General features: G+C 35.4%; 2 protein-coding genes across 3 annotated transcripts in view; one reads left to right on the top strand and one right to left on the bottom strand.

Annotated features, from left to right (window-relative positions):
* Positions 1–17,212: 17,212 nt before the first annotated feature.
* Positions 17,213–91,589, bottom strand: LOC136024829 (uncharacterized). The gene is made up of 11 exons (XM_065700312.1): positions 91,482–91,589; positions 74,925–74,998; positions 68,995–69,202; positions 65,533–65,728; positions 60,071–60,252; positions 51,764–51,905; positions 48,868–49,035; positions 38,445–38,680; positions 35,739–35,834; positions 26,623–26,838; positions 17,213–17,619 (listed from the first exon to the last, which is right to left on the bottom strand). Coding segments are annotated over exons 1-11 (1,695 nt in total). The 5' UTR covers positions 91,484–91,589; the 3' UTR covers positions 17,213–17,444.
* Positions 91,590–111,008: 19,419 nt separating this feature from the next.
* The window catches only part of LOC136024828 (protein Skeletor, isoforms B/C-like), a 257,728-nt gene continuing 231,304 nt past the window's right edge, over positions 111,009–137,432 (top strand). Inside the window, exons 1-2 of one of the 2 annotated variants that reach the window (XM_065700310.1) lie at positions 111,009–112,319; positions 129,156–129,299. In XM_065700310.1, coding sequence (XP_065556382.1) covers positions 112,283–112,319; positions 129,156–129,299 — 181 coding nt within the window. In that variant the 5' untranslated portion in view covers positions 111,009–112,282. The remainder of the gene's footprint in view (positions 112,320–129,155; positions 129,300–137,432) is intronic. The other variant, XM_065700311.1, reaches the window with a different exon arrangement.

Here is a 137,432-nt window from a genome sequence, read left to right as displayed (position 1 = left end):
AAAAATTTATTTAGTTCCTTGATTCTGAATAAACATTTGTCATATGAATAATGTCAGAAGTGCCTAGATCCTAATGGTTTTACTTAGCAAATAAAATTAAATTAAAGTTGTTTTGCAAAAGAAATTAATAATTGTCTTTCGTTTTATCAAGTAAAGTTTGTTGCCCTTTGTCTTAAGCTAGTAGCCTCATGCAATATTTGCAGGATCAAGCAATGCCCAATTGCAAGATTTTTTATTGAATGATGGGGGAGAGTCAAGATAAAAGAAGCAAAAACCACAAATAGTCTAGCATTATCCCATTTGAATTAAACAACTAAAAATGTCTATAGTACCAGTTTCCACAAGCAACAATGCAATACAAGCAAAATAAACGTTTTGGCATGAGCTCAAAACTGAATGATGTGGTGAAATTTAGTAAGAGGTAGAAAATGATGAATAATAAGATAGTCAGATAGGATAGAGAGAATTTTATTTTTAAAAAAAATTATAATAAAATACTAATTGCTCAAAAGAAAAATATTCCACTTAATTTCTGATCTATATCAACTTTATTTATCTCAATGAGAAATATTGTATTTTTTCTTCTGACATTACTCCCTTCCTGAGGTAAAAGGTTTTTTCTATCCTCAGTCAAATATTTCATTTTTTGAATTTATGTTACTGCATTCTTTTCAAAAATGGCATAGTCTGTAGAATAAGCTGTTAAAATAGCATATTTTATTTTAGTACTTTACTAGGTAAGAAAATATGGCAAATATTGTTTCCTGAACTAACCTGAGTTCAACTCATATAAATCTTATACTTCTTTGGCCCATCTGTGGTCCACAATCAATAAGAATGTATGTGCTACTTTGTGACTATGAGGTATACACCTCTTAGCTAAGGTTTTTGACAGGGGGTGGGGAGAGATTCAAGCCTCTAGCCAAACTTTGGAAACTATATAACACGCACTTTCTTATTATGTAATAACCAAAAACGGATTTTGTTGCAATACTTCTCCTCTCATTTGGAAATGCTATACTTGACTCAAAATAGGGCTAAAATTGGAGAAAGGGTGCAAATAAAAAAATGGAAGAGAATTTGTATGTGGCAGGGATTTTCTGTGATGTACAAGGAATATTCTTTGTGGGCTGCTACAAAAAAGAAGGTATACATAGACAATACAATGTTCCTCATATCATTCAATAAACAAGTTGTTTCAACCAAGATATAAAATATCTTCTGGCTGAAAAAAAACTTAACCTAGGAAAATCCCACCATATGAGGAAAAGCCTTATACCAGAAAGATTTTTCCATCTCAGGAAAATAAGTAGTACACCAGGAGAATTTTATCATCTGAGCAAAATAAGTGTTGGGGTTTCACCCCTGTTTTTTTTCAGGTAAATGACCTGTTTTCGTTTCCATACCTACAATTGCTTAGATTTGCCTATAGTATGATTTTCAGTCCTACAATATGAATTAAAATCAGTAACCAATTAATGCAATTTTTTTGGTGAAAATGTTTTTATGCATGGAAACCAAAAACTTTGCATTTGCTACAAATAGCTATAAAGGGCCATGGGAACTAGTCTGTTGTATTGACAAAATGAGGATGTTCATGGACTTTTTACTGACAAAGATCGGTATTTTGGCAAATATTGGTGGAAATGCTGTAAAATAGCAGAAGTTAAATTTTTTATACCATTTTTTTACCCATTACTGAAAATAAAAATATGTTATTTTTTCCCGTGGGGGACGGGGCTTGGCGGAAGTCAGTCAGAGTGATCATTACAAACCTATTAGTTGGGTTGAGAAACTTGCTTGAATTTCCAGGCTACTTTACATCTCTCTTTTAGTCAGAAATAGACTATGTTGATTTACTTAGTGCCACACGCTCTAGCTGACGTTATATAAATCACCGATTTCCTGAATTTTGTAATTGGATTAAAATTGACTGAAAAATCTCTGAAAGCTGAATATATCAATGCAAAGAGAGCTCTTTCAAACGGTTTCAGAAAATGCGAGTGCTGGCAAAACCAGAGGAAGATTTGTTAAATTTTTTTTGAGGAATCGCTTACTTATGATGAACTTCTGTCAAACAACAAATATGGTTCTGTTCCAATTTCTAGGGCAATGATGAAAGAAAGGGCCATGTGACAGGGACACGTTCTATGGTTGAAGGATGGCAGATTGCCAACGATTGTTCGTTTTGGCCATCCATAAGGGGTCAAGCGAAAAGCACTTTGTTCTTGAATAGGATGGCAAGAGGTAACAAGAAAGAATTTCATGGGACGGGGTAAAGTTTGAAGCTTTGAATAAATTATGGTAGAGGAAAAGGCAGAAGTGTTGGCCTCAGGATGCTTAGTGCTGCAGTCAGTTTTTCGTCGTAGTTGTAGCAGTATTGACTCAAGTAAATATAAAAAATAATAACTGCTCTTCAGTGTTTGTGCGTATTTTTTCCTGTAATGTCAAACCCTCTTAATATATTTATAATTTTTCAGTTCTGTTAAACTTCGAGCAAATCTGAGCAAGGAAACGGCTTTTACTATCGTAAAAGAAGGACTTCAAAAGCAATGAGTTATAACGAAAAGGAATGTAACTTCTACTGTTTCTGTCTCTTTCTTATAAAAAAGAAATATCTTCTCTCCTCCAGCCCTTTAAAAGTTGGCCCGGAAAATTGTTCTTCATTCTGTTTCTTTTGTAGGTGAAGTTGGTTTGCAACTCCTAGCGATCTCTTCATGTTTTGTTCTCTCGGACTTAAGTGAATCAAAAATTGTGTTGAAAGAATCTCGACAGATTGTTGGTGAGTCTGATATTGGTAACAGTACTGTTCAACAGTCTTGATTTATACACCTTACAATGAATTTCTTACGTTTATGTTACGTTTTATACACTTTGAATTAAAAAGCTACATTTCGACTTAATTATCTTGCCTTTGTATCAGATGTTCAAAACATTACGGAAATCAGTACTTTGCTGTGATAAGATATCTTTTGTTGCTAAAAAAGGACATTGGATATTTTAATATCTGTTTGAATAGTCCCTGTTCTGACATTCTATGACCACTGGCTCGGTATGGTTAATCCCTGTCAAAAATTCAAAATTTGGTATTTGTGGTTGTAGTCAGTGGTGTTGATCCCCTAAAGTTACAGGGGGGGGGCAAAATATATTTTTGATTATCAGAGAGGGGAATTTTTTTATTTTCTAATGAAAGTACCTAAAAAGGTACCTGTATACAAAAAAAAGGTAATTTTCAAAATATAGGGAGGGGAATCTAGGCGGGAGAATGCCCCTCCATCCCAATTGACGCCACTGGTTACACTTCTAGTATAATTATAAAACGCAATGTAGCTTCTTCTCACACCCAATTTTTGGAAGTTTCACTCATTACTCTCTCCCATATAGGTCTACTTTCCCTAAGATCCTTTCTTATAACCTTTTATTGTGAGAAACAGTATGCAAAAGTATGGAAAAAGAAGACAAGTCGGAACAAATTGACAAGTTCGCCCTCCTTTTTGTTTACAATATCTTTCAGCCAGCTACCAAAATAAGAACCAAGAATGCCAAAAATTCCAAGAACCAAAAAACAAAATGAGACCTTAAGAAGTGATATTTTGCAACAACATAAAAAAAGTTATCTCAAGGCTTTTAACTAATTTTTACATATATGAATATTTCCATAATTTTCAAATATTTTCCATCTTTTCGCTGATCGGATGATAAATTAGAAACTTATTTTTCAAAATCCAGGTGAGGATCTAGGCGGGGGAATGCCCCTTCATTAAAATTGACACAACTAGTTACACTTCTATTATTACTACTAAAAACTCAATGCAGTTTCTCCACCCCACCATATTTCAAGTTTCACTCTTTACTCTCTCCCATGTAGAAAGAACAAAATGTGTCCTATATTATCATAAGGATTTTAACCAGATTTTACATCAATATATGAATATTTCCATAATTTTCATATATTTTCCCTCTTTTTTTGCTGATCAGATCATACTAAAAAGCGTATTCTTAAAATCCAGGGGAGTTGACTTATTTCATGTTTCACTCCTTACTCTCTCCCATGTAGAAAGAACAGAATATTTCTATATTATCATAAGGCTTTTAACAAATTTTTACATCAATATATGAATATTTCCATAATTTTCATATATTTACCCTCTTTTTTTGTTTGATCAGATGATAAAAAAAACGTATTTGTCAAACTCCAGGGGATTTGACCTGTTTCAAGATTCACTCCTCATTTCAAGATTCGTATTCCCATATTATCATATGTCTTTTAACCAATTTTTACATCAATATATGAATATTTCCATTTTCATATATTTCCCCTCTTGTTTGCTGATCAGATGATAATAAAAAACGTATTTTCAAAATTCAGGGGAATTGACCTATTTCAAGTTTCACTCCTTACCCTCACCCATGTAGAAAGAACAGAATATTTCCATATTATCATAAGGCTTTTAACCTATTTTTACATCAATAAATGAATATTTCCATAATTTTCATATATTTCCCCTCTTTTTTGCTGATCAGATGATAAAAAAAAACGTATTTTTCAAACTCCTGGGGATTTGACCTATTTCAAGATTCACTCCTTACCCTCTTCTATGTAGAAAGAACAGAATATTCCCATATTATCATATGTCTTTTAACCAATTTTTACATCAATGTATGAATATTTCCATTTCCATATATTTCCCCTCTTTTTTGCTGATCAGTCATTTGACAAGTCCTGAAGTTATTACGAAAGAATAAAAAAAGTATTCTCGAAATCCAGAGGATTTGACCTATTTCAAGATTCACTCCTTACCCTCTCCCATGTAGAAAAGACAGAATATTTCCATATTATCATAAGGCTTTTGACCAATTTTTATATCAATATACGAATATTTCCATAATTTTCATATATTTACCCTCTCTTTTTCTGATCAGATGATAACGTATAATAATAAAAAACGTATTTTTCGAAATCCAGGGGATTTGACCTATTTCAAGTTTCACTCTTTATCCTCTCCCATGTAGAAGTAACAGAACAGTCAAAATTACTTTTTGTGACCATCGCCCATTTCGGGGACAACTTACTTTTCATTTGTCCACTTATGGATGGTCAAAAACCACAATATTTGATTATCTGTCATCCGTAAAAGGTGACCTATCCATCTTAACTATCCTTTCATCATTTTTCTAGGAGTAGGATCAAACAACATTTTTATCAAGCTTACTGTTTGATATACAGTCAGTCAGGCGAGTTCCTAAACCTATCCCTAGACAATTCCTCTAGAAAATATTTAATAAATCTTTCTCAGCGTTTCAAAGCACCCATGTTTCAGAGTTCTGCTTGACTAAGGTCATGGACATGGCTTCCAATAACCTAATCTTAGTTCGCAAATTTTCATCTTCCTATTCTTTCAAACTTGTTTTCAGCTGTGAAAAACTTACCTGTGCATTGGCCGCCCTACTTTTTGCATCTTCACTGCGTCCATCTTCTTTGCTAATAGTAGGGGAGACCGGGGTTCTCTCAGACAGCTGTTTTTGGGAAGCTATGTCCTGGAGCCTATTTGACCGATTGGTTACTTCGAAGGCTCGAGCTCCTTGTTTTGCCCTGAAGTTTCCTTGGTCCATTGTTAGTATTTTTCTTCTTTAAACACATCTGAAAATTCATTATTTCCATTTTTGATCACTGTCCGAGTTCACCCCACGTAGTGGGGAGACTTTGGACATTCATAGGGATGAATTTGGATATATTAAGTATGGCTTTTATTTATTCAAATATGGACCCAGATGGACATCTAATTGAATATAGAAGTAAAAAGATACATTCAGTCGAGCTAATAAACGACTAAAAACACAAAACTACATACTTGAGATTGTGTTTTAACGACTGTTGTAGGACGAGATTACATTTGAACGCGTGACCACGTTTTGATCTCTTGTACATAATTTGTTATAAAATTCGTCTGGTTCTACCAGCGCCTTTTGGTAGAGGCTGTCTGGGAGTCTTGAGTTGTTTTTAGTGTTCCGATCGTTTTTTAGGCTTTATAATCACGCTTGTTCATCTTTCGCTTTGCTATCTGCCTGTCCTTCATTTGACTTTTTTTCTGGAGTAGCAGTCAATATTCTAGTTTTACCTCTCAAATGGTTTCCACGACCTGTTGTCAGTGTCCCATCAGCTCTTTGGAGTGGCCTAAGCAATTCTAGAGAAACCAAACTTGACTTTTAGCAGTGAGATTGTTGGTATCTTGATCTGGCGATTTTGAAGTAGATTCGTCAACTAATCTACTTCTGGAAAAAATGTCAAAGAAAGCAACTTCCGCGGAAATGTCACGACTGAAAGGATACATACTGGTAGACCTGTCTAATGCAATTATGTTTCAAGCGAAAATATCTTTCGAATCACAAGAGAGCTGTACTACTTTGTAAGTAGATATGTGTTTACCCAGATTTAGATAAAGACATTATCTCATTTTTCTTCTTTTTTTAGTTCCTACTAAATAGGTTTGAAGACTCAAACCTTCAAAGTTTGCATCTTGTGTGATCTGTGGGGTCTAAAGGTAAGCATTTTCATGCCAAACCTTTTACACGGGTCGACCAAGCTTGGTCTAAGTGGCTTTCAATGGTTGTCTAGGAGAAAAATAGTTGGATTTCTCTTTCCCGTCTTTTTTACAAAACGCTCCATTGTTGTAAAAGTAGGTCCCTGTTCCTCGATCCACTTGAGTGGGCTGGTCCGAATGTGCTAAAAGGAGTGCTGCGTATTATACGTTGCATAAAGCGCACCCTAAGGAGCTCAAAATATTCTACAAACAATCTTTCTAACTCAGGACTAAACACTTGCCTTTTGAGGTCTTTTTTGTCAAATTAAAGTGATAGCCATCACTTTAACAGCCACTGCTGGATGGTGGAGAAGGGGGATACGTCTGCAATTGCTATTGATCTTTGAAAATAGTCATTTAAGGTTGTCCTTAATACCAAATTCTTCCACAGCTGTCATGTGATTCGTCAAATATGACGGCTTTGGCTACCATCTTTATACATTCCATAATGTGGCAACTTGGCACCTTGCACCTATAACGTCTTTGCACTGCTGTGAATTTCTATTAAAGATTTCTCTTTAAAAAGTAAAATAAAACAAAACATTCAAATGAAGCCAGTAGGGAGATACGCTTGAGTTATAGGCTTCCTGTTGTGAAAAAAAAAACAAAAACAGATTCATCTGACGAGCCAACGCCAAAGAAGCAAGTGGGTGGCAAGAACTTGTGAACCTTAAAAGTAATTGGCTAGCGTATATGTATAGCAGTATATGTGTCCGAAATAACCCTACTGTGATTGTAGACGGTTGGTCATAATCCTGAACAAACCAGAACAGATGGCAGTGTTCTACAAAACAGAAATAACCCTAAGAATATCTAACTTGTATAAGCGATTTAGTCTCCTTAAGGTTAATTTTCAACCTAACACTAGCGTTATTAATCCACGAGTGGACACTTGGTCGGCACAACCGACCTTTTTTGTTAAGACACGCTTTTCTTCTCTCAATAGTTTATCTGCAGTATCGCTTTTTCAAATAAGCATCATCATGCCACGTGATTTACTTACTCATTTTTCGTTGTATCAGCAACAAATATCTTAATATTTTTAAAATCCTTTTTGATACTGTATTTAACCCCTCCTCGCAAAATAAATCTTCTTTTTCTTCCAAAATGTTGAGAATATTTTCATTCTTCTGTATATGATTTCCTACTACTTTATCATAGTTTAAACTCATTCTCAAAATGCATTTCTCATCCCTCTTTAACACTTCCCTTGTCATTTATTCCAGTGCCCCGCTAGTGGTGAAGATAAAAACGAGAATAGAAAAAACAGGAGAAAAAATAACAGAGATATGGTGCCCATGCAAAAAAATGATTTCCGTTTTTGTTCAAGCTGGGGACTGTGACTTTCCTGTATGCGATTTTTGACAATGACGATTCCAATGGTGTAGTTTAAATTTTCATTTAACACTATTTTCGAGTGTTTTCAGGCTATCTTTCGAAATTCCAATAAATTCGTTTTACCAGATCGGAGTTACCATTCATGAATTAGCTTTAAACGACAGTTTTTTTTTTAAGTGTTTTGAATTGTTGGTTACAATGGGCCGCAGTTCGTTCTTTACTAGGTTGCGGCTATCACTGCTACCATGATTGAGGCTCCATTCCTGTCTTTAACTTGGACACGTCCAGACTGACTACTTCTTCTTAGTTTCTGAACTATGAAAGTAATGGAATGTCTCATCATTATGCCATCTGACTGCATCTTCCTGATTCTTGGTAATTTATATCCATGAATTCATTTCACATATCCTTAATTTGCATTTCAATGTCTTCTCAATTTCTATTATTGCTCTAAAACTTGGAGAATTGAACTCACTGGTTTAAAGCTCTTGGACTCGTAGAAGCTAATGGTGCAATTTTCAATAGGATCGTCCCCTTTTTTTCTAAAATAGTGCATATGTTTCCATGCTAATAACTTAATGTGCAATTTGGAACTTATTAGTCTTATATATGTTGAATGACGACGAAATGCTGATTCCTTGATTTAATAGTACCAAATTTCTGTCTTATCAGTTTGTATTGAAAAGTTATTCCTTACTTACCGTGAACCATTTCGTCTTTGAAGCTCCTTTTTACCAGCCAGACCTTTTGTAGGAGGTGGCAAGTAAAGGGTCACCCAGACACGTTTTATCGAATAACAAGTGTTTTAATGGTTAACCGAAATGGTTATTTTTAATGGTTAACCGTTACTGGCTACTGATATCGGGCATGTACCCAAGAGGGATGTAGGTTAGCCCCCCCCCTACTCCACACTTTCTAGGGAAATTCTTATACGCTTGATATAATTAATGCATTTTTTCGAATCCGTACCACCTCTTCCTTCTGAAACATGTCTAACTAATAAAGAAAAATGTCTAAAATAAAAAGCCGTACAATTTAGTTTTAAAGTGTTTTGACGAAGAAATTTCTAAAGAGGCATAACCCCTTTGCTTGTCCATTCTCTTACGTGGTAGCGATGCCCAATTTAATAAAAGAAAAAAAAAGCTTGAAATACTGTAGCAAAAAAAAATGCAGATGTTTCCGGTCATATTAAAAGAAAAAGAAATATACCCACAGACACTTTTACAGACTAGCATTTTATGGTTCTTGGTGGTTTTAGCCTTCTTTTATGGTTTTTGAGAAAGCTGTCTTGCGTCCACGAAAAAGCTGCAAATACTTGTAAAATATAGAGGAGGTTTCAAAAATACAACTTTGTTTTCTAGATACAATACCTGCAATAAAAACTTTCGGAATAATTGGCAAATCAAACTGTGACACGGCCAAGTATCAAAAAGCTCGTGGTAACAAACTGCAAGTAAAGAGCGACCCGGCGCAATGGTACCCGAAACTCTAAAAATCGGAATTTTCATACCAAAAGATATATCAAAAGAATTGGCTTACTATGCTGATTCTACATTAGATTAAGCGTCACCATCAGTGTAAATCACACCATCTGCTTAAGAGTGTCAGAGAACCCTGCTTTAGAGTTTTCAAGTTTCTATCTGCAAAAATGTGTAATTCTGTATTTTTTTGCCAGAAGAAATGTTTATTTGTTTCCTTTTTGTCTTCCCAGGGCTGATCGTATTGAATCAGTGGTCCTAGAATACCGGAAGAGGGTTCATTCGAACGTAAATTAAAAGTTATATTGCTCTTTTTAAGTGGCAAAAAAGTTGGCTTTGACCTCCCACAGCTTTTTTTCTTAAAATCGTCTGATCGAGATTTTGAGATAGCCATTTTGTTCAGCGTAGTTGAAAAGCCAAATAATTATGCGTTCGGAGATAACATGACCCCCCACAGCCCCTGATGAAAGGTCTTTAAGTTATCAAATTGCTTATGTATAATAATTGTTTATGTATAATATTTTGTTATTGGGAAGTATGCATACATTTTTCAGGTGGGGGAGACAAATTTTATGCTGGGGACATTTTCCTTGGGGAGGGAATTTTCCAGGGGGTGAATGTTTCAGAGGAAATTCTGCACTGGGGGAATTTATATCAAATTCTTGCTATGTCTTGCTTTGTCGACTCGATTTTACGCGTGGAGATGTTAATCGTAATTGTCCGGGATAAATTTTCAGTAGGATTGAATTATCTAGAGAAAATATCAGTGAGGAGGACGGATTTTTCCTTAGAGGTGGAGATAGGTTTTCTGGTATTATTTCAAAAACGATCAGAAATTAAATAAAGAACAAGTTTTTCAAATGAAAGTAAGGAGCAACATTAAAAACGAACACAAACTATTACGTATATGAGGGGGATTTCCCCCTCCTCAATACCTCACTCTTTACACTAAAGATTGAATTATGTCCCAATTCTTTAAACAAGACTTCTAAAACACAAGATTTGTTTAATTAGGATAATAAGAAGTTTTTTGAAAGTAATAAAAAACTTCAGCGTAAAGAGCGATGTGTTTAGGAGGGGGAAAAGCCTCCCCATGTACGTGATAATTTTTGTTCATTTTAAGTTTTAATGTTGCTCCTTACTTTCAGTTGAAAAAACTTGTTTTTCTTGTTTAATCGTTCAAGGGTTTGCGTTGTTAATCACAATGGCCTGATGCTATCAGAATATGATCTAAATAGGGGATAGTTTGACCCCAGGATATATAGCAGACACTAGATATAAGTGAAAATGGTTAGAGTCCTCAGGTGTAATGCGTTGCCCACTAACTGTCATTTTGAATCAGTGTCTTATGATGATATCTTTACGTGGAATTTTAAGCGTGCTTTAATTTCTTTTACTCCTAAAATAGATGCCTATGGTGATGTTAATGATTTCCGGCCCATTTCTTAAGCATCAATTCCTCGAAGCGTTTAAGAAGTTTATTTTATGATTTTCTTTGCTAAGATCGTTGAACAAATTCAGTTTGGCTTCAGACCGGAAGATAGAACAACACTTCGTCTTGTTTTCTTAGATGAAGCATTGAATAATTGAAGCATTGAGAATTTGAAAAGCTGCCGCTTCTTTTGCTGATTTATCAAAAATATTTAATCATTGCTTTGTTCTAAACAAAGCAAGAAAATTTAGCGCACCTATATTTATTTTTTTTTTTTTTTAATTTAAAAATGTATTGCGCCAAAAAATTAGTTATTATGAAAATGCTAGGTAGCTTTCTGTCTCATTGGGAGTGCTGTGTCCTGCCAAATGGGGAAATTTTTAAATTTTAACAGAATTTTTAGGGCCTAATTTTGAAAACTTATTCAGGTCATTATTGTCCCCTTGTTATAAATGTTTTCTGACTCCTTGCTTAAGATGTTGAATTATTATCTTGAAGTGAAGCTTTCTTTGAATAGTAAACAAAATTAAAAATGTATAAAAAACTGTAATTCAAACATTAACTTTAACTTGAGTACCAAGGACTAGGTGAGGCTTTTAAGTTTGGCTGGATAGTGAACTCAAATCTAATTTAAGCTTTTTGGTAAAATCTTTTTCTCAATCTAAAATACTGCGCATTTGCGTAACTATTTATTATCTTTACGTTTGACCCTCGCTTCATTACATGTTAACCCCTTTTATATATATAAGCATTTTATGAGCTAAGTTTGTTGTTATCTGCTATTTAAGCTGAAAGTAAAAACCCGAAAAAAAACTTTTTCTGCATTATAGTCGATTCTCGCTAATTCGAAATTCACAGGACCATGATTTTTCTTCGCTTTATGTATAGTTTAAGTTACACAGGCCATTCTACATAAAATTCGACTTATAAATGCCATGAGTTATAGAGGTAAGCCAAATGACAATTTTAGTTACAGAGATACAAAACTGGTAAATTTACTTCCAACAGCCACTACAAAATAAGAATAACTTTATTAGTGCATTATAGACGACTTGATTTTAAATATTAAAACTTGACTTTCAAATGTCAATAATAAATTTAGTTTGCTAGGAAATAGACAGCTAAAAATTAACAGAATCTGATACAAAAATACGTTAAACAAAATTAATACATATCAAATTTTACATGTTGCAACCTGCATACCGGGGTTTCGACTAACAGAAGTCCGTTGTAAAAACTTCGAGATATAGAGTGAGAACTAAATGACGACTTATCTACTGAATTTCAAATTATGGAGATAATTATCGGGTCACTTCGACTAACAGAGGTAAAACATAATACGATAAACCATTTCGAGTTATGCGTGGCTTTTTCTTTGACTTGGCAGATTTTTCAAAGGAGATTGAAAATATCTCGAGATATCGAGGATTTCAAGATATAGAGGCTCGAGTTATCGACAGTCAACTGTATAAGCATTTTATGAGCCAAATCTGCTATTATCTTCTATTTTAAGCTGAAGGTAATAGCCAAAAAAATAATTGTAGTTAAAAATGAGCATACTGGAACACAACCTTTTTGTGTTATGCCTACAAACAACATACGCACGTACATTCCTTAAACGCATTCCTTATTCTAGTCTCGTCAGCTCAATCAGCCATCGTATTGAAACTGTTTTTAAAAAAAGAAGTCATAATGCTAAATTGCTCTCTATATTTACAAAATGACATCTCTAGATTTTCCTCTGTTCCAAAAGTGAAAACTCCCACGAAGAGATGGCGGTAGGGTTCACGGCTTCTTGTACGCAGCTATTCAATAATAGTCACAGATGAAGTCGTTCTATCAGATAATATGTCCATTTATTTTTTTATTAAAACAATCAAAACGAAAATACTCTTACAAATTTAGTTTTATTGGCCCAAATTACAAACATACGGAAAAAACGAAACGATTTTTTCTATCGAATAAAAGAATTAAAGTTTTTTTCAACTTAAAGAACCAAATATAGCCATTAATAAGGAAAATAAGTATATACCGACTCGTTCTTAACACTTTATACCTCCGAAAACAGTACACAGTGTTTATGACGATTTGTGCAATATCAACTTTTAATTTAAATTTGAAATTTTAACCCTCAAGAAAATTGCCAGTTTTTACCGAAAACAGTTATGTAAGACTCACTGTGTTTTTATAATACTACTTTTTGAACGGAAAACTAATCTTGTAATAACTTTAGCTAAGCACATAATATATATATATATATATACTTCGAAATAAATAAACTAAATAAAAATTGATCAGTTCTATATACACTAATCATAGTCTCAACACGAATTAAAAACAAAACAGATGACTAAAGAATTAACCTACCATCGATATTAATATAAAGACAAAAATACTGTTGTATATTGTAAAATAAAACAAACCATATTCGAATCCGATTTCAGTGTCACTCAGATGGGGAACTTCTATACTCCCTAAGATACAAATTTATTTCCTAGGACTTGGCCCTTTCAGTTGCTTTAATTTATCTTCAGAACCTAATCCAAATAATAATTCGGTTAAAACGACGTTTAGCATAACTTTTTTTTTCTTTTATTAAAAAAATAAGGATTATAAAATTTATTTGCTGACAACTGATTTCTTTGACCCCCTAAAGCTATAGTTTATGGGCCCCATTGAAATGTATATATCTGTTTTTACTTGAACGTTGTAGGAAAATACTAAATACGAAGAAAAAAGATATTTTCGGATACGATTTTACTAATTAAAATATTATGTCTAAAAATAACAAACTGGATATAGCGATTTTTAAGAGAGAGAAAAATTTGAATTGTAGACGAACTATATTTAAAATTTATAGTCCTATTTAACAAAGAAAGCATGAAAACATAATCCTCATTGACTTTCATGTGGTTGGATAAAATATGGAATTTATAAGAGCACTTATGGGCAAAACGAAAGACAGAACGTCTTCGAATATGATTGACAGAAATAAGACTTCTACTTAAGAGATTAGGAACTTGCGTGAAAGGAAGTAAAGAGTGAGGCTCCGGAGGAGGAGGGTGTCAAGCTGTTTTCGCTTCAGACGGCTTGGTCCTGCATTGAGTTGCTAGCAGTAGTAAATTTTTATAAAATAACATAGGGAATAACTTTACAAGAAGATTAAACGGGCGAATAGTACATATGCTACCCATCAGGCCGGCACCAAAATCGTATTAGAATACCAATAAGAAAAATATCCACAGCTGAATCACCTTTGCACAAAATAGCAGCAAGTTATTCTATAGACTAAATCGTAATAAACACAGAATTTGAAACGTATATCACATATAAGGGAATCATTACAAAAGTAATATCTCAAACCGGAGCTGACAAATTGGACATTGAGCTTCACATTTGAGCTCGGCTCAATTAAAAAGTAGAGCCATAAACGCAAAAATGATTTTTTTTTTAAATGTATATTTGCCTTTCACCTGGCTAAGGCCAATTTAGACGTAAACTAGTAAAAGATTTTACTATTTGCAGCCCTAATCCTCCACTACTTCCAAAAATGACATCTAGTCAAAATTGTCTATTTTTATTTTCAAAAGTACTAGAATAAAAAATGTCATTTAACTTCTTAAAGTCAACATTTCTTCGTATAGACATCTTTTTATGTTGTTCAGCCATAATTATATTGACAAACCCCAACAAAAGTGTCACAAGGGGGGAAAGTTGATATCCCCGGAAAAAAGAGTACACTTCAGAATGTACCAAAAAGGAAAATGAAGAAAAACTTCCGCTTGAATTTTGATAAACAAAAATCCTGGTGGCCCCCCCCCCAAAAAAAAACCCTAGTTGCGCTCTTGAACTAACCTACCCAACCCTAACCTAAGCCTACCAACCCTGACTGTCCCTGGCTGTTAGAATACACATTTTAGCTAAACTTAAATGAGAACTTTCAAACGATATAAAAAATTGCTAATGTATAATAGTCCATTTTTTGTGGGTGGGTGAAGTATGGTTACTGAAACCAATTAAACAAAAATATTTTGAAAATAAAACCTAAAGCAAAATTTTTTCTTAAAGGCGAAATATAAAAAAGAAAAAAAAATATTTATTTAGTTTTCATCAGCTTTATCTCAAAATAGGGTTTACATTAATTGGTAGAGGCTGAAATCGGGATATTAAAATATAAAACTAATACATTTGGACTTAAAGACTACCCATCCGAAAAAAACTACGATTCTCAAGATTTCTACCTTGTTTCCGTAGTTTTAGAGAATTTATCCTTTTTTTGTCTTGACAAATTTACCATCATCCTTTACCACCCCCCCCCCCCCCAAAAAAAGAGAAAATCTTGAGATGACAGAAAAATTATTGGCTCTTCTTTTAATAGGTGATAAAACTCCCTACAGCAAATAAAATAAGGGTCTGAATAAGAAGAGGTGAAGTTAAGAAAAACTCAGGAACGAATACAAACCTAAATATATCACCAAATTCTAAGTTAGTTATCGAGTTAATTTGGCCTGGGGAACAGCGATTACTCCCACTCCGAAGGTTTCTCGATTACTTTTTTCGATTACTCCCACTCCGAAGCTTTCTCGATTACTTTTTTCGATTACTCCCACTCCGAAGCTTTCACGATTACTTTTTTCGATTACTCCCAATCCGAAGATTTCTCGATTACTTTTTTCGATTACTCCCACTCCGAAGCTTTCTCGATTACTTTTTTCGATTACTCCCACTCCGAAGCTTTCTCGATTACTTTTTTCGATTACTCCCACTCCGAAGCTTTCTCGTTTACTTTTTTCGATTACTCCCACTCCGGAGCTTTCTCGATTACTTTTTTCGATTACTCCCGCTCCGAAGATATCTTTCTCAACGTTAGTCCTACTCTTTCCAATCATGCCAAATGTTTTTATTTCCAAAAAAAAAAACAAAAAAAACACTAACGCTCAAGATTTGGAGATAACCAATGAGTTGTAATTTTGAAATTATTGGGGTTAAGATATCTTCAAATACGTCTGGGTTCTCAGTCATATTTAAAGAAATGTTTAATAAATAATTATTTATTGTAATAATTATTTATTGGAAAGTTAACTAAGTTTTGAAACACCAGACTACCCCAAGTTTAAAAAAGGAAAAAAATGTATTTAAATGAGTAGGTTCACATTTAATTTCAAAAGCCGGGTCAATATGTTGTGATTGTTACGGATCGAACATAATCATCACAAAGTCAGATAATTCAGGATTCCACTTAAGGATCCTTGAATTATAATTTTTATAATACAATTTTATAATAGTTTTTTAATTTTTTCTGGGGGGGGGACTCCATGGAAAGTTTTTATTACAACCATTGCATTCTAAAAAGTAGCATTTTCTTTGGTAGTGAGTGCCCTTCCAAAAATTTAAAATACAATATAGCTACACCAGGATAAGTAACGAAGATGCTTCGATCATCAAGGGAAAGGAGGGGGAGTAAAATTTAATTTATGATAAGATATCTGGGGGAAAAAGAGTAGATATTCTGTTTAGCCATTTAAATTTAGGGCAATATTTTTATTCTTCTTTGAATAAAAATACCCATATCCATGTGGTTTATGTAAGATTAAAAAAGAAGTCTCATGAACAGATTAAACCTAAAGACTTGACTATAATCTTGAATATGAAGAAATAACTCCGTGGCGTTCTGCAAAAAAGGGCCTAAGGCCATTTTTTTCCGAAAATGAGTTAAGCCCACGGTTCGAAGAGGTTTATCGATTGGTCTATACAAAATGTGCTTATGGATAATTCTGACCGAGCTATAAATTGTTCCAAAAGGGCATAAAAAAGCCTAAGTCCCTGAACTTCTAAATAACGAGCAATTCCGCAATTTGGACAATTCCAGCCAATTCCGATCGAAAAGTTAACTAGGAATTAGTCTTTAAAGTTTGAAGTTTCTTAAATTCTAATCTGTGAAAAAGATTTTTCATTATGCGTTCTTATTTTCATTTTGCGCCCATATAAAGTCAGGAAAAGTGGACTTGGGCCCTTTTTACAAAATGCCACGGAACTGTTTTAGATATAAAGCTTTTTAATGCGACTCCGCACCTTTGCCGTGAAGTAATTAACCTTTATGTAAAATATAAACACAGTTTTAACGAAAAATTTTCTTACAATTGTCTTACTTTACAACATGAGGATTAGTATCCCTCAGAATATGTTTGAAGTCTTGTAAGAGCAAGGACGAATGGTATATTCAGCGCTATATTGAATAAAGTCCAAAAGACATTAGTCTATGAATTCCTTCAGTTAATTACTGCATAACAATTACTTTACTAATTAATTATTATTAATAACAATTAATTAGTTCATTACTAATTGAATAACTACATAAAAATTTACCCTCATTATCTTTAGACCATTCTTAAAGACGTTTAATATATTACCAACTACAATTAACTATTGTATAGTACGGATTACGATTTAGCCTATTACCAATTCATGGGGTTTTACCACCAAAAGAAGGGACATGGGTGATCCCTTTAAATAGAACTAAAAAGCTGCCAGATTTTTAACAGAAGTACAGTCTTTTATGACTTTTGGCATACACATTTCCCAAGGATAGATAAAAAAAAATTTATGATAAGCAAATTATTCTATATCGACACCTTTATGTTCTAGGATATGTTTGTACCAACAAGTGTTTTCAAATGGACAGTGTCCGAGTCTCCAATGCCGACACTCAACGGTTCCAAGTCTGTCTGGATTTCTATTTTCTATTATTGCACGGGTAGGGACATTCTTTCCAGGATTAGCTTTGGGCGGCCTGAAATCAAAAATAAAACATGAAAACCTTCATAGCCATTATGAGAGAGGAGTTGCATACTTCCATCTCCTTTTAGGCTAAAAACGCGTGTCTTTTAATCACTGAATCATTTTCCTATTCAACAATTTAATACTATATGCCTACATACATGCTTCCAGGTCGGAGGAAATATTCTACCCTAAGATTAGTCATGAGGGCCATGGGCGGACAGAAGGGGGAGGGGGGAAGACAAAATTTGCTTTTACTGAAGCACCAAAAATCGCTGCTTAGCACGCAAAATTGGGCAATTTTAACACTTTAGAAACTAACCGTTGTGGCAACCCTGTACACACCCCTACCTCGTGTTCCACCAAATAAATTTGACGAAAAGAAGCAACCTAAGTGTTTGACAAGTTTGACAGTGTTTTCTAATCAATGGATATCCGAAAATGTTTAAGAAGGGTAAGTACGGCTGCCTCCTTCCCTAGACAAGAAGGTACGTACGCCCATGCTGAGGGCCTTCCCTAAGAAGAATTTGGGTCTAAATTTGTGCTTTTCATGATATCAGTTAAGTTCGAGTTCAATTTTTATTCTTAACATTCACAATTACATAAATAAAAACAAAACTTCATGCTGTATAAAAACTTATTAGGGTTTTCGGTCACGCGAAAGTCCACGTACCTACTTACCTATTAAACCAAATATTTATAACGAATAAAAAAATTACTATAAACAAACGAAAATAAATAACTAAACTTAAATAATAAAGTTAAATACAAATAATAATAATAATAATACAAATTAAAAAATAAAATATTGAATTAAACATAATGATAGAGAAATATAATATAAAAGAAAAATAATAATAGCAATGCAGTCACCGTCACTCATCAATTCTAAAATCCCCCTCAACTCCCTAACTCTACCCTACCTTACATCCTGAGCCCACCCTTTCTGCCCTACCAACCCTTCCTTCCTAACCACCCTACCTTCTATAATAGAATTCAAAAATTATCCCCCAAAATAATCTTTTAATTTCTTTTTAAACTGAGGCACGTGCTCCGCTGCCCCAATGCTCACTGTTAGCATATTCTATAAAGATAGACACAGGTGTCTCACTGAAAATGAGATCTCGTACTATAAAGTAAATCAACAACTATACTATTACTACACCTAATTCCATAATTATGCAGGTCACTATTAAATTGGAAAACACTCTTAAAAACACAGGAAGTCAAACCACTCATACATTGAAACACAAATTCTGCAGCTTGGTAATCGCTTAACTGACCTATATTAGAGCTTCAGGGACATAAAACAAACGCAGGTGTCATGGTGATAAAAAGATGACACACAACACAGGTGACACACCGATATATTGGTCTAGCAGATTTATTTTGTTGAACTCGTCTCTTCTATAGTTGTACCCCAGAGGAGGCAACCGCTGGACCTATAGGGATAAACAAAAGAATAGAGTATAGTTAGAGGTATCCTTTGCGGGGGAAAATGCTGCAGACATCGAAGCATATCAACCCCTTGGGTGATTTTTCACGACACAGCGTAACTGTGATATTTCCACGGTAGTTGGCAAACAGCATAAAACTACGCTTGCTGGCCCATACTATAGCAAATTCCAGATTTAGTCACCATAAAAGATGATCCAATTTGATATTTTTGGTAAGTGTTAGTCAGTCCAAACATTTAAAAAAGGTTTTGAAATTAACTAAAAATTCATACTAAAAATGGCAGAGCAAGATAAAACTTATAAAAATTGTCCCTGTCAGGAATTGAATCTACGACCTACGGAGTAGAATACCAACAACATATCCACTGCGATATGCAGGCTTGACAGGAGACATTTTTCAAATAATGTTTATAATTTTTCCGAATTAACCGTCCCTCCACTTCCCCCAGATGGTCGAATCGGGGAAGCGACTATTTCTAATTTAATCTGGTCCGAACTTTGATATGCCTGCCAACTTTCATCGTCCTAGCATATCTGGAAGTGCCCAAACTAGCGAAACTGGGACCGACAGACAGACGGACAGAAATTGCGGTCGCTATATAGCATTTGGCCGACAGGCAAGTGCCATAACAAGGTAGCAGAGATGGCCAACTAGTTGAACTGAACAAACTCTATAGAACGTCATTAAACATATATTGCACACATTTATATGCTGGAAAAACTTTTATATTGGTCTAACAGCTTTAATTTATTGAACCTGAGCTCTTCTATAGTTGCATAAGAAGCTGCTATCCCACAGGAGGCAACCGCTGGAGATTTATGGATAAACCAACGTATAGAGTATAGTTACAGTTATCGACTTAAAAAGGGCACTAGAACTTTTTATTTCCGTTAGAACGAGCCCTATCGAGTATAGTTACAGTTATCCTTTGTGGGGGGGGGAGTGCTGCAGACTTCGAAGCATACCAACCCCATGGGCGATTTCAGACGAAACAGCGTAACCGTGATGTCACCATGGTAGTTGGGAATCAATATAAAAAACAAGGTAGCAAAGATGGCCGACTAGTTGAACTGCTTTGTCACATAAAGTTACCAAGGCCAAATATATCAATCAGTGTACCAACTCTACAGAACGCCATTAAACATATCTTGCGCACATCTACATCCTGGAAAAACCGATAAGAGGAAAACCCTATAGGAGGCAACCGCTGGAGATGTATGGATAAACCAACGAATAGATTCTAGTTACAGGCATCCTTTGTGGCGGGGGGGGGAGAGTACTGTAGACGTTGAAGCATACCAATCCCATGGACGATTTCTGACGAAACAGCATAACTGTGATATTTTCATGGTAGTTGGCAATTATCATAAAAAACAAGGTAGCAGAGATGGCCAACTAGTTGAACTGAACCAACACTAGAAAACGCCATTAAACATATATTACACACATTTATATCCTCGAAAAACCAATATATTGATCTAACAACTTTAACTTATTGAACTTGCGCTCTTCTATAATTGCATAAGAAGCAGCTACCCCATAGGAGTCAACCGCTGGATATGTATGGATAAACCAACGAATAAAGTATAGTTAGAGGTATCATTTGTGGGGAAAAGTGCTGCGGACGTCGAAGCATACCAGCCCCATGGGTGATTTCTGACGAAACAGCGTAACTGTGATATTTCGAAGTAGTTGGCAATCAGCATAAAAAACAAGGTAGCAGAGATGGCCAACTAGTTGAACTGGTTTACTTTGTTGAGCTTGCGCTCTGCTATAGTAGCATAAGAAGCTGCTGCCCCATAGGAGACAACCGCTGGAGATGTATGGATAAATCAACGAATAGAGTATAGTTACAGGTATCCGTTGTAGGGGGAAAGTGCTGCAGAGGTCGAAGCATACCAGCCCATGGGCGATTTCTGACGAAACAGCGTAGCCGTGACAATTCCATGGTAGTTGGCAATCAGCATAAAACACAAGGTAGCAGAGATGGCCAACTATCTGAAATGATTTACCATATAAAGTTACCAAGCCAAATATATCAAGCAGCGTACCAACCCTACAAAACGTCATTAAACAAATCTTGCGCACAAATCGACTCAATGAGTTGAAAACCTTTAGCCTTAAGTAATGCACGAATGGTTATTCTCAACAGCTCTTCCGCAGATAAGGCAAATATAATGAATTGTCTGCAAAGCAAGTAACACACATCGTCCAAGGGAAGATGCATGACAGACAAGGTGAAGCAGCGGACCTAACACTGATCCTTGTGGTACTTCACACCTCACTAGAAATACTGCCGATCTACTCTTATTTACCTCATGTTCTCCATTTGAGATATGTTTCGAACAAGAGAGAGAGAGAGAGATATGGAAAGAGATAGAGAGAGAGAAGAATATAAAAACCTATTACAATATATTTGTTCAGAATTAATGCCATTGTCTGCTTTAAATATACCCGCATTACCACTGCTATTATCTCAGTGTGCTAGAACTAGCACAGTTCTAAAAAGAAAACAACATAAATCACTCCTAAAAATGCAACAAGTATATAATGTCTAAACGCAAAGCAACCCAGATAGAGGGATAGAGTTTATACTCTATATCCAGATAGTTTATTTATGGAATTTTCAGAAATATAAACGAGCTTCCATGATTTCCTTTTTTTGATAAATATCTAGTCTAATGATTTCGGAAAAGGTTGCCTCATCTTATCCTGAGAATTCCCAAAAGATTCTATGTATGCTCTTTCACAACCTGGTTACACTTACACTCTTTTTTTATTTATTTAAATTGTAAGAGCAGTATATATATTTAAATTGTAAGAAGTAATAGTATTAGCCCCAAAAGATTTAACTTAATACTTCGAGTCGTTCTCGATATATTGCTGAGGTGTCTTCTTGGTAACCATAAACACAATGCCTTTTACTTTAAAGCAACATTTAGTTTTAAAGCATAATGGGCCAATTGCACGATTGTGGGGGGTTTGCGTACCCAAAATCCCAAAAGAGATAGTTTCTGGACCGTTCTACTATGCTGAAGAAAATGGTTGTCTCAAAATTTTGACTAGATGCGTTCGGAAAATGAAGGGGCTTGAGAGAAGGGCTGCTTGCCCTCCAATCTCTTTTTACTCTTGAAAAGGACACCAGAAATTTTATTTTTGAATCGAATTAGCTCCATTAAAATTTTCGATGATATTTCCAGCTATTATTGAGTGGTGCGGCCAATGATATGGCTTATATGCCTTTTGAAAACCTGCATGCATTGTTTTTCGTCTAATTGAAATTCTTCCTAAACTTTCCCTAAATCTCCCGTTTCATCTTAATACCCTTAGGCGTAATTAGTTACAGTAGCTGTAATGGTATTATTATAAGTATATACATAGTGCCATCTGGCTAATTCAAAATCCCACAACATACCCTTAAAGGTCTAACTTAATAATATAATTTCATCATATAATGTTCTTAAAATATTGCTTTGTCACGTTTTTGAAAGTCCGGATGCTCATAGCTTGTTTTGATAGTTCAACATCCGCCTAGATAGTCCTTAAAAGATTCACCTTGATACCCTTAGATTGTACAGTAGCAACAGTTGTAGCAGCATTAGTAGCAGTATGCGCATAGTACCTTTGGTTTCTTCAACATACCCTTCAACACACGCTGAAAGTTCCAGCTTCATACCATCAACCGTTGTTGAAGTATTTGGATGCGTACGCCTGACAACCTGTGTGTGCATAGTGTGTTTCGAATTAGTTCCATTTAGTTTCTATATATCCCAAATTTTTCACCTTAATCCTTAGTTTTAATGGCAGTAAAAGTAGTAATAGCAGTAGAATTAATTCAATAGCCTAAGCTTTAGTGGCAGCAGTCGTAACAGAAGTAGTAATAATAGTGACAGTAGTAGTAGCATGAGTAGAAGCAGAAGCATTAGGATGAAAATATTTACTTTTGGTAAGTTCAACATCCCTCACAACAAGCCCTGTTAGTTTTAACTTCAGACACCAAACCTTTCCTAAAATATTGCTGTTACGCCCTTTTGACAACCTGTATACAGACGGCATGTTGTGATTCCGTTCACCTTCCCCCTCAAAATTTCACCTTCGTAACCTTAGGCATAGTTGTAATAGTAGTCAGAGTAGTAAGTAAGTAAGTAAAATATTTATTACCCGTATTTTTCATATGGAACAAAACGGAGTACAATTAAAAAAAAAATAAAAGAAAAAAAAGAGAAGAAAAACGGAGAGAAATTTAAAACACAACACGGAAAAATACATAATCAAGAACTGTAGAAATGTTTAAGCCAGGGGCGGTTCCATTTTGCCTGGAAGTAAGAAATCAACCGGTTTACCACGATACTGGGGTCTGCAATCCTGTGTTTATCAATCATATAAGTATTTCTCGTCCACAAGGGCCATCACAGCAGGAAGTTCGCGAACCTAAAATAAAGGGACCGGAGCTTGCGTTTTTGGGTGTCAGTTAATAAATTCCAAAATGGCGCGATATATAGAATATTCGGCAGTGCGACAGCGTTATACATATTCGCGAGATACTTTCGGCATAAGAGGAGTCTGTTGGCGATGATAGACCCATACACGGTACGGAGTTTTTCTCGACGTGTTTGACGAGCAGTAGACGAGTTTCGTTAAGGTTACAGCCTATGGGTAAACCCAGATACACGACGTGAGATGAAACGGTAATTGACTCGCTACCCAGCAGGAGGTGTTCAGGCTGAGAAGGACTATCGTTGAAAAAAAGAACTGCACATTTAGTAGTCAGAGTAGTAGTATTGATATAACTAGTAATAGCATTAACATATTACCTTTTGATCAGTAGAACATCTCTCTCTTCAAGTCCTAGAAGTTTTAAATTATTAAAATCAGTCGTTGCAATGACATTGCTGATATGTCCCTTCTGATAACCCGAGTGTTATCAAATTTTCCTCTCAGTGCTCTTAGCCTTACAAGTAGTATCAACAGAAGCAGTAGTAGTAGTAAATGCAGCAGTAACAGTAGTATTTGCAGTAGTTTGCACATATTGCCTTTTGGTGGGATGATCTTCACACCAAAAGGCAATAAGCATTCTCTGGAAGTTTCAACTTAATATCCAAATAAATTATTGAAATACGCTATTTTGACCATTCGCATGCACATAGCGTCTTTGGACTTATCTCGAATTTCCCCTCAATACTGTATATAAAGCAGTCTGATAGTAGTAGTGGTGGTAGTCGTAGTAGTATTGGTAGTATGCAAGTATTGCCTTTTGATCATATCCTTTATTGTTTCCTGAATTTTCCAAATTAATATACTCAGTTATTCATGTGTTTTGCCCTTTTGACAATCCTTATACACATAACGTGTTTTGATTTAGTTCAACATTCCCCTCAATATTCTCTGAAAGGCTCACCTGTGAATGCCCTTCGTCTTTTTGGCCTCCTTGGCCAAGGGACAAATGTAGAATCCTTGAATGCCCTCCTTGTCCCGAGGACTGTGAGGAGGTTGATATCCCCAAAGACAATTACTGGACCTTTCAACAAGGCTGAACAATATAGATTCCTTAAAATTTCGATCGGATATGTTTTGGCGAATGATAGGCTTGGGAAGGGGGGGGGCTGATTGCCCTCCATTCATTTTTTACTCTTAAAAAGGGCACTAAAACTTCGGACTTCCAATCAAATGAGCTCCATCCCTTCAAAAGCTTATACTACCACTGTTCCATAAAAATTTTATATGCCCCGGGGCATAACTTACAACCCTTGTCCATGGGCTCTAGGGGTTGTGTCCATTCTAAAGACATTGTTATATTATTTTTGGACTAATAGTAACAAAATGGCTGTCTCACAATTTCAGTCTAATTCGTTTTGGAAAAAGAGGATGTCAGGGAGAGGGGCTAGCTGCTCTTCGTCATGTTTGACTTTGAAAAGGGAACTAGAACTATAAATTTCAAATTAAATGAGCCTCTTCTAAAGTTCACACGGCCACCCATTCCATTAAAACCTTATATGCATCTGGGGCATAACTTACAACCCTTACCCCCAGACTCTAGGAAATTCTGTCCACCCCAAAGGCCTTATTATATGATCTTTGGACGATTTTTGAACAAATGGCTATCTCAAAATTTTTATCGGATGCATTTGTGGAAAATACAGCGTAGAGGGGAGGAGAGGCTGCTCCCGATAACTTAGACTCCTAAAAAAGGAACTAGAACATCTGATTTCCCATCCAATGAGCCCCCTCCAGAGTTTACACGACCACACTTTCCATAAAAAACCTTATATGCCCTCGGAGAACAACTTACAACCCTTGTGCTGAGGGCTGTGGAGTGGGAGGGTCATTCTCAAAGATGTAATTTCAAGACCTATTAACTACCCTGAACAAAAAGGCTATCTCAAAATTTTGATTAGATGTGTTTTCGGAATTGATGTGTGTGTGGGGGAGGGAGGGCTTGTTACTCTCCAATCAATTTTGACGATTAAAAAAGGTCCTATCAATTTCCAATCGAATGAGCCCTTTTTGAAGTTTCTACGACAACAAATGGCCATCTCAGAATTTCTATCAGATGCATTTCGGGAAAATACAAGCATTTTGGGAAAATACGAGGTGTGGGGGGGGGTATCCACCCTCCGATCACTTCTTAAAACTCCGATCAACCTTAAAAAGGATATTAGAACATCCGATTAGTAATCCAATAAGCCCCCTCGAAAGTTTCTACGACCACCCTTTGGATAAAAAACTTTATATGCTCCAGGGCATAACTAAAAACCCTCGCCCTGAGAGCTTGGGGGGTTGTCATCCTCAAAGACATAATTTCTGGATCTTTTAACTACATTGAACAGAATGGCTACCTCAACATTTTGATTGGATGTGTTTGGGGGAATGGTGGGCATGGGTTAGTTGCACTCCAATCCCTTTCGACTATTAAAAAAGGCACTAGCCGTTTCAATTTACAATAGAATGCGCCCTTTTCGAAGTTTCTATGACAAATCCTTCGATTCTAAGTGCGCTTGTCTAAAACCACAAAAAAATGATAATAATACATCGTGCCCACATCGCTCTTTACTCTTTAATTCGCTGTCTATGTTTAGAAACATAACTCAACACAATGTTGCTGTGAAATTTCACTTTGTTAATTGGTTTCAACTATTTTTGGACAAGTTTTACTTTTGGAAAAACGCAAAATTTCCTCAGCCATTTCAGAAAAAGGAGTTGAATCAAGAGGGAAAAATGGATAAAGCATCCAAATATTCAAAATACTTTAGCCAAAATCAATCAAACTTGAAATAAATTAAAGTGACAAAAAAAAAATTAATAAAATTATGCTGTTAAGAAAGAGGTATGAATTACGATGCTCGTCTTTTTTCTGTAAAAGAAGAGAAACTGTAAAACTACCATCTAGACTCAAATTTCGGACTCTGTCCATCTTCATTAACCTTCTCAATTATGCTCATGACTGCAACTTTGAGAATTTCTTTACTTTTACAAGTGGAGATGGTCTAGGACAGATGGTTCCTAAAAGGCTCTTCCCCCAGTCTTCAAGGGAAATATGGAAAAAATCAAAACAACTTACCCAACTAAAACACTTCCTTTGCTGAGAACAAGATTGGGCTTGTTAATAGTGGTAGCAGCATTATTATTAGTAGGAAAACGAATTAAAAGACAATTATTTCCAATTTTTTGCCCCTGCATAATTTTCATCGCTTCACCAGCAGCCTTGTGGTCCAAGTAGTTGACAAATGCACATCGACTTTCTTTTTTTATGGTTATATTCAAAATGCCACCAAATCTGAAAGCAAAAAATGTTGCACTAGGATACAGCAAAGATACAATAGTGCCAAACAGGAATTAGGAAGAACCGGGGAATTTTAAGATTACTCCTACTCGAGAGTAAGATGTTTTTCCTAGTATTGGTCCTGATTCTTTCCATTATGCTCCTCAGTTTGACAAAGATTGTCATCAGTAGCATCAACTTAATTTGATGCACGGGAGGCAAAAATATTTCAAACTGGGAGGAGGGGACAATTTTGTATTTTTTCATTAAAATTACAAGAAAAGGTGTTTTTTCAATGAGAATTCCCACAGAAAAATTTGTTTTCAAAATCAGGGATGGCAAACAAATCTAGGAGGCAGGGTTAAAAAACCTCCATCGCCTTTGATATTCAGTCAAGACAAGAGGAACCTTTCCCTAATATCGATTTGAAGTACCCCTCAATGACCTCCTCCTTCTCGGAGAAAAATTGCACACTGTAAATACTTCCATAGTCATAACTTCATAAAAATAGAAGATTACATAAAAAACAAAAAGACACAGAGAGCACTTAAAAGATAGGAAATAGAGAAAGAGAAAAGGGAAGAGAGAGAGAGAGAAAGAAAGAGGGAGGGATGAAAAGAGAGAGAGACATAGTGAAGAGGAGAGACATTATTATTTTGGAACAATTTTAGATCGCCCCTAAGCCAGACATGGCCTTTTTATCAAACAGTTCGTGGTAACGAACTGTAGTAAGGAGCGACCCGGCTCAATAGTAACCAAAATTCTAAAAATAGAATTTCAATGCCAATAGTTACATCAAAAGAATTGCATTTTAATGCTGATTTTAAATATATAAATTTAATCAAGATTAGTCTTACGCGTCAAAAGTTACGAGCCTGAGAAAATTTGCCTCATTTTAGAAAACAGGGGGAAATACCCCCTAAAAGTCATACGATCTTAACGAAAATCACACCATCAGATTCAGCGTATCAGAGAACCTTATTGTAGAAGTTTAAAGCCCTTATCGACATAAATGTGGAATTTCGCATTTTTTGCCAGAAGACAAATCACGGATGCGTGTTTATTTATTTGTTTATTTATTTATTTTTTTTTTTTCCAGGGGTGATCGTATCGACTCAGTGGTCCTAGAATGTCACAAAAGGGCTCATTCTAACGGAAACTAAAAGTTCTAGTGTCCTTCTTAAGTGACCAAAAAAAATTGAGGGCACCCAGGCCCCCTCCCACGCTCATGTTTTCCCCAAAGTCACCGGATCAAAATTTTGAGATAGCCATTTTATTCACCATAGTCGAAAAACTTAATAACTATGTCTTTGGGGACGACTTACTCCCCCGCAGTCCCCGTGGGAGGGGCTGCAAGTTACAAACTTTGACCTGTGTTTACATATAGTAATGGTTACTGGGAAGTGTACAGATGTTTTCAGGGGGATTTTTTTGGTTTGGGGGGAGAGTTGAGGGGGGGGGGGGTATGTGGGAGTATCTTTCCATGGAGGAACTTCTCATTGGGGGAGAGACTTTTAATGGAGGGGGCGCAGGATTTTCTAGCATTATTTAAAAAAACAATGAAAAAATAAATATGAAAAGTTTTTTTCTACTGAAAGTGAGGAGCAGCATTAATACTTAAAACGAACAGAAATTATTACGCATATGAGGTTTACCACCTCGTAATACCTCGCTCTTTACGCTAAATTATTTTTAGTAATTTCCACTATTTATTCTACGGCCTCTGTGATTCAGGGGTCATTCTTAAGGAATTGGGACAAAATTTAAGCTTTAATCTAAACAGCGAGGTATCGACGAGGGGTGAGCCCCCTCATATACGCAATAAAACATACGAATATAGAAGTTCGCTACGTAAGTTAATTCGTAAGTTACGTATATTTTTTACTTATGAAAACGTTAGTAAAAAAAATTAAAAGTTATAGTTGCCTTTTTATGTAATCAAAAAATTGGAGGGCAACTAGGCCTCATCTCTCGCTCCTTTTTTCTCAAAATCTTCCAATTATAACTATGAAAAACCCATTTAGCCCCAAAAAATTAATATGCAAATTTCGTTTTAATTATTTATGCGCGGAGAGCCAAGATAAAAAAATGCATTAATTTAAAAACGTCCAGAAATTAAACAAACAAAAACAAGTTTTTTTAAATGAAAGTAAGGAGCGACATTAAAACTTAAAACGAACAGAAATTACTCCGTATATGAAAGAGGCTTTTGTCCTCAACGCCTCGCTCTTTACGCTAAAGTTTTTAAATTTTTAAGAAGTCGAGTTAAGAGAAAGAGTCAAATTTAGCGTAAAGAGCGAGGCGTTGAGGACGAAAAGCCCCTTTCATATACGGAGTAATTGCTGTTCGTTTTAAGTTTTAATGTCGCTCCTTACTTTTATTTAAAAAAAACTTGTTTTTTTTGTTTAATTACGGAATAAGATTGACTGAGAAACCAATCTATATATGAGAGATGTTACAACTCCGGGGGTCTCAGGGTGTTTAAATGTTCCTAATTGGATTTGAGTCCTATATTTACAATTGGTAACTTTGAAAGCCTTAAAATGCCCACTTTAGCAGAAATTGGTATCCAAACGTGGCCTAATCCTTTTGGGGATAATGCCATACATTTACCACCCTAAATATAAGATAGCATGTCTTTTACTGGCCGAAAACATTTTCACTGGCACTACTTAACTGATATTTTATATAATTAATTAAATGTAAATCGCTGTCATTCACTAGTAGTTTTTAAGTTACTTTAGTGGCTTCTCGTAGGTAGATAATCACATATAATTGAATGATACATTTTAATAAAAAATTAAAAAAAATTCTAATTTTCCAGTCCGCTAAAATCTCCATAAAAAAAAGCGCCAAAACTATGGCCTACTGTCAAAAGCCCGCTTTGAAAAACATCAAACACAGCCAATTACTTACCCCCTCTGGCATCTATATCTTCCATCTCCAGCCACTTGAATTTCAATTATAATAATTCAATAGAAAAACCACGTGAGCAATAAGAGTTCATTAATATAGTTAAAACCTCCTTTCCAAAGAATACAGTTATTTGTGGATTGTCACAATTTTTTCAACAATACTTTTCTATTAATTAATTTTACATTACGAGGTCATGGGTTCAACTCCTACAGATGGCAAAATTTTCCCTACAAATTACCATTTTTCCTATAAAAGCAAGCCATTTAAATACTATGCGCATATATTTAAAGACGCATCTACATTCGGTGGTTTCTGAATAAGTGGGAGGAAAAACTGGTAATCCGGATAGTGTTGACCACTACTGACGCTCGTTTCCTGTTTCTGGGTAGGGCAAAAAAAGACAAAGGGCCGGCATACCAAAAACTAAGAAGTCAAGATGGATTGTTCTGTTTTCTGGGAGCTATATCAAGGAACAAATTTGAAAAGGAAACAATGTAAGTTACCAAGAAAGATAAAGAAGCTTATAAACTATCAAAATTGGTCAATTGTAGAGACTTTCTCGCCAATTGACATCTAGAAGGTTGGAAAAATGGGAGAAGGCTATTAGTAACATAGTTGGCGTTTTTGTTGATTAATTTCAAAAACATTTTCCACAAAACAAGTTTTTTGAAGAAAGGTAAAGAGCTCAATTAAGCCAGAATGAACAAAAATAAAGTCAAACAATGTTCCAAGCGTAAAACTACCCCAAGTGACTATCAATAAATACATGAAACTCAAAATGAAGACAAATTACAATAAATAGCCAGCTCAAACTCAAAACGAGCCAAAATTAACATGAGTAGGGACGATAACCCCCATACCTTCTCAAGATCAGAAAATAATTTGTGCTTTACTGAGAAAAAAAAATAATAACCATGGATTTTCAGTTTAATTGAGATATACTGATATTTATTCCTTTAAAGTTTTGATAATTTTTCATTTATGAAAATAAGAAAAGTGAAAAAATTTCAAACATATTCTGATATCCCCCTCAATTTCTTCTAATTTGAGGGAAATTCAATATATTTGAAATTCCGCTCGAATTTCCCTTCAATACTTTATATAAAGTAGTCTGGTAGTTGCAGTAGTATAGCACGCAAATTTTGCCTTTTTGATCACCTCCTTATCATTTCCTGAGTTTTCCAAATTAGTATACTTTTGACAATCCGTACACACACAAAGTGTGTTGATTTAGTTCAACACTCCCCTCAAAATTCTCTGAAAGGCTCACCTGAATACCCTTTGTCTTCTTGGGAAGTAAATTTCAAACATATTCTGATATCCCCCTCAATTTCTTCTAATTTGAGGGAAATTCAATATATTTGAAATTCCGCTCGAATTTCCCCTCAATACTGTATATAAAGTAGTCTGGTAGTTGCAGTAGTATAGCACGCAAATTTCGCCTTTTTGATCACCTCCTTATCATTTCCTGAATTTTCCAAATTAGTATACTTTTGACAATCCGTACACACACAAAGTGTGTTGATTTAGTTCAACACTCCCCTCAAAATTCTCTGAAAGGCTCACCTGAATACCCTTTGTCTTCTTGGGAAGTAAATTTCAAACATGCATACCTTTCTCAATAACATATACTATGCAAAAACAAAACAGGAATTGCCGAACTTACAGCACTTGTCCCGAGGACTGTAGGAGGTTGACACCCCCCATACTGGATCTTTCAACAATACTGAACAAAAAAGCTTTCTTAAAATTTCGATCGAATATGTTTTAAAACTGACAATCCACAGCCATTTTCTTTTTTCAGTAAAGTGAAAATTATGTTCTGTGGGGGTTGCCAAAGGCTAAATTTCCAGACCTTTTAACTACGATGAACATATTGCCTATCTCAAAATTTTGATTTGTTGTGTTTTGAGAGTTGATGGACGTGGGGGGAGGGCTTGCTGCCCTCCAACTTTACACCAAAAGGGCACTAGCCCTTTCATTTTCCAATTGAACGAGACTTTTTTTTAAGTTTCTACGACAACAAATGGCCATTTCAAAATTTGTACCAGATGCATTTCGGGAAAATACGAGGTTTCAGGGGGTATCCACCCTTCGATTACTTTCAATCCTAAAAAGAACGTTAGAACTTCTGATTACCAATCCAATGAGCCCCCTCCAAAAGTTTATACGTTCACCCTTTTTATAAAAACCTTGTATGTCCCAAGGGCATAACTTAAAACCCCTGCCCTGAGGGCACTGGGGAGGGAGTGTCACCCGCGAAGATAGAATTTCTGGATCTTTGAATTACGTGGAACAAAATGGCTAGCTCAAAATTTGATTGGATTTATTAGGGTAATGGTGGGTGTTGTAGGAGAGTTACTTGCCCTCCAGTCACTTTCGACTATCAAAAAGGGCACTAGCCTTTTCAATTTTCAATCGAATGAGCTCTTTTCGAAATTTCTACTGTAACAAATGGCCCTCTCAAAATTAGTATCAAATGCATTTCGGGAAAATACGAGTTGTGGGGGAGGGGGTATCCAACCTCCTATCACTCTGAACAGGGCACTAAATAATCTGATTACCAATCCAATGAGCCCCCTCCGAGGTTTATACGATCACCCTTTCTGTATAAACCTTATATACCCGGGCATAACTTCAACCCTTGAACTGAGGGATATGGGAGGGGTGGTTGTCTTCCTAAAAGACATAATTTATGAACCTTTTAATTACGTTGAACAAAATGGCTATCTCAAAATTTTGATTGGATGTGTTTGGAGAAATGGTGGGTGTGGTAGGGGGGTTAGTTGCCCTTCAAACGCTTTCGACTATTAAAAAGGGCACTAGTCTTTTCAATTTCCAATCGAATGAGCTCTTTTCGAAGTTTTTACGAAAACACATGGCCATCTCAGAATTTCTATCAGATGCATTTCAGGGAAGTGTGAGGTGTGTATGTGTACAAGCGTGTGTGGGGGAAGGAATCTACCCTCCGATCACTCTCAATCTTAAAATGCATTAGAACTTATGATCACCAATCCAATGACCCCCTCCGAATTTTACACGATCACCCTTTCTATATATACCTTGTATGCCCCCAGGGCATAATTTATAACCCTTGCCCTGAAGGCTGTGGGCGGGTTTGTCATCCTTAAAGGCATAATTTCCGGACCTTTCAATTACGTTGAACGAAATTGCTATTTCAAAATTTTGATTGGATGTGTTTGAGGAAATGGTGGGCGTGGGAGGAGGGGTTAGTTGCCCCTCAGTCACTTTTGACTATCAAAGAGGGCTCTAGTCCTTTCAGTTTCTAATCGAATGAACCCTTTTCAAAGTTAGTACGACAACAAATGGCCATCACAAAATTTCTATCAGATGCACTTCGGGAAAATACTAGATGTGGGGGGTATCCTCCCTCTGATCACTCTGAATTTCAAACAGGGCACTAGAATATCTGATTACCAATCCAATGAGCCCCCTCCGGAGTTAATACGATCACCCTTTCTATATATACCCTATATGCCCTCAGGGAATAACTTACAACCCTTGCCCTGAGGGCTCTGAGGGGGGGGGGAGGTTCATTCTCAAAGAAATAATTTCCAGATCTTTCAACTAAGTTGAACAAAATGGTTGTCTCAAAATTTTGATTGGATGTGTTTGGGAAAATGATGGGCGTGGGAGAGGGGTAAGTTGCCCTCCAATCACTTTTGACTTTTAAAAAGGGCACTAGCCCTGTCAATTTCCAATCGAATGAGCCTTTTCCGAAGTTTTTACGACAACAAATAGCCATCTAAAAATTTCTATCAAATGTATTTTATAAAAATACGAGGTGCGGGGGACGGGTATCCACCCTTACATCACTCTGAATCTCAAAAAAGCGCATTAAACTTCTGATTAGCAATCCATTGAGCTCCTTCCGAGGTTTATACAATCACACTTTCTGTATAAACCTTATATGCCCCCAGGACATAACTTACAACCCTTGCCCTGAGGGCTCTGGGGGGTGTCATCCTCAAACAATTTCCGGACCTTTTAACTACGTTGAACAAAATGGCTACTCTCAAAATTTTGATTGGATGTGTTTGGGGAAATGGTGGGCGTGGAAGGGGTGATAGTTGACCTCCGTCGAGTCGAAATCACTTTCGACTATTAAAAAGGGAATAAGCCCTTCCAATTTCCAATCAAATGAGCCCTTTTCGAAGTTTTTACGACAGCCCATTCGATACGAAGTGCCCTGGTCTAAAAACAAAAAAAAATAATAATAATACATTGTGCCCATATTGCTCTTTACTTAGACAGTGCTATTTCGCTGCCTATCATCAAACAGTTCGTGGTAACGAACTGTAGTAAGGAGCGACCCGGCTCAATAGTAAACGAAACTCTAAAAAACGGAATTTTGATACCAATAGATATATCAAAATAATTGAATTTTTATGCTGATTTTAAATATATAAGTTTCATCAAATTTAGTCTTGCTCATCAAAAGTTACGAGCCTGAGAAAATTTGCCTTGTTTTGGAAAATCGGGGGAAACACCCTCTAAAAATCACACCATCGCATTTAGCGTATCAGAGAACCCTACTGTAGAAGTTTCAAGCTCTTATCTATAAAAATGTGGAACTTAGTATTTTTTGCCACAAAACCGATCACGGGTGCGTGTTTATTTGTTCGTTTTTTTTTTGTTTTTTTTTTTTAACCAGGGGTGATCGTATCGACCAAATGGTCCTAGACTGTTACAAGAGGGCTCATTCTAACGGAAATTAAAAGTTCTAGTGCCCTTTTTAAGTGACCAAAAAAACTGGAGGGCACCTAGGCCCCCCCACGCTCGTTTTTTCCCAAAGTTTTTTTTCCCAATCGAAAAACATAATAACTATTATGTTTCCCAGAGTCCCCAGGGGAGGGGCTGCAAGTCACAAACTTTGATCAGAGTTTACATACAGTCACGATTATTGGGAAGTGTACAGACCTTTTCAGGATGATTTTTTGGTTGGGGGGCTACGTGGGAGAATCTTTCCTTGGAGGAATTTGTCATGGGAGAAAAGAAATTCCATGAAGGGGGCGCAGGATTTTCTAGCATTATTTAAAAACAATGAAAAAATAAATATGAAAAACTTTTTTCAACTGAAAGTAAGGACCAGCATTAAAACTTAAAACGAACAGAGATTATTACGCATATGGGAGGTCAATCTCTTCCTAAATAGCTCGCTCTTTAATCTAATGTATTTTTAGTAATTTCAACTATTTATTCAACAGCCTTTGTGATTCAAGGGGCAATCTTAAAGAATTAGGACAAAATTAAAGCTTTAGTGTAAAGAGTGATGTATTAATGAGGAGGAAAACCCCCTCATATACATAATAAAAATATACGAATATAGAAGTTCGTTACGTAAGTTAATTTGTAAGTTATGTATATTTTTTACTAATAAAAACGTTCGTTAAAATTAAAAAATTCTACTTGCCTTTTTAAGTAACCGAAAAATTGGAGGGCAACTGATCAAAATCAAAACTAATCAAACTAATAAAATCTGATCAAAACTAAGAGAAAGCCATTTAGCAAAAAAAAATTAATACACAAATTTCGTTTTAATTATTCATTTGCGGAGAGCCAAAATAAAAACATACATTAATTCAAAAACGTTCAGAAATTAAATAAAAAAAAAAACAAGTTTTTTTAACTGAAAGTAAGGAGCGACATTAAAACTTAAAACGAACAGAAATTACTCCGTGTATGAAAGGGGCTGTTCCTCCCTCAACGTCCCGCTCTTTACGCTAAAGTTATTTACTGTTTAATAAAGTAGAATTGAGAGAAAGAGTAAACTTGTTTTTTTTATTTAATAACAGATAAAATCGAATTGAACTGATTATTTTGAGCTGGATACATATTAGTTCCTTATTAAATAAAAATAGAAAACCTGTCTCCCTGTTTTCAAGAAAACATCAAATGTAGACTTACTCTAAGATATCCTCCAGATAAAGTTAGGCACGAAAATATTTAAATTAAGAAAAAAAAGAAAAAAGACTAACCTGCTAAATTGGCTTTTCAACTCCTTTTCCACTTTATCATTAACATCAAATAAATTACCAATCCAAATAGACTTTGATTGTAAAGGGTTCCGCGGGCTATAAATTAAAATGAACTTTGTCAATCATTAAAGCATAATCATAATGAAATAGTTGTTGTTTAATTTTGAGGAGAGGATTCTGGAGCTCGGCTACTTTCCATTATAAGGCAATGTATGAGATTTTTACCAAATTCTACAAAAATGGTATTTTCCAATGCTCAAACTTTTCCATCATTTCCGCCTGCTCTACCGAATAGTACCCGAAAAAAAACCGACAAAGTGAACATGTCGAACAACTCGGCAATATACCAAAAAAATGACAACAAAATTTCAAAGTAGTGAGAGCTAATCCAAGGTCAATAGCATTTACATACGAAGAATTTCGATACATTTCTAGATTAACTGACAACTGAAATAGATAAAGAGATATGCATTTAGAAATGGATTTTCATCAGGAATCCAAATGTAACATTCATTTGTATTACATTCAAATACTCTTAACATTCAAATAGATTTAACAGTTTATAAAAACATTCAGAAATTCGTTGATTATATACAATTCAGGGTATGTATTTGACCATTATGCGGGGGGAGGGAGCAAGTAAGGGTAAAATAAATTTATGACACAAATTAATGTTTTATTTGATTCAGGATGAAATTCTAACCCGAAAAAAAAAACACATTTCTATTTTTTATCTCTCCGAATTGTTAGCTAATCTAGAAATTTTAAGTAATGAAACCACATGTTTAAAAAAAAAAAAAAAAAAAAAAAAAAAAAAAAAAAAAAAAAAAAAAAAAGGCACAAAGGAATTACGCTAACTAAAATGAAGCAGCCTCTGCTGCTTCATTTATCACTGCTGCACTGCTTCATCCCCAAGAATTTTGGTGTCCGCCATGTGGCCTCGTTTACTATCTTACAGTGCCATCTATGTACTTACTTTTGATCATTTATTCTTTTTTTAGATGGATATTTATTTATCTGCAATTTTTTTTTTTTACGAAAAAAGCAATATAATTTCTTCCGAAAATTGGCATAGTGCTATTTTCCGGTGAAAAAAAAACGATCTAGGTAGGTAACGACTTAGGGAAAACCTGTTTCAAACCTTAATTTTGGGAAAACATTTTTCAGATGAATCTCGTCAAAATTACTTGGAACAGCTATAATAAATTTCGCCGAACGTGAGTGTTTTGCTAAATATTTAAATAAGCATATTGCAATTTAATTTGATTATCGATAACATCGAATAATTAGTCAATATAAATATGCAAAAAGGTTCGCTCAATAGAATGAAATCAAAGTTGTTTTACTAAAGAGATAAAAAAGCTGTCTTTCTTTTTAGAAAGGGAAGCTCGGTCCCCCGATACTAAGCATAATAGGACTTAAGAAGTATTTAATTATTTATAGAGTATAAAAAGTATATTCTAAGTTTAAAAGAAGTACCGAGTAGCGCAAACTGAAGAAAATAGATCATTAATAAAGATCACATGTAATAAAGCTCTTTTAATAAAGACCATATTTAATAATGAAGATCACATGTAGTTACACCATTAATAAAGCTCGAATACATTATTGTTTACATTAAATTAATAAATATCATAGGCAACAATAATATAATTATAATGATTAATTAATAATAAAAGATAAAATGATTAATAACAGATTAATAGAGATCAAATGTACTAAGACCGTTAATAAAGCTCTAACATGTTGCTGTTTACATTAAATTAACAAGGATCACATGTAATAATAATGATGTAATATTAATTAGTTAATGATAAAATGATTAATAACAGATTAATAGAGATCAAATGTACCGAGACCGTTAATAAAGCTCTTACATGTTACTATTTACATTAAATTAATAAAGATCACATGTAATAATAGTGTAGCAATATTTATTAATTAATAATCAATGATAAAACGATTAATAACAGATTAAAACATATCAAATGTACTAAGACCATTAATAAAGCTCTAACATGTCACTGTTTACATAAAATTAATAACGATCACCTGTAATAATAATGTAGTTACATTGATTAATTAATGATTAATAACAGATTAATAGAGATCAAATGTACCGAGACCGTTAATAAAGCTCTTACATGTCACTGTTTACATTAAAAGGTCACATGTAAGAACAGTGTAGCAATATTTATTAATTAATAATAAATAATAAAATAATTAATAACATTAATAAAGGTCACATGTAAGAAGACCATTAATAAAGCTCTTCACAAGGGATTACTCATCATTCACAACTTAAACCTGAATAACAACTTCGGGATCCTGTACCTACATTATTTTAAGTCTGTTTTCAACACACCTCACATTAATGAAGATCTTCTTTGCGAGCAGCACTAAACAAGAATAAGTGTATTTTTTAGTTTACTTTTTTCCAATCTTCTCGATCTTCCTTTGGACTAGTATCACCAGGGTAATTCCAGTCCTTGTTCAGGTATGTATAATTATTATCCCTGCTAAATTGACGAGTGATATCACAGAAATACTAAAATAAATTTTAGTTCGTATTTTTCAATCAATGATGTGGGAGTTGGTCTTTGGATAAAAATCATCCTCGGATTTAAATTAAAATATTGGTAACTAAAGATATAAGATCATATTTTAATGTAGGTGATTTCATGAGAATAATTAAACAATACTTACTCTTCATGTGGTTCTAAATGTGGAACTGTAGGATTGACAACTAATGTACTTGCTGAGGTTGGAATAATTTCAACTATGGTGTTTTCAGTAGTAGCGGGGGTCATCTTTGCTGGAGCAGACAAGACCGAAAGATTCTTTGAGACAGTCGCAGTTTGAGATAAATGAAAATTTTCCGGTAATGGGATCTCACTTTCCCTGGCGTTTTGTGATTGGCTAAGTAATTCTTGAAGTGCGTCCTACAATGACAGATAAATCCATATAAACGAATCATTTGAGCACTATACTCCCGTATGCACCGTAGTTTTTTTTTTCGTTTTCCTCAGCTCAGCGACTTGTATTTGTCATTTCAATATTTGTCACATAAGTTTGTTAAGTTTGTGAGCTGTCTAGTTAGTTTGTTTAGCTGTTTTAGCTGCAAGTTCAAGCTGATTTACTTAAGTGCTACATTTGTGAGCTGCTTTTCGACCCCTTCCGAATGTCAATTACTTCAAAACTTTATCAATTCAAGCACTTCCAATGACATTGGAATAATATAACATTGAAATTCCCTGCCTTTCATATCGCATCTTGTCTAAATAAAACAATAAAACGGGTGATTTGACACCAACAAATATAAAACAAACACATATTATACAAGACTTGACAGCACAGCGGCGAGAACACTTGCTTGAGCCCATGGTAACTTAAGTTCGAATTTTAGGCCAGATAACTCATTTTTTTTCTTTTATGCATTTATTGCATTCTTTTTCTCCATTCATTTCTCGTTTTTTCCTTTCGTCATTTATAGCTTAGATCAATCTGATAGCTATGTTTTGTAAAGCCCAGTCTGTTTTGCACCATTCTTTTTCATTAATTAAATAAAAAAAACTAGTTTTTTAACTGAAAGTAAGGAGCGACATTAAAACTTAAAACGAACAGAAATTACTCCGTATATGAAATGGGTTGTCCCCTCCGCAGTCCCACGCTCTTTACGCTAAAGTTTGACTCTTTGCCACAATTCTACTTTTTAAAACAACTAAAACTTTAGCGTAAAGAGCGTGGGACTGCGGAGGGGACAACCCATTTCATATACGGAGTAATTTCTGTTCGTTTTAAGTTTTAATGTCGCTCCTTACTTTCAGTTAAAAAACTAGTTTTTTTTATTTAATTTCTGAACGTTTTTGAATTAATGCATGTTTGATTTTGGCTCTCCGCACATAAATTATTGAAATGAAATTAGTATATTAATTTTTTTTTGGCTAAATGGCTTTCTCTTAGTTTTGATCAGACGATTTTGAGAAATAAGGGATGGGGAAGGAGGCCTAGCTGCCCTCCAATTTTTCGGTTACTTAAAAAGGCTACTATAACTTTTAATATTCAATGAACGTTTTTATTAGTAAAAAATATACGTAACTTAAGAATTAACTTACGTAACAAACTTTTATATTCTTATATTTTTATTATGTGTACGAGGGGGTTTGTACCCTCGTTAATACCTCGCTCTTTACACTAAATCGTAAGTTTTGTTCCAATTCTTTAAGAATGACCCCTGAATCAAATAGGCCGTTGAATAAATAGTTGAAATCACTAAAAATATTTTAGCATAAAGAGCGAGGTATTTATCTCCTCCTAAATACCTCGCTCTTTATGCAAAAGTATTTTTAGAGCCCTTCATATGCGTAATAATCTCTGTTTGTTTTAAATTTCAATGCTATTCCTTACTTTCATTTGAAAAAACGTTTTCATGTTTATTTTTTCATTGTTTTTTTTTATAGTAATGCTAGAAAATCCTGCGCCCTTTTCATTGAATTTTTTTCAACCATGGCATATTTCTCCAAGGAAAGATCCTCCCACATAGCCCCCTCCCTCAACCCTACCCCCAAAACCAAAAAAAATCCCCCTGAAAACGTCTGTACACTTCCCAATAACCATTATTATATGTAAACACTGGTTGAAGTTTGTAACTTGCAACCCCTCCCCCAGGGACTGTGGGGGAGTAAGTCATCCCCAAAAACATAGTTATTAAGATTTTCGACTATTCCAAACAAAATGGCTATCTCAAAATTTTGATCCGTTGACTTTGGGAAAAAATGAGCGTGGGAGGGGGCCTCGATGCCCTCCAATTTTTTTGGTCACTTAAAAAGGGCACTAGAACTTTTCATTTCCGTTAGAATGAGCCCTCTTCCGAGATTCTAGGACCAGTTGGTCGATACGAAGACCCCTGGAAAAAAAAAAAAAAAACAAAAAAACAAAAAAACAAACAAATAAACACGCACCCGTGATTTGTCTTCTGGCAAAAAATGCAAAATTCCACATTTTTGTAGATAGGAGCTTGAAACTTCTACAGTAGGGTTCTCTGATACGCTGAATCTGATGGTGTCATTTTCGTTAAGATCCTACGACTTTTAGGGGGTGTTTCCCCCTATTTTCCTAAATAAGGCAAATTTTCTCAGGCTCGTAACTTTTGATGGCTAAGACTAAACTTGATGAAACTTATATATTTAAAATCAGCATTAAAATGCGATTCTTTTGATGTAGCTATTTATATCAAAATTCAATTTTTTAGAGTTTTGGTTACTATTGAGCCGGATCGCTCCTTACTACAGTTCGTTACCACGAACTGTTTGATATTCACAGATTGCGGAGAAAAAAAAACACTTCTGCTTTTTTAGATCATTTTGAAAACAAGTTTTTAAAGAAACGCTTATTTAAGTCTATACTATTTCTTGCTTAGGGCATAAGTACATACATATGCACTTATACCGCTAAAGAAAATAAGGACCCAATGTCTTTTAGTAAAGAAGCATAATAGCCCTATTTTAAGCAGTCTATATGTATCATCTCTTGAATTATTTTGGTTATTGGGAATCTAATCAATGCATAAAAAAGGTAGTTGAGTTACAGTTCGGGATTTGAACCTTTCAAAAGAACATCAGAACTATGTTGGTGAAAAACATTTTTTATAGTTTCTTTAAACTCGTTTCCAATAACAGATATTTAAAAATATACTAAAAGTACACCTTCCAAATAAGAAGCTTAAAGAGTGTACGTACAGCTTAAAACAAGGTTTGCCGGGATACATTAAAAAAAAAATAGTTTCGATGTAAATCCAATATAACAAGCTTTCTTCAAATATACTTTAGTTTTTACTAAATAGTCAAATTTTTACCCAAAACTTAACTTGCAATCCAATATTTTAAGACTTAATTAGAAAAGCTTAAAAAAAATACAATTATTCCTGCAACAAATAATAAAATCAAGTTCATTTTGAAAATCTTTTCTGAAAACAAGATTTGTTGAATGAAAAATTAAGAGTGTCATCAAAACCCAAAACGAGCAAAAATAAATGAATCATCGAGTCAAACTTAGAGCAAACAAAAATTAATGTAAACGAGTACATGAATCTTAAAATGAACAGGGATTAAAATTAAAAAATCAAAATTAAAACAAACATCAATTGTTACAAATAAGAGTGGTGTCACTATCTCTTGGAGCCCCCAAATGCTAATTTGAATAAATTAGAAATCCTATCTGACGCATTCAGTACTATGAAAAAGAAAGAGAGAAATATCAATGAAGTGAAATCAGCGCTGAGATTGCTGTTAGCTTCTTCATACACTAATATTTAAAGTGCCAAAACGATGAAAACGAATGTGAACGTTTCAATTTTTCAAAGGCAAACTTATAGAGTTTAGGAAATATACCATAAAAAATCAGATATAACCAGGAATTCAACTGTTAATCAAAAAGACGTCCATATGTAGTTATGCGGTTTTATGTAGTAGCGGGTGCCAAATAAAGAAAGAAAAAAACATGAGTTAAATATTCGCAAGAAAAAAGAAGGTAAAAAAAGAAAATAAAGAAAAAAAGAAACGTGGGTTAAATATTCGCACGAAAAAAGATAGCAAAAATAGAAAATAACGAAAAAATAAACGTGGGTTAAATATTCGCAAGAAAAAAGAAGGTAAGAAAAAGGAAAATAAAAATGAAACGTGGGTCGAATATTCACAAGAAAAAAGAAGGTAAAAAAGCAAATAAAGAAAAAAAGAAACATGAGTTAAATATTCGCAAGAAAAAGAAGGTAAAAAAAGAAAATAAAGAAAAAAAGAAACGTGGGTTAAATATTCGCAAGAAAAAAGATAGCAAAAAATAGAAAATAACGAAAAAATAAACGTGGGTTAAATATTCGCAAGAAAAAAGAAGGTAAAAAAAGAAAATAAAAAAAAATGTGGGTTAAACATTCGCAAGAAAAAAGAAGGTAAAAAAGGAAAAATAAAGAAAAAGGAGACGTGGGTTAATTATTCGCAAGAAAAAAGAAGGTAAAAAAAGAAAATAAAGAAAAGGAAACGTGGGTTAAATATTCGCAAGAAAAAAGAAGGTAAAAAGATATGGCACCCAACACCTTATGAAGTTATAGCTTTCCTTTGAAAGTATAGATGTCTTTGGGAGGCAACGGATTGTTAATGTTTGAATTTTCATCTACGAAAATGGTTGTCAAGTTTGGCGTCACGGACGAAAAGGGGTTATCTGAAGGTGTTGCAGGGTAGAAGGAAAAGTTCAAGGGCTTCGAAAGCAAGATCTATTTAAATGGTTCTGGGTTATTAGGTGTTTGGTAAGAAAGGAAGGTGACAGAAATAGCAGTATGTAGGAAATACAGGAAAATTAGTAAAAGGTGTATTAACAGACCAGGAGATTCTGAAACGACAGTGTGAAGTTGAAAACTAGACATCACTCGGAGCTTACCAGCAATGACAGCAGGTCTAAGGTTATGAGATTTATCTCAAGGCGGATTTAAATAGTAATGAAAAAACTAATAGTAAGTAAATGAAAACTAAATAGTAAATGAAAAAGTAATAGTAAGAAAATTAGTAAAAGGTGTATTAACAGACCAGGAGATTCTGAAACGACAGTGTGAAGTTAAAAACTAGACATCACTCGGAGCTTACCAGCAATGACAGCAGGTCTAAGGTTATGAGATTTATTTCAAAGCGGATTTAAATAGTAATGAAAAAACTAATAGTAAGTAAATGAAAACTAAATAGTAAATGAAAAAGTAATAGTAAGAAAATTAGTAAAAGGTGTATTAACAGACCAGGAGATTCTGAAACGACAGTGTGAAGTTAAAAACTAGACATCACTTGGAGCTTACCAGCAATGACAGCAGGTCTATGGTTATGAGATTTATTTCAAAGCGGATTTAAATAGTAATGAAAAAACTAATAGTAAGTAAATGAAAACTAAATAGTAAATGAAAAAGTAATAGTAAGAAAATTAGTAAAAGGTGTATTAACAGACCAGGAGATTCTGAAACGACAGTGTGAAGTTAAAAACTAGACATCACTCGGAGCTTACCAGCAATGACAGCAGGTCTAAGGTTATGAGATTTATCTCAAGGCGGATTTAAATAGTAATGAAAAAACTAATAGTAAGTAAATGAAAACTAAATAGTAAATGAAAAAGTAATAGTAAGAAAATTAGTAAAAGGTGTATTAACAGACCAGGAGATTGTGAAACGACAGTGTGAAGTTAAAAACTAGACATCACTCGGAGCTTACCAGCAATGACAGCAGGTCTAAGGTTATGAGATTTATTTCAAAGCGGATTTAAATAGTAATGAAAAAACTAATAGTAAGTAAATGAAAACTAAATAGTAAATGAAAAAGTAATAGTAAGAAAATTAGTAAAAGGTGTATTAACAGACCAGGAGATTCTGAAACGACAGTGTGAAGTTAAAAACTAGACATCACTTGGAGCTTACCAGCAATGACAGCAGGTCTATGGTTATGAGATTTATTTCAAAGCGGATTTAAATAGTAATGAAAAAACTAATAGTAAGTAAATGAAAACTAAATAGTAAATGAAAAAGTAATAGTAAGAAAATTAGTAAAAGGTGTATTAACAGACCAGGAGATTCTGAAACGACAGTGTGAAGTTAAAAACTAGACATCACTTGGAGCTTACCAGCAATGACAGCAGGTCTATGGTTATGAGATTTATTTCAAGGCGGATTTAAATAGTAATGAAAAAACTAATAGTAAGTAAATGAAAACTAAATAGTAAATGAAAAAGTAATAGTAAGAAAATTAGTAAAAGGTGTATTAACAGACCAGGAGACTCTGAAACGACAGTGTGAAGTTAAAAACTAGACATCACTCGGAGCTTACCAGCAATGACAGCAGGTCTAAGGTTATGAGATTTATTTCAAAGCGGATTTAAATAGTAATGAAAAAACTAATAGTAAGTAAATGAAAACTAAATAGTAAATGAAAAAGTAATAGTAAGAAAATTAGTAAAAGGTGTATTAACAGACCAGGAGATTCTGAAACGACAGTGTGAAGTTAAAAACTAGACATCACTTGGAGCTTACCAGCAATGACAGCAGGTCTATGGTTATGAGATTTATTTCAAGGCGGATTTAAATAGTAATGAAAAAACTAATAGTAAGTAAATGAAAACTAAATAGTAAATGAAAAAGTAATAGTAAGAAAATTAGTAAAAGGTGTATTAACAGACCAGGAGATTCTGAAACGACAGTGTGAAGTTAAAAACTAGACATCACTTGGAGCTTACCAGCAATGACAGCAGGTCTATGGTTATGAGATTTATTTCAAGGCGGATTTAAATAGTAATTAAATAAAAAAAACTAGTTTTTTTAACTGAAAGTAAGGAGCGACATTAAAACTTAAAACGAACAGAAATTACTCCGTATATGAAATGGGTTGTCCCCTCCGCAGTCCCTCGCTCTTTACGCTAAAGTTTGACTCTTTGCCACAATTCTACTTTTTAAAACAATTAAAAACTTTACCGTAAAGAGCGTGGGACTGCGGAGGGGACAACCCATTTCATATACGGAGTAATTTCTGTTCGTTTTAAGTTTTAATGTCGCTCCTTACTTTCAGTTAAAAAAACTAGTTTTTTTATTTAATTTCTGAACGTTTTTGAATTAATGCATGTTTGATTTTGGCTCTCCGCACATAAATTATTGAAATGAAATTAGTATATTAATTTTTTTTTGGCTAAATGGCTTTCTCTTAGTTTTGATCAGACGATTTTGAGAAATAAGGGGTGGGGAAGGAGGCCTAGCTGCCCTCCAATTTTTCGGTTACTTAAAAAGGCTACTAGAACTTTTAATATTCAACGAACGTTTTTATTAGTAAAAAATATACGTAACTTAAGAATTAACTTACGTAACAAACTTTTATATTCTTATACTTTTATTATGTGTACGAGGGGGTTTGTACCCTCGTTAATACCTCGCTCTTTACACTAAATCGTAAGTTTTGTCCCAATTCTTTAAGAATGACCCCTGAATCAAAAAGGCCGTAGAATAAATAGTTGAAATCACTAAAAATATTTTAGCATCAAGAGCGAGGTATCTATCTCCTCCTAAATACCTCGCTCTTTATGCTAAAGTATTTTTAGAACCCCTCATATGCGTAATAATCTCTGTTCGTTTTAAATTTCAATGCTATTCCTTACTTTCATTTGAAAAAACGTTTTCATGTTTATTTTTTCATTGTTTTTTTTTATAGTAATGCTAGAAAATCCTGCGCCCTTTTCATTGAATTTTTCTTCCCCCGTGACATATTCCTCAAAGGAAAGATCCTCCCACAAAGCCCTCTCCCATCAACCCCACCCCCCAAACCAAAAAATCCCCATGAAAACGTCTGTACACTTCCCAATAACCATTACTATATGTAAACACTGGTCAAAGTTTGTAACTTGCAGCCCCTCCCTCAGGGATTGTGGGGGAGTAAGTCATTCCCAAAGACATAGTTATTATGGTTTTCGACTATGTTGAACAAAATGGCTATCTTAAAATTTTAATCTGTTGACTTTTGGAAAAAATGAGCATGGGAGGGGGCCTATTTGCCCTCCAATTTTTTGGTCACTTAAAAAGGGCACTAGAACTTTTCATTTCCGTTAGAATGAGCCCTCTCGCGACATCCTAGGACCACTTGGTCGATAAGATGACCCCTGGAAAAAAAAAAACAAAAACAAACAAATACATAAACACGCACCCGTGATTTGTCTTCTGGCAAAAAATACAAAATTCCACATTTTTTAGATAGGAGCTTAAAATTTTTGCTATAGAGTTCTCTGATATACCGAATGCGATAGTGTGATTTTCGTTAAGATTCTGTGACTTTTAATGGATGTTTCCCCCTTTTTTCCAAAATAGGGCAAATTTTCTCAGGCTCGTAACTTTTGATGACAAAGACTAAATTAATTGAAACTTAATATTCAGAATCAGCGTAAAAATTCGAATCTTTTGATGTATCTTTTAGCATCAAAATTCTGTTTTTTAGAGTTTCGTTTACTATTGAGCCGGGTCGCCCCTTACTACAGTTCCTTACCACGAAGTGTTTGAAAAGAAAATAATTCGGTATTTCGGGGCTTCTGACATTATTACTCCTTTGCGGAAGTTAGGCTCAAAATTGAAAAAGGATTATATTTTTTCTCTGGGCCCCTTCCACCTCTTAGTTCGTTTATTTTCCCGTTAGTTTTCACCTGTTTTCGCTTTATAGTTGTGTTATCTCTTAGCAGTTCTTTCGTTAGTTGAGTTATGGTTGTGGTATACATGTTTTATCGCTCGTATAGTTGTGTTATTTTCAAATTATACTCCATAATAGAGAGGCTCCGAACACCCAGCATTGTATATTAAGCTCTTAATTTGACATTTTTTTCTAACGTGACCAGATTCGTCCTGCGCCCTTTTCATTGAATTTTTTCCCCCATGGCATATTTCTCCAAGGAAAGATCCTCCCACATAGCCCCCTCCCTCAACCCTACCCCCAAAACCAAAAAAATCCCCCTGAAAACGTCTGTACACTTTCCAATAACCATTATTATATGTAAACACTGGTTGAAGTTTGTAACTTGCAACCCCTCCCCCAGGGGCTGTGGGGGAGCAAGTCATCCCCAAAAACATAGTTATTATGATTTTCGACTATGCTAAACAAAATGGCTATCTCAAAATTTTGATCCGTTGACTTTGGGAAAAAAATGAGCGTGGGAGGGGGCCTAGATGCCCTCCAATTTTTTTGGTCACTTAAAAAGGGCACTAGAACTTTTCATTTCCGTTAGAATGAGCCCTCTTGCGACATTCTAGGACCACTTGGTCGATACGATGACCACTGGGAAAAAAAAAAAAAAAAAAAAAAAAAAAAAAAAAAAAAAAAAAAAAAAAACAAACAAACAAACAAATGAACACGCACCCGTGATTTGTCTTCGGGCAAAAAATGCAAAATTCCACATTTTTGTAGATAGGAGCTTGAAACTTCTACAGTAGGGTTCTCTGATACGCTGAATCTGATGGTGTCATTTTCGTTAAGATCCTACGACTTTTAGGGGGTGTTTCCCCCTATTTTCCTAAATAAGGCAAATTTTCTCAGGCTCGTAACTTCTGACGGCTAAGACTAAACTTGATGAAACTTATATATTTAAAATCAGCATTAAAATGCGATTCTTTTGATGTAGCTATTGATATCAAAAATCAATTTTTTAGAGTTTTGGTTACTATTGAGCCTTATCGCTCCTTACTACAGTTCGTTACCACGAACTGTTTGATGAAATTGAGTGGTATATATCAGGGAGGGGTAACTTTCTAACACTTGAAGAAAGAAGAAAATATTAAGAGAGGGTAGGGGCGATGTATGGCGCTTGCTCGAACCCCAAGTACGGAGAAACTGGAAAGATCTGTTTCACATTATGGTCCCATGTCCCAAAGTATTGAATTTAAGAAAACATTTATATTCAAGTGAGGTGACGTCAAATGAGTGATTTATTTCAGTAACGGGCTCGAATTATTTTGGGACAATTATTAAATATATTATAAAATATATTAAATTGCAATGATATATTAAGAAAATTATTGCAGGGAAAGGGAGGGGGACGAACGCTTAAAATATTGTTGTATGTGAGTTGCTAAAATCTGAAAAGTGCTTTAACAAAAAGTAAAGGATAAATACAAATTTCACCCTTGTTAATGTAAAACATTTTTATACCGAAGCCCCTTTGTTCACCTTAAATATTTGCTCTAAGACCTTGTAGGGTCCTATTGTTATTTAATATAATTAATATATTAACATTATTCAATATTTAAATATTTAATATTAAATTAAATGTTAAATTAAAATGTTTTAATATTTAAAGGTCCTAAAATTATTACAGGGGAAGGGAGGGGGCGAGCGCTTAAAATATTGTTGTATGCGAGTTTTTTTTCTCATTTTATTTTAAAGACGTCATTTGTGTATTAAATGCAGTATTTTGTTGGTTGCCGTGGTCCTGTGGCTTTTTTACAATGAACATCTATTATCTACAATGTCCTTGGTAATTTAAATCCATATTTTTAACTTTTCAAAAACAGAAAAATTAGTAAGTTGAACAGAAGAAAATAAACAAAACTTATAGCAGATAGACTCATTAAAGCTTAAAACAATACCTCAAAGACTCCATCAAACTTCTTAAGAGCCGAAATAACCACATCCTCTGAAAAGCCCATGTCTTTAAGTCTGAAAACTTTCAAACCACGGATTTCCTCATGAGCTTCCTCTAAATTTGGGTCACTTTCTAAAATCTTCATAAAACACCGCTCGGCTTCATCATATTTCTGAAGTGGGAAAAAAATTGATTGAAACTGAGAAAAATACAATATTTATTTGCATACAGCTTTGCAACTATAATATGGCTCGTGGCCAGAACATGTAAGAATTGGTGTGTAGCACTACGTACTCTATGTGTAAATGCTACCTACTCTACGAAGCCTACGTACTACCCGTGTTCCTGTTTTGTCACCCAAAATAGCCTAAGCATTACGTATGGAGCAAAAACGCAGAATTTCTTCATTTGCATCAATTAAAGCACGATAAATTAAAGCAACGATATCTTAATTTTGTTATAATCTCAATGAGGCCCAATATTTTAAGCGGTTACTTAAGCAGCAAGACGTTACCAGAGGCAACAAAAGAGGGAGGGACAGGTGGAACCACAATAGATTGTAAAAAATACTTCCCTGGTATTTTCACTAAAACTGGAAAAACCAAATTGCCCTCCCATCTATATTTTGAAAATTATCTTTGTTGAATCTACATAAAAAACTCGAAAACATCCACTCACCAATTCAACTTCATGAACTGATAATCTAGACAAAACTCAACATTTCCAACCTACAAGTTATGAGGGCATTTATTAGTATAATATACTACTATAATATTACATATTATATAATACTCTTCACTGTTTGAATTTTAGATCTGTCTATTATGTTTATGTTTTTCATTTTTTTTTTTACAACTGGAAAGGAAGTTTGGACTGCCAACCTAGAGGAACACTTGATACATAATGCTTGTGATAAAAGACAGAGTGAGAACGAGAGACAGTGAGTGAGAGAGAGAGAGAGAGAGAGGAGGGATTGAGGGAATTAGAAAGTGAGAGAGATAGGGATTGAGAGTGGCGGGTGGGAATGAGAAGGAGAGAGAGAGGAGGGAATGAGAGGGATAGGCAGGGAATGAGAGAGAGAGGGAGAGGGATTCCATTTTTTTCGTATCTGACTTTAAATTGTGATTTTAAACCCTGGGCATAGTGGATTAATCTCTACCTGGAATTCCAGGAGTTAGATCTTAGCTACCACAGGACCTGGAATTGCATGAATATTATGCTTTGGCGCCTCCAAATACATAAAAAAGAAGAAAAAGAAGACTAAAAAATTGTATCTTTTTTTCTCGTTTATATACTTGAACATAAAATTATTCCTCATAAAAAATGAAAGTCTGCTAGGGTCCTGGCAACCCTGCGCAAAGGGCCTCTAAGCTTTTAACAAAATCTTTTGCCCCAATCAATATGCATTCTTCACCAAAGCTGTTTAAAAAAGGATTAGCTCAGAAACATTCATAGAAATAAGAAGCTTGTAGTAAATAGTAATAGTAAATAGCGATAAAAGGACTCTAAACAAGGAATTTTAAGGGCTGTTGATATTGCTAAAAATTCTTGATAATTAACACTGATAGTGGACGACTGATTATTTTTGCTTCTATTGTTTTCTTCCTCTTCTTTTTAGGTAAAAAAAAACAAGTTTTTTCATCTAAAAGTAGGGAGCAGCATTAAAACTTAAAACGAACAAAAATTATGATTATAAGGGGGCTTAATCTTTATGCAAGTTCTTTAAAAATACTTCAAATTCATATTCAACGAGCCTTTTGTTGAGCAGTCTTTTTTAAAGAATTGTGACAAAAAGCAAACTTTAGCGTAAAGAACGAAGGTTGAGGAAGGGGTAGTGAAGAGTGCGGTAAGAGCCATAGATTATTGGGTGCTTAAACTTGAAGAGGAAGCTAAAATGAGGGAAAGATGGTAGCTCCCACCAAAGGGGGGAAAGCCGAAGAGGGGTTTGTAAAATCCACTCATATTAGTTTGAATAACATCAAGAGAGGTTTCCCCCTAATTAGTAGCTGATATTTTAACTATTTGCTTAAAATTAAGAAAAGAGCAAATCGAATCCGTTTTAAGGTCATTTAAGGGGTCACCAACTAAAAAAATGTCCAGCGTTGGGGCATTTAGAAAGAATAAAATCAGCGCTTGACTGGAATTACTGAATGAATCTACATTTTTTACTACTATTTTGGTTTGGCGAGTAATAAAAACAGCAATTATAATAATACTAAAAGGAGGAAGGAGTATTTTTAGCCTGATACCAAGCCAAAGACTTTCATCACACTCAGATTAACTAGCGACAATAGTTTGGGGATAAAAGTTCTCAATAAAAAAAAAATAGTAACGCCACCACCTTTTTTCCCAAGAGGATGATCATTAAAATAGACCTTAATAAACTGAGAATTATTTGTCAGTGACTGACCCAGGGTCAAGGGACTGTACTTCCACAACAGCTATAGCATCTATTTGGTTTGATTCTGACAACACCTCCAGTTCAGTTAGATGGTCAAAATTTGGATTTTTAGCATTAGTAATAAGGATTGTAGAAAACATTTAATTGTTCGAGAAGCACGATCCTAAATGGCTTTGCGTGATCAGTTGAGGACGCTAAGGAATTAATTTTAATCGAAGCACCCTTATTACCATAGTAACTACCACAAGAGAACCATAGGAAGGCAGAGTTAGGAGAAACGCGATCAGGAGGATGGTTATCATATGCAAAAACTCTCAAATCTAAGTACACTGATAGGGTAGCCGCGAGGGATAAAATGAATCAGAGGGAAGTGCTCACTCTTTCATTACTACGGAACGAGGCTTCTTTACTAGATTACCACTACCACATTAAGTAAGCAAGAAATAAGGAAAGAGCATAAAAAAATACAGAATGATAGAAAATCAAGTTCAGTACTTACTTTAAGACCAATAAGAGCTTGTCCTTTTCTGTAATGCCCTTTAGGAAAATCTTCATTTAAAGAAAGAGATGTATCTGCATCTCTTATGGCAAGTTCAAATTCGCCCAGCTTCGTATAAACTAAACTTCGATTAGCATAATACCTAAAAAAAAAAAAAAAAAACTTGAAGCCACACCCAAGACATACGGCCACAAAGTGCCAAGGACATCAGAACAAGAACATTCCCTTATGAAGAACACCTCCGAAAGCTCAAACTTTGCCGTTCTTATTGTGGCGATATGATTGAAAATTACAAGATATGCAAAAGAACCTTTTATGATAACATTGCACTCACCGACATTCTACAGTTCAGTCCATCAGATCTACGTGGCTATCAGTTTTAAATTGTAAGGTAGACGCTTCTAATAGAATACATGAAGATGGGTCTTCCCCAACTGGGTTATCAGCAAGTGGAATATTCTACCCTCATCAATAGTAAATAATCCGGATGTAGATCATTAAAGGAAGAGCTTGATAATTTTCATGGACTTTATTTGTTTTCTAGTTTCTCATTTCGTCGAGAATCGTAAGAGGCTTGCGTCTATTTATTTTTTTTCATTCGATTATTATTTTAAACTATATTTTCTTAGTAATAAGGCTCTAGGTGCTGATAGTGTGGTAAATGAGGTTCTTAAATATGGTGGCTCTGATGTTAGAAATAAGTTACTGAAGATCGTGAATATGATTTTTGAAAAAGGAGAAGTACCTAACGATTTTAGGAAACCCTTAATCAAACCACTCTATAAGAAAGGTGATAAGAGTGAGTGAGGTAATTATCGAGGCATTATTCTGGTCTCTTTGGGTAACGAATTACTTAGTAATATGATCCTTTTTATACTGAGAGATGCTGTAGACAGCCTTAGAAAAAAGTGAGGTTTTAGAAAAGCTAGAGGATGTGTAGACCAAATTTTTTCACTCTTAGGTTAATAATTGAGAAGTGCCTGAGTTGTCAAACACCTTTGGTCCTCAGTTTTATAGATTATGAGCAAGTGTTCGATTCTGTTAGTAGAAGAGCTTTAGCAAAGATCTTATCCTTGTATGGTATACCAGACAAATACAATACAGTGATTAGTGCTATGTACGAGAATAACACTGCTGCGGTTAAGGTAGGGAATGAGTTTAGCAGCTGGTTTTTTATTAAATCTTGAGTTAAGCAAGGTTGTGTTCTATCCCCCTTTGTATGGATCATTTTGATGAACTTTGCCTTAAGGAGCACAGGAAAGGCTATGGGATACTACGGACTCAATCGGGGAGAAATATTCTCCTGGACTTAGATTACGCTGATGATTTAAGCATCCTAGATGAAAGTGTGAGCAAAATGAAGAAACTTTTAGAGGTTTTGCGAGTTCAGAGTGCTAGAACACGCTTGAAAAATGATGTTAAGAAGACAAAGTCACTAAGGCTAGAAATAAGTGAAGATGAAAAGGTGATGTTGGGTAATGAAAATATTGATCAGGTGGGCAGCTTCACTTACCTTGGCAGTATCATAGGCAGTGCAATACCGCTTCTAAGTAACGAGCGATGTGTGCACAGTGTATTATTTATTTATTTATTTTTTTGGTTTTAGACCAGGGCACTTCGTGTCGAAGGAGTTGTCGCAGAAACTTTGAAAAGGGCCCATTCGGTTGGAAATTGAAAGGGCTAGTGCCCTTTTTAGTAGTCGAAAGCGATTGGCGGGCAACTAACCCCCCTCCCACGCCCACCATTTTCCCAAACACATCCAATCAAAATTCTCAGATAGCCATTTTGTTTAACGTAATTGAAAAGTCAAGAAATTATGTATTTGAGGATGAAACACACCCCTACAGACCTCCTGGTAAGGGTTATAAGTTACGCCCTGGATGCACATAAGGTTTATATAGAAAGGGTGATCGTATAAATTTCAGAGGGGGGTTATACCGCCAGCACACCTCGTATTTTCCCGAAATGCATATCACAGAAATTTTGAGACGGTCATTTGTTGTCATAGAAACTTCGAGAAAGCCGGATTTGATGGGAAATTGAAACGGCTAGTGCCCTTTTCAACAATCGAAAGTAATTGAAGGGCAACTAAACCCCCTCCCACGCCAACATTTTCCCAAACGCATCAAATCAAAATTTTGAGATAGCAATTTTGTTCGACCTAAATGAAAGGTCCGGAAATTATGTCTTTGAGGATAACAATCCTCCTAGAGCCCCTAGGGCAAGGGATATAAGTTTATGCCCTGGGGGCATATAAGGTATATATAGAAAGGGTGATCGCATAAACTTTCAAGAGGCTCATTGGATTGGTAATCAGAAGTTCTAGTGCTCTATTTAGTATTCAGAGTGATCGGAGGGTGCATACTCCCCCCCCCACACACACACAAACACCTTGTATTTTCCCGAGATGCATCAGACAGAAATGTTGAGATGGCCATTTGTTGTTTAAGAATGTTCGAAAAGAGGTCATTGGATTGGAAATTGAAAGGGCTAGTGCCCTTTTTAATAGTCAAAAGTGATTGGAAGGCAACTAACCTCTCCTCCCAAGCCCACCACTTCCCCAAACACATCAAATAAAAAATTTTATGCAACCATTTTGCTCAGCGTAATTGAAAGGTCCGAAAATTATGTCTTTCAAGATGATACACACACACCCTTTCACATCCCTCAGCGCAAGGGTTGTAAGTTATGTCCTGGGGACGTATAAAGTGTATATACAAAGGGTGACCATAAAAACTTCGGAGGAGGCTCATTGTATTCGTAATCTGAAGCTCTAGTGTCCTTTTCAAGATTCAGAGTGATGGGAAAGTGGATACCTCCCCCCACCTCGCATTTTCCCACAATGTATCTGATAGAAATTTTGAGATGGCCATTTGTTGTCACGGAAACTTCAAAAAGAGCTCACTCGGTCGGAAATTGGAAGGGCTAGTGCCCTTTTTAATAGTCGAAAGTGATTGGAGGGCAACTACCCCCCTGACACACCCTACATTTCCCCAAACACAGTCAATCAAAGTTTTTAAATAGCCATTTTATTCAACGTAATTGAAAGGTCCAGAAATTCTGTCTTTGAGGATGACAACCCCCTCCCCCCACACACATCCCTTAGGTCAAGGATTGTAAGTTATGCCCTGGGGGCATATAAGGTTTATACAGAAAGGGTGATCGTATAAACTTCGAAATAGACTCATTGGATGGGTAGACAGAAGTTCTAGCATCCTTATTAAGATTGGGAGTGATCGAACGGTGGATACCACCTCCCCCCCCCCAACCTCATTTTCCTGAAATGCATCTGATAGAAATTTCGAAATGTCCATTTGTTGTCGAAAAAACTTCGAAAAAGGTTCATTCGATTGGAAATTGAAAGGGCTATACCCTTTTAATTGGTCAAAAGTAAGTGGAGAGCAACACCCCCCCCCCCATGCCTATCAATTCCCAAAACACAACAGATCAAAATTTGAGACAGTCATTTTGCTCAGCGTAGTTGAAAGGTCTGGAAATAATGTCTTTGACAATCCTCATGCCTTCTCAAGACAAGAACATAATTTGCACTTTACTGAAAAAATGGCTGTGGATTGTCAGCCTAATATACATATACATTGTAATCATTACATGATTTATGTAAAAAGACTGTCAACTTTATTCACGTTTATGACCCTCTGCAGCCTTTTTTCCATATTGATACTGGTTGATTAATCCATATTGTCTTTTATTAGTTTCAATTTTGTATTTCTTCGCTGTTTATCGTATTTGTTTTTGTTTATTTATTCATAATACTCCGTACTTTGTGTTTTTTATACTTTACGGGTAATAAAGTTCATTCATTCATTCATTCATACTGATATTTATTCCTTGAAGTTTTAATAATTTTTTATTTATTAAAGTTAAAAAAGTTAAAACATTTAAAACGTAATTAAGAGTCAACTTTTAAGAGTCAAAAGTGAATGGAGGGACGTCAGCCCCCTCACTCTGTCAATCATTCCCCAAAATATATTCCGATCGAAATTTTATGAGAGCTATTTTGCTTAGCATTGTTGAAGGGTCCAGTATTGGGGATGTCAACCTCCTCACGGTCATCAGGACAAGGGATGTCAGTTAGGCAATTCGTTCATTGTTTATACATAGTATAGGCCTATGTTATTGGGAAAGGTATGCATGTTTGAACTTTACTTTCCAAGAAGACGAAAGTTATTCAGTTGAGCTTTTCAGATAATGTTAAAGGGAGTGTTGAACTAAATCAAAACACATTATGTGTATACGGATTTTCAAAAGGGTACAACACAAGAATAACTGAGTATATTAATTTGGAAAATTCAGGAAATGATAATAGAGATGATCAAAAAGGCAATATTTGCCTGCAATCAATACTACTACGACTACCACCACTACTACTACCACACTACTCCATTTACAGTATTAAGGAGAAATTTGAACTAAATCAAAGACGTTATGGCTTTACTCTGCTATAACTACAACTACAATAACTACTATAACTACATATCTACTGCTATAACTACTACAACAACTGCTTACTCGAACTGTAACTACAACATGTAAGATAATGAATTTCCTCACCGGTTTATTCTTTCAGATAGATAAACAACAGAGAAAGCTTGAATTTCTTGGAAGTCAACAAAAAATCAGAAAGACAGGTATTTCTTTGTGCTTTCTTTGCCATGATGAATTAAAAGAAAAGCTATCATTCATTAAGAGCTCTAAGAAACTACTTGAAACACAGGAAACAACTAATGATACGAAATACAGAAGATTGCTGATTGATGCATCAAAAGAAAAGCTATCGTCCATTAAGAGCTCTAAGAAGCAACTTGAAACACTGGAAACAACTGGTGATTTGAAAAACAGAAGACTGTTGCTTGAAGCATCAAAAAAGAGCTTTTTGTTGAAAAATCCAAATTGGCATAGCGGCTGTCACCGCCAGCTTATGTATGCCCTCAGTAAAGAATCTTCTGTCCCAGAGCAATCTAAAAGCTCTGGAAATGTCAACACTAAAAGAAAAAATGCTCGTTTAGAGGCTGCAGATGTTTCTCATACAAAACTTGTTGCTTGTTTTGCTCTAAATCAGGGAGTAATAAAAAAGCCTCTCTTAAGCTTATCAATGTAGAAAATTTTTCCACGGTGAATCTATAGTGTTGAATCCAAATCTCAACACTGCCAGAAGTATTCAGCAGACTTAGTGGGATTGATCTAATGATAGCTGAGGCGAAATGCCACAAAAAGTGCATTGACAAATTTATAACTACAAAGCTCAAATGCGATAAGTTGTCTGATTTGACCAAAACACTATTCAACCAGTTCCTAGAGGGGTATCAGTATTGAACATATCGACGCAAATGACAGACATTGTTGTCCTTTTGCTGTATCATTATAAGCTTTTCCTAAGATATCACTCAGATAGTGAAGAATAGAAGATTTGTCCAATTCCGTGAATATTTAGTCCCTCTACATCAACTTTGCAAAAATTTGCCAAACGATCAAGTTTTTTTTTCTATCTGCCTTCTTTATGCACTTTCCGTTTGTGATACAGTTGGTTTTATATTCTCCAAAGGAAAACGAGTGGTAGTTAAGGCTGTCAAGAAATGGAGATTGCTGGAACAGATTGCTCTGCTTGTGAAAGAGAGATCAAAGCTTGATCCTTCTATGGAAGAAAATTTTCTTTTTATTTGCAAAAAAGTCATTGTTGCTGCATATTGTAAAGATCCATACCTCTTTGCCTCTCTCGATGACTTGCGAGTACATTTATACCCTCGAAAGCGGGAGTTCAGCTGCCTTTGAGTGCCATGCTAAGCGCGCTTACCTCCAGTTAGATATTTTTTTACAAGCGAATCGACCAAAGCCTCATTTTCTTGATCCCCTACAGTTTGAGTGAACTTTCCAGGATGGTGATGTTAAGCAAGTTGTGTCCACTCTTAAAGCATTCCCAGATGGCGTGGCCCCTGAATATTGCTTGCGCAAGTGCTGTACAAAACATTGTTCATGTGCAGGAAATAGACCGTGTGATTTACTTTGTAGTTGTGGTGGGAAATCTTTAAGTGCTTCTTTTATGCTCCATAGTTAATATTTCTAGTTCTATAATTTCAAAGCTTCCTGTATCTATGATTAAGGGTCGGGCAGAAAACCATATACTGGCCAGTATCTTCTGAAAATGTGTTTTTTAATAAATACATCACACGAAATAGCTAGCAGTTGCTATTAGAAGCAGTCAAAGAATAACTTTACGTTACTCGCCAAATAGTGGAATGTCAGGTTTTTTTTTCGAATGGATGGTATCGATTAAAATAGGCTGCGTGATCATTACTGACTTTCGGTTTAACTTCAATTCAAATTATTTCAGCATACTCATTTATTCCTGGAATTTTTACTTCCCTTGGCGATAAATTATCACGGCAAAAGATTATTACCCCTCCACGCTTTTTATCAATGTAATGATCCTGTGGGCGAGTTTTAACAAACTCATTAAAATAAGCCATCCTCAGAATATCCAGGCTTTGGGACCGAACCTCGGTTATACAAATGAAATCTGATGCTAGCTTACTCGCCGTAATTTCAAGTTCAATAAGTTTTTCGAAAATTACGGCTTTTTGCATTACTTAATAACAAACTGGGGAAATGGTGACGTAATTTATTATTCTTATGTTTAGTACTATCAGTACCAGAAACACCTGCTTTATCTGGCAAACGATTTGAAAAAGGAGTTTGAGGGTAAGATGGTCTATGGACAATTTCTGAGGGTGGCTGGGGTTTATCGGATTTAGCAGGGATGTGGGTACTATTGGTAGGCTCAAGATCAATGAGCCTAGTAGTAGGGTGACCAGAAGGTAGTACCAAGGTACTCCAGTATACTCCAGAATAGGCTCAGTTGATTAGAAACCAGGTGTTTTAGCACCCTTTTATGAGTCAGAGTGATCGGAGGGTCGCCATCCCTTCCAGGTCGTATTTTCCACCATTGCATTTGATCGAAATTTTCAGATATTCATTTGTTCACAACAGTCCAAAGATCATATAATAAGGCATTTGGGTCAAATAATATTCCAAGCGTAAAACTACCACAAATCACGGTCAATAAATAAATGAAACTCAAAACGAACAGAAATTATAATAAATAGCCAAGTCAAAATCAAAACGAGCAAAAATTAACATGAGTAGGGCTGATAACCCCCATGCCTTCTCAAGACTAGAACATAATTTGTACTTTACTGAAAGAAAAAAGACCGTCGATTTTCATTTTAACTGACATATACTGATATTTATTACTTTAAGTTTTGATATTTTTTTTATTTAAGAAAGTAGAAAAGTCAAAACATTTAAAACTTGCTTAGTTTTCAGTAAAGCGCAAATTATGTTCTGGTCTTGAGAAGGCATGGGGGTTGCCATGCCCTATTTATGTTAATTTTTGCTCGTTATGAGTTTGACTTGGCTATTTATTGTAATTTCTGTTCGTTTTGAGTTTCATTTATTTATTGATAGTGATTTGTGGTAGTTCTATACTTGGAAATTATTTGACTTTATTTCCGCTCATTTGTGGCTTAATGGAGCTCATTACTTTTTTTTTGGAAAAACTTGCTTTGTAAATTTTTTTTTTTTAAACTAAAAGGTGAAAAGATGAAAAGGTGACGCTGAGTAACGAAAAGATTGATCAGGTGGACAGCTTCCCTTACCTTGGTAGTATTATTAATAAAGACAGTGGGAGCAGTGAAGATGTTAAAAATAGAATAGCCAAGGATTGTTCTGGATACTCGGCTGACTGACCGTATTTCAAACAGTAGACTGTAAGAAAAATGTGGTTCAATCCCGCTTTCTAGGTCTATAATGAAAGAAAGGTTGAGATAGCTAGGGCACGTTCTGTGGATGAAGGATGACAGACTGCAAAGATAGTCCTTTTCGGCCAACTGTCTAGGGTTCAACGGAAAGAAGGTCGTCCTCGTCTGGGGTGGGAAGATGTCATAAAGACAGATTTAAAGGAAATGGGAACTTCCTGGAAAGGTGTAAAAAGGGATGCTTTGAATAGAGGGATGGAGGAGGATTGTGCGTAGCTGTGTTGGCCTCAGGCTGCTTGGTGCTGCAGTAAGTTATTAATAGTAGTAGTAAGATTATATTTTCTTAGTTGTTTTATTATTATATTATTATTATATTATTAATTTTTATCTCATTACTAATATTATTATGTTATTATATATTTATACTATTCGAATTATTACTATATTCGGTGTGATAAAGAAAGAGACTACTGGTGTGCCACACTCAGGCGGTTTCACACTAGAACAAATTTTTAATAAAAACATAATATCTCACCTGCAATCAAAAGGATAAAGTCCGATTGACTTATTAAAAGAAACTAAGGCCTCATGAAACATTTCTTTCGCTGCTATCGGTTTTCCGTCTTCTGCATACAAAATAGCTTTTCTAGTGTAAGAAGCGCCTTCCTTCGCTTTCCTTATGCTTTCTTCTTTATCAATTGCATAACCATAAGTAGCCTAAAATTAAACAGCACAACTTAAAAGCAGGTTAAAAAGCGGCAAGCATGACACTTATCCAAATTAAATAAATAAAATGTAATGACAGGGTTAGTAGAAAAGAGCACGGGCAATTTGCAAGAGTAGAAACTGACGCAAGTTTGGGCAAAAACAACGCCATCTAACATTTGGCGTTTCTTGACATTTACAATAAAGCAAGATCAGTTTAAATAGTGTAGCTGTTACAATTACTATAGTTGTAAGTGTCTGATGTCAATTTCTTAGAAAAAACAAACAAACACAACTTATAAGTAATAGGGAAATTTTTCCAAGACAGTGGAATTCAATTCAGTGAATATTTCGGCCCTATGTACAAGAGCCGTCTTCAGCACAACACCGGGAAAATATATATATATATATATTGCTTCAACGAGGTTCAGCCAGACTTTACGAAGGACTTAAATAAAACCAGGACTTAAATATACTTAAGAAGCTAGAGAAAATGGCAAGAGACAACAGTTTCGCGGTTAGTAGCAAACACTGTTACTAACACTCGGGTTAGTAGCAAAAATCATTACCAGTAATAGGATCACTGATTTGTATTCCTCAAAAATATGACGCTATCAAAATATTTAAGCTATACAAATATGTAAGATATATCAGAGAGAATTTAGAAAGGGAAGTGGGAACCAGTCTGCTGATAATGCTTCTCCACTGACCATCAGACAGCGTCAACAGAAGATTAAGGCAAAGAAATAAACTCAGCAGGGTCTACGAAAGGCCTAAGACAAGCCTAGTACACATCTACAATACATAAACGCTCTAGTTCGGCGATTCGATGAATAGAGGCTTTTTAGTAAAGTGTCTGTGCAAGTTGAGAAACTACGGTCTGAGGCAGGGATGGAAAGTATGTTGCCTTGAGACAGCTCAGACAAGAAGTATCTCAATAATGACAAGACACATACGCGCTGCTTCTCTTGTATCTTTAAACGAGCAGTAGTTCCATATGTCTATATATATATATTTTTTCTCGGAAAGGGCAGTATATTTTTTTCTGAAAATTGGCATATTAATATTATCTGATGGGAAAAAACGATTTAAATAGGTCATGATTTGGAAATTTTCGTTTCCCTCCCAGCGCCTTAAATATATTTTCTCAAACGTCTGCTAACTGAAATTAGATACCCAACAGCCGGAGAAAAAACTTGAAGGTTGTCTTGAAGGTGTTCAAAATGAAGGTTGTCAGTTGAGGGAGAATTAATGAATAGCAACCACGTCGCTTCTATTCTTAAACCCTCCGACCTGAGTTAATTTGCACTGTATTTAATCTCCTATTTGTATGCAGCGATTCTTTAATTAATTAACCACCTTGCAGGTCAACTGAACCTCGAAGGTTGACACAAAGGGTGAATTCTGAAGTGATCTTAGCAAGATATTTGACTAAAATATTATTATTTTGGACTAGACTTTTTACTAAACTAAGTTCACTTTTCCTTTATATAGTTCAGGTGTGCCGATTCACGAATGAATCAGGCAAAAAAATAATATGAATGTCAATACAACTAAATCTAGAAAAATTACACAAAAAGAATTTTGTTAAGTCATTCAAAATATGGGGGGTTGCATTTCCGCGGGGGGGATACGTCAGACACCGTCTTTATATGTAAAATGCATTTCACCCAGCGAAAACCGGTTTTTAAATTGAAATATGGCCTTATATAATAAAAACGTCCCTCGCCCCATTTCGAAGGTAAACTGTGTCTGATATTGCTTCAAACTAAATGCTCAAACATTCATGTTTTTTTACGATCTGTCAAAACCAAGAATGTAAAATAACTTATTTGCTTTCAAATTTGAGCCTTGTTTAAAATAGCGTCCCAAAAGTGGCTTTGGTGAGCATGAAAATATGACTTCATTAGTAGGATTATATTATTTGTTTCTTTAGTACAGTTTTAAAAGCCTAACCTCTTAATTGCGCATCTTGTATTGTTTTTATTCTAGCATCGACTGACACAGCTTTCTACCTTTTGAAAAACAAAATTCCTAAAAAGCTAGGGCTTATTCCAGATCACTCACTTGTGAGTGCCTTTCACTCACTTGGACTATCTGTCTTGGCTTTTTCTACAATTAGCCATGACTTGATGCCCCAACTACTTGATTTCAATTTGACCTAAAATTCCTAAAAAAAAAAAAAACTAAAAAATTCCTAACAACCATAGTCACATATATATAACTTTACACGAACCCACTCCGGACAAATAAAAACACTTAAAGACGTTCTGAAAACTCGAAGATACAAGCAAATAAAAAAAAAATTGAATTTACTTTCTTTAAAAAACATTGATAGGATCAATTATTACTTTTTTTTTCTAAAGTGAAGCAATTTGACAGCTGAGTCCCTCGCTCATAAGCATCATGAAATCTATAGAAGATATTCTAGCTATTTATTATGGCGTCAATTGACTCAACTTTGTACGCTGGAAAAACGAAAATTCCTAAAAGGCTAGTATAAACGGCGAAAATAACATCAACAACAACTGCAGTTTTATTAAAGTTTAAATAAGCCCAACATTTTGCTTTATTTAATCTTTCAAATTTTTTTTAACATATCCACGAAACGTGCCTACAGAGGCACCCTCCCAAGCCCTATCAAAGAGAAAAAACAGCCTAAATATTACAGAGAAAAACTTGTTGTTTTTACTAATCCAATATTCGACTATTGAATCTCTGGCTTTTTGACAAAAGAACCTTTGATATCAAATTTTATTTTATTTTATTTTAGAATAAACATTTCTGCAGCCAACTTCTTTTTTCAACTCAGTCGTTTAGAGAAACCAAGTAGAATGTAAGAAAAACTCGAAAAATCACATATACCCCCCACACACACCAGCGGAAATTCTGGTCATGTTTCTGGGTAGGTATGTATATATTCTAGAGGTTAATTCTTGGCATGGGAGAACGGTACATAAATTTTTCTCAACACAGATGACCCGAATGAAAATTCAAAAGGGCAAACAACTCAAAAGCTAATGATTAAGAGAATTTAGCAAATACTAATTCTCTTGAAAAAAGGTACAAATATCTTAGGAGATATGCAAGACTACAAGACTAATAGGCCATGGTGGATTTTTGTTCTGAACTTGTATTTCTTTTCTTCTTTTTTTAAATTTCACGTTTGATTAATATGTTCCTGAAATTTTTTAGCTAATTAATTTTTATATTAACATTAATAAATTACACTAATCAATACGTTATTTATTATACTTATATTTAATTATTATGTCATTGTACATTATTAATATAATAATAAATCATTATAATAATGTAATAAAAAATATGATATAATATACAGTACACTAATATCACTGAGAACTCACTGCAACACCAGGCCGCCTAAGGCCAACACAGCTACGCACGCTCCTTCTCCATCTCAGTCTATCCAAAGACTCCCTACTTGCATCCTCCCAGGAAGTTCTCATTCCCTTAAATATTTCCTTGCATCCTCCCACCCCAACCAAGGACGGCCTGTTTTTCGTTTAGCCCTAGACTATTGGCCGGAAAGGACAATCTTTGGCAATCTGTCATCCTTCGTCCGCAGAATGTGGACCCTGGGCCTTGGCTATTCTACTTTTAACGTCTTTAGTGCACCCACCATCTTTACCAATATTTCTACCTAGGTAAGTGAATCTGTCCGCTTGATCGATCATTCGATCTTGATCGAACTTTTAAAGTTCATATTAATTTCCATATTAATGTTCAAACCTCTTTCTGCACCCTGAACTCACGAAAACTCTAGAAATTATTCATTTTGCTAACACTTTCGTCTAGGATGCTTAAATCATCAACATAATTTAAGCCCAGGAAAGTTTATTCCCTTTGCCTCCCATTGCCTTTTCTTTGCTCCTTAAGACAATATCCATCAAATTGGTCCATTCAAATGGAGATAGAACGCAACCCTGATTAACTCCTGATTTAATACGACAAAATCAGCTGCTATCCTCATTTATTACCTTAGCCGCAACAATATTATTCTTGTACATAACACTTATCACTTTAATCTATTTGTCCATTATACCATACAACGATAAGACCTTCGCTAAAGCTCTTTTATCAACATAATTGAAGCCTTGCTCATAATCTATTAAACTGAGGACTAAAAGTGTTTGATGGCTCAGGCAATTCTTAATTACTAATCTAAGAGTGAAGATTTGGTCGACACATCCTCTACCTTCTTAAAACCGCACTACTACAGCATTTACAAGTAATTTGCTACCTATAGAAAGCAGACTAATGTATCTAAAATTACCACACTCACTCTTATCACCTTTATTATACAGTCGTTTAATCAGGGCTTTCTAAAAACCGCAACGTACTTCCCCTTTTTCAAAAATCATATTCACAATCTTAAGTAACTTATTTCTAACCTCAAAACCACCATATTTAAGAAACTAATTTACCATATTATCTGCACCTGGGGCCTTATCATTTTATAACCCTTTTAGTACTATATTTAATTCTTTCTAATTAAGACACACAAGAACACTTATCTAATACCTCCAAAGTCAAGGGGGCAACTCCAAAAATTTAAACGAAAGCCCTGGTAAATCTTTTTAAATATTTCATCCATCAAGAATAAAGAAGATTTTTCCTAAAATCTTTTTTTTTAAATTCTCTACTCAAAAGTTACAGGCCTTGAAAAAAAAAAAAAAGGTAAAAATAAGCCCATGTTCTGTGGAACTTGGCTTACACTCGTAGTCCTGTGCGAAATATTTTGCAATATTCCATTGAGGTATTGAAAGTAATAGAGCCAAAGACATTACAGTGTTACCTATAAAAACTAAAAAATCAAAAACAGTTAGGCATTTGATTCCAAGAAAAATTTAGAAATAGAGCTTTCGGACCTCAGTGGGTGATGTGGAGTGACCTTGTTTCTCTTCTTTTTTTCTGGGTCTTGAATCATCACTTTCATCACTTTTAGATTGGCACGGTCTATATAAGAATTAAAACCGCTAGTGCCAAAGACAGTAAAGCGCTGACCAGTTGATTTAAAAAGCAAAAATGCGAATACGTCTGACACCGAAAAAATTAAAAAAGGAGCTTCAGGATCTTGCTCAGTAGCGTCAGAAGGCGTTACTTTACATTTTCTTTTTTTTTACCGAGACATAAGTCTCCACTTACACGACGCTAACAGCCCCTCCGAAATTTATGCAGCCATGAATCATAATTTAAATTTTCTTAATCAAGTTCCAATGACAAGAAAAATTAGAAAAACACCAAATGTTTCTAGTCTCATGATCTTACCGAATCTTCAACATTTTCTACATTACTTTCAGTTAAAATATTCTTTATAATTGGAGTTGATGAGATAGTCGGCTTGACTTCAATGAGCTTTCCAGCTTTTTTATTGGCAGCTGCAAAAGCCGAATTAGCAATTAAGTCATCAGGATTTACATCTGAACTAAGCTCTTCATCACTCTCTTGAGATGAGTCTTCATTCCTGAAAATATAAAATTACTATCCAAAAAAAATGGTTAAACAGGGGAAATAGGAGGAAGGTGTCTTCCCACAGCACTACTTAACGACACACTTGGATAATCTTTCAGAAATCGGTCAAAATGTACATAAGTCTATAGATTTCAGTAAATATATCTTTTTCAGCACCTTTCCTCCCCCAAAACGTTCCCCACGGTGTCCGTTCGTTGCATCAATAACATAAAAAATACGAAAAGAAAACCAACAAGAATACTAAGAAAACAAAAACTAAGAATACCAAATCACATAACATATATAAAAAAAACTATAGTTTTTTTTAGATAAATACTAAAAAGATGTTACAGATATTTATGAACCTAAAAATCATGTACTTTTTATTTCTTGGACAAACGTAACATTCTGAACATAGCCTAGGTATCTAAAGCTGAAACTCGGGAAGGGTAACTATCTGTCGGGAAGCTATGACGTTGGTAGACTCCAGGGTCAGAACTTCAGAGAAACTCTCCAGGAAATTGAATACTAAACTGGAAAGTCTAAATCTCAACAAAGTATAAGATAGATGGAATAATTTAATGAAATAGTTTGTAAGGTCACTGATGATGTCTTATGGAAGAAAGTTAGAAACGCACCTAAGAATGTTAGTGAAAGTGCTTTATTTTTACGCGAGGAGGAGGGGGGCTTGTAAAAGAATTATTTGAATGGCAGGTTATCTAAAAATAAGAGGAATGTAAAAAAAAGTGGAGAAAAAATTAAAATATAAATTAAGGAGGTGCGAAGTGGAGCAATAATAAAATCAATGAAGATCTACAAGGTGCAGTCAGGCGGCTTAACAGTGAAGTATTGTACTGGTATGTTAAGAAATCGAGAGGGAATAGTCAATGTGAACTTGTCCCAGTTAAAGATAGAGACGAGACCACAATTATGACAAGGAAAGAGGAAAAGAGATGGGTAGAACATATTGAGAATGCACTAAACCATGATAGTGTTGCAGGAAAAAATCACAAAAAGAATAAAAAAGTGTTTGACACTTTGGATGTGAAGGAAAGATCACCCTTGTCCACCAACCGTCTAGTACCAAACGAAAAGCAGGTCTTCCCTGAATGGGTTGAGAGGATGTCGCATAGACAGACTGAAGAAAAATGGAAACTTCTTGAGAGAGTGGAAAGAGGGAGGTCTTGAATAAATTATGATGGAGGAGGAGCTTCCATAGCTGTACAACCACTTTGTTTGCAAGCGGGTTGAACGATTTTAGTATTCCCAATAATTCTGTCTTAGTCAGTTATGACATTGTCCTTTTCTACAAATTTTGGGAAAAAAAAGGAGAAAAACTTGGCTACGAAAAAGGTGGTTGAAATCCAAGAACTGAGGAGGTTTGATTAGAATGATAGAGACTGTCAATATGTTCTTCTGGTATCCCCATTATTAGCTAATATGTTTTTAGAACCCATTGAGCCTTTGAAACTTATGAGTGGATGACATTTTGTAATTTGAGAACATGGCTTAAAAATTTGACTGCTTTAAGTGGAACACGTATATAAACTTAACAATAGACATAAATTTATATTAGAATTGAAAACTTTAAACACGCTTCCATATTTTCTTGCTTTGGTTGCTAAATGTGAACCAAAGTTACCTTTGATTACATATAGTTTTCAATTAAAAATAAATCTATGTAACCGTTATAAAGTTTGGATTTACGCCATCGTTTGTTAGTGAAAAGAGGGGTTGTCATTTCTTTAGTGGACGAATCCTCAGTAGGCCAACTTGTTTTTCTATTTTTCATGAATTCTGATTTGATGCCTAATGGAGATACTTAGTTTTGCAACGGTTACCCTCTAGGTTTGGTTAATAAGACAACTCATGGTCGTATCAAAAAAATTTAAGAACGGCATGGAAGTTAACGCAGATTCTAAGGAGACAGAAAAAAAGGGGAGAATATATATACGGTTGGTTAGTGTCTTCCTAAATAAATCGAACCCTTAAGAAATGTAGTGTTTATATATATCGTTATCTGTTTCTAGCTTTTACAACACAAGGATCCTACACCCAATATTCTGAACAGTCGCGTTTATAGGTCTCCTTGTTTTGCGAGCACTTGACGCACTCAGGATAGTTTTTCATTATTTTAATTTAATATCAGCTTTTAGTTCTAATATAAAATAAAACACTTCTTCATTTAATCCGCTTCAACACAATAGTGCCCCCTATTTATTTGTTTCCGGTAACTTCGCATACAAAGAATGGTTCTAAAGACTTTAGAAGGGACTCAATCGATCGGGAAACGATAACTTGGTGACTTTTTAAAGAGCTGAATGTCAAAGGTGTATCTAGAGCAAAATCTTGGGGGTTGGCCCAATGTGACAAGGGATCCAATAATTTACCAGGAATATCTTGGGGGGCCAGGGTCCCCCCGGATCTACCCCTGCTGAATGTGAATAGAGGGCAGCCAACTCCCTCCCATCCCTTTTTAATCTGTAGCAACCTAGCACCCCCCCATGGCATTGGGTAAACAAATTGACATATATTTCAATCAGAGCAATCAAAACGTCCAAAAAAGACACAATAATTCTCCAAAAAATCTCCTAATTTTACCTGATATCTCTGATTTTCTTATTTTTCCTGATATCTCTTTTTTGCCTGATTTCCAAAAAAAAGACATACCGTTTAACAAAAACTGAAACAGTGAAGATACTAATTGAAAGAGTTATACATTCGCGCTTAGTGGTTTTTAGATCCTAGATATGGCCAATACGCATAGGATGGGGGGAAACAAAGTAAGTTAATATTGGAACTTGTTCAATGCTTTTTATGGTGTAATTTCTTGACATGATTACAGTATATAAAACATTGAGGGGAAACAATGTTACTTAGTGCATAAGCACCCTAGCACAGTGAAATGAACGGTTACAAAATTAGGTAAAGGATTAGCGGCAATCGATTACAAGGGATGAGGGGAAAAATATATTTTCAAAATACAAAGGAGAGGGGGGGGTCATTTTATTGTTTTTTCAAAGAAAATAGAGAAAAAGGGTATATTTCTCTAAAATTCCCAAAACCAAACGCTTTTCAAAACCTAGTGTGGGATAATTGGGGGCCACGCAATTAAGTATCTCTAATACATTTATATATAATTAAAAACAAGCTTTTTGAAAAATCAAATTCGACACCCAATGTTTCTTCTCTCTTAAAAAGTTTTTTTTTTTAATACGACATAGAATAGTTACTTACCTAAAATTTATTATGGCAAAATAAAACAAATATTCAACTTACTTTTTTATGTTATCGTTATCGTTTTCTTGCTCTTTTTTCTTTGCTTTCTGTCGCCTTTTCTTTTCTTTCTTCTTTTGTTTTTTCTTAGAATCTTTGTCATCTTTTTCAAAAGCTTTCTTAATTTCTTCGAAGTTTTTTGTATTCATGTATAAATGTCCAGCTTGATCTTTATCAAGCAAGCCTTTCGCATTTAAATCGGAAAAACAATCTAAAAAAAAGAAAAATATATATACATATACATGTATATATATATATATATATATATATATATATATATATATATATATATACATATATATATATATATATATATATACATATATATATATATATATATATATATATATATATATATATATATATATATATATATATATATATATATATATATATATATATATATATATATATATATATATATATATATATATATATATATATATATATATATATATATATATATATATATATATATATATATATATATATATATAAAATTTAATCCTTGTTTTAAGGAGCATTCTCGGAATTTGCACATTTAAATGTGCAAGACATAGATCTTAAAAAATTCAAAGACCAGTTTGACTATATCCATAGAAGAAATAACACAGAAAAAGTTTTTGTCATTTTTTGACATAAACGATCCTTGTTTTTTTGTATTATTATTATTTAGTATTCTTAGAGATTGTGCAGCTAAGAGTATGTCAATAGCCTTGCCACTTAATCATGTAATTATAAGCAATATAAATTTGTCTGATGTTTTCTGGATGTGCTTTAATAGTCTTATGACTTAAATAAGTGCTGCAATCTTTCTTCACTATAAATTTAAAATTTTTATTGAAGTAATAGAGGAGAGGGGGGGGGCTGCTTCAAATACGGAGGTAAAATGTATCTTTTTTTCAGACAGTCAAATTATTGTTGAGCTTATCTCTTTCCAAATGAGATAATATACCATACGTAATCTATTTGCGATAGTCCTTAGATAATTAATGAATAAGTGAAATAAAGCCAAATAAAATCTGTCAAACAATTGGTTTCATTTCTTCGCCATGATGAAAACTTGCAGTTGTGAACCCTCGAATGGACCCGTTAAAGTATAAGATGTTTCTTCTCAATGCACCCTATTCTCTATGTCTGACATCTATGTTTTCAGTTTTTAAATGTGAGCACAGTTTTGGCACATGGACTGTAGGGGCCAACAGTCTAAAAACTCACAAAAAAATCCTTCCGCTCTGTCCTTTTGGCCTAAATTAATTACCCCATAAGTTTCATGTGGATCTGAGCACTTTCGTAAAAAGATTAGAGAAGGGGAGCATGCCTCAGAACTTATCATCTCATGTCTGATTGACCCAAGGTGCTTGGATAACAAAATTCAAGCCGACAGGTAAAAAAAAAAAATGCCAGCGTTACTCATGAAAAGTCAATGGTGGGAAGTCATGCAAGAGGCAAGGACCCACTATCTGTCTCCAATCCTGTACATCAAAATTCTTCTATGCTTACACTCTGCAAAAAAGTTAGTGGGAAGAGTGGTGAATGACCTTGGAGAGACCATGGACCCGTTTTGCATCTCAAATCATACAGATGGAAAAAGATCGCACTTTCCTATTTGAACAAGGTGCAAAATATCTATCTTTCTACCCAAAATTTGGCAGAGCATAAGGAAAGAAAGGGATGATGCAACTTTCATTCTCAAATCCTGTACATAAGGGATTGCCAAAACGGACGATATCGACCTTCACCGGTTTTCTAGGGGTCGAAATAAATGAAGATTGATTTTGGGGGGTCGACGAGATCTAAAATAAACCCTTTTTTAAATGATAAATGTTCTTGTGTGAAACTTTCAAGAAACTATATAAGTTGTGCTATTTTTACCAACTTGGTGGTTTCTAAACTTACAAGAGGAACCTTAAAAACTTCAACAAGTTTATAAGCCGAAACATGTTTGTGTAAGATGAAAAACTGCAAGAAAGCAAGGCAATAAGGGTGGACAAGTTCGCACAAGATGATTTCAAATATACACGTCTTTCAGGGTCATTTTGATGTTCAAAAATATGTAGGAAATATATTCGAAAATATATGAAAAATATGAAGCTATGTGCCAATAACTGCTTTTTGCTACATATTTAGAGAAAGATACCAGAAGAGAATCGATTTTGCAGGTCGTGGAATGTTTTTTTCTTACAAAGCAATTCCATGGAAGTACAATGCTTCTGTTGTGACTGATAGTGACCCATCTATGGCGGGTCATGCTTGTGATTTTAAGGCTCACTTAAAGCGACAACTGCCTCAGATACTGGTCATTCACTGCGCGATTCACAGACAGCAAGTAGCAGCAACAAATATATGTGCTAGATTGCACCCGCCTTTACAATATGTTATAAATACTACTACAACAACTAAAAAATCATCAAGCCACCCAAGGCCAACACAGCTATGCACACTCCTCTTCCATCTCAATATATTCGACGATTTCCTCTTTACACCCTCCCAGAAAGTTCCCATTTCTGTTAATTCTACGAACTATCGGTGAATTGCCTAGGTATACAAAGCAAAACAGCGAGGCTTGGTTAATTCTGCACACTGAAGTTAGCTGGCTATCAGGAGGCCCTGAGTTTTTAGAAGAAAAAGATCCAAATTTGAATAAATGGAATACAGATACTTATTCCACGACTGATATCATTGGGATGTCTAACAAGGTTAACTTGTAGCTACAGGGTGACGATTTCAACTTAAAATCAATAATGTTGGACTATCGGGGAAAAACTTATCAATTATAGACAAAATTTAAGAAGAAAATAATATTCACAGTTTCCGCATTTGTCAAAATTACCAGAAATTCCTCAAGACAACGTTATTTTATCATGTTTTACTCACTAGAACGCATTACACAAGGATTTTAAGAGGTTCGATGGTGGCTTTATACAAAAAAAAGACAAGTTTTTTTCAACTGAAATTAAGGTGCAAAATTAAAACTTGAAACGAGCAGAAATTATTCCGTATACGAGAAGGATTGCTCCTTCCTTATCCCTCACTCTTTACGCTAAAGTCTTACAGCTGTTTAAAAATAATTTCCGTTCAAATTCAACACCTTGTGTTTGAGCAATATTTCTTAAAGATTTATGGCGAAAATTCAGACTTTAGCGTATAAGACAGAGGAACGAGGAAGGTGCAGCAACCCTCATATACGGAATAATTTCTGTTCGTTTTAAATTTTACTATTTCTCTTTACTTTTAATTGAAAAAAAACTTTTTCTTATATTTAATTCTGAACATTTTTCACATCATGCCAGGGAATTCCCCCGCCCATGTAAAAATTCCCCTGGAAACTTTCCTCCGCGCTGAATATTCTATTCTTGGAAAATTCCCCCCCCCCAAATATCCGTATACTTCCCAAAAACAAATACTATATTTAAACGACGGGTAAATTGCATGACTTACAGCCCTTCCCCGGGGGCTGTGAGGGACATATCAACCCCAGAAGCATAGTTATTGGATTTGTCAATCATACTGAATCAAATGCCTATCTTAAAATTTAAATCGGGTGTCTTTGGGAAGGAAGGAAGCATGAGAGCAGGACTGGTTGCCCTCCAACTTTTTGGGTAAGTCAAAAAGGGCATAGAACTTTTAGTTTCCGTTCGAATGATCCCTCCGATCTTCTAAGGCCACTTGTTCAATGCGATCATCGCTGAGGGAAAAAATGGTCAATAAATACTCATCCGCGATTTTTCTTCTAATCAAAATGCAAAATTCCACATTTTGCAGATAAGAGCTCGAAACCCTAATAGACCTCTACAGTAGAATCCTCTGACATAGACCTGTTCCACCTTGTTTGAATTGGAATCAAGCGATAATTTTTAATCATTATGACTGGTAGCAAAAAGGGTCCAAGGGCACCGTGAATACCCCCTCTTCCTTTCGATTTTTTAGCATACTGGTACCTATATTGTACCCTAACCTCCATTTTTTTCTGTTAGTACAAAATACTTATCAATTCAAAAAAAAACCTGTTGGTTAAGAGAATAAACTTGAAGTCATTTTCTTATCCAAATTCAACAAAGTAAATAAACGTAGAATTCGGTAAGTATCAAGTATGATTAATCACTAATAAATTCAGAAATTAAAGATGGAAAAAAATAAGCCTGATGGATCAACTTGTGATTCTATCCGCGTTCACTGATTTTCAAACAGTTTCTTTGGTTTTTTCAAAATCACGCAGAAACCTTGGCATGATGATGGAAAAGCGGTAAGGTATTTTTCAGAAATGCTCCGTATTGCAGGATACCGTGCTTCAGTGTTGCGTTGCAACCGAAAACTCTGATATTCCTATTTGAATTAGTGCTTAAACTTATCGTCTGTGGTGATGGCGAACAACACAAATATTTTGCGTAATCACATTGACTTCTTCCATGGATGTGATATCGTGTGGATTTATTGTCTATTGAGGAATTTGTCAAAAAGTTCGTGGTAACAAACTGTAAGTAATAAACCACTTGACTTATTAAAACTTTAAAAAAGATGAATTTTGATAGCGGTTAAAAGAAATGGCTATTTATGCTGATTCCAAACATACAAAAATTGGTTATATTTAATGTAACTCATTTAAAGCTACAAGCCATGCCTGGTTTTTGAAAAAAAAGAGGAAAACACCCCCCCCCCCCCCAAAAAAAAAAGAAATCAAGTGATCTTAATGAAAACCACACCATTGGATTCAGTTTTAGAATTTATATGAGAAATGTCCAATCCCTTGTGATTTCAACCCATCTAACGAAATAGCTTAAATTTTGTAATCAGATCAAAAGAAATCGATTACAGGTATCAAAGAGCTTAAAACTACAATCCTTATAAAAAAAAAAACATCCCACATTGGTATTACATTTGGACCTTTGTTGATACCACAGATTTACACATCCTAACCATTCCAATCAAGATAAGATGCTTTCCTTTTACTTGCCTTTGCACCAAATTATTTCTATGCACGGTGAAACATCACAAAGAAAGACAAAAAAAATCCAATAAAACTAATATGCTTTCGCTTCTAAATTAAATGTCTATGTTGGTTTCATTATCGTATGCACAAATTCCTTTTATAATAAAACGGAAATTAAAAGAGTTTTTTTTTCGGCGTTTATTTCAAGATTTGATATGGAGCCATATTTATCAATGTAAAAAATCAAAATTTGTCTCTATCCCAGAGGCATAATATCAAGCATGCTTCAACATTTGAAATCGAGCCATATTTATAAATATTAACAACCACTTGCCTCTATCCCCAACACAAAATTTTTAGAATATTTCAAACTCCAACCTTCGTTTATTTACTCACATTTCTTTTCGAAAAAATAAAACAACAAGCATTTCTTGGGAAGCTAGAATGTCAATAAATTGGACAGTTACCCTCAGAGCCATCGAACTTGAAAAGCGGGTGCATGTTCGTGGGCCAGACCACTTCTTGGCAAGCTGTGCATGCACAAAACAAACTAGGAAGGACACTAGGTGAACACAGGCACAGCCCTTTGAAAGAAAAGGGACGAAACATGAAAAAAAACACGTTTTATGCCACGAATTGCCTGGGGACGGGTACATCGCAGTGGAGAAATTTTCCGCCATATCTTTGGGTTTAGGCAAGAGAAAATCCTTAACAATTTATATTTTACTTATTGGGAACTTCTTAAACTCAAAATGGTTGGCCTCGTTGTCAACCAAAAATGACCTGTCATTTTTTTAATCCTTACCCACCTTATGTCCACCTAGAAACAACCCTTCATTTTGTAAACAGGGTGGTTTGTGAAGCAGGAATATATGCAGGGAGAGGGGCCAAAAAAGGCCATCAGGCCTGTGCCGAAAATTTAAGGTTTCTATTATTCATTAACGTTATGCATCTAAAGTTATGTTATGTATGTGCAAAAATAATAAAACTCAGAATGGATTACCTTGGAGGATCCTTTCCATGTCAACAGCTGACAAACTTTGTGCTCGAAAGTCTGATGAATCTGAGTTGTTTGTCCTAATGAAATAGCATGTATATGTACACTAATAAAATAGAAGAAAATACAAGCACATAATTTAAAAAAAAAGTATACAGACAAAAAAAAGCTCAAGATACTTTAGATGCTGATTATGGGTCAATGGAATTTATCAAGCAATTGCAATTTATGCAAATGTACGATAATTTACTTAAATGATCGTTCATTTATTTCCCAAGCCACCCCCAAAAAGGAAACACAATTTTAAAAGTAGTTACAGTTGTACGTATTTGGACGGCTCTACTGTTAGTTGATAGGTTGATAAGTGGAACTTTGATTACATTCAATTTTGGATGAGGGTTAATTGCTCTTCAAAGTACACTGGATTGCCCCTTTAGACAGTCGTGAGTCACGCTCTTGGGCAGCCCAGAAGAGTATTGTTTGTGAGTCTTTGTTTGTTGTAAATATTTGGTTTATAAAAAAAAAATGTAAGAGTAAGGTCATACCCTGAGTAAGGCTGATCCTATCCTCTTAAGGGAACTGGCACAGTAACAAGCCTTTCTGTGTTAGCAGCGGACACCTTCTTGTGATACGCCTGAGATTAATAGGCACGAAAAAGGGCTAAATACAGCTAATTTCAGTCACTGTCTAGCCACTGGCTGTCCTAGCCAGTGTCTGACAATGAGACAGGGTATTTTGTGAAATATACAGCCAAGATTTGATAGACTGAAGCCAGTAATGGCTGCAAAAAATTATGCCCAGAGACCAGTCTTCCTGGACATAAAGCACAAATCATGACACAGGGAAAAATCCCTAGAGAAGCAATCTGAGGTGACAGAAAAAAATTGTCTTTTTAGTACTGGTTCTCACAATCATCTCCAGCTTGCTGCTGATGGCTGGCAAGTGGTGGGTAAATATCCTCCCTCTTTTAAGGGAAGAATATTGCCTCTCAAAGCCAGTCCAAAGCTGATGGCTGGGGTTCTCAGGCTGGGGAAAAAGAATGGTGTAATCTTGACAATACCAAGAAATGCTCTCATACAAAGAAAAAGATAGGCCAGGTTTATCTCGAATATCCATGCCCAAGAGGGCACCAATAACCCAGGAACTTTTTGATACTTTTTTATTTTCTAGGGGAAGGGGAGAGGCTTTGTGGTCTGAGCCTCAATTCAGATTTCCCCCAATAATAATAGTAATAACAAGCCTTTCAGTAAAAATATCACTAATAGTTTTTAGATATACAAAAATTATAGAATAGTTGAAAATAAAATGTACAAAAATCATTCAACTGTCATTAAAAAACAAATACACACTATATTTTATTTTAATATAAGTGTATTTTAGTATTAGCAACATAAGTATGAAATTTAAGTAACCACACTTAAATTTCATATAAGTGTGGTCATTGCACTTCAATAGCAACACTCGGGTTTTCCCCTTTTTTCCTGCAAGCAATTTTACCCTGTGGTTATTAGAGAATGTGTAGACCTCTGGCCAGACTGATAGATATTACATTACATTTTGGAAGGTCTGTGAGTATAAGTAGTTTTATAGTCCATGTAAGGCTATTTGAAGTCGTTTCATCAAGGTTAATTTTTTCAATCAATATGTCTGCTTTAAATTGGAAAGTTCTGTTTCGTGCAACCAAACGAGCTTACAAGAACTCTTGCCTGCTCTTACAAGAGTAGGAAGGAGGTAAACATTCTGTGATCCTCACCCACCTCCCTATCCCACAACTTTTAGGCAAAAAGGCAAGCACGTTGCACCTTTTTAGAAAAGAACTATGCAAAGATTTCCAATTGGCATGACTGAAGAGCCAAAAAGGGCTGGTAGCAAACCCCTCCCAGTTTCCACCATATGGCTAACTTTTTAGCAGAAAGGTTCAAAGGTTGCATCTTGTTTGAAGTAAAATCATGCAAAAATTATCGATAGGAACGCTGCACCTTGCTTGAATCAATATAATGTAAGAATTTTCAGTCATTATAATCAGAAACCACAAAGTGGGCCCACGGGCCCTCCAATACCTCTTCCCCTTGCTCCCTCCAAACTGTTTCCTTGTCTTTTCAGAAAGATAGAGTTGCACCTCGTTTGAAGCAGAATCATATAAGAACTATCAACCTCTATTACTGAAAGCATAAGCTGTGCCCTTGTCCATCCAATTACAGATTTCTTGAGAGAAATATTGACACGTTGGCCTTTGTTTAACAAAATTAAACAAGAATGTTCAATTCAAATAATTGGCAAACAGAAGTAGACAAGGGGCCTTTCAGTGCTGTCCTGCTCCAGCTAGCAAAAAGGTATATGTGTTACACTTTGTTTTAACAATATCATGAAGGGACTTTCTAAGTGCTTGACTGAACGAACCAAGTCTGGGCCATGCCCTACCAAAAACCCTCTCACTCCTCCACCCGCTTTCAAATATAAAAACGGTATGCCATCTTTCTAGTATGTCAGAATCATAAAAGGATTTTAAAATCAGTGTAATTCGAGGCAAACTTTAGGGCCATATATACTCAAATGCCACCTTTTCCTGCCATTCATTTTGTAGAGATGGAGGGCAAGTTGTCCTTTTTCAGCAGCATCATGAAGAATTATAATTCATATCAATGGAAGGATAAAATGGACACATTTCCCATGCAACATATTATGCCTTTCCTGTTGCAAGATTTCCTGTAGAAGCGAAAGCATATAGTACTCTGTTTGATCAGAATAGTGCACACAATTTTAAACTGTATGAATGAAGGACTATAATGGACCTGTAAACCCTCAAACGCTCCCTGTCTCTCCAATCTCCAGCTTTTAGCAGAAAAATAAGGGTGCCACACCCTGCTTAAATTGAAAACATGCAAAAATTTTCAATCTGTATGATCTGAAACACAAAAAGTATCCATGGCCCCTTGAACACACCCTCCTCGTGCTCTCTCCGCCAGTGTTTTAGCAGAAATGCTGACCTTTTTGAACTGGAATAATGCATGGATGTCAATCTGTATTGGATTAAAACTAGTCCCTCGCCCCCCTCAGAACCACTCTCCTCTTCTCTTGCAATACCAGCCTTTTAGAAGAATGCAAGCATCTCGCCTTTTTGACCCAACCAAAACAGGAACAGATTAAATTATCTTGAAAGAGGCTCTATTTCATGACGAAGGAGAGACTTTGGTCATTTGGGATAGTAGATTTGTAGTTGTTGGCAAAATTCAACCTAACGGGAAATTAAGCAGTTTTCAAAGATTGATGGGCATTGCCAAGCGAAGTGACTTTTTTTTTCCTGGAGCCTTAAAATAGCATCAATTTTAATAATCCCTGTCATGGCCAACTGACAATGATGTTTACTATTACCGACATACAGATAGCACTGATTTGAGCCAATCAGATTTTAAGATTGGCTGAAACATTCTATAAAAAAGACCTAACTGGCTTAAATTAGTGAAAGCTAAACCTAAGCGTTAATAATATCTTTATGAATGGAGTGATATAGCAACATCAATGTTTATGCACCTATGGTCAAAATCAAATATCCCCAGCTAGATTTATCCTCCTATACAGCATAGTTTGAATTACAACTTCAAACTATTTTAACTAGGTAATGAAAGTTAATAGGTAAAATTCTAGATAATGGACCTTTTTGTTATTTTAGAAAGTCTGATAGGTCTGGAAAACATTTCTTTGATTTTACAAAAAAAAATTGTTGAGCTAAGTATATGAAACTTCCAAAGATATTCTCAAACTGATATTTCAGCTGATCCCATAAATTAAAGGTCTGTCTGGAAAGCCATAGATTACTCCTTTTGATTTAGGGAAACAAAAATTCCAGGAGCAAATCTAGAGTCTAAATTAAGCCTTGGTAAGGTAGCCTATTCTTTGGCTTCTATATGTACATCTTATAAAGCTGTACAGAAGATAGGTCTATATTAGTCTACCTATCTTAACTTTGGTAAAACACTTTTTTTGAACAAATTTTGGGTTGATTCTTCTTTCCTTTGACTCTTGGCTAAGAAAAAACAACTAGTACAATTTGATTGTTTTTTTTTTTCTGCCAAATTGAGATTCTTTCTATAGCCTTAAGATACATCTTTACCAAATTTTTTAAATATTTTAAATAAGAACTTAGCAAAGGTGAGAGGCTCACGAAACTTTTCTTGGGGCCCCACTAGCATAGGAGTAGAATTTACGTCTTCTTCTGAACTAAAAGCCATAATAAAAAAAACTCATACTTCTTTAAATTTTGAAAATTTTTATTCATTGAGTATCCAAATTTGCTTCCTGATTAACGGCATTCCACATTGCATCCCTATGCCAATTTCTAAAAATATTACAATGCTTTTCTTACATATCAAACGTAGAGAGTGAGGCTTTTTACTAATGAAGGAGAATCAATCCTCTCTGAAAGATGTGTAAGTCACCAGTGGTGTCCCACAGGGTAGTGTCTTAGGACCTACCCTTTTCAATATCTATATAAATCATATTTTTCAATTAACTACAAGTCATCTAACTCTCTATGCTGACAAGTCAAAGTTGTTTGGTGCAGTTAACCATGAGTCATTACAAGCAGGCCTTGATCATATTCAAAACTGGGCAACAACATGGCACATGAGCTTTAATATTGACAAATGTGGCGTTATTCATTTTGGCAAGTCCAACCCAGGTTTCAAGTATACTATGGCCAATCCAGCTGTAAATAACATCCAAGAGCTGCAAAATGTGGATGGAGAAAGGGATCTTGCAATTGTTGTTGACAGCCAGTGCAAATTCCATTTAAACTGCAAGAAGACTGTGTCTCATGCAAACTCTGTCCCAGCACTTTAAAAAAAAAAAACTATATCCAGTAGCTCTCCCTCTGTTTTTGTGAGGTTGTACAAGGCCCTTGTCAGGCCAGAGCTTGATTTTGGAATTTGCAGAGCATCACCGGGATACAGGGAAGGCAGTATCTAAGATGAGAGACAAGCCTTATGATGAACGTTTGAAGGAACCAAAATTATCTACACTGGTTTACCACTGACTAAGACCTGATATGCTTATGACATATAAGCTTACTTCATAAGACCCCCCCCCCCATTCATTTATCAGTTTCCAAAAATAATGGCATTGACAGGAGGGAAAATTCAAAGAAGCTGTTCAAGCCATCTGTCAAAACTCGACACTGACAAGAGTTTTTCTTCTACCATGTAGTAAACCACTGGAACTGTCTCTCAAATACAACAGTCTCATCACTCGATGATGAAGTTTTCAAGAACTTATTAGATGTCAAATGGAATGCTGTTCCCTGGAAGTACCAGTGGGATGCATTTGATGGTTAATCATTCACATCATTAAGTATAGAACAATTATCATATCAAGATGGATCTTAATTTGTTCCAAAGTGCAAATTAAGTAAGTTAATGAAAACAGGAGAAAGAAGACTTGCCTTAATTAGGAAAAAAATTCCCTCAATTTTGGTTCAAGTCTATTCTTCTTTGACTATAAATTTTGAAAACATAAATGGAATGATTTGAGTAGAACAATTTACAAATTCAACAAACTTTTGAAGCATATTAGTTGCTACTATGACAATTGAATCCTAGTCTTTACATCTAACCCCCCCTAACCACCTTAATTCTTGGACATAGAATTAGACGATAAACAAAACTTCAAGGATTTAGCAAGGTACTGTTTAAAACTGGGACTGAAGGGTAAATTTAACAGTGTGTCTTCCTCCCTACGAAAAAACTGCGAATACGTAAAAGAAAAAACTACACAAGCACTACCAGGCATTTCAAAAACAACCAAAAAACTTTCAGCAATTTGTAAAATTTTGGAACATTAGATAGCCTTAACTCATTCAGAAATTTTTACCAAATTAGAGGCCTCAAAGGTTTAATAAGAACTTGAGCTTTTTGAGCTATTGATAAATATGAAAATGGCACAATTAAAAAAAATAATAATTTAAGAATGTCTGTGGTTACTCAATGTCATAAAACCATGTCCAGGATATATGCCAAATTCGTGTCATAAGATTTGCAATAGCAGTTATATTTACTCTCACTAACATTTTAGATAAGTTGGTTTGCTATATTTGAAAGTGATAAGAGTAAAGTGAATGAAACTCGCAGGGACAGGTCCAGAGCCTAGATTACACCCTGAGACACTCTTTTGAAGAATTTAGCTCTACCCTCTGAATCTCCAAAGGGCACCGACTTTTGATGAGCCTCGATAGACTTTGTCTGACTCAAAAATAGTTCTACAGAGCAAATGACACCAAAAGAAAGTATTTGAGCCTCATAATTGTGCCTAGTCTGAACTTATAATATTGTAAAAAGTTTGGAAAAAAGTGTTCTAAATTTAAAAAAAAAAAAAAACACCAGGGCTGTTGGCATCAACTGGAGGGGAGGGGATGGTACCAAAGAAACTGATTTCAATATTGATCCTTTCCTGGTTAAATTGGTTGCCTCCTTTTTATCAAATAGATCACAGGTTGTCAAATATTAGAATCATTATTCCAGTCCCCTCCCTGTCCACAATGGAGCACCTTAAGGTACTCTCCTAGGACCCCTTCTTTTTTTTCTGTTATGATAAATAACATTGCTAAGGAATTTCCCGAGAGAAGAAAATTTTTGGATAACCTAATGATTGTTAAAACCTTTTACTGAAACTTAGTAAGTAGCCCTATGAGTATCCTCAATGATATTGCAGATGACGCTGCAGTCTTGGACATGAGAGTAAACCCCTCTAAATCCATGATAATGCCAATATGTTTCCTTAAAACCTCACTCCTATCCCCCCAGATATTTCTGTGTCTTCCTTTAAATTACTTGGGGTTACAATTTCCTCTAATTTAAAGAGGGATATCCACGTTAAAGATATTGCCCATACACCAAACGTGTCCATGTCTCTCCTTAAGCTCTTGAATAAATTTAGCATCCCTCCATCCCATTCTTTATGGATCTATACTTCCTTAGTCCGCCCACATCTTGAATATGCTTGTCCAGTTTGGCATCCTGGCATCACCAGTGATGAATCAGAAAAAAATTGAATCCATTCAAAAAAGAGCCCTGACAATAATTTTTAAAGAAGCTAAGGTACCATACTTGCTCCTTCTAAAAAAGACGAAGCTGGAAACTCTTGAGCACAGGAGAGGAACTTTGTGCCTCCGTTTTGCAAAAAAATGCAATAATAAACCTTTGTACAGAAAACATTTTCCCCAAAAGACAATCCCCATCCAGACACGCCTGCCATGTACTGTGTCTGAACCTGTTCCTATCTTGCCCTCCATCTGTTGCTTAACCTTCAGGTATTAAAAAACCTTTGTCCACTTCATTACTGATAAAAATACACCTCTAGTTTTCCTTTTTTTTTGGTACAGGTTATACCCAAGTTTTATGTTCGTTTGATTCTTTTGTTCCCTCCCCTTTGTTTATATGTTCTCTTTTAAACCTTTTCAACGCTAACTTTATCTCACTCTTTTTTGTTTTGTTTTAGTTTTTACCTTTTTAACTTTCTGATATTTTGCTACTTAATTTTTTTTTTACTAATGAATGACTTTGCCTTTCTGATTTTGTTGTTTTTGACATTGTTTAGCCAGTTTTTTAGCTGTTGCGCTATTTTTATGATTTTTTTTTATGGTTTTATGACTCCAAAATGCGAATTCGGTTTTTCATGGCTTGTGATAGTCATTTTTTGAAATTGTATATCATATCTTAAAGTATATTTTGAAAAATTCCTTTCTCTGTGGTCTACTCATTAAACCATAGTCTTGAATAAGATATTGAAAATACATCCCCTTCCCATACATATTTGTGAACTGACACCAATGAATATGGCTTAAAATCATCGGAATTTTGTTTTCAAATATATAGAGAAAGGAAAGTGGACTAAAACCAAAATCAATGAAAAATATACTAGAGTGCAATTGTGACAGAAGTGATTATTATTGTTGAAAAAAGTATTGAATAGGGAATTGAACAGTACATACTGTTTAAGTTTTATTATCAAAAAACATTTGAAGCCAATTTTAGGGTTTCAAATGAAATATGTGATGGCATCAATTAGTCCGATTGGAAACCGTGCTGAGGTTCATATTTTAGCTAGAAAATTAGCCAAAATTTCAATAGTGTGAGGCTCAAAATCCTTTCCTTGGGCTTCATTTGTGCTGTACCTAGGTATATTTATGGAAGGTTCATTTTCTTAACAAAAAATCTGTTAAAATTCTCAATTAAGGGCTTCTGTCTATCTCCAAAAATAGTTGGGTCATGTGAATGAAATACGTATGGATGGATCTAGAGCGTCAATGATCCCCTGGGAGGGTATTTGAAGTACCTATATCAATCCCTTTCCCCCTCTAAAGGATGCTGATCTTTAATTACCTCTTATAACCTCTGTGTTATAAAAGCAAAACTCCGAGAGATAGAATGCTTATTTGAGATAAAAGGAGTGTTTTGAGCCTCGGTCCTCAGTCCTGATTTATAAGGTTTAAAGATTTACAAACCTATTTCTTAGGATTGGGAAAAGGCCTTGATATGGCATATAATCCTGCTGAAATAATGGGAATTGCATTTTCAATAGCTAGAGCTAATGCAAAAGAGACTGAAAGCCCAAAATTAAGGTCAAATGTTTATTTGCCAAATCCTAAATAGATATAGACATATCATCTATTTTGATAGCTAGATTTATCTATTAACAAATGAACTGACATCATTTTTATGCTATCCTAATAAGGGCTTATGCTAGATTTGCCTCTTACTCAATCGGACTATCTGTCTTGGCTTTTTCTAAAATTAGTCATGGCTTGGTGCCCACAACTACTTGATTTTAATTCAATATAATAGTAGGTTGATAAAATTTTCACATCACTTGACACATTTTTTATGCTATTTATAAATCTACTAATTTCTTTGAGGGTAAATTCCACTTTGAGTCCTTAAATAAAGATTTCAGTAATTATTGACCTATTTCAAACACTTCAATTTTTTCTATGATTATGGAAAAAGTAACTGTTGATCAGGTCCAAAATTATTTTGAAAAAAAAACCAGTGGCATAAAGCACACCATGGTTTTAGGAAAAACAGGCCTTGTAATACTCAGTTAATGTCAGTAATTAACGATTTTCAAATAATAGTCAACTTAGGTCAAAATTTTGATTGTTTTTATGTTGATTTTTTTAAGGCATTTGACATTGGATCGAGACCTCTGATTTGGATAACAGATTACCTAACAGATGGGTCATAGAATGTTAAGGCTGGCAAAGTCTTATCTAACCAGTATAGAGTTCTGAGTGGAGTCCCTCGGGGTAGTTACTTAGGATCAGTTCTGTTTTGTATATTTATAAACAATTTGCCACAGATAATTCAACAAAGTAAAACCAAAATGTTTAAAGAGGATATAAAACTTTACAGGAGCATATCTTCCCCAGATGATGTGGCTCTTCTACAGGATAATTTAAATGTGTTGGTTAATTGGTGCAATTTAAATCCAACGAGTTTTAATGAGGGAAAATGCTATGTGATGAATTATCTAGTGAATGCAGTAGCATACCACTATTCTATAGGTGAAGACAAAATATGTTTTTTTGACTTCATTAAGGACCTTGGTATTGTTTTTGATGGTCAATTGTGGTTTGAAAAACAAGTATTAGCTATATCAGATAAAGCTAATTACAGTTTGCTGTCAAACGAAGGTTTAACCAGCAAAGCTTTACTATGCTGTACAAGACAATGACATGACCAATAGTTGAATACTGCACATCTGTGTGGTATCCAACACGAAAATCTAATTCGCTGCTTATTGAAAAAGTACAAAAATGGGTATCAAAATTTGTTCCTTATTTGAAGTGCTTGCCTTATGAGCATAGACTAAGATGTTTGAGTCTACCATCTTTGTAATTAATAAGGGATAGATTTGATTGGAACCTCTTTTTATGATGGACAGTACATAGAACCATAATATTTATGGCATTTGTATGATTTGTTTTACTTACTGCCCCTAAAAAGAGTTTAATGAGTGTGTCTCTTTGTGCATTATGGTGTGTCTGGATATTTTTGTAATGAGTTTAGCCTAAGGAGTTTATCATTTAATTGTGGTGTCAGTCAATGACCAAGGGTTCAGTTCTTCTCTATTGTTGCTTATTGTTTTATTTACTGTTAATTTGTAATGAGACAAGACTATGGCTTACTCCGTTTTTTTTTTTTTTTTAACAAATAAAATCCATGAAAGTGATGCCTGATTCCTTGTTTTATGTCAACTAAAATATGTTTAAGTGTGTGGGTAAAAAAGTATCATTCAAAAATAAATAATTACTTCGAAAAAATACCCAAGGCATGGCTTTATCTGGATTATAAGCCTAGAGTTAGGCCCTCAACAATTGGATAGTGCTTATCATGAACAAACATGCAACTACTAACGACTCACCATAGCTCCAAGTCCCCTGAGGCCAACACACCTAAGCATGCTCCTCCGCCATCCCAATCTACTTAAAGCCTCCCTCTTTACGCCATCCCAGGAAGTTCCCATTTGCTTTAAATCTTTCTTTATGACATCTTCCCACCCCATATGAGGACAACCTGCAGTCAGTTCAGCCCTAGATGGTTGGCCAAAAAGGACAATTTTCTGCAATCCTTCATCTGCAGAATGTGCCCTAGCCAAATCAACATTTCTTTCATTATAGCCCTAGAAAGCAGGATTGAATTAATTTTTCATACAGCCTACTGTTTGAAGTATTGTCAGTCAGACAAATACCAGAACAATCAGCAGACAATTTCTCTGGAAAACATCTAGCAAATCTTCATCTGCTTTTTGGAGTGCCCCTACTTCAGAGTCATATTTAACTACTGTCATCACTGTAGCTTCCAACATTCTAATCTTGTTTTGCAGACTATCTTCCTATTCTTCCAAACTTTTTTTAACTATGAAAAAAAAACACCCCAAGCCTTGGCTAGTCTACTTCTAACATCTTCACTGCTCCCACTGTCTTTACTAATAATACTACCAAGGTAAGTGAAGTGGCCAGCCTGATCAATCTTTTTGTTATCCAATGTTACATTTGCATCTTCACTTATTCCTAGTCTTAGTGACTTAGTCTTCTCAACATTAATTTTCAAACCTATTCTAGAACCCTAAACTTGCAAAAGCTCTAAAAGTTCATTAATTTTGCTCACACTTTCATCTAAGATGCTTAAATCATCATCATAATCTAAGTCCAGGATAGTTTTTCCTCCCCATTTGATTCTCTGGTCTCCTATTGCCTTTCCAGTGCTCCTAATGACAAAGTCAATCAAAATAATCCATATAAAGGGGATAGAACACAACTACCCCCTCCAAACCCAAGTCCCCCCAGACCACCATTTGCCCACTCCCCAGCTGAAATTCAGTTTCTTCAAATCTTGTCAAAATTAGGATAAGCCTGCATAATTCAAGCATCAAGAGAAACGGGTCAGTTTTCTTTAGTATATATTTGCCTTTATGGTACTATACAGCTCATTTTTCATAGTCATTTTCACTTGATTTGGCAAAATTTGCTCCAACTTCCCCCACCCCCGGAAATTTGACGAAATTACAATACTGACTACATTTATTAAAAAAAAAAATAATGCAAAACCTCATGGACCATCTTTTAATAATATTGACCCAATTTAAACTACATTGCCCAGATCAATTAGTTACATTGATTGAACTAATCATTTCACATTGCAGTAGACTACCTCACAATAGCACTGAGTATATTCACACCTCATTGATATATTGAATGTCTCAATACATTTGCTTCTAGTTGCCGTGGACTAGTCAATAATAAAACTACAGATTTAATAAAAAAAAAAAAACAGCTGCTAAACTCATTTCCTAACTTAACTGCAGCAGTGTTATTCTCTTACATAGCACAAATCACTTTAATGTATTTGTCTACTGTACCATACAAGCATAGGACCTTTGCTAAACCTCTTCCATCAACAGAATCAAACAATTGCTCATATTCAATAAAACTGAAGACAAAATGTGTTTGACAACTCAGGCATTCTCAATTATTAACCTAGGCATGAAAATTTGGTCAACACATCCTATACCTTTTCTAAAACTGCACTGTTCTTCTCTTAAAACTGTGTCTACAGCATCACTTAGTATCTAAAAAGTATCATACTACTAAGTAATTTGCTACCAAGAGAGACCAGACAAATGCCTTGATAATTACCACACTCACTCTTATCACCTTTTCAAAAATCATATTCATAATCTTTAGTAACTTATTTCTAACATCAGAGCCACCATAGGCCTATCTAAGAAACTCATTTACAACACTATCAGCCACCTGGAGCCTTATTATTGTTTAATCCTTTTTTTACTGTTGCTAATTCTTCCTCACAAAACAATTCTTTCTTCACATCCAAGGTATCAAACTTTTTCATGTTCCTCTATATCTTTTCCTGCAACCCTATCTTGGTTTAGTACATTCTCAAAATGTTCTTTCATCTCTCTTTAACCCTTTCCTTATCACTAATTGTGGCCCCATTCCTATCTTTAACATGGACAAGTCCAGATTGACTACTCCCTCTTTATTTGTTAACCTGCCTGTGCAATATTTTACTATTATGCCAACTAGCAGTATCTTCCAGATCCCCAGCAGTTTTATCCATGGCCATCACTTCACACCTCCTTAGTACATATTTTAATGCTTTCTCCACTTTCTTTACATTTCTTTTGTTTTCATATGATCCCTCACTCAGATAAGTCTTGTACAAGCCCCTTCTCCTCTCTAGTAAATATTATGCTTTTTCACTAATATTTCTAGCTTCAGTCATAACTTCCTTCCTTAAGACACCACCAATAATTTCACAAAATGGTTTTTCTAAAATTATTCTAAACCATCTTCCACATTGTCAACTTTTAAACTCCCAAGTTTAATATTCAGCTGTTCCTGGAAAGTTTCTCTCAAATTTTCATTCAGGAATCTACCAACATCATAACTACCCAGAAGGTAGTTACCTTTCCAAAATTTCAGCGTTAAATTAACCCTAGACACTACTAGATGGTGATCTTTGCTTTTAACATCAATAACAGCTCTTACCATCATATGAATACCATAAAAACTTATGGGCCATTTCATGACCAAACAACATATTGGTTATAAGTTGATTGTTATACCTACAAAATTACAAAAGTCTATTCCCATTACTTTTTACTTTTCCAACAGCAAATTTGCCTAGGCTAGGTTACCATCTATCCCTATTTCTAACAATCTGGGCATTCAAATCTCCTAGTAAAAACACCATATTTCTACCTGGGACCCTGTCTATCTGCTCCTGTAACTGTAAGTAAAATTAATCAGAGTCAATAGTATCTCTTGTCAGTCAGAAAATAATTCTTCCTTCATAATGTGCAAAAAAATTGAAGTTAATTATTTTTAAAAGTCTCTCATTTTACTTTACCCCCAGGCCCTCAAATGCACAAATATATAGTCCAAATTATACATTTCTATGCATTTTCTCATTTCTTAATTTCACCAGTGTGGCTTCAATTTACAGGGTTTTAAGTTGAAAAAAACGCATGACACATGGAGTATAAGGATAACTGGAACATTTTCTGAGTAATTGTCAAGTTTGGGGAATTTGAGGAATATTTTTTTCATGGAGGCATTGAAGACATAATTTCTATGAAGTGAAAAGCTTTTAGGAATGACTATTTTCAATTTTTCTGTGTATTATGAAGTAAAAATTGTTTTCTCAACATCTTTCCTTATCAACAGGCCCAACTGAACACTGATACCAATGGATAAAATATTTAGAAAATTTAAACTGATTCAACAGTTAGACTATCAAATTTTTAGGTGGCATGATAGATATTTTACAATTATTTAGCTGTTGAAGTTGTGATTAGCTGTTCAACTACCTTACTCTATCAATAAACTTAGATCTACAAAACATGGGTCACTATATGGGGGGGGGGGGGGCTGAGTGACACTGCCTTATACATTTATATTTTTGTTTTGAAATCTCAATTATACAGCATTGGAAGTGCCAATTAGACCAGGTAAGCCCCCTGCCCCTTGGGTATCCATGTTTATAAGTCTTATAATTATGCCATTTTATTATTTTACAAATTAGGCAATGCTGTTTTCTGTTTCTATGATGCTAAACAACACAGCCTATATAGGGTCAATGTTCCTATTAACTGAACAATTGTCTTGGGTCATGAAACTATTGTTAATAGATGCATTTTGACTTTTGGAACATCTTTTCTCTCTTGCAAAACTACTGCAAACTCACCATTATGGAGTTATTCCAGCCCAAATATTCTTGTATTTATACATATAGAATTGCAATCATTTCTGTTTTTGTTGATCAGATATTTGGAATCACAAATCTGTAATAGTTTAGAAATAAATTTGGGCTATATATTTGCACATTAGGGGGGTGGGGGTAAAGCATAGCATATATTAAATACATGAACTAACCATTGCTGTATCTAATATATGCCATGCTTTACCTGCTCCCACCCCCTAATATGCAAATATATAATAACTCCACAATGGTGAGTTTGCGGTAGTTTTGTAAGAGAGAAAAGATGTTCAAAAAGTCAAAATGCATCTATTAACAATAGTTTCATGACCCAAAATAATTGTTCAGGTAATAGGAACATTGACCCTATATAGACACTGTCAACACAGGCTGTGCTAAACAAGCACCAAAAATACAAAAGTCACTCTATTGTAAATATTACTTTGTATATGAAAGGGTCAACGCCCTGCTCTTTATGCTAAAGTTTGACTCTTTCTCTCAATTTTTCTTTTTAAAACAGTAAAAAACTTTAGTGTAAACAGCGGGGCATTGATGAGGAAGCAGCCCCTTTCATATATGAAGTAATTTCTGTCCGTTTTAAGTTTTAATGTTGCTCCTTACTTTCAGTTAAAAAAAACTTGTTTTTTTTTATTTAATTTCAGAATGTTTTTGAATCAATGCATGTTTTGATTTTGGCTCTCCACAGAGGAATAATTAAAACGAAATTTGCACATTTTTTTTTGGCTAAATGGCTTTCTCATAATTTTGGTCAAATGCCCCCTCCATTGACTTTGGGAAAATAATTAGCGTGGGAGGGGGCCTAGGTGCCCTCCAATTTTTTTGGTCACTTAAAAAGGGTACTAGAACTTTTCATTTCCATTAGAATGAGCCCTCTTCCCCCATGACAATATTCCCCCAAATTTTCTTCCCCCATGACAAATTCCTTGATGGAAATTTCCCCCAACATATCTCCCTCTTGTCAATCCCTCCCCCAACTAAAAAATCCCCCTGAAAACGTCTGTACACTTCCCAATAAGCATTACTATATGTAAGCACTGGTCAAAGTTTGTAAATTATAGCCCCTCCCATGGGGACTGTGGGGGAGTAAGTTGTCCCCAAAGACATAGTTATAAGGTTTTTGAACTATGCTGAATAAAATGGCTATCTCAGAATTTTGATCCATTGACTTTGGGAAAATAATTAGCGTGGGAGGGGGCCTAGGTGCCCTCCAATTTTTTGGTCACTTAAAAAGGGTACTAGAACTTTTCATTTCCATTAGAATGAGCCCTCTCGCAACATTCTAGGACAACTGGGTCAATACAATCACCCCTGGGAAAAAAACACGAAAAAACAAATAAACATGCATCCATGATCTGCCTTCTGCAAAAAATACAAAATTCCACATTTTTGTAGATAGGAGCTTGAAACTTCTACAGTAGGGTTCTCTGATATGCTGAATCTGATGGTGTGATTTTTGTTAAGATTTTATGACTTTTAGGGGATGTTTCCTCCTATTTTCTAAAAAAATGCAAATTTTCTCAGGCTTGTAACTTTTGATGGGTAAGACTAAACTTGATGAAACTTATATATTTGAAATCAGCATTAAAATTTGATTCTTTTGATATATCTTTTAGGATCAAAATTCTGTTTTTTAGAGTTTTGTTTACTATTGAGCTGGATCACTCCTTACTACAGTTTATTATCACAAACTGTTTGACAATGAATATGCTAGGCCTATATTCAATTTTTGCAAGCTTAAATTTTGTCCAATAGGGGGTGGGATGGGAATTGAGTCAGCAGTGATTAGTATATTTGGGATTATTATAAAAGTATATATTGCATGGTGTGTTCACCTTGGTTTTATCTATATAATGTAAAATATTCTAGGCCTATATCTACCAAAATTTATGCCTTGGATTCACTCTTGAGCTTTATTCACTAACTCTACTTACTTTCCAACATAGCATGAAGTCCCTTAACTGGAAATTTACAAAGTTATCCAAAATCAGTTTCTCTTTTGTTACCCTAGGCCTAGTGTGTCTGTAGCCTTGTAGGCTAGCCTAGATTTATACTTCAAAGCCTCAATTCTTTTGGAACACAGTTTTTCCAAATCTATAAGAGGTCTGGCTAAATTTGGGGCAGTTTACATTACTGAACTACTTCAAAAGCTCTTCCCAGGGATGAACTTAGGCTCTGGGTCCATTCACCTAGCCTACTTCTTAAGATAGCAAAGTTCCTCACCTACAATCTTACCAATACATATAAAGAAAATCCTATAGCGTATAATACTCACATATATTTTTTGAATCTACTTTTCCAGTTGTTAAGTAGTTTATTTCTTTCAATATTTTTTTCTAAAGTTAGGCTATCAGTCAAACACTGATGCAGTATTGTGACAGCGGGTTATTTCGCTTTTAAAATCAGTAAGCCGATAACACACCGAAAAAGCACCGAACGTAAGAACACACCAAACGTAAGAACATGAAATGATTTATAATTTGTCAGCTAAGTACAAGCGACTAATCAGGAACAAATTTAAATTTGATGAGCTTTAAGTAAACCAATATGACAAGCCTACTTAGCTAGTGTGAAGCCACTGACATAGCCTGGGTTCATAAATTTGCGATTTTACATAAGTAGCAACGATTTCTCGGTCAGAAATGCGGTAATTGTATCTTTGTTCCCATTTTCGCTTAATTATTTTTTGGCTCTTGAATTACTAATAAGTTCACAAGCCGCAACTGCTTTTATAAGTCACTTTACCTGTTCAGATTTTGCCAGAGAAAACATTCATTTTGATATTACTCAACATTTTTTACAATAAGTTTGAGCATAAAATCCCAATGATTTGAATTTAATTTTTAGATTTTTCTAAGGTAAAATACATTTCTTTAAATTCTCTAAGCATTATAAATTATGATTTTGTTCAAGTTCACCACATGCCCATAAATGGAAAAACAATGGGTGCTTCAAATAGTTTTCCAAGCCATACTGGTTTTAGGTTTGCATCAGTAAATGCAACTTAGCAAATTGACTCAGGAATGATTAATGAAAATCGGATACAAAGTAATATTAATGTAAGTCCTTATATTAATTATTGCCTGAACGTGTGATTGTTGGACCCCATTTTTCGATTGTGAGATTTTCAAAAAAAAATATACGTGTGTAAAGCCATGGTATCTTGTTCTGAATTGATGTTTACGGTATCCCAGGGTATGTTCTGTTTTTTTTTGTTAAGCAACGATTAGATTTTTTACAAAGTGTCGCTTGTGGCAAATTGACTTGGAACTATAAGATTAATGTAGAAATTATTATGTAGGTTCAATGAACCAAATTACAAACTATGAGGACCATTATGTACATAGAAAGTACAGTTTATTTTTCCAGAGAACTTTTCACATTATACATTATTGAGTTTAAGTTCCATTTTTTACCTTTTAGGTTTTGTTTAGTTTTGTCACAGGATAGCAATTTCCTGAAACCTATTTTGGGTTATACTCTAATTCCAGACAGACCAATTGAAAGTTTAATGGGTCTTACCACAGTGAAATACATAGGTTTTAGCATGGAAACGTTTTTTACATTTGTAGTGCAATTTTCAGAGTGACTGTATTAACTTAATTGAAGTGCATGATTTATAAACTGTTCGTAGTTTAAAACCATGCCCAAATTTTTTGCTTTGATGTTATGTTCGTGAGAATAGTTATTATAGACTCTTCATGTTTCTATGGAGAGATCATTTTTACCAAAAAGCTCAATAGCTTTATAATTTTTCATCAGCTAAAATTAAAAAGATACACACAATAGCATGAAAGCCAAAAAAATAAGGTTAATATGCGAATTTCGGTTCAATTATTCATGTACGGTGAGCCAAAATCAAAACCTGCATTAATTCAAAAACGTTCAGAAATTAAATAAACAACAAGTTTTTTTTAACTGAAAGTAAGGAGCTACATTACTTTACGGGGAGGAGCCCCGCTCTTTAGGCTAAAGTTTTTTACTATTTTAAAAAGTAGAGTTGAGAGAAAGAGTTAAACTTTAGCGTAAAGAACAAGGCTTTGAAGAGGGGACAGTCCCTTTCATATACGGAATGATTTTTGTTCGTTTTAAGTTTTAATGTCGCTCCTTACTTTCAGTTAAAAAAAACTTGTTTTTTTTTAATGTAACAGGCCTTCAAGAGCTAAAGTATTGCAATTGTGGTTTTGTTTAAACGGAAGAAGAGCCATCTATTGTATTATTAAGTCTGTTGGCATAGCATGTTTATTAATTAAACCAATTAATTTTTATTTTTTGATAAGAAACGAGTTACATGAACTATTTTTAATTGAGATAAATGCTGTGGAAACAGCGGTTTATTGCAAGTATCTTAGAAATAACTGAATTTAGAAACCCAGCATTCAAAAAGTGTGACTATCGGCTACGTGGACAATTGTTATAATCTCAAGCTTCAGCATTCATAGAAAGCTCATCTCCGATAACTGAAGAAACAACTCCTATTTGATTACCTCAGAACTCACTAGGTCTATATCACTCTTAGAGCAAATCAAAAATAAAACAAAGCGACGGAGTGGTTAATAATAAAAAAAAATCATCGAAAATTCATATTTTTTCTCAAAAAAAAAAAACATCTTCTGTATCGCACTTTTCCAAAATTAGGAAAACAATTCAAAAGGAAGCAGGCAAAGCAAGCTTATAACTTAGAATTTATGACTTCAGTGACTATAGTGGGCTAGAAGGGGCTTCACTTTGAAAATTATGCAGAACAGGGGCCCTTGAATTTATCTTAAAATCCATCCAAACAGCCCAGGGGCTCAAAGAGTTAATCTAGGAGTCATCTGTAACAACAAAAATGTTAGAGCTTAATCCAAGCTGACGCTGGAATATATGTTAAAACCAAAGGTGAATCTACGAAATAACTTTAGATAAAGCACGATATCAATCTGTGTTTGGCTTTTCATTGAGGGTATTTTTGAAATTATCACAGTAAGATTTCAAGTGATGCTACATCTATGAAAAAAACTCTCCAACTTTTGGCAGCTCCCAACTAACTAAGGGCTTTTGATTGAAGATTTTATTCCTTGCGAAGTGTTATTTTGAAATCTAAGTTAACTGGTATAAAATGATAATATGAAGTCAAAAACAAATGGTTACGATTTCAAACTATAGACACTATTCCACTTAAAATGTGCTACTGGAAATATTAGTGAATCAGTCAGAAAACACCTCAAATATGTTTCAGAAACCAATTTTGCCTACTTACAGCTTTCCGTTATATAGGGACCGAAAATACCTGAAAATTCCCAAAATACCATTAGTGGACTCAAAGAGCAGGGGAAACTATGAAAACGTCACTATACTTCGCAATAACCAATGCTATATGTAAAGAAAGGGCTAAGTTCACAAATTGCAGCCCATCCCATGGGGACTGTGGAGGATTAAGTTGTCCTCAAAGACATAGTTGTTAGATTTTTCAACTATGCTGAACCAGATGGCCATCTCAAAATTTAAACCTGGTGACTTTGGGAAAAAATAAGCGTGGGAGGGAGCCTAGTTGGCCTTCAATTTTCGCTCACTTAGAAAGGACACTAGAACTTTGAATTTCCGTTCTAATCAGCCCTCTTGCGAAATTCTAGGACCACTGGGTCGATATGATCACCCTGAAAAAAAGAAAAAAAAGAAAAAAAGAAATAAAAACGTATCTGTGATCTTTCTTCTGACAAAAAAAAAATACAAAATTCCACATTTTTGTAGATAGGAGCTTGAAACCTCTACAGTAGGGTTCTTTGATACAGTAGGGTTCTCTGATGAATCTAATGGTGTAATTTTCATTACGATTCTATGACTTTTAGGGGGTGTTTTCCCCTTTTTTTCGAAAATAGGGCAAATTTTCTCAGGCTCGTAACTTTTGATGGGTAAGACTAAACTTGATGAAACTTATATATTCAAAATCAGCATACATTTCAATTTTTTTGATATATCTATTGGTACCAGAATTCTGTTTTTTAGAGATTAAGTTACTATTGAGCCGGGTCACTCCTTACTTACAGTTCGTTACCACGAACTGTTTGATACTACGTGCAAACAAATATGGGTAAATTTCATAATTTATAGGCCTGGCTGGTATATGAAGGATGTTTCCCCTCCTAAGCACCTCGCTCTTCATGCTAAATTGTTAGTTAGTACTTAAAGTACTTATACTAATGTTACTTAATGTAATTATACTTAATGTTATTAATGCAATGTGTAAACAATATGGGCAAATTCCACAACTTATATCCCTTTCTGCTAAATAAAGGTTGTTTCCCCTTCCTAAACACCTCGCTTTTCATGCTAAATTATTATTTGTTGCTTAAAAAGTGTTCTTAATGGTCTAATTAAATGACCCTTTTGTTTTAGGAGTCGTTATTAAGGAATTTGGATAAAATCCAAAGAGTAGCGTAAAGAGCGGGATTTTTAGGAGCGGATTGTTTTTGAAGGATTGCCCTCTCCTCAATACTTTGCTCTTTACGCTATAGTTGCATTCAAGAGGGGGAAATCCTTTATATACAGAATAATTTCTGTTCGGTTTGAGTTTTAATGTTGCTCCTTACTTTCAGTTGAAAATTCTTGTTTTATTTATTTAGTTTCTGATTGTTTCTCAAATAATACCCGTAAATCTGCCTCACTCTCCATGAAATATACCCCCTCACGAGAAACTCCTCCAGGAGAATTTCATCTAACGTACAGTAAACCCCCTCCGTCAAATTCCATCGAGATAGTTCCCTCCTCACTGAAAATCCCCCTCGCATAAAATGTCTTGCAGACGATTCAGCATGAAAAATTCTTCTTATCATACTTTATTTCTAAAACGACTTTAATTTCTAATCAGTTTCCCAATCACTCTGGATATAACCCCATTCGTTGAATTTTTTTCCGGAAACCAAAACACGCGGAAAATAACCACCAGATAATTCCCACAGAAAATCTCCACATGCAAACTTGATTTGGCAAAGAGAATATAAGACAGTAAAAAAGAATTTCGTATACGAATTTTATCAAATTCCCCCTGTGAAAAATTTCCCCTGGAAAATTCACCCCCAGAAAGTTCTCTCCCCAAAGAAGGTCCGCCCTATGGAAATACACCCCAAGCACAAAATCCCCCCCCCCACCAAAAATGTCTGTATATATCCCAATAACCAATACTTTGCGTAAAAAATGGGCAAACTTCATAACATACAGGCCTTTCCCCACGCACTCTAGGGGCTCATTTTACCCCTAAGGACTTAATTATTTGATCTTTCAACTATACTGAACAAAATGACTATCTCATAATCCCACAAAATAGCAAAAATATCAAAATCCCACAATTTTGCATATAGGAGCTTGAAACCTTTACAGTAGGATTTTTTAGTACGCTGAATCTGATGATGTGATTTTCATTAAGATTCCTGTAATTTTAAGGGGTGTTTCTTCCCTATTTAAAAAAAAAAACAGGCGAAAATCTTGGAAAACGCTTAGAGTGGAGAGATCAGGATGAAACTTGGTGGGAAGACTAAGCACAAGTCCAAGATACGCGACTGATATAGCCGGACCAGATCCGCTTCCTTTGGGGGAGTTGGGGGGAGGGTGGATGGGTGGTAGTGGGGTAATTCGGAAAAAATGAGGTATTTGTAACTTACGAACCGGTGATCAGATCTTAATGAAATTTGATATTTAGAAGCATTTTGTGCTTCAAAGCTGTTATTTTAAATCCCGACCAGATCCGGTGACATTGGGGGGAGTTGGAGGGGAAAACCGGAAATCTTGGGAAATGCTTAGAGTGGAGAGATCAGGATGAAACTTGGTGGGTAGAATACGCAAATATCGTAGATACGTGGATCCACGTACTGGATGTAACTTGACTGGATCCGCTCACTTTGGGGGTGGGGCTATTTAGCTTTGGGGGATTTTCATCGCTAGGACGATGAAAATTGGTAGGCGTGTCAGGGACCTGCACAAATTGACTTGATAAAGTCTTTTTCCCCGATTCGACCATCTGAGGGGATGAAGGAAGAGGGAAAATTAGAAAAAATGGGGTACTTTTAACTTACGAGTGGGTGATCGGATCTTAACGAATTTTGATATTTAGAAGGACCTCGTGTCTCAGAGCTCTTATTTAAATTCTGACTGGCATTAAGCCTCTGATTTTCCTTTTAAATCAATTTATTGATTCTTAGAATTTTGCTAGAGCTCGTGCCATATGAGCTCTTAGCTCTTGTTTTTATTTAAGAGCGTTTTTACTTGTAATAAATATACTTAATTTACGATTAACTTACGTAACGAACTTCTATACTCGTATAGTTTTATTATGTGTATTGGGGGGTTCGCCCCCTCGCCAATACCTCGCTCTGAACCTCGCTTTGTGAAACCCTTGAATCACAAAGGGTTTAGTTAGAATAAATAGCTCTTCTTAAAGTTATAAAAAAATCTTTAGCGTAAAGAGTGAGGTACTGAAGAGGGGGCGAACACCCTCATATACGTAAAATTTTCTGCTTGTTTAAAGTTTTAATGTTGCCCCATACTTTCAGTTGAAAAAACTTGTTTTTATTTAATTTCTGATTATTTTTTAAATAATGCTGGGGAATCTGGCACCCCCTTCATGGAAAATTTCCTTTCCCAATGAAAAATTCCTGCATGGAAAGATCCTCCAACGTAATCTTGTCCCCCCCCCTCCACACCAGAAAAATCCCTCCTGAAAACGTCTATATGCTTCCCAACAACCAATACTATACGTAAACAAAGGGCAAAGTTCACAGCTTGTAGTACTTCCCTCGGGGATTGCGGGAGATTAAGTCATCCTCGAAGACATAGTTATTAGATTTTTCGACTAACTGAACAAAATGGGTATCTTAAAATTTTTATTTGGTGACTTTGACAAGAAATGAGAGGGGTCCCTGTTGCCCTCCAATTTTTTTTTGGTTGCTTAAAAGGGCACTAGAACTTTTCTACTATAATGAGCCCTCTTGCGATATTCTAGGACCTTTGGATCGACATGATCCAGTGGTCCTAGAATATCAGCCCTGGCAAGAAAAAAGTAAAATAAACACGTATCCGTGATCTTTCTTCTGGCAAAAAATACAAAACTTTACATTTTTGGAGACAGGAGCTTGAAACCTCTATATCAGGGTTCCCTTATATGCTGAATTTGATGTGTGGACTTTCATTAAGATTCTCTGACTTTTAGGGGATGTTTTCTCTTTTTTCGAAAATAAGGCAACTTTTCTCAGGCTCGTAACTTTTGATGGGCAAGGTTAAACTTGATGAAACTTATAAATTTGAAATCAGCATAAAAAAATTTTTCTTTTGATGTATCAAAATTCCATTTTATTTCGGTCACTTTTGAGCCGAGTTGCTCTTTACTTATAGTTCGTTATCATGAACTGTTTGATAATCAAGACACGTTATTCATTCAACAAAACAATTTAAACATTCAATGTTTAAAACATTCAAACAAAAGTCAAAGTACGAAGGACAGTGAAAATAAAATCTGATTATTTTTTTTCAATTTATTAACTGTTGACTTGTAGAACATTATATTTTAAAAATGTAGGAAAACTAAGAAATTTAGATTTAATGAAAAAAATGATGTTATGCAGTTATGCAGTTTTTGGTAATAGTAGGAATGTAATTTAAAAAAGAAGATCCATTGGTCTTGGTCCACTTCCATTGGTCTATATAAGTAAATCACAGATAGATAAACGTTCCGTTTTAATTCTATCTGCATGGAGACATTATGTTTCAAACGCTTGGTAACTTTTGACGGAACAATATTTCGAAAAAAAATCTTTCAGATTAAATTCACGCCATGGTTGACGCAGAATAAAAAGCACAAATATACATAGTTTACCTCGTTTAAACCTTAAATCTAAAACATATATTTAAAACAAGTAGATACCTGAATGCTTCTGCCATTAGCAGGAACGAATGCTTCAACGGTGGTGGTGAAGTGATTCACCCGAAATGATCCATCGGGTGAAGAATTAGCAAAAACTCAGTTAAAGAAAATGCGGCTTCAAATAGCATAATAAGGTGTAGCTTTCCTTTAAAAGTGAAGTTGTATTTGGTGATTAACGCATTGTATTTGTTTGAATTTTTACGAATTAAAAGCCGTGTGAAATTTAGATAATTACTTTTGTTCATTTATTTTCATGAATGACATTCATGGAATTGAGGAACGAGGAGATCTAAAAAGGGTCCTTGAGGAAAATATTTACGTTTTTAATGTCCAGAGTACTTTAAATTTAACTTGAATGCATAATAAGCATTGGCCATACAGTCGAAGCTGTATTCTTTGGGTGAGTATGCGAATGCAAGATACAACTAATTAACGTCAAATGAAGCATAGAGACACATCGATAATGGTTATATTTGTATTCCTATTTAGTAGGTGAGTCGTTTAGCCTTAGCCATCCATTTTATTTATATATTAGGTTATATATTAGATATATATTATATTGATATATATATTAGTTATATATTAGGTTATATATTAGATGGTGTCCAGTTTTGAAGAAGAGTTTTTGAATTCTTTTAAACTGTTACTCTGTCTTAGAACAATGGATTGATTCTCTGTTTCGAAATACGGGGCTCAGGGATCGATCCCCGCTGCAGCAGTGTTGGGTGACAGGCTCGCTACTTGTCCCTGTAAAAAAATACCCAGCAACTGAAACGTTGCTTGAATGCCCTGTATACCATAGATGGCTCTGAACAATTTTTTTCTAACCATTGGAAAATGCAATGACAAAAAGCAGAAAAAGCAATAATAAGTTTGAATTATGCAAATGATGGCATATGGCTTTTCTTAAGGGGCGAAATTTCATATAGTGATGCACAGCCATCATATTTGATAAATGCAATAGACTTATATATTTTTTGGTAAACTTGACCCTGATCAGAAATAGTACAGCCTTCCACAAATGTTAGAATTAATTAAAGTATTTTGGATACTGGTTTTCTAATTTTAACCGGAAAACCAACATAATCAAGGTTGGAGGATGATCTGGGTTTGGCGTTAGGGAAAAATCAGCACAGAACTATCTGATCCTATGACTCAAAACAAACAGGCATCACCAGTAAAAATTAAGTAAATAAAAAGTACAGGCATCACCAGTCACATTAAGTACGTTAAAGTTAAAATCATTCAGAAAAACATCTTCAGTCGTACTAATTTCTATTCTGGGGAGCTGATCTTCACTTCTTTTAATAAAGTCAGAGTTGCTTGTGATGAGTTACAAATTTCCAATGTTAATTTTTTTAGGCTAGATTGAATTCAACATCTGCTTACGTTAGCTCATTCAATAAAGTTTTGCTTGGATAAATCATAGATGAAAATTGTCTTGCACGACTTTGTCTCAAACACCCGACTGCTGGAACAAAAAAATTAAACCCCCAACTACCGTCAGCTTACCACCCAAATCTCATAGTGGCTCGGTCATTTGTACCGCAGGCCAGCAGATACAACTGCCAGTACAATACCTAATTTTGACCCCCTGGACATGGCTGAAAGCACCACTCGGATGTCCCGAGCGAAGATGGAGGGATAGCCTTACCCGAGACCTCTCCATGGTGCACACCTCCAAGAAGAAGTGCTCTTGCACACGAGTGTTTGAACTGGAGGCAGATAATCACTTTTCTTTGTACAATGGATTGCCAGCAGGAATAATAAGTCAAATTAAGTTACTGTTTGATCTATGGTCAATTAAATGGTTACCCAAGATTATCCTTTGAAAATCCTTTGGGCAAATACTTAAAACAAATCTTTCTTAACAATTTAAAGTACCCACATCTCAGAACTAAACCAGGCCACTACCATTACCGTGGCTTCCATTATTGCCAAATTTCGTAACCACAGTTGTAGATGATAGATCAGATATCGGAAATTCATTAGCCTGCTTATGCCAGGAATAGCTTGGAATCAGGTAGCTCTAAACCCTCAAAGAAATAAAAAAAATGTCAGTAATTAGTCGTAATTGATGACAAATTAGTCATCATAAAGTTTATGATGAAATTTGCCTTTATTGACGTCAGGAACAACACTGGCAGAAAAATAAGAAGTTTCAAGAGCATCCAAATATCTTCCCCTATATTTAAGTCAAGAAATGTGAATCAATGTGTTAACTTAGTTTCTCCTCCCAACTGTTATTTTTTTCAAAACAAAAATAATTCTTTAGAAAATTCACACCGAAGAAGCACATGAACGTTATCTTTTCGTCGTTTCTTTCTTTCAACTCATCTGACTGTCTCAGACCCGATTAATGTATGCAGTGACGAGCAAATACTATTGTCTTCTTGAAATCTTGGACATCTGAAACGAAGATCTCTCAAAGCAAAACGAACGTATAAGTTTATGCCGTCCTTTGAAATGTGGAAGATAACAATTTTAAAACAAATTTTCTCTTACTTAATACCCGAAAATACAAAAAAAATCATTTCGTAGTTGAACCCATTTCGAAATATCCCCCTCCTGAAAAAAATCTTGGGTACACCTTTTTCCTTCTATTTTCTTTCTATTTTCTTTCTACTGAGAAAAATTTCATTTGAGTAGGCAAAAAAAAATGCGCAGGAATTTCAACACATTCGGGAATTTCATTTTTGGCACACTATTTTTGTCAACGCTAATAAAGTTTATTTAATGATAATGTTTCAGAAACCTCTCTGCTAGCTAGACTTCATCCCTTCCTAATTTAGATGTTTACACGGAGTGATTATTTCTTGGTAATGTATATTGGCTAGTTAAGACTGAAAGACAATCAGTTTAATATCCTTAATGCGTTCAAAATTAAGGCTCCCGATTCGATATAAATATCCTGCACCTGGTTTCCTTAAGGGAAAGGAAGGGAAACAGGCTTGTTTTAAATGAATAATTTATTGTTTTTTTCATAGGATATTTAGGGATATTAAGTAATAAAGAGATATAGTGACGGCTATTCTTTTGTATTAGCAGTAGATAGGAGGCTTTGTTAAAAATGTAATTTGGTTGAAACAATGCAATATCAAAGAAGAAGTTCAGTTAGAAAAAAAACGGATTTGGATTGGTCAATTAGAATGTGTTAAAAATAAAAGGTGTTCAGGTGTTCATCGCCATCTATCAAGATGAGTATTCAGAACTTTGTTTGAAGCCGGTTTTTATGCCCGAGCAACACCATAGTCACATCTGTCGATTAAAAAAGCACGTTTATAAATGACATTGGATTTTTTATTTTTTATTTTGGCGGAACACGTGTATTACGGAAGAAATTGATTTAAAAATTATGCACCAACACTAATTTGTTTCCAATTGTTCTCTAATAATATTATGTCTTCTTAACTTTTGCCTGGTTTTTATGGCACTTAGTATTTACTAAGTGACATATAGCGATCGCAAATTCTGTCGGTCTGTCGGTCCCGGTTTTGCTAGTTTAGGCACTTCCAGATGAGCTAGGACGATGAAATTTGGCAGGAGTATCAGGGACCAGACTAGATTAAATTAGAAATAGTCGTTTCTCCGAATCGATCATCTGGGAGGGAGGGGGAGGGTTAACTCAGAAAAATTAGAAAAAATGAGGTATTTTTAACTTACGAACGGGCGATCGGATCTTAATAAAATTTGATATTTAGAAGGATATTGTGTCTCAAAGCTTTTATTTTGAATCCCGATCGGATCCGATGAGATTGGAGGGAGTTGGAGGGGGAATCCTGAAATCTTGGAAAACGCTTAGAGTGGAGGTATCGGGATCAAACTTGGTGGCAAAAATAAGTACAGGTCCTAGACACGTGATTAACATATCTGGAATGGATTCACTCTCTTTGTGGGAGTTGGGGACAGGGTTAATTCTAAAAAATAGAAAAAATGAGGTATTTTTAACTTACGAAGGAGTGATCAGGTCTTAATGAAATTTCATATTTAGAAGGACCATGTAGCTCAGATCTCTTATTTTAAATCCCGACCAGACCCAGTATCATCTGGGGTAGTTGGGGGGGGGGGCAGACATCTTGGAAAACGCTTGAAGTGGAGAGATCACAAGTACAATAAGCACAAGTCCTAGATACGTGATTGACATAACCAGACTGAATCCACTCTCTTTGGGGGAGTTGGAGGGTGTGTTCATTCAGAAAAATTAGAAAAATTGAGGCATTTTTAACTTAAGAACGGGTGACCGTTCATGAGGTATTTTTAAATTTGATATTTAGAAGGAACTCATTTCTCAGAGCTCTTATTTTAAATCCCGACCAGATCTGATGACATTGGGGGAGGGAGAGTTGGGGGGGGAAACTGGAAATCCTGGAAAACGCTTAGAGCGGCAAGATCGGGATGAAACTTGGTGGGTAGAATAAGCAAATGTCGTAGATACGTGATTAACGTAACCGGACTGGATCCACTCTCTTTGGGGGAGTTAGGGGGCCCAGTGCTTTGGCGAGTTCGGTGCTTCTGGACGTGCTAGGACGATGAAAATTGGTAAGCGTGTCAGGGATCTGCACAAACTGACTTGGTGAAGTCGTTTTCCACAATTCGACCATCTGGGGGGGGGGCTGAAGGGAGAGTAAAAAATAGAAAAAATGAGGTATTTTTAACTTACGAGTGGGTGATCGGATCTTAATGAAGTTTGATATTTAGAAGGACCTCGTGTCTCAGAGCTCTTATTTTGAATTCCGACCGGCATTAAGCCTCTGAATTTCCTTTTTAATTAATCTATTGATTTTTAGAATTTTGCTAGAGCTCATGCCATATGAGCTCTTGGCTTTTGGCTCTTCCGACCTCATCATAAGTGCCATATGAACTCTTAGCTATTGTTTTTTTTTACAGTTAGAAAAATTTCTGTTAGAAGCCTCCATTTTTTTAGTTTCAAAAAATTGTGCCTTAAATCGTGAGTCTGAGTAATCAATCAAATATTTTATGTTTGAATGTTGAATAATTTTTTAAATCTAGAACTTTGGAACGGGACACATAATTGCTGCTGCAGTCCTGCGTGATTTTATAGATTTTAGGTAACAATAATTTCTTAAGCACAGATCACACTTCGCTTAAAAAACATATTAAGTAAAAAAAAAGCTTTTCAACTGAAAATAAGAAGCAACATTAAAACTTAAAAAGAACGGAAATTATTACGTATATGAGGAGGGTTACCCCCTCCCCAATGCCTCACTCTTCGCGATAGAGTATTTCTTAGTACTTTTAAAAAACTTATTATTATTTTAATTAACCGACCCTTATTTTTTGGGAGTCGTTCCTGAAGAAAGGGTGTGCCTCCCCCCATTGCTGTTCCAGAAAGCAGAGAGGCATCACTATTAGTATGATTTTCTATAAGATTCATTGACTTTTAAGGCGTGTTTACCCTTTTTTTAAAATTGGCTCGTAGGCATTGATGGGTAAAACTAAACTTGATGAATCTTAAATATTTTGTGTCAGGATAATAAGTTGATTCTTCTGATATATCTATTGATATCAAAATTTGTTTTTTTAGAGTTTCGGTTACTATTGAGCCGCGTTGCTCTCTACTTACAGTTCGTTACCACGAACTGTTTGATACTTTTGGCGAAATCAAAGTTTCTGCCTTTTTTCAAGCAAAGTTGGTGAAGTGTGTTGAAATGGACAACAACTGAAGATTAATTTAGATAGGGGGAGGGGGCCCGCTGGCCATACCACATAAATGTTTTTATTCATTGGTAACTGGTTTTAATATCATCTGTGTAGTTTTTTTTTTAGCAAGTCAAGTGAAATCTTAGCTTTAACGAGTATTATGCATAAATTACCCTAGTTTTGTATCAAGATAATCCCCTAAAGCTTCCCCCTAAATACTTCCTCTAAAAATGACTTCCCCTAAAATGCTATGTTTTTAAGAAACGGGTGTTCTGGGGGTTTTATTCTCCGAATAAGAAGGGAAGGTTAAAAGCTCCCTAATCCAAAAATATTTTTTGAATGCTATCAAATTGTCTTCTCACAAGAGATATTGCAGACTGAGTTACGAAAGGTTTGTATTTGTTTTTTAATTTATTAAAGCAATGTTTAATAGTCTTACCAATTGTAGCAAAACGTCTAGTTCTAGTCTCAATTTTACCTGATCGACAATGTCGTAAGACATCATTCCAGGATGCAGGATAGCCAGAAACTATTTTATAATTATTTCGGGTTAAAATTTTGTGACTGCATTCGTAGATTAACATGTCAAAAGATAACGGCCTAAGCTTAGTTAGTATCTAAGAGGAATCATATCTCAATCAGTATTTTACGTTTTTCCTTTTCGTTAGGCCATAGTCTATTAAAATTACAGCTTTTGTAAAAATACCACTTTTTTCGGAAAAGAAATAAAAATAGACATAGAAAAGTGTTTTAGGTCATTAAAAAGAAATGAAAAAAAAAACAGTTGCTTATGTAAATTAACACCAAGACTGGTACGGTCCAATTGATGAATTTGGGTCAAAGTGATAAATTCCATTTTTTGAGGTATCTACCTGCATTTATTTTCTTCTAGTTAGGAAAACCCCTCGCATTTAGTCTCCCGGGCATTCACATTTTCTTGGTTTTCTGGGCATTTCTTATTCAAATCATTAAATGCTTTTTTAAATATTGGCCTCTCGAATAAAAAGCAACTTTGGCACTATAAATAGCACCATCCTATTTCAGGGAAAAACCCAATCATTTCAAGAAATGTTAGGCGTAAGTTAAGGAAAAGGTGTTGTTGAAATGAAAACTTGGTTATTTTTATACTATTTTTTAAGTGGATGGAAAGGGCTCTGATCATCTGCCAACCCCATACTGTCAGACCATCTTGTGTCTCTAATCATTAGTAAGGTAATTAATAGCAGTCATCATCCTGAGTTGCAAAGAATCTGAGCAATCAGCTCAGGAGTTTGAGCCGTCTGAAGCAATCAGGTTCAGACTGTAGGTTATTGGTCTTCAGGCTCATGGACGAAAGCCAAATTTGGGGGGTAGAATGAGTTACACCGCTAAAAAAACACGATGTCCTTGGTTCTTTTCATTTGACTATCTCTTTTTGCTTTTTTCGCTTTTTTTGCCACACCTATTTAGCAAGAATGTGATAAATGTGCAAACAATTTTTATATTAATAAAGGCACACCTGAACACAAAAGAACAAGATTAAACTTCATGTCTCCAGGGATGGCCCGTGTATCTCTTCGTAGGTCGTATTACATAGGCTACAGCTCTGGGCTTGACAGATCTGTTCCTAGTAATTAAAAGACTATAACTATCTTGTCGTGAAACGGGTACAATATAATAAAACTAATGACCTTATTAGGTCATTTAATTACTTATTAAATTAAAGTAAAGTTATTATTTAATATTAGTAAGCGCAGGAACACAAATAAACAAAATACGCCTTAGCTTCTTGATCCCTGTTTGAGAGGAATTTTAGAGCTAGAAATCATAGGCAGTGCAATAGCGCTGCCTAAGTAAAGATCGATGTGGGAACAATGCATTATTTATTTATTTGTATAGACCAGGGCACTTTGTATCGAGGGAGTTGTCTTAGAAACTTCAAAAAGAGCTCATTTGATTGGAAAAAAGGGACTAGCGCTCTTTTAATAGTCTAAAGTGATCGGAGGGCAACTAACCCCCTTCCCACATCCCACCAGTTCCCCGAACACATCCAATCAAAATTTTGACAGAGCCATTTTGCTCAACATAGTAGAATGGTCCGGAAATTATGTATTTGAGGATGACCACTCCCACACAGCCCCCCTTGGTAAGGGTTTTAAGCTATGCCCTGAGGGCATACAAGGGAATATACAGAAATGGTGATTGTATAACCTTTGGCGGGGGGATCATTGGATTGGTAATCAGAGTCTCTAGTGCCCCTTTAAATATTTGATGTGATCGGAGTGTGGATACCCTCCCCAACACCTTGGGTTTTCCTGAAATGTATCTGATAGAAATTTTAGAGATTGCCATTTATTGTGTTAGAAACTTCGGAAAGAGCTCATTAGATATAAAATTGAAAGGGCTTGTGCCCTTTTTGTTGGTCAAAAGTTATTGGAGGACAACTAAAACCCCTCCCACGCCCACCATTTCTTCAAACACATCCAATAAAAAATTTCGAGATAGCCATTTTTTCAACGTAATTGAAAGGTCCGGAAATTATGTCTTTGAGGATGACAACCTTCCCAAAGCCCTCAGGGCAAGGGTTGTAAGTTAGGCCCTGGGGGCATAACTGCATTTCATAGAAATTTTGAGATGACCATTTGTTGTATTAGAAACTTCAAAAAGAGCTCATTCGAGTGGAAATTTAAAGGGGTTGTACCCTTTTTATTAGTCAAAAGTTATTGGAGGACAACTAAACCCCCTCCTACGCCCACCATTTCTTCAAACCCATCCAATAAAAAATTTCGAGATAGCCATTTTTTTCAACGTAATTGAAAGGTCCGGAAATTATGTCTTTGAGGATGACAACCTTCCCAAAGCCCTCAGGGCAAGGGTTGTAAGTTAGGCCCTGGGGGCATAACTGCATTTCATAGAAATTTTGAGATGACCATTTGTTGTATTAGAAACTTCAAAAAGAGCTCATTCGAGTGGAAATCTAAAGGGGTTGTACCCTTTTTATTAGTCAAAAGTTATTGGAGGGAAACTAAACCCCGTCCCACGCCATTCATTTCTTCAAATACATCCAATGAACATTTCCAGATAGCCATTTTTTCAATGTATTTAAAAGTTCCAGAAATTTATCTTTGGGGATGACAACCCCTAGAGTTGTAAATTATGACCTTGGGGTATATAACCTACATATAGAAAGGGTGATCGTATAAGTTTCGGAGGGTGGTCAGTAATCAGGGAGGTTGGATTAGTAATCAGAAGTTCTAGTGCATTTTTTAAGACCCAAAGTGATCGGAGGGTGGATACCCCCCCCCCAAATACGTCGTATTTTGCCGAAATGTATCTGATAGAAATTTTGAGGTGGCCATTTTCTGTCGTAGAAACTTCGAAAACATATCATTTGATTGGAAATGAAAAAGAGCCAGTGCTATTTTTAATAGTCAAAAGTGATTGGAGTGCAACTAACCCTTCTCCCAGGCCCACCATTTTCCCAAAGACAACTAATCAAAATTTTGAGATAACGATTTTGTTCTACGTAATTGAAAGGTGCTGATATTGTGTGTTAAGGATTACAACCCCCCCCCCACCCTCCCCACACACCGTGTATTTTCCTGAAATCCATCTTATAGAAATTTTGACATGGTCATTTATTGTCGTAGAAACTTTAAAAACAGCTCATTCAATTGGAAATTCAAAGGGCCAGTGCCCTTTTTAATATTTGAAAGTAATTGGAGGGCAATGAACCCTCCTACCCCGCCCACCATTTCCCCAATCACATCTAATCAAAATTTGAAATATGCATTTTGTTCAACGTAGTTGAAATGTCCGAAAATTATGTCTTTGAGGATGAAAACCCCCAAAGCCCTCAGGGCAAGGGTTTTAAGTTATGCCCTAGGGCATATAAGGTGTACATAAAAATAATGATTGTTTAAACTTTAGAAGGGGCTAATTGGATTGGTAATCAGAAGTTCTAGTGCCCTTTTTAAGATTCAGAGTGATCAGAAGGTGAATACCATAAAAACCTTATTTGCCCCGGGGCATAGCTTACAACCGTTACCCATGGTCTCTTGGGGATCGTTTCCACCCTAAAGACGTTGTTATATGATTGTTGGACTATTGGTAACAAAAAGGGCATCTCCTCCCAGGGAAGAGGGGGGGGGGGGTAGCTGCTCTCCATCGTGTTTGACTATTAAAAGGGGAATAGAATATTACAATAAATACAATAATACAATAAAATGAGCCTCTTCTAAAGTTCAAATGACCAATCCTTCCTTAAGAATCTTATATGCCCTGGGGTATAAATTACAACCCTCACCCTAGACTTAGGGATTCTATCAACCCCATAAGCCTTGTTATATGATCTTTGGATTTTTTTTTGAAGAAATGGCTATATCAAAATTTCTATCGGATGCTTTTGGGGAAAATAAAACCTGGGGGCTGACTACCCCTTGATCACTTTGACTCTCAAAAAAGGCACTAGAATATCTGATTTACAATCCAGAGAGCCCCCACTGGAGTTCATACGACCAAACTTTCCACAATAACCTTATTTGCCCTCGGGATATAGCTTACAACACTTGCACTGAGGCTGTGTGTGTGGGGGGGGGGGAGTTTCTGACCGTATTTCAAACATTAGGCTGTACGAAAAATGTGGTTCAATCCCGCTTTCTAGGGCTATAATGAAAGAAAGGTTGAGATGGCAAGGCCACGTTCTACGGATGAAGGATGACAGATTACCGAAGATTGTCCTTTTTGGCCAACCGTCTGGGGCTACACGGAAAGCACGTCGTCCTTGTCTGAGTTGGGAGGATGTCATAAATAAAGATTTAAAGGAAATGGGAACTTCCTGGGAGGGTGTAAAGAGGGAGGTTTTAAATAGATTAGGTTGGAGGAGGAGCGTGCATAACTGTGTTGGCCTCAGGTGGCTTGGTGCTGCAGTGATTTATTATTATTATTATTATTATTATTATTATTATTATTAGTAGTAGTAGTAGTAGTAGTAGTAGTAGTAGTAGTAGTAGTAGTAGTAGTAGTAGTAGTAGTAGTAGTAGTAGTAGTAGTAGTAGTAGTAGTAGTAGTAGTAGTAGTAGTAGTAGTAGTAGTAGTAGTAGTAGTTTCAACTACACTGAACAAAATGGTTATCTCAAAATTTGGATTGGATGTGTTTTGAAAATTGACGGGTGTGGGGGGGGCATTTTTGCACTCTAATCACTTTTGACTATTAAAAAGTGCACTAGCTCTTTTCAATTTCCAATCGACTGAGTCGGTATCCGTCCTCCTATCACTTTAAATCTTAAAGAAGGCACTAAACTTACTGATTACCAATTTAATGAGCCCCCTCTTAAGTTTATATGACCACCCTTTCTGTAGACATTACATGCCCCCAGGGCATAACTTACAAACCTTGCCCTGAGGATTATGAGGGCTTCTGTCATCCTCAAAGACCTAGTTTCCGGACATATCAACTGCACTGAACAAAATCTCAAAATTATGATTGAATATGTTTAGAGAAATGATGGGCGTGGGAGGAGGGTTGGTTGCCCTCCAATCACTTTCGACTATTAAAAAGGGCACATTCCCTTTCATTTTCAATCGAATGTGAATTTGTAGAAGTTGATATGACAACTTTTTTGATAAGAGGTGCCCTCGTCTAACCCTTCCTGTCAAATGATTGTAATTCAAAAGCTTATAACCACCAGTGGCACAATTTACTTCTACAGTAGTCAGGTGATTTGTTTTATTAGTTGTATCGTTTATTTGGACCTGATGGAACGCACCAATGCCAAGAACTTTAAACCATGAAGGTATAGGAGGGACAAAATATGCTCTTGAAAATCTAGGCTGATGAGACAATTTTGTTTGTTTTTTTTATTAAAAAGACATAGAAAATGCTTGTTTTAAAATTTAGGAGGGTAATTGCCCCTTCTCTCTTTTTGACCCACCTGACTAGGGCGAATAGCCATATTTACTGCATCTGATTCAGAGCCAATGCAAGTGTAAATTATGTGGACGGCTTTAATTTCATAAATACTTTTTTTCAAAAGACCAAAAAAAAAAAAAAATAATAATATTTGCTTCTAAGGAAAAATCTCAACGAGATTTGCTTACCTAGGATATCTATTACAAAATTTACTTCCTGAAGATGAACTGCCCTGTGTCTTCCAACAAGTTCATATTGTTCCCATTGGCCATTCCATTATCAGAAAAAAGTTTCCATTGGTTGAAAAATGAGTTTGCGTAGTTTAAAGAAGGTCGTCATACACAAATTATTTCTTCAGTTTTTCGAAAAGTGGACCAAGGAACACAGTGATAAATTCCTATTGTCTGATTGAATTCAACGATCCACAATACATACTTTATAATTCAACGAACTTGAACAAAAAGGGAAAGTAGCATATTATAATTATAAGGTTCATCGTTGCATAGCGTCAATTGAGAAACTAAGGTCGCAGCAAAATGGACTATATTGTGCTATAGAAGTGAACTTATTTATTGAAACTATTAGGAAAATCCAAGTCTTTAAATACCAGATTCAAATCTAGATACTTCAAAAGGACATTTGCAACAATTCCCAAACCCTAATTCTTAATTGTTAGCACCAATTTACATAAGAGACAATGCCTATTTAACAAATAGATTATGATTGTACTGAAAAGCTAGTAGGCTATAGAAAACTATATTAAAGGTATGGTGCTAATTTACTTCTCAATTCAATCAAAATCAAGAAGTTACTAAATCTATTTACGAAACTGTCCACTCAATTCGAATTTGATGAATGTGAAGGAGAAATAAGTCTGAATGGAAATGTTAATCCAGTTTCAAAATTATATTATTTTTCGTTAAGCATAAGATAATCATCATTGGAATTAAATTAGAAATCGTCTTAAAAAAGTGGATATATTGAAGTTTATTTGTGTCAAGCATTGAAATTAGAATCATGAACGCAGACAACTTGTGATATTTTTCAACACTATTTGAATATATGTACACCAATAAAAAGAGTCTTCAATGCTTAATTTACCAGCATTTGTCAATAATTATTATAATTATAATTACAGTCTTTAGATCAGCGATTAATGACGAAGATTTGATCAGAATACCTTATTAGAGATTTATGATTTTCAAGTTTTATAAGTTTTTCATTTTTGAATTGACTGAAGTTAAACAGGTCTTAAGCCCGTGATATTTCTTCTAGATTGCTTGAATATATCTTGTTTTATCAACTCTACATCCATAAGTGACTGCTTACTCTAAAGGCGGATTTAGTAGACTATGAATAACTCCTAATAAGAAGTTCTTATTAGAACAGATACACTAAGTAGCAGTGTTGAGGACATTACAAGTAGGGCAGGGCGTGCAACCAAATATTTGCAAGACCGCCGCAAGAATTAAAAGTGTTTCGTTTGTTGGAAGTTTAATCAACTTTTTCAAATTTGAAGGTTACTTGCTAGAAGCAGTTACGCTAAACATTACGTGAGTGCCGGCTCTAATAATTATTCTGCAAGACGCTTATTTACAATCAGATATTAAGTTTGAAGCATTTGTGAAAAATGATGCTGCTTTTTGGATTGTTTATTATTTTTGGGGGTAAGTATGTTTGTTTATTTCAGAAGCAGGGTTTGGGGTGGGTATATTTTTCAGAGAGTTGATGAATTTGCTAGCTGAAAAACTTTTCATTCAAATTCAACAGCCCTTGTGTTTGAGCAGTCTTTCTTAAAGAATTGTAACAAAAAGTTGAACTTCAGTGTGAAGAACGAGAGTTGGGGAAAGTGCAGCCCCCTCACATGGCCGTATCCATGAGGTTAGGAGATTTGACCTTCCACCCCCAAATATCTGTGCGACTCGTAAGAACATAACAAAAATGAATAAACAAATTTTTGATGTGTTTTCGAAAAGTTTTTTTTTGTGAATCCCCCCTTGAAAAAAATCCTGGATACGGCCCTGACCCCTCAGGTACAAAACAATTTCTATTCGTTTTAAGTTTAATGCTGCTCCTTAATTTAAGTTAAAAAAAATCATTTTTATTTAATTTCTGATCGCTTCTAAAAAAAATTATTTCGTGACCGTTTTTCAAATCATGCCAGGGAATCCCCTCCCCTTTCCCCGTGTTAATTTCACCAGAAAATTTCTCCCAAAAACTGTTCTCCCCACGGAAAGTTCTCGCCATTAAAAATCCCATCCTCGCAGAAAATTACTCCAAAAAGTCTCTGTATCTTTCCCAATAGCAAATACTGTACGTGAATAATGGGCAAATTGCGTAGCTTACAGCCATCTTGACAGGGGTTTTAGGGGGTCATGTCATCCCCAAAGGTATAGTTATTATACCTTTCAACAATACTGAATCAAATAGCCATCTCTAATTTTTTAGGGATTTCTTTGGCCAAAAAAGGACTTAGTAGTGGTTTAGTTGCCCTCCAATCTTTTTGGTCACTTAAATTGGGACCTATAGCTTTTAATTTCCGTTTGAATGAGGTCCTCGTACGACATTCTAGAACCATTGGCTATATAATACCAACTCTGGAAAAAAAAGAAAAGAAAAAAAACGCAAATCCATGATCGTTCTTCTGACAAAAAAAAAAAAAAAAAAAAAAAAAAAAAAAAAAAAAAAAAAAAAAAAAATCCACATTTACTGATATTCTGAACCTGATGGTGCGAATATTATTAAGATCACCCGATTATTTGTAGATTTTTCCCCTTTTTCGAAAATCAAATTTTTCTGAGGCTCGTTGCTTTTGATGAGTAACATCAAACCTAATGAGCCTTGCATATTTGGAATCGGCCTAAAAAGCTAATTCTTTTGATGATTATAAAAATTCAATTTTTAGAGTTTCAGTTACTATTGGACGGAGTCGTTCCTTACTTACAGTTCACTACTACGAATTGCTTGATATGATAACTGCTCCTGTTGTAATTTAATACTTCCCCCTTCTAACACATAGAGAAGGCTCAAGAATAAACACTAAATGTACAATTTTGTTGGTTTGAATTCTTTTTTTGTATATATTTCGGTAAATTTCTATGTTACGGGCTTTTGTCAGTTTTGGAAAGTATTAAGTTAGGCGAATTAAACTTCCACAAATAAATCTAAAGCCTTAATAATCTCATAGAAAGGTATTTTGGAGTACTGCCTCCACTCTTTTTTCTTCCAAAGGACACTGCCTTTGTTTAATCCTAGTTTATAAAATCTTAAATCTTTAATTCTTTTTCTCAAATTTGGTAAAAAAAAAAACCCTTGATGTGGCTTGAAAATTCACTGAAATAAAAGGAATTACTTTTTCAGAAACTAAAGCCAATGAGAAAGAGGTTGAAAGCACAAAATTAGGGTAAAAAAAAATTCTTTAAAATTTAGATAGGTAGAGTCCAGTCATATATACAATCTTCTAAGCCCTCGGAATAAGAAAGGGGTTGAGACAGTAGCTTGACAATACCTTCCTTAGGTATATATTAGACGCTAGATTAGTTCCTTAAAGTTTCATTTCATTTCCCTAGCTCAGCCAATTTCCAACATAAATTAGTAAGAAGCTCCAAAAACTAGAACTTTACTGTAGTTTATCCTCAATAGTTAGTCCAAATTTAATTTGACAATTAAGTTGGTCAAATTAAATTTGGTCAAATTAAATTGGTCAAATTAAATTTAATTTAATTGGTCAAATTAAATTTGACAAAAAACACGGAAAACTTTTTGTTTAATCTAGGCTCGAATCCGCACATTTGGAGAGGGGGCTGAGACTCAACTATGACGGTAGCGATTATTATATTTGGAAAGAGAGTTGAATAGCGAACCGATTGATCAATCACCAGTGGGGATTATCTCCTTTTCACCCTTCATTATATATTATTACTACCTACAGTTCTGAGATAACTTTGGGTATTTAACCCTAGAACAGTTAAAAATCGAAGATAACACAAAATATTTACAAATATACCGTAGCCAAATTTGGTTAATGTATCTGGCAAATTTATCCGGCAAAAAGTCACGACAGTACCTGACTGGTTAGGGCAGTGACTCATCCTTGTTTTAACTAAAATAAAAATTTAATGAGTAACGAAATGCATTTCTTTAATATTGAGGAAGTATTCCCCCCCCCTTCTCCAAAGCATCATCCATTCACCAGATAAAAAATTACTAGCCTTTGTGAATTTTGGTGCTTCGAATATCATTAACTGTCAGAGGAAAACGAAGCAAATACGAAGAAATATGGGTGCATTATCTACCCAGTTTAGGTTTCGGCTCATTATGAGTGTTGGGATAAAAAAAAATGACGAAATAAATACGAGAAATAAGTGTGCAGTATCTACCCAGTTTAGGTTCTTTATGAGGGTTTGGGATCAAAAGAAAAAAAATGACGAAACAAATGCGAAAAAACATGGGTGCATTATCTACCCAGTTTAGGTTTCGGCTCATTATGAGTGTTGGGATAAAAAAAAAAAATGACGAAATAAATACGATAAATATGTGTGCATTATCTACCCAGTTTAAGTTTCGGCTCGTTATGAGGGTTCAGGATCAAAATAAAAAAAAAAAAATGACAAAACAAATACGAAGAAATATATGTGCATTATCTACCCAGTTTAGGCTTCGGCTCATTATGAGCGTTCGGGATCAAAAGAAAAAAAATGGCAAGGAAACACTCATAAGATTCTTAAACTAAACCTTTAATATGTTTCTTCGCATTAAAAAGTAGTTTATATCTAGTAAGAAAGTACTTTCTTACAAAGCACCCTTGCGAACCAAGCACTCTTGGATATTATGTGGCTTCAATTTAAGAACTTCATACATCTAATGATTATTTTCATGATTATAAATAAAAAAAAAAAAAAACAGGGAAAATTGTTTTTATATGTCAGAATGTTTGAAGTACCTTATCAAATTCAAAAGTACTTTCATCAGTGTTGCCAATTCGCAAAAATGTAGGAGAGTGGGCATGGACTCTTCGTTTTTTTAAGATACACAAACAAAGTCATTTTTCAAAATTTGGGGGGTGAGTATTTTTTTTTATTGCTTTTTAATGAAAATATCGAAATCCTCACCCTAATTGGTGCCATTTATCAAACAGTTCGTGGTAACGAACTGTAGTAAGGAGCGACCCGGCTCAATAGTAACCAAAACTCTAAAAAATGGAATTTTGATACCAATAGCTACATCAAAAGAATTGAATTTTAATGCTGATTTCAAATATATAACTTTCATCGATATTAGTCCGACCTATCAAAAGTTACGAGCCTGAGAAAATTTGCCTCATTTTAGAAAATAGGGCAAAACATCCCCCTAAAAGTCATACAATCATAACGAAAATCACACCATCAGATTCAGCGTATCAGGGAACCATATTGTAGAAGTTTCAAGCTCCTATCTACAAAAATGTGGAATTTCGCATTTTTTGCCAGAAGACAAATTACGGATGCGTGTTTATTTTTTTTATTTATTTTTTTTCCCAGGGGTGATCGTATCGACCCAGTCGTCCTAGAATGTCGCGGGAGGGCTCATTCTAATGGAAATGAAAAGTTCTAGTGCCCTTTTTAAGTGACCAAAAAATTGGAGGGCACCTAGGCCCCCTCCCACGCTCATTTTTTCCCAAAAGTCACCGGATCAAAATTCTGAGATAACCATTTTATTCACCATAGTCAAAAAACCTAATAACTATGTCTTTGGGGACGACTTACTACCCCGCAGTCTCCCTGGGAGGGGTTGCAAGTTACAAACTTTGACCTGTGTTTACATAGTAATGGTTACTGGGAAATGTACGGACGTGAACAGGGGGATTTTTTTTGGTTTGGGAGGGAGAGTTGATGTGGGGGGGGGGGGGGAGTTACACGGGAGGATCTTTCCATGGAAAAACTTCTCATGGGGGAAGAGACTTTCAATGAAGGGGGCGCAGGATTTTTTCGCATTATTTAAAACAAAACAAAGAAAAAATAAAATTAAAAATAAAATATGAGAAGTTTTTTCTACTGAAAGTGAGGAGCAGCATTAAAACTTAAAACGAGGAGAAATCATTGCGCATATGAGGGGTTTACCTCCTCGTAATACCTGCTCTTTGCGCAAAAGTATATTTAGTAATTTCAGCTATTTATTCTACGGCCTTTGTGATTCAAGGGTCATTCTTAAGGAATTGGGACAGAATTTAAGCTTTAGTGTAAAGAGCGAGGTATCGACGAGGGGTGAACTCCCTCATATACGCAATAAAAATATACGAATATAGAAGTTCGTTACGTAAGTTAATTCGTAAATTACGAATATTTTTTACTTATGAAAATGTTCGTAAAACAATTAAAAGTTCTAGGTGCCTTTTTAAGTAATCAAAAATTAGAGGGCAGCTAGGCTTCCTCCCTCTCTCCTTTTTTCTCAAAATCTTCCGATTAAAACTATGAGAAAGCCATTTAGCCAAAAAGAAAATTAATATGCAAATTTCGTTTTAATTATTTATGTGCGGAGAGCCAAGATCAAAACATGCATGAATTAAAAAACGTCCAGAAATTAAATAAAAAAACAAGTTTTAAAAATGAAAGTAAGGAGCGACATTAAAACTTAAAACGAACAGAAATTACTCCGTATATGAAAGGGGCTTTTCTCCCTCAACGCCCCGCTCTTTACGCTAAAGTTTTTTCCTTTTTTAAAAAGTAGAGCTAAGAGAAAGAGTCAAACTTTAGCGTAAAGAGCGAGGGATTGCCGAGGGGACAACCCATTTCATATACGGAGTAATTTCTGTTCGTTTTAAGTTTTAATGTCGCTCCTTACTTTCATTTAAAAAAACTTGTTTTTTTTTCACAAGGATGACTGTAGCCAATCAGGAAATACTATTCGTCTCTTTAATGTCACCCGTAGCGTCCTTTGGTTTTCACGATATCTATGGATATTTGTTCTGCTTCAAGTCTAAAAGTACGACATTAATTAGAACGTTCATACAACGTTCTTGAAAAACTACGAGATAATTAAGCTGAATTCGTGGTTTTACGGACAAACTAGAAAGCTATTCAACCATTGAAACTGCGAGATAACTGATTTTTATGGCACTTGGTATTAACCAAGTGACATATAGCAATCGCAAATTCTGTCGATCTGTCTGTCGGTCCCGGCTTTCTCGTTTTTCCGATTTTCCGATAGAAAAAATGAGGTATTTTTAACTTACGAATGTCTGAGAGCTGTCTCAGTCGTGTCTCAGGGCTGTTATTTTAAATCCCAACCACATTGGGGGGGGGGGGGTAGTTTGGAGGGGAAAACCTAAAATCTTGGAAAACACTTAGAGTGGAGGGATCGGGAAGAAACTTGGTGGGAAACGCTCATGGAAAACGCTTAGATTGGAGGGATCCGTATGAAACTTGGTAGAGAAAACAAGCAGAAGTCTTAGATACATGATTTACATAATTGGAACGGATCCGCTCTATTGGGGGGAGGGGGTTGATTCTGAAAAACTAGAAAAAATGACGTATTTTTAACTTACGAGCGAGTGATCGGATCTTCATGAAACTTCATATTTAGAAGGACCTCGTAACTCAGATCTCTTATTTTAAATCTCAACCGGATCCAGCGTCATTGGGGGGCAGTTGGGGGGGGACAGGAAATCTTAGAAAATACTTAAAGCGGAGAGATCAGGATGAAACTGGATGGGAAGAATAAAAACCTGTCTAAGATACGTGACTGACATAATCGGACCGCAACTGCTCTCTTTGGTGGAGTTAGGGGGGGGGGGGTAATTTGGAAAAATGAGGTATTTGTAACTTACGAAAGGGTGACCAGATCTTAATCAAGGGTCTTGTGCTTTAAAGCTCTAATTTTAAATTCCGACCAGATCCTGTGACATTGGGGGGAGCTGGAGGGGGAAACTGGAATTCTTGAAAAACGTGAAAATTGGGGTATTTTTATCTTACGAATAGGTGATGAGATCTTAATGAAATTTGATATTTAGAAGGAATTCATGTCTCAGAGCTCTTATTTCAAATCCCGACCAGATCTTTTGACATTGGGGGGAGTTGAAGGGAGAAATCTTGGAAAACACTTGGAGTGGAGGAATCGGGATGAAGCTTGGTGGATAGAATAAGCAAATGTCCTTGATGCATGATTGACGTAACCGTACTGGTTCGCTCTCTTTGGGGGAGTTGGGGGGAGGGGTTCAGTGATTTGGCGAGTTTGGTGCTTCTGGACGCGATAGGACGATGAAAATTGGTAGGCGTGTCAGGGAGCTGCACAAACTGACTTGATAAAGTCGTTTTCCCAGATTCGACCATCTGGGGGGCTAAAGGGAGAGGAAAAATTAGAAAAAATAGGTATTTATAGCTTACGAGTGGGCGATCGGATCTTAATGAATTTTGATATTTAGAAGGACATCATGACTCAGAGCTCTTATTTTAAATTCTGACCGGCATTAAGCGTCTGATTTTCCTTTTAAATCAATCTATTGATTCTTAGAATTTTGTTAGAGCTCATACTATATGAGCTCTTGGCTCTTAGCTCTTCTTGCCTCGTCACAAGTGCCATATGAGCTCTTAGCTCTTGTTTTTTCAACAAATGTGAGAATAGTGTTCAAAGAGTTCGTGATAAGGAACTGTAAGTAAGGAGCGACCCGGCTCAATAGTAACTGAAAATTTAAAATACAAAATTTTCTTACCAATAAATATATCAAAAGAATTGGATTTTTATGCTGAGATCAAATGTATAAGTGTCATTAAGTTTAGTTTTATCTATCAAAGGTTACGGGCCCAAGAATATTTGCCTGATTTTCGAAAAAAGGGGAAAACACCCCCTAAAAGTCATAGAATCTTACTGAAAATCACACCATCAGATCAGCGTATCAGAGAAACCTACAGTAGGGGTTTCAAGTTCCTATCTAAAAAACACGAAATTTTGCATTTTTGCCAGAATAAAGGTCACGGATGCGTGTTTAGGCCCTATTTGTTTTTGTTTTTTTATTGTTTATTTGTTTTCCCCAGAGGTGATCGTAACGACCCTGTCGTCCTAAAATATTGTGAGAGGGCTAATTCGAACGGAACTTATAAGTTCTAGTGCTCTTTTTAAACAATAAGAACTGGGGGGCAACTAGGCCCCCTCTCATGCCCCTGTTTTTCTAAATTTCGTCCGATTCTAATTTTGAGATAGCTATTTTTTTCAGAATAGTTGAAAGGCCGAATAATTATACCTTGGATATATCATGACCTCCCGCAGCTCCTTGGGATAGGTCCTTAAGTTACAAAGTTTACCCCTTTTTTACGTATTGCATTTGCTATTGGGAGGATTGTATACATTATTCGGGTGTTGGGAAATTTTCTGCTGGCTGGGCTTTCCATGGGGAGGGAAGTGTTCAGGGACTGAATTTTTCAGGGGAAATTTTACACTGGGTGAATTTGTCAGAATTCCTATACAAAATTCTTCTTATGTCTTGCTTTTGTCTTTGCCAGCTCAATTTTACGGGTGAATATATTAAGGGTAATTGTCCGAGATAAATGTACGGCAGGAATGAATTGTCTAGAGAATAAATTCGTAGGAAGGAGTGATTTTTCCGTGGAGGTATAGCCAGATATCCTGGCATTATTTAAAGAACGACCAGAAATAAAATAAAATAAAATTTTTCAACTAAAAGTAAGGAGCAACATTAAAACTCTAACGAACAGAAACTATTACGTATATGAGGTGGATTGCTCCTCCTAAACACCTCACTCTCTACACTAATGTTCAAATTTTGTCCCCATTCTTAAAGAACGAATCTTGAAACACTATGTTCGTTCCATTGGAACAATAAGAAGTTTATTAAATAGTACTAAGAAACTTTAGCGTAAAGAGTGAGGTGTTAAGGAGGAACAATCCCCTCATACACGTAATAATTTCTGTTCGTTTTAATTTTCAATACTGTTCTTTACTTTCAGTTGAAAAAACTAGTTTTTTCGTTTAATTTAGGTAAAAATTCAATAATCTGAGTCTTTAATTCAAGTGCTCCTTTGCTAGAGAACGATATTCTTAGTAATTTAAAACTAACCAACGGTATCCAAATTTTAGAAGGCTCCATATTCTTGCCGTCTTAGCGGCAATGTCATAACTGGCATTTCTCTCAAATTTTGTAGATTGTCCATCTTTACTCCTAATTTTGGTATTAGTACTTTTTTTAATCATGAGTTCAGTGGCAGCTGCGACCTGGTAAAGAACAAATCACGGGCCATAGCAACCAAAATAAAACAAAACTGGCTATAAAAAAAAACACCTAGTGAGAAAAATATACCATTTGTTGTTGATTCAATAATGGAAACTATTATCCCGATTAGTTTTGTGATTTGTAACTTTAAAAAGTTATTTCAGAATCAAATTTATGGGAATTTCGAAAAATAACCTGTAAACACCTAAAACTGGTGCCAGATCGAAAAAAAAGTTCATTTTTGGACTTGGCATGGCCAAAAACCTTGTACAGGAGATTTACAGTCTCCTGGCTTGAACAAAAAGACTAGACCTACGTTGCCTGAGCAACGTGAAGTGTTGCGGCAACCTTTGTCCGGCTTCGCCGAATAAAGTGTTGCGAGAGCAACACTTTGGTTTTGTTTCTTTGCTATCTGTTAAACGCTGAAGTTGTCAGCCTATCGAAGCTTTTAAAACGTTATGTTCAAAGAAGAACGCGATCAGTAATCACATGATCAAAGGCTATTCCTCAGCGTTGAAAAAAACAACAATAACAAAAGAATATCGAAAGAAGGGACTAAATTGACTTTGCAGCCAGTTGAACTTTATCCTTTTCAATCGTAGACATCGTGACGGATCAAGACTTGGAACAATATCTTATATAATCTAGTTGGTATTATAAATCTATCCGTAACTTTTCAGGATCAAAATACCATAAATGACATTATTATGAATCTGCATCGTTGTTTTACGTTACCGTGTTTGTACCCGTTGCGTAAACACTTAATTCTAGGTTACAGTGAGTATGGGTAGGCGACACCAACTAGCAAAAGTTACAAACCCTCTTCACTAAAGATGATTGTAGCCTAACAGAAGTTTATTACTTACAAGTCCCCTACATGTCTTACCACTCGAACCAACTCGGTCTTATCATCAAATACACTGGAAGCAAATAATAGGTACACCAAATGGCAAAATTTGCAACCCCTCACTGCCGAAGATGATTATGAGCTGACAAATGACCTTTCCTTACAAGTCCCCTAAATGTCTCACAATTGGTATCGGCTTATTTTTGGTTTCAGTGTGTACCCTACTACTGAAGTTGTCAACCCCTTGAAACTTTCAAACTAGTATATCGCATGAACGAATTTTTGTATCAAAAAATGGATGACATATTCTTTAATCAGCTCATCAAAAGCTATCGATTGCCGTAGAAAACAAAAATTCTATCTGTCTTAGTTCAAAAGTTGATTTTTTTGCCGTAGGCCAACTTTCTAACGTCACCACTTAGAAAGGAGCAAAGGATAAGCTCCAATTTCTTTAGCAATGAGAGAACTTTTAAATTTTAAGAGGTATATCTGATAACAATTCTCTACCTCAATCCCAAGTCCGAAAAAACAAATGATAAACCCAGCGAAAATCACGACAGCACTTTCAGACCCGTGGGAAAATGCCACTTTTTTGCTTCTGTAAATTTTTCTATTTATCACTCAAAGAAGGTATATTGTCTGTGGGGCCGGGTAACTGCCGCATATATTTAACACTTATAGATTTTGTCCATCTTCAATTTAAAATTGGTGCATGCCTGCTTGCCTGCTAGAACGGAGCTTTCCACTCCAAAGCAGAGACATGATTTGACGAAACGAAAGCTTAGCTGCACAACTTCAGATACTCCTCTCTGACATAGGCTACATAACTCCACTTCACTTCGCACACCATAGGCTCTGGCTCGTGGACAAGCAAAAACCATCCTTTTTGGCCCCAGGCAAGAGTTCTGCAGAGCTTTCTAAAATGTAATGCCATATTCATCAATCCGGCCTGAGGTCCACACTTTCCGTAAAAACTGCACAGGTTAGACCCTTACCAGTTTCCAGGAATAAGCCGACATCGGCGGCATAGGAAAAAAAACGGGACAAAACCAAAGTGTTGCTCTCGCAACACAATAAATAACATTTTTGCATGGTTGATGTGCCCTCCTTTTTTTTTCACTGCTATAAGCCTTTTTTTCTCCTTTTTCTTTAGTTTTTCTTTTTTTTCTTTTTTTCTTTTTTTCTTTACTCCTTTTTTTTTTCACTGCTATAAGCCTAATACTAATAGACTGAATAGGGATTTTTTTTTTCAATTCTATGCTTGTTACAGTTTGACTCTCAGTTTAACTATAGAAGAAAACAAATGATTTACAAAAGTGTCAATTAAAGTATTTAAAGTGTGCATGTTAAATAAGCAGAAAAATAACAAAAGCAACTTTTAGTGACAGCCTAATTTAATGTAAGAGCGTTAATTGCATGACAGTGATTTCGACGTTATAAAATTTAGATAATTTGTGTCACTAAGTTTTCTGCTGAGTCAATTCCTTTTCTCTTTTTTTGTGGGTCAATGTTTTTTTTTTGTTTTTTTTTTGTCAAATACCTGGTTTTCGCTTAAAAATGACCAGTCAATTATTTTGTAATATATTTAGTTAACGGTTTTATATCAAGATACATTCAGGGGAAAATGGACACTGCCCCACAATATGAAAGTGTCGGTAAATCAAATTATTAGTGGTAATTACTGCTTGAAATGCTAATAATCTCTTAGCCACATTAAAGATTTAGCAGATGTATAGCATAATATTTTCTGATTAATGAATGGACAATAATATTACAATTGTTATTGAGGGAAACACTATAAGCATAGAAACCAGTGAATAATAATAATAATAATAATAATTTATTACAAACCCGCTTATAAAAAAGAAACATGAAGAAGCGGAGCAAAACAAAAGAAAAGAGAAATTAAAGACGAAAACAAATCAACCGAACATAATAATCACTAAATACAAACAAATCACACTTCAACTATCAAGCAAAAAAGTCGCTGGGAAATCAAATAATAGTGCCCTGTGTTTCACGAGAGCTTGTTTTTCAAAATTCGGCATGAACTCAACAGGATCAGGTATATGATACTTTTCTAGGAGACCAGTGTTACGGAGGTAAAGTGGCAGACCAAGCAGAAACTTTAAATATTTGCAAAAGCCTGAACGGATTCGCAACATATCCGAATTCGATAGCCAATGCCAAACGGGTGAGATGTAGTGAGCAAAGGGAAGAGCGACGGCACGATACAACCTAGCAAGAATATGCTTATTAAATTTAAACTTCAGAGCTGCAAGTTTAGCATACCCAGACCGAAAACCCGACAGAACCTGGTCAACAAAAAGAGCACGCGAGCTTCTGAGGTCGCTTCCATATGTGATACCTAGGAACTTCAACTTGCGGCTTGGAAGTACTACTTGCCCTGCAACGGTAACACGGGTAGCCTCGCGACGGGCAACTTCAGACGGCGCACGCGGGGGTTCAAATACAAGAAATTCTGTTTTAGCAGGGTTAATAACCAGACCAATATTAGTATAACCTCGACTTAGGAGATCGATATTAGCTTGAAGGTTACAAAGCGATGTGCTCACCAGTAATATGTCGTCGGCGTAGCACAGTAGGCTCACATCCATACATTCAGTGTTAAAACCACCGTTAATCTTTTTTGTTACCGACGAGGTTAGTGAATTGAAGAGAACAGGGCTTAAAACCGACCCTTGACGCAGTCCCCGGTGAAGCTTAATCGGTTTCGACAGGAATTCACTACTCAACTTAACACGGATAAGGCTACTCGAATACCAGTGCCATAGGACGGCCGCTACATGTGGGTTCACACCTTGGTGCAGCAGGTTCAAAATTAACTTTGAATGAATTACCGAATCGAACGCCGCGGACACATCTACTGCACAAATTAAAAGAGTCCGTGATTGATTCTGAGCTTTCGATACTATACGCGTAAGGAGGCGATGTGCAAATGCACAACCGAGGTGGCGACGGAACCCGAATTGTCGATTGTCAATTTTACACTTGCGTAACAGCTCAGGTAACAGAAGTCTCTCTAACACTTTGCTTAATGTACTAGAAACTGTTATAGGCCTATAGCTAGAGCAGAGGTTACGATTTTTTCCCTTCTTCAAGACGTTAGACACAATACCTAGGGCAAACGACTTAGGGACTGCACCAGAATCAAGGCACATTTGATATAGCAGCGTCAAGTGCTCAATGAGCAGAGGTGAGCTACAGCGGAGGTGTTCAGTCACAATTCCGTCGTGCCCGGGAGCCTTGCCCTTTCTCAGCTGCTTAATAACCTGGAGCACTTCGCCTATTGAGACGGTAAAATAGTTCCGTTGGCTCAAGAGGGACGCAAAAGCTCGTGAGAGCTCGCTATCACTTTCGGTTGTTAGTTGGGCATGTTTGATCCCAAAAACTTCACTATAGTGTTTTACCCACTGCTCCTCAGGTATGTTACTAGCAGGGTTTGTCACTGGTTTAGACTGTCTAAAAGACTTCCACATAGATACAGGATTATTTGCTGCTTCTTGGGAAGCAAGTTCGGCTTCGGCAGCTTTAAGATCACTTACAGACTTATTATAAGTTTTTTTCGTGTTGCGGAACTGCTCAAACACTACACCTGACCTAGGCCTCTCGCAATCGCGCCATAATCTCAGCCAAAACTTAGCACGAGCTTTGGCTTGCCTTACTTTAGGAGAGCGACTCCAGCCAGGCTTGCTGATTCCAGGTTTAAACGGCGAGTGGGTACAGAAGCCTGCTCAGCCGTTTTCATTGCATGTATAATCTCAGTACAATAAATGTCTAGTGCTACCAAATCACTCGAGCCATGCATCAAGAGCTGAAAGGGAACTTTTATCTTTCCGAGAATCTCATCACATGTCTGTTTATACTGGTCGGCGTTTATTTTATTCCACTCAGTCTTGGTAGCATAAATTTGGGGCTTATTCGGCCTACACGGGAAGAAGTTAGCCTTAAAGCACAAGCCAAGGTGATCACTTACTGTGTGCTCAGAGTCCACGGTGACTGGAGCACCTAGAGAGAAGTTACATAGCACATGGTCAATGTTTGTCGTTAAACCGGAATTATGGATGTACGTATATGCGTCAGTCTTTTCACAGAGATCATACCCAGCTGGGATTACTGAGAAGAAGATTTCGGAGAGCTTATTTGATGGGTTCGTTAAGTCGCACTGAAAGTCACCGCAGACTAGCACTCTTCGATTGCCCAGCCTAATAAGTAAGCGCGAGAGGCGGCCACAAGCTTCCGAGAACCGTTTTTCGGAAGAGAGGGTGTTTAGGTTTGTTGGTAGATAAACCGTGATCAGAACAAAACCCCCGGGGCCAGGAAAATCTACAGCGAGGAAGAACTCACACGATTCCAGCTTTTGACATTCAAGCGAACTGTCCGTTATGATAGCAGTGCCCCCACTAGGTCGACCGCGGACTGAGGACCTTTTTGCTTCATGCATGAACACAGTTTTTTGATTCAACTGTTCGAAAAGACCAAAATTTTCGGAGGTGAGTAAATGTTCTTGTAAGCACACAACATTAAATTGACGGCATAGTTCTTTAACGTAGTCTAGTTTGACTGAATTGTGCCCATAGATATTTCGGCAAATGATGGAGAGAGAAGTCATTTCGTTGTAGTAGGCTTTTTCATAGCATTTCTAACTAGTGGGCATCTCATGCTGTATGAGGGGTGGGTGTTGTGGCCTTCTGGGCATAGAGCACATTTAACTGTGGTGGACGTGCATGGGGACGTCCGTGATGCGACGTGGGCACCGGCGCACTTAGAGCACTTCGGAGCGTTGCTGCAGGCACTAGAGAGGTGCTCGAAAGATTGACAGTTAAAACATCTCTTGGGGAGCTCTTTATAGGCCTCAACCCGGAAGTGGGTGTAGTCTACAACTATTCCGCGTTTAATTGTCTGATCTCGCGCGAACGAGTCTTTAAATACAAGTTTCACTGTGCCAGAGGTGCCGAACCGGTGGACTTCCGTAACTTCGGAGTTCGCAGCAATAATTTCTTCCTCTGTGGTTGCCGGAGGAACGAATCTTGCCACCGCTAAAAACTTTGGTTTCCGGTAAGAAACCTTGACATCACGGACCTTTTCTTTCAACATGTCTGCGAGGATTTGAGCTGAATCCGCCGTATCGAGAAAGGCAACTAACCCACCTTTTCGTTGAGTGATCCGGCGAATATGTCCTTTTCCACCGTTCTTTTCGATAAATTCCTTCTGTTTGGCACATGATTCAAGGCTTTCCGCCGGCACATTCGCTATCACTACAGGATTCTCAAGTCTTTCTGGTTTCGGTAGCGGGGGCCAGACAGTAGGGCCTGACGGAAGGTAGATCTTACACTGATCGATTAGTCCCTCTATTTTCTCTGTGCACTCGTTAACTCTAATTGAAAGAGAAGTCAGCACATCTTGCGGTATTCTAGGCACTTCGCCAATTTTCCAGATAGTAAATCTATAGGTGAAATTGGCTGAGTTTTCTGCATTCTTGATAGCATCGTATAAATCACCCATGAAAACATCACTCTGCAAACCAGCTCGGCGGTCCTTCATTACATATTCATCTCCAAGTTGCCGCAAAATATCGTTCAGTTTGCAATGCGCAGCGTACAGAATGTCTTTTCCGTAAAATTTACTTCCCGTAGCAACCACCGCGTCACGGGAAATATCGGCATATCGCAAACTTGTCTGAGCGAAATTCAGGACAGGCGCGTATATATATTCGTAAATAGTCTCTTGTGTCATACCAACGAACTTCACTGCTCAAGAGCTGAAAGTAGTCCAGAATCTTGAACGTTTTATTTTCTTTCGCACACAATACACCTTCACGCGTCGAGCGCTGAATGAACGCCTACTGAAATCACCCAGGAACAAGGGAAGCGTAAGTACCCCCTCACCTTTTCCCCGCAATTTTCGGGTAACTGAATACCAGCGGGTACAGTACGGCGCTTGCGGGGGGTTCCTTCCCCTCTTCTGCTTGCTCCCAGTAGAAATCAGCACCTTAATGATATGGGAAAAATTGTCTTTATAGATGGCGCCCCGATCAACTTAAGAAAAAAGATGGCGCTGGTGAGGATGTCCGAAAAGAAAGACCTATTCTAGGGATTGGAGAATATCACTCAATTTAACTTAACTGTAAAATTGTCTATTAAAGGGTACAAATCAATATGAAAACAACCTCAAAGTAGTGCAATAACTTTATCCCATTAACAGCAAACAAGCAAACTCAGGCACATACACTCTGGAAATAATACAGATGGCAATGGAATTATCTGGAAACAAGCACCCGTGACCATCGTTCTTGGAAAAAATTAAATTCTTGAATCTCGGACTAAACTTCCTAGTGTTTGTATATGTTGAATTTAAGCACAATTCATTTTTTGGCATGTTTCTACTTTCTCTAAAATTACAAACATTCTATTACAATAACTTTAGTTTGGTAGATATATAAAATTAACGGACTTAATGTATTTAGGATCAGCATATAAAGTATTTTTTATGCTTTCATTGCTTTCTAATTGTATTCATATAAGTTTCCTCTAAAATTGAAGTGCCAAAACATTATTATATAAAAGTGAAACTTTTTTTTAAAAGAGCTTGGGACTGAAGAAGCGGCATCTTCCAACATTTACTTATCTTATGTATTTAAAACAAGAAAAAATTAAATAAAAAAAGTTTATTTCAAATTTTAGTAAAAATTGACTCTAAAAATTTATACAGTAATAAATTAATTTAAATATAGAATGGAACATAGTTATTCGCTGCAATAACTGGAGCTAGAAGACACAAGACAAGAATCAAAAACAAAGACAAATAAATAGAAACACAAAAATATTAATGCAGCATGTGCTGCTTCAAAGTCAATAAATTAAAATAAGCCATAAATAAATTAATATAAAGTCAATAGATGTCAAGAGTCAATTTTCACGGTTAAAAATCACTGGCACCACCATTCTCTCATTCTCTGCTATTACGTTAAGGTTGAACTTACACTTTACTGAAAGCACAGCCGAATGCCAATTGATCAGTTGCACAGAGAGGTTATTACCAAAATAAAGAGTTATAATGTAGTATTTATATGTAAAGAAAATGACAAACACACAAATATCTAGGTCTGACTCAGGTGATTTGGTGCGGTGATAAATTTTCACTAGTAGCAGAATTGAGTGTTTTTGATGTAGAAATTAATCTGTTAGGTCCATCCAACACCATTTAATAGTTCTAGTGAGCTATTATTATTGGGTTTTATCAGTTTATTTAGCTAATCAAATGTGCTAGATCGCTTCATTTAGGAAAAAAGACCGCTATCCAGACTAGCGACACAAAACCGTAATTGTTTACGTTGCAAAACCTTGTAATGAGAAAATGTTGGATTAAATTTTCTTAAATTGTTTAGCCCCTGATTATTTTTAATTTATATTTTTCAATTTCGCATTATTTTAGGCGTTTTCCAATGTCAAGGAGAGTATTATGGCACATTCATTGGGAATTTTCAAACATTTGCTCACAGTATAGCGGGCACTGTGTATGCAGTTAGCGACGACGCCATCTTTATAAAAGGCTTTGTTTATGATGGAACTGGACCAGGTGTGTTTCTTTTTTTTTGTTTTTCTAATGTATTTATTTTCGTGTTATGTTTGCCATCATACCTTAGGGATAAGCCAAAAGGATAAGCAAAAAGACGAAAAAGTTAAAACTTGCAATGGACATCTGTAAATTTGCATTGTAACGCAAAAACAACATAGAAGAAAATAAATGTGCCATTCACATTCATATTCGATGCTTTCCCCGAATATGGTAATTACTACTGTTCCACCTGTATCCCCTTCCTATCGTGCTTGCTATAGCCCTAGGCTATATGCTTAAACTTTGCTGATTTTGTTGCTTCTTTTAAATCTAATCTAAAAAAAACACAAAGGAAGCCTTTCAAAGAAAGTAAAGAGCTGAATTAAACCAAAGATGAGCAGAAATAAAGTCAAATAATTTTCATCAATAAATAAAGGAAACAAAAAACGAATATAAATTATAATAAATAACCGAGTCAAGCTCAAAACGAGCAGAAACTAAGGTGAGTAAGGCTGATGCCCCTCATGCCATCTAAGGACCGGAACATAATTATCACTTTGTTGAAAACTAAGTCCTTGCTATGAGCTAAATGCTTCTTTTTCTAATTATATCGAAAAAACACCATCTTAACCACGATTACTGAAGAAAAGAAAAAAAATAAATGTGCAATGACAATTTAATGTATATATATATATATATATATATATATATATATATATATATATATATATATATATATATATATATATATATATATATATATATATATATATATATATATATATATATATATATATATATATTCATTACTGAAAGTCCTAATGATTTTGGATATACCAAAGTAAAAAAAGAGGAAATATTTAAGATGTATTTTATTTTCATGAAAGTGCAAGTTATGTTCTAGTCTTTAGAAGGTATGGGGAGCATGGCCAGGGAGGGTTGTGAAGTGCGGGCGGTTCAAAAACGGATGTTTTCTAGAGAAATTTGCCTGAAAATCTGGATGTTTTCCAGAAAAATAACATATGGATTTTTTAGGGACCGACTGAGTGACGGTGACTCAACGTAAATAGTGAAGTTAGGAGGGGCAACCCCCTCATATACGTAATAATTTCTGTTCATTTTAACTTGTAAATTTGCTCCTTAATTCCAGCTGAAAAAGCTTGTTTTTTTTATTTAATTTCCGATCGTTTTTAAATAATGCTGGGAAATTCGGCTCCTCCTCCATGGAAAATTCCCTTCTGCCACGAAAAATTCCTTCATGGCAAGATGCTCCCCCCCTTCCCACCAGAAAAACCCCCCTTTTTGAAAAATATCTGTATACTTCCCAAAAACCAATGCTGTATGTAAACGATGGGTATGTAAACAAGTTCATAGCTTCCAAGCCTTTCCACGGCGGTTGTGGGGTTCAATTGCAAAAAAAAAATAGTAAATTGCATTTTTGAAACAAAACTAAAAGATGTAGCTATAAATACGTAGCGTAGGTTAAAGTCATGTGAAAGAACTTACCAAAATATGGGAAATTATTAAGGAAGTCGTAAAAAACTTTATATCAAGAGGAAGGGGGGAGTATAATATACTTTCAAAAACCTGTAGCCCATCTCTTCATGCTTTTCAACTCCCTAGGTTAGGAGAAATACAAACAAAAACGAAGGAGATATGAAAAAAAACAGAAGAAATGCTACACCATTATCGTTGGGAGTGGTTATAGTGGTTAAGTCTTAGGGGTTATAATTTCTAGGGTATTACTTGGGTAGGAGTAAAATAGAGAAAAAAAAATCGATTTCAAATATCTGGACTCACCAGGTTTTGCTGATCATAAGCTTTAAAGTCTAACTCCTATTAAGTGGCGCAGCATGAACAGAGCAAAACTACGGCGCAGCTGGGGGGAGCAGCATGAACATGCTTGAAATTTTCTTTACGTGATATGCCTTCCCTCAGACCAAAAGCAAATTAAAAAACTCATGGATAGTATTCTCATTATGCCTCTGCCATTACCCTAAAGCTGAGATATGGTACCCAACTAGTCACGTAATTTCATCAAAATCCTGGGGGGGGGCAAACTTGGACCCAATTTTCTAAAATCAAGTGAAAATGACAGAAAAACTGAAAAAATGGGCCATTTCGTACCATATAGGTATTATATAGTACCGTAAAACTACTTTAAAGTAGCGTTTTAAAGGCAAATACATACTAAAGAAAACTGATTCGTTTCTGTCGATTCTTGAATTATGCAGGCTTACCTGAGATATGGTACCCAAATTATGCAGTAATTGCGAATTATGCAGGCCTCTGCCATTACTCTAAAACTGAGATATGGTACCTGACTAGTGATGTAATTTGTCAAAATCCTGGGGGGGTGTAAAGTTGGACCCAATTTTCCTAAATCAAGTCATTTTTCAAATGACAGAAAAAACTGAAAAATGGACCATTTCGTACCATAAATGTATTTCATAGTACTGTAAAATTACTTTAAAGTACCGTTTTAAAGGCAAACATATACTAAAAAAACCGATTCGTTTCTGTGGATTCTTGAATTATGTAGGCTTATCTTAGTTTTGACAAGACTTTTGAAGAAACAAAATTTCAGACAGTGGGGGGGGACTGGGGTCTGGTGGCGCTAACCAAGGTCTAAGATGAGTAGTTACCCACTTGCAAAATAGGAAATTAGGCCCACGTATCTAACAATAAATGAGAAGACCTGACTAAGACCTAATGGTTAGACGAGGCCTAATTATGCTTCTTTTTTGCTTCCATACTCAGTTATTTGAAAACTTGGACCGGTCCTAGTCTAGCCCTAGTTTTAGTCCTAGTTTAGAGGCTTCTTGCTATCACATAAATAAGTTGAGTGAGGTGAATGGAGCTTTTGGGAATGAAATCAGCCCAGAATATATCCTGGGAAGGTGCTATCAAGCTACTATATCTATTTTCTTATTTCTAGGGCTTAGAAGATTCAAAATATGACAGGTTTACACCTATGTAAATTTTGAGAAAAAAAAATACTTTAATCTTGGGTTTCCAATGTCTTTTTCAGTGGCTCAAGTGTTTTAAAATGAAATTTCTATTGTCTCAGTATAATTTTAAGCCACATCAAGGTTTTCCCCCTAAATTTAAGATATAGATTGACTAATCTTTAAAGGCTTATAAGTCAGGATTGAGGAAAGGAATGAGGCTTGAAACACTTTCCTTGTGCCTCATTTAAGCATTCTATTTCTCATTGTTTTACTTTTATAACACAAAGGTTTTAAAAGGTCATCAAAGGTCAGCATCCTTTAAAGGGGAAAGGGGTAGATAAACGCACTTTCTCTTTGCCTCATTTAAGCAGTAAATCTATTTCTCAAGATTTCATCTTTATATAACAGGTCATCATTGTAAAAGGTCATCAAAGATCAGCCCCGTTTGGACGTGAAAGAGGTGGAAGTAAGTACTTCAAAATACCCTCCAGGGAATGATTAAGACTCTCGATTCATTCTGGGGAGTTTAATTCACCTAACTCAACTGCTTTCCAAGATGAATAGAAGCCTAATCTAGAATTTTACCACTCGTACCTATTTTCATCTTAAGGCAATTATATTCGTTTGTTTTTTCTCGTAATGAATTTCTTATTCTGTTTGAAAGATAAATTAATTTTCCTTAAAACCTGAGTCTGAAAGCACCGTTTTTGACTGTTTTTTTAATGATTTTTGACCATTTTGCCCTGATTTCATTATCAAATTCCAATTTCATTATATTTTTTACGTCACTACCATTATTTTTGCCAATTTGCCTTGCGTGACATGAAAATATCAGTGTTACTAACCGTTATCTAGCACTAAGCTCTCTCGGCTCTCTCTTATAGGTTTTTATATCTTTTATTGACTTCTTTTCTCAAGTCACCTGTTTCGTACTCCTATTTTTTTAGCTAACATTTGTCATTCTTTCTCTTTGTTCTTCATTATTATTATTGCCTACTCTAACTTTCCCTCCGACTTTCCCACTCCCCCTTGGTGGGAGTACTTTGGACACGATTTCAATACAAAATTGCAATCTTATTATTCTGTTTATCTTATTATCATTATTTTTGCCAATTTGCCCCATGTGATATCAAAATGTCAGTGTTACTAACTGTTGTCTGGAACAAAACTTTTCATCTCTCTCTTATAGGTTGTATAGGAGAGCCCACCGGACCCACCGGACCCACCCCCTGCCAGAAATCTCCCCCAGAAAATACCCCCATGCAGAAAATACCACCTGGAAAACAACCCCCTGGAAAATACCCCCTCCCAAACGGAAAAAAAACTTTTGAAAATACCCCCCCCCCCCCGTGAAATATAAAAGTGTGCATGCAAAGAAAAAAAAGACATATGCAAATAATTCTGTAGAAGAATTCAGGGTAATTCTTCTCAGAAACTTTCTTCCAACTGAAAAGTCCCCTAGACAATACCATCCCCGAAAAATGTCCGTATGTTTCCCAAAAACAAAGAATATCTGGAAGCAATGGATAAATTACGAAACGTAAAAGGACATTTAAACTTCTTCAATGGAGATCGTTTTGCAGCAAGGAAGGGAGAGAGATATTTCAAAGGTTGTATTTTTATGCCAGAAACATCCCAGCTCTCATTGAGCCTTAAGATAAGTACAGAATTAGTCCTAAGGGAGGGACGAGAGGAAAGTGGAGGTAGAGATTGATGCATAATCCACAGGGCTGTAACCAGGACTTTTGTTTAAGGGGGAAGGGGCAGGACATTTCTAGGGAGAGGGTACAAAAAGACTTTAAAAACACATCAAAGTGTTAAATTGATCTTTAATCTCTCTTGATTTATGGGAAGTTTTCTGTTCTACGCTGTTATTATGAAAGTAAAGAGTAACATTAAACCCCAAAATGATCATAATTTATTTCATATAGGAGGGGGACTATCCCTTCCACATCTCCTCGTTCACCTCATAGCTGCAGAAACTTTGGAGGGTGCTCATTACATCAGAAATTGAGAGTTCTAGTCTTTTTTTAGACGTCAAAAATGATTTCAGACCAACGATCCACGAAGGGTATTTTCCGGGGAGCAGAGATATTTTCCATGGGGGGGGGGGTATTTTCCGCAGAGATGTTTACCAGAGGGATTTCCCATGGAGGGTATTTTCAGGGAGATAATTTCCATGGGGGGGGGTATTTTCTTCGGGGATGGAGTATTTTTCAGGGGATATTTCACTTTGTCTCTGTTTTATTATCTTCTTACATCCCTTTTTTCTCTTATTTTCCGTTAATGGTATTACCCCAGCTTTCCTTAAAAACCGTCAATGGGAGTAGGCCTACTATTTTTCTACGATTTGGATATAAAATTATTGAGATGTTGGGAAGTATCAGCCCCCTTCTTCTGTAGTTTAATTACTAATTATTTAAGTTCTAATGATGTTTTCTACTTCCACACATTTTTTTTTGAATTTGATTGATCTCTTTATTACTTCCTATCTAACTATTCTTATTTTGCTAATTTATCTCGCATGACGTGAAGTCACTGCTGCTATCTATCACCAGGCCTTTGCCTCATCATTACAGGCAGAATAAATATCTTTTGCTATGTTTTTTTTAGGACAGTTTATTTACCTTTATTTTTTTTCAACTAGTAGTTCGTCTCCGTTCCCCTCTGTCCCTCTTCTATTAATCTTCATATTCCTTTAATTTTCTTACCCCTCTTTTCTGTTTTTTTTTTCTTTTAGGGTAAAACGGGATAGCTAGGAAGACACCAAAAAAATAAAATAAAACTCTTTACAAAGCAAATTAAAAATAAGTGGAAACAATACATCAATACTAGGTCTCATAAGTACAGAAAAAAACTAAAGAGGAGGGGGGAATAAAATAAAAGAAAAAACAGAAATCTTATGTGAGACGCATGAACTATTACTGGTAGTAACATGCAAATCTTTATATTTTGGGGGAGGATGAGGCCCCAAACCTGTCCTTCCTGCGTAACGGTATACAGCATGTGACATAAGACCTATCAGTAGCAGGAATTCTAAAAAGCTGAAAGTCTATTTATCTAAGGCTTAACGGTTTTGCCCCTACATAGTTGGACCAAACAGAACAAGAGATACTGCTATACTTTATTTACAGGGTAAAACTTGTGCTTTGATTACATTGGTGTATACCGATGATATATTTTCGTAGCCTGTTATATAAGTCCATATAGAAATACAATTTCTAGAGAAGCAAATAACCTAGCTTGCGCCAATTAACAAATACGTTGACGGGATCTTTCAAAATCTAGGGGGGGGGGGAGCAAAATATATCTATAGATAACAATTGATTCTCTCCCCCTCCCCTACCATTGGTGCATCTAGCTATAGATAGATAGATACTTTATCAGTTACTGAACCGGATATCCGGTATTTCACATCTACAACTACAAAAAATGTAAATTGGCACTAAAAAAATGAGAGCAAAATACAGGAAAGAGCAAAAATGCAGACAAAATAGAAAAGGGAAGAAAAAAGGACTGCGATCTAAATGATAAGGAAATTACTTTAGAAATCATTTATGAACATTAGCTTCTAGCCATAAGCCAGTAAAAATAAAGCAAAGTTGAGCTCCATCTGGTTGGCTGTTTTAAGGGAAATGTTCCGTCAGTAAAGTCTTTTAGTGATACCATCTTTAGAAATAGTCTTTCTCTTTCTTTATGGGTGTGATTTTTACAAATTTTAATTCAGCATTGGCAAGGGCTGGTTTTAGATTCTAAAACTCTACAACATTATAATCAGGCAAAACCTAGTTTCGGAGAGGAGGTTGTTTTAAATTCAATTTATCGGCTATGATTCTACGTCGTTGGATTCAGCTTAGGGCGACTTGTCTTCCAATCCAGAACAGGCAAAAAATGTTCGACAAAGAAAAATGATAGTTGGTCCTGATAGGCAGTATGTTTGTCCCCTTTGTAAAGATGAGGATGAAGACTTGGATCATTTTATCCGGAACTGCCCGGTGCTCTTTGATTTACGGGAAAATTATTTGCATGGGATTAAGTTGATGCTTCCTGGTATTCTGCAGAATAGTAACCCAAACACAATATTTCGAGTGGGAGTGTATATTGATAAATCCTTAGTAAGAAGAAAAAATTTATATGATTAATTCCATTTGTTGTTAGATTAGGTATTTTTGCGTTGTATTCTGTTTCTGCGCGTGTTTGTAATTTGAACTGTTGTTTAATTTCCTTGCTTGTTTGTTATTTATTTATATTTTTGTGTGTATATGGCCCATGGGCTTTCGAAATACGCTTATCTATCTATCTATCTATACTTTTGTGTATCATGGTATATTTCGTAAGAGATATCTAAAAAACGAAAATTGGATATGAGAAAAACACTTTAAAATATTAGGATGCAATTTAAGTCTCTTGGAAAGGTAGTTAAGGAGATGTATTCTGTTCTTTTTTTCTAAACATGTTAATACACTCCAATAATTAAAATGACATTCCCTAGTTTTTGGTTGTCTGCAAAATCCACCCTTTTCGCAACTGCACTTCGAAATTATCCTTGTTTTATAATTAAAGAGCAAAGTTACATTGTTATTAGAACAGAGACCACTTTTTTTTACTACAAAATAGTAAGAGCTTTACATTCTACTAAGTGTAGTTAACAAACGCCAAAACAAGCTATTAACCTACATAATAGCATATTTCATGTTAAATTTCATTATGTTTGTAAACATATATTTGTTAACTAACTCATTTTTTCACTTTTTGGTAAAACCAAAAAACAAAATTCTTTAAAAAATCGTGCTACAATTCTATAAAATTCTTCATTTTATATATAATATGTTTTTTTTAAAGACATAACAAAAGCCTTATTGAAAAACTTAAATAAAAAACACAAGTTTTTTTTCAAACGAAAGTAATAAGCAGCATCAAAACTCAAAACGAACAGAAATTACTCCCTATATGAAGGGGCTGCCCCTCTCCTCAATACCTTGCTCTTCCAGTAAAGGACGAACCACCACCCATAGTAACTAAAAAAAAACGTGTTTCAACAAAATATCACAAGTGAGAATTGACTCACAAGTCAATGATTTAAGAATAGTAACTAATATCTAAATTAGTCTTAATACTGAAACAACAAAATTACGTCAAATCAAAATGAAAACTTGACTTTTACTGCTTCTCCATCTTTAGCAACACCCCACTAGCGGTGAAG

The sequence above is a fragment of the Artemia franciscana genome, chromosome 3, assembly GCF_032884065.1.
Source record: "Artemia franciscana chromosome 3, ASM3288406v1, whole genome shotgun sequence".
NCBI lineage: Eukaryota > Metazoa > Arthropoda > Branchiopoda > Anostraca > Artemiidae > Artemia > Artemia franciscana.
The sequence above is the reverse complement of the archived record's forward strand: the minus strand, read 5'-3'. Positions and strand labels throughout refer to the sequence as shown.

What these genes read in the sequence shown, in the direction of transcription:
- LOC136024829 (XM_065700312.1), bottom strand. An exon ending in CATGGAAAGGATCCTCCAAG is followed by an intron (nt 69,203 to 74,924) that starts GTAATCCATTCT and finishes TCTTTTTTTTAG; the next exon opens with ATTGTTTTTCCGATTTAAAT. An exon ending in AGTTTGATGGAGTCTTTGAG is followed by an intron (nt 38,681 to 48,867) that starts GTATTGTTTTAA and finishes CTGTCATTGTAG; the next exon opens with GACGCACTTCAAGAATTACT.